At 50.6% G+C, this 109,063-nt stretch overlaps 1 protein-coding gene and 2 pseudogenes across 2 annotated transcripts in view; 1 reads left to right on the forward strand and 2 right to left on the reverse strand.

Moving 5' to 3' along the window:
• Positions 1 to 231, forward strand: part of LOC100592214 — a 2,861-nt pseudogene extending 2,630 nt beyond the window's left edge. Inside the window, exon 3 of the transcript XR_004030835.1 lies at positions 1 to 231. This exon is cut by the window's left edge and continues 226 nt beyond it. The product of XR_004030835.1 is annotated as an immunoglobulin lambda-like polypeptide 1 (transcript).
• Positions 232 to 33,344: 33,113 nt separating this feature from the next.
• Positions 33,345 to 34,919, reverse strand: LOC100581776 (annotated as a pseudogene).
• A 3,507-nt stretch (positions 34,920 to 38,426) lies between these two features.
• LRP5L (LDL receptor related protein 5 like) lies at positions 38,427 to 90,975 on the reverse strand. The gene is made up of 5 exons (XM_030815995.1): positions 90,761 to 90,975; positions 51,985 to 52,381; positions 49,124 to 49,295; positions 41,589 to 41,805; positions 38,427 to 38,874 (listed from the first exon to the last, which is right to left on the reverse strand). Exons 2-5 carry the CDS (start codon positions 52,248 to 52,250, stop codon positions 38,771 to 38,773), a joined length of 759 nt encoding a protein of 252 aa, XP_030671855.1. The 5' UTR covers positions 52,251 to 52,381; positions 90,761 to 90,975; the 3' UTR covers positions 38,427 to 38,770.
• Positions 90,976 to 109,063: the final 18,088 nt, after the last annotated feature.

Consider the following 109,063-nt stretch of genomic DNA (forward strand, 5'->3'; position numbering starts at 1 on the left):
CGAGCAGTGGAGGTCCCGCAGAAGCTACAGCTGCCAGGTCACGCATGAAGGGAGCACCGTGGAGAAGACAGTGGCCCCTGCAGAATGTTCATAGGTTCCCAGCCCCCACCCCACCCACAGGGGCCTGGAGCTGCAGGATCCCAGGGGAGGGGTCTCTCTCTGCATCCCAAGCCATCCAGCCCTTCTCCCTGCACTCAATAAACCCTCAGTAAATACCCTCTTTGTCAACCAGAAATCCTGCCCGCTCTCTTCATTTCTTATCTCTCATATAATTTGATGCTTCTCCTGGGTTCTCAGTGTGGCGCTGGGGGAATCCTGGCACCAGTGGGAAAGTAGCCTGGAGGAGAGGATCACAGCTTCCCAGGGGTGTCCCCTGGGGAAATAGGCCAGGATAGGAGGCGTCGGCTCACTGGACACCAGTCCCTCCATTCTCTCCCTCTTCCCCTTTCTCCTTGCAGCTCAACCCCTAACTCGCTGCCTGCTTTCTGGAGGGAGCTATTTCTGGCTGAGGCTCCAGATAGGCCCTCTGTCCCTGTCCTGGTCTGGAGCCTCTCCCCACCCACGGCCTCTCTTTCTTCAGCCTGGAAATCCTACTCTAGGCCTGGAGTCCCTCTGCTTCTGGCCCCGGCCCCTGGAATGCCCTCCTTCCTCTCTGCCCAGCTCCCCACCCCTGAGGGCCAGACTGTCCAGGATTTTTCACCTGACAGCAGGTTCAGAGGTGTGAGAAAAATAGGAGGAAGCCAGGAAGGAAACACACATGCAAGGCCTGCAGGAGGATCAGGACACTTGCAAAAGATAGGCTCTGAGCTCCCCAGGAACCTGTGCAAGAAGGGTAATAGCTCCATCATTTCTTTCTTTCTTTTTTTTTTTTGTAGTTGGAGTCTCACTGCGTTGCCCAGGCTGGGGTGCAATGGCACGATCTCCGCTCACCGTAACCTCCACCTCCTAGGTTCAACCGATTCTCCTGCCTCAGCCTCCTGAGTAGCCAGAATTACAGGTACATGCCATAATGCCCAGCTAATTTTTGTATTTTTATTACAGACAGGATTTCACCATGTTGTTCAGGCTGGTGTGCTCCATCATTTCTAAGAGATTAAACAAGTCTTTGCTCGAGGGAAGTTGGTGTTCTCAATGCTGAGGCCAGGCATCTCCTCATAATTAAAAGTGGGGATGTGTTTTACCCAAGGCCTCACTATTGATGGGATTTGGGCTCTGACATGTGCACAGGTGACTGCCTGGCAGCGCTAGGACATGGAGAGTTTCTCGGCTGCTTGGCACAGAGAGTCACTGGCCATCTTTGGAGGAAGCATCATTTTGGGAAATGGAAAACCAGGTCCTGTGTTGGGAATTTCTCTGTGAGGCTCCCTGGGTCTGGAGCTCCAGCTGCTCTCTGAGAAGAAGGTGTGGGGGGAGAGAACAGGGCCCAGCCACACCCAGCCCCTTCTGCATGGTTCCTGCTCATCAGGGTGTTAGAGGGGTGGGGGCACCAGCAGTGGTCAGGCCTGTGTTTCTGTGGGTGGGGCCAGGGAGGGACCCTCGGGGCATCCTAGGGAGTCTCTCCCATGGCTCCTGTTTGACTTTCCTGTGGCTGCTGTCACAAATGACCCCTAATTTAGAGGCTTAAAACATCACACATTGATTCTCTCCCTGGTCTGGAGTCAGACGTCCAAAATGAATCATACAGTGCTAAAATCAGGGTGCCAGCTGGGCCAGGCTCCTTCTGAGGGCTACGGAGAGAATCCGTTTCCAGGATTTTTCCAGCTTCTAGAGGATGCCCTAGGCTCCTGGCCCCTTCCTCCAACTTCAAAGCCAGAGCTCAGCATCTTCAAATCTCTCTCCCACTCTTCTCTCTCTCTCTCTCTCCCCACCACCTTCTCTCACCCTCCTTCCTTCTCTCCCTTTCTTTCCCTCTACCCCCACACCTGCTCTCACTCTGACCCTCCTGCCTCCTTCTTTCCCTTATAAAGACCCCACCTTGGACCCACCCAGATAACCCTGGATCTTCTTCCACCTCAGGCCCCTTAACATCATCACATCTGTGAAGTCCCTGTGGTCACACAACACAGCACATGGACAGGTCCTGGGACTGGGACACAGCCATCCCTGGGCCCTAATTCAGCCGCCACAGCTCCTTTCCCTCCTTCCTCTCTCCTTCTCTGGGTATAAGAAGGGAATGCAGAGAGGTTGGTCAATGAATACACACTTACAGTTAGGTGCAAGGAATGTGTTCTAATATTGGATAGCAGAGTAGGGTGACTGTGGTTAGCAATAACATATTGTATATTTCAAAATAGCTACAAGAGAGAACTTGAAATATACTCAACACATAGAAATGATAAATACTCTAGGCCATACCCCAAATATCCTGACTTGATGATGACATGCTGGATGCACAGAACCAAACAGCACATGTACCTGAGAAATGTCCAATATAGGCCGGGTGCGGTGGCTCACGCCTGTAATCCCAGCACTTTAGGAGGCTGAGGTGGGCGGATCATGAGGTCAGGAGATCAAGACCATCCTGGTTAACACGGTGAAACCCCGCCTCTACTAAAAATAGAAAAAAATTAGCTGAGCATGGTGGTGGGCGCCTGTAGTTCCAGCTACTCGGGAGGCTGAGGCAGGAGAATGGCGTGAACCCGGCAGCCAGAGCTTGCAGTGAGCCGAGATCACGCCACTGCACTCCAGCCTGGATGACAAAGCAATACTCCACCTCAAAAAAAAAAAAAAATTTCCAATATTATGTATCAGTATATTCTTTTCTATTAAAAAGAAAGGCAAGAAAAAGAAGTTAAGCATAAACTAGCCATTTGAGCTAGCAATTCCAGCCCTAGGAATTTATCTAGAAGAAATGAAAGCTTGTGTTCCCAAAAGACATGTACATAAATGTTCTCAGCAGCCTTATTCACTATAGGCAGCAACTGGAAACAACCCGAGTGTCCGTCAACTAGAGAATGGATAGACCCATGTGGTCTGTGCATACAGTGGAGTACTGCTCAGTTACACAAAGAAAAGAAACTATGGATACAGGCCACAGGAGGGATGAACTTCAAAACATTACAGTAAGTGAAAGAAGTAAAACTCCACGAGGGAAGTTGGTGGGTATGGACGTGTTTTTGAATGGGCAGAATTTTACTCTGTTCATTGGGGTATTAGGTACTGAGTCCCTATTGACTGGGTACTGTGCTAGGTGCGGCCATTAGAGACATGAGACGCAGACACCAGCTCCATTGTGATGAGACTCACCCGATCAGTCATTTCTGATGAACACTCAGGTACCTTGACACTCACTGCTCACATTTGCAGGCTTTACTTAATGCCACTTAAATCTCCCTATTCCTCAAGTCTCCTTTCTTTTTTCTTCCTTTTTTTTAGACAGAGTCTTGCTCTGTCACCCAGGCTGGAGTGTAGTGGCACCATCTCGGCTCAAGCAACATCCATCTCCTGGGTTTAAGCAATTCTCCTGCCTCAGCCTCCCGAATAGCTGGGATTACAAGTGCCCACCACCATGCCCGGCTAATTTTTGTATTTTTAGTAGAGACAGGGTTTCACCATGTTGGCCAGTCTGGTCTCGAACTCCTCCTGACCTCAGGTGATTCGCCCGCCTAGGCCTCCCAAAGTGTTGGGATTACAGTTGTGAGCCACTGCACCCTGCCCCCAAGTCTCTTTTCTTTCCAACTCCCCTTATTAGACACAGCTTTTTAAAGCAATCCCTGCCATATCCATGGCTTCAATTGTTTTCTATATGCTCTGATGACAATAAAATTTAAATGTTGTTTTTATAGAACAGCTTTATTTTACATGACACCTCATTCACCATGATCATAAATTCAGAGTTGCTCTAAGAAAGTAATAACTAAAAAATTGTGATATTCTTTGTATGTAAATATTAGGAAATTTCCTTAATTGTTTGACTTAGTGTATGTGTTATTTTTTAAAACATGAGCTGTGATGTCACAGAATGGACTTAGCCTGCAGAGGTTTCTATCCAACTTTCAAGCAGAGAGCTCCATTTCAGTGTGATACTTAAGAGTCCAAAACTATCTTTTCTTTTTTTGAGACAGAGTCTCACTCTGTCGCCCAGGCTAGAGTGCAGTGGCATGATCTCGGCTCACTGCAAGCTCCGCCTCCCAGGTTCAAGGGATTCTCCTGCCTCAGCCTCCTGAGTAGCTGGTATTACAGGTACCTGCCATTATGCCTTGCTAATTTTTGTATTTTTAGTAGAGACCGGGTTTCACCATGTTGACCAGGCTGGTCTCGAACTCCTGAACTCGTGATCCACCCAGCTTGGCCTCCCAAAGTGCTGGGATTACAGGCGTGAGTCACTGCATCCAGCCCAAAACTATCTTATTCCCCATACCTGTTCCTCTGCCTACATGGTCTGTGTAAGAGAAAGTCACTGCTATTTACCCAGTCCTTCAAACTAGAGCCTTAGCAGCCTGTTTTTCCTTTTACTTCCCCTGTTCTTCCACATCTAATCATCTAACGCTTCCTGTTCTCTCTCCCAAATGATCACAAAACTTTTCCGTCCACTTCAGTCATTTCCACTGCCTTTAGCCTTACCTGTTCTTCCAGATGAACATAATGTCTTTTTTTTTTTTTTTTTTTTTGAGACAGAATCTCTCTGTGTCGCCCAAGCCAGAGTGCAATGGTGTGATCTTGGCTCACTGCAACCTTCACCTCTCAGGTTCAAGCGATTCTCCTGCCCCAGCATCTCGAGTAGATGGGACTACATACAGGTGCCCACCACCATGCCAGGCTAATTTTTGTATTTTTAGTAGAGACAGGGTTTCACCATGTTGGCCAGGCTGGTCTCGAACTCGTGACCTCAAATGATCCACCCACCTTGGCCTCCCAACATAATGTCTTTTAATTGGTCCCACTGCTTCCGTCAGTCCTCTATTGTGCAGAGAGACCTCACTGCAAACACATCTGATAGAGACTCCTCACCTCTATGTGATTCAGTGACTGTCATGTTTCCGGAATAAAATTTAAACTCTACTTAAACTCTACTGCTGGACAGTGAATGAGCCTTTGTATTCCAGATTCATTCACTGCCCAGCAATGTACTCTTAGACCACTGAACTCTCTAAGCCTTGGTTTTCTCATCTGCCTGAACTCACTGAGTGTTGGGACTGTTTCAGGCCCATGCAGTGCCTCATCCTTGGAAGGGATTTAATGTTAAATGAAGGGGAGGAATTTAAAAATCCACATAAAAAACTTTTTTTTTTTAGATGGAGTCTCGCTCTGTTGCCCAGGCTGGAGTGCAGTGGTGTGATCTCAGCTCACTGCAACCTCTGCCTCCTGGGTTCAAGCTGATTCTCCTGCCTCAGCCTCCTGAGTAGCTGGGATTATAGGCATGTGCCACCATGCTCAGCTAATTTTTGTATTTTTAGTAGAGATGGGGTTTTGCCATGTTTCCGTGGCTGGTCTCAAACTCCTGACCTCAGGTGATCCACCCACCTGGGCCTCCCAAAGTGCTAGGATTACAGCTGTGAGCCACCGTCCGGCCATTTTTCTTAAAATACACTAATCTACAATGTCACTTCCCCTCCATGCTAGACTTCTACCTTTGCTTTCTGATAATCACAGTCATCTTGTGGGGATCAAGACTCCTCAGGACTAAATTCTGGCCCCACCATGAGCAGTTGTGGCACCTTGGGGAAGTTACTTGACTTTTCCATCTAGATTTATTCTGTAAAATCGGTAAAATGGGACTGTTTCTGAGGGTTAAATTAGTAGGCCACAGTTGGAACAGTGTCAGGCACATAATGCTTGCCAGATGTTGACTATTCATCTTTATCCTATGAGGACAATGGTACCCCACTGTGTGGTTCTCAATTTTGTATAACAAAATAATGCTTTATGCATTATTAGTAAAAGAAATATCTGAGGGCAGGCATGTGATACGATGCATTCCTTCACCTGGAGGAGAAATGTTTTCTTCTGGGGCTTCTTCCCTTGTTAATGGAATGAAGATATAAGAATCTGACCATGTACATAACAGATGACCAAGACAATTTTCTTGGTGGGGGGAAAAATCCAGTGAATATCATTTTTGATTGCCATTGTCAATCAAGCTTCAGTAGGTCATGGACTCTAGTGACCAGCCATTTGAGGTTTTGACCAACTGAGGCCTGATTGACAATGACAGTAAAAAATGACAGCATCACCTCCAAACTGTCTCGTAATGAGTATATTTCTTAGTGGCAACTTTTTCTTCTTGAAAAATAATTTTGTATTTCCCAGCCAACATGGACTTGCAAATATTCCATGAAAACCCATTGCCTTTTCCACAAGCATTCTCTATGCTTTACTTGGGGGCCAATGACTTGATCACTGTTTGACATGTGGTTTTCTAATGTCACCAAGTGAATAAAAGACCTGTGCAAACAGGACTCAGCATGATCGGATCCTTATGGCATTTTCCTTTCTCCTGTTGCAGATGAACTATACAGCCCAAAATTCCTACCGTATGTATTCTTTTTTTATTATTTTAAAAAAAGCTTTATTGAGACATAGTTGACATGCAAAACAATTCACCCATTTAAAGTGGGTGATTCACTGTTTTTACTATATTTAAAGGGTTGTGCAACCATTGTTACGATCTCATTTTAGAACCTTTTTTTTTTTTTTCTTTTTGACGGAATCTCACTGTCTCTCCAGGCTTGAGTGCATTGGCGCGATCTTGGCTCAATGCAACCTCCACCTCCTGGGTTCAAGTGATTCTCCTGCCTCAGCCTCCCATGTAGCTGGGACTACAGGAGAAGCTAATTTTTGTATTTTTCAGTAGAGACAAGGTTTCACCATGTTGGTCAGGATGGTCTTGATCTCTTGACCTTGTGATCTGCCCGCCTTGTCCTCCCAAAGTGCTGGGATTACAGGCAGGAGCCACTGCGCCTGGCCCACTTTTTTAGAACCTTCTCATTCCCCCTCAAAGAAACCCCATATCCGTTAATAGTCACTCCTCTCTTTTCCCAACCCCCACACCCGTTTCTAGGTAGCTACTCGTCTACTTTCTATCTCTGTAGATTTGGTCTCACTGAACCATACAGCGCCTTTCTGTATTAACTGGTTCTTAACGTGAATGTTTCACATTGGTTAGGTTGCCCTAGCTACAAAGCCAAGGCTCTTTCTGTTCCTCCCCTTTGCCTCCCTTCCACACCAAGGAGAATGGTCCAGCAGCAGCTCAGTCCATGCTTGTCAACCACCCACCTCCACAGTCCAGCCCCGGTCCATATCCCCCAAGGCTCCTTGTGGGATTCCTCAGCAGCACCAATGCACTGACTGTCACTCTATGTTCTCCTAGCTCCAGATCTGGAGGAGTGTGCGCTTGATATTGTGGACAAGATGTTACCTGACGTGGTAAGATGCATTCCTTCATCTGGAAGAGAAAGGTTATTTTTTTTTCTGGGGCTCCTTCCCTTATTAATGAAATGAAGATATAAAAATCTGACCATGTACATAACAGATGACCAAGACAATTTTCTTGGTGGTGGGAATATCAAGTGAATATCATATTTGATTGCCATTGTCAATCAAGCTTCTGTTGGTCATAGACTCTAGCGACCAGCCATTTGAGTTTTTGACCAACTGAGGCCTGATTGACAATGACAGTAAAAAATGACAGCATCACCTACAAACTGTCTGGTAGTGAGCATAATTCTTAGTGGCAACTTTTTCTTCTTGAAAAATAATTTTGTATTTGCCAGCCAACATGGACTTGTAAATATTCCATGAAAACCCATTGCCTTTTCCACAAGCATTCTCTATGCTTTACTTGGGGGCCAGTGATTTGATCACTGTTTGACATGTGGTTTTCTAGTGTCACCAAGTGAATAAAAGACCTGTGCAAACAGGACCCAGCATGATCGGATCTTTATGGCGTTTTCTTTCTCCTACTGCAGGTGAACTATACAGCCCAAAATTCCTACCGTATGTGTTTTTTTATTATTAAAAAAAGCTTTATTGAGACATGGTTTACATGCAAAACAATTCACCCATTTAAAGTGGGTGATTCAGTGTTTTTACTGTATTTATAGGGTTGTGCAACAATTGTACAATCTCATTTTAGAATGTTTTCATTCCTCTTCAAAGAAACCCTGTATCCGTTAGTGGTTACTCCTCTCTTTTTCCAACCCCAACACCTCTGGTGATAGGAAGCCACTCATCTACTTTGTATTGCTGTAGATTTGCCTACTCTAGCCATTTCTCTTTTTTTTTAACTTGTTTTTTTTTAAAGTTCTGAGATACATGTGCAGGACGTACAGGTTTGTAAAAGTGTGCCATGGTGGTTTGCTGCACCTGTCAACCCATCACCTAGGTATTAAGCCCTGCATGCATTAGCTGTTTATCCAGATGCTGTCCCTTCCCCTACCCCCTGACAGGCCCCAGTGTGTGTTGTTCCCCTCTCTAACACCGTATATATTCTAAGACCATTCCCTTGCTGATGACAAATCTTGATGGGTCGTGGGGGACTCTCTTGCCTGTTTTTGTCTGGAGAGCCTGCCTGGCTTCAGGTTCCTGATAGGAGTGAGGACCTGGAGTGCAGTGTGAGAAACAGATGGCTCAGTGAAGAACTGTCATCATCCACTAGAGTCCCTGGAAACAGCTGTATCATTTAGATGGTGTGGGTTTGTGTGCAGGAGGGCTGGGAGGTAGCTGGGGGTGAATTGATGTGTAGTGATTGTGAATGTGTTTGTAAATGTGTGTTTCCCCCCTAAAATGTGGACCCGCATGCGCAGCACAGTACAAGTGTCACTTTTCTTGAGTTCCTGGCCTATGGTGGTCCTCTCACCTCAGCCTCCCGAATCATGTCATTCTTCTAATAAAAAGGAAGAAAAACTTCAACACCACCATACACTTTACATAAATGACCTCTTTCCTCCCTCACCATGCTGTACCTGAAGGTCAGTTTAATATCCCTACTCCTTAGATGGAGAGAGTGCAGAAAGAGTGAACCCAGATTTTGACCTCCTGAATGGAAGAGGCAAAAGTGAACCCAGAAATGGGTCCCAGTGTTGATAGTCTATATTACTCAACTGTGTCAGCACTCAGGCTTGGTGATATGACCCCACACCAGGGACTTCCAGCACCTATGTGTGCACCTGGAACTGTGTTGGCCTATAGGCATGCCAAACATTGCCCATCATCAAATGGGGCCCCAGTGGTCACATAACCCAGGGTAGCAAAAGGTACACGGAACAACAGATGTTTGCATGGACATTACTGTGAAATACACATAGAAAGCCCACAGGCTTCTGGTCAGCCCACAGATTCTGAGAAGTGTAAGGGTTCACATGGAACAGTGCAGGTCAACATCTGTCAGTGCTGGGGTCATTCCTCAGCACTTGGTCAAAGCAGGGAAGGATCAGGAAGATATTGCATTGTATTTAATAACATGACTATGTGAAGCCTTAGAAATGCTCCAATCCATGGCCGGGCACGGTGGCTCATGCCTGTAATCCCAGCAGTTTGGGAGGCTGAGGCAGCGGATCATCTGAGTCAGGAGTATGAGACCAGCCTGGCCAACATGGTGAAACCCTGTTTCTACTAAAAATACAAAAATTAGCTGGGCATGGTGGTGCACACCTGTAATCCCAGCTACTTGGGAGGCTGAGGCTGGAGGATTGCTTGAACCTGGGAGGTGGAGGTTGCAGTGAGCCAAGATGGAACCACTGCACTGCAGCCTGGGTGACAGTGAAACTCTGTCTCAAAAAAAAAAAAAAATGCTCTAATCCATAGCAGACGGACAAGGGCCAGTGCCACATCACAACTCAGAGGACATTGTTGTTAGCCTGGTGCCCATCACCCTCATTGGAGACCTCCTGCACCGCTAGGTTAGTGAGGCTCAGCACTCACCATGTACTGATCCCCATGGTGGACTGTCCCACTGTCGGGGGCTGGTGTGAGCATGAGCAGCCACTGACTCAACGGATGCACACACAGTGTAAAGAAACGGAAGACATGGGCTGGGCACGGTGGCTCAATCCTCTAATCCCAACACTTTGGGAGGCTGAGATGGGTGGATTGCCTGAGGTTAGGAGTTCCAGACCAGCCTGGCCAAGCTGGTGAAACCCCGTCTCAGCTGAAAATACAAAAATTAGCTGGGTGTGGTGGCGGGCGCCTGTAATGCCAGGTACTCAGGAGGCTGAGGCAGGAGAATTACTTGAACCCAGGAGGCAGAGGTTGCAGTGAGCCGAGATTGAGCCATTGCACTCCAGCCTGGGTGACCGGGTGAGACTCTGTCTCAAAAAAAAAAAAAAAAAAAAAAGAAAAGAAAAAAAGGGAAGAGCAGAGGAGAAATATCACAGAGTTAGTACTCATATCTCTGAGACCCCTTCTGAGTAGGAGTGAGCAGGACCTGGCCTTCCTGTCTGCCGAGAGCATGGCGTGGACATCATCCTAAATGCCCCAGGAATGGAGTTTCATTGCTTTCTCTTGTCCTCTCCATCTCTTTGTGTGATGATGGCAGCGACATCAGCAGAAATTGGTGAGGGGGCAGAACAGGAATCAGGTCCCCACTTCTCTGACACGGAGCAAACAGGACACAAGTCAGCAGGGATGGACTTCAGGGTCAGGACTGACACAGAGAGGTCCCAGGCCTGATCTTCCTGGGGCTGGGACGATGAGTTTTTCTTTTTCACCTCTTCTGGAAGTCACTTGAGGAATGGTCCTTGAGGAGACACTGTTGGCCAAGGGTTGTCTGGCCCAGAAATGAGTGTGTGTGTTTTTTTGTTTTATTTTGTTTGTTTTGAGACAGAGTCTCACTCTGTCACCCAGGCTGGAGTGCAGTGGCAGGATCTCAACTCTCTGTAACCTCCACCTCCCAGGTTCAAGTGATTCTCCTGCCTCAGCCTGCTGAGTAGCTGGAATTACAGACATGCACCACCATGCCCAGCTAATTGTTGTATTTATAGTAGAGATGGGGTTTCTCCATGTAGGTCAGGCTGGTTTTGAACTCCTGACATCAGACGATCCACCCGCCTCAGCCTCCCAAAGTGCTGGGATTACAGGCGTGAGCCACTGTGCCTGGCTGACATATGTTTCAACTGGACAGAGCCCCCTAGCACTGGGCCTGTAGCTGCTGCACTCCCGAGTAGCAGGGGAGGTGGGGAGGGACACGAGTGCCAGTGCACCAGGAGCTCAGCAAAGTAATGGGGACTGATTCCAGAGTCCAGCTCATCCTTGCAACTCTTCTGTGGAATCCAGAACACATCAGTTTCCACTTATTTTATAGAAGGTTTGGAATCTTCAGTGTCAAACTATATCTGTGTTGTGTCTTCCCACAAGGTGGATAGAGGAGCCCTGGCTATGGGTGTTTCCTGCCAGGGCAGTGACTGTGTCTTCCTCATTAGTCTTCGTCCCAGAGCTCAGTCCTGGGGAGAACACGTTAGGCCCCACGGGCATTGTAATGAACACATCCCTGGGATGAGTTCCAGGTCGCCCCTGGGCTGGGATCTAGTGCAGGTGTGGAAATGTTTCCTTCTCAGCTTGTCCAGCCTGTTGAGCCCTACACCAATCCTGGAGCCTGCCCCAGCTTCTGAGTCAGGGTCCCTGGAGATGAAGTTGAGCTCCTGAGGACAGTGAGGTGCCCCTGCCCCTTGGCTCCTGCAACTCTGATCCTGTCTAGACAGGGTGTGCAGGGCCACACTCTTCCCCTGTGTGCACACGCGCCCCCTGCTGGAATCTCTCTGGACCTGGATGTTGTCCTCATTGTCATCATATCCCCCAGCCCCACACAGTGACTGGCCCTTGTGCAGATGCCCAGGAAGTAACCATAAACGTATGGCAGGAGCAGAGCTGCAAACTATTTTGCAAGAAAACACCAGGGGAGGGGAGTCATGTCTTCCTCATGCCTGGATCTCCTGTGCTGTCTAGTGTGGTTCTCAGTCATATATGTGCCTCCTCATATTTTTTTTTTTTGAGGCGGAGTCTCGCTCTGTCGCCCAGACTGGAGTACAGTGGCATGATCTCGGCTCACTGCAAGTTCCACCTCCTGGGTTCACACCATTCTCCAGCCTCAGCCTCCCGAGTAGCTGGGACTACAGGTGCCTGCCACCACGCCCGGCTAATTTTTTGTATTTTGAGTAGAGATGGGGTTTCATGGTGTTAGCCAGGATGGTCTTGATCTCCTGACCTCGTGATCCACCCGCCTTGACCTCCCAAAGTGCTGGGATTACAGGCGTGAGCCACTGTGCCCAGCCCTCATATTTAAATACATTTAAATATTTACAATTAAAAGTTCAGGGCTGGGCGAGGTGGCTCACGCCTATAATTCCAGCACTTCGGGAGGCTGGGGCGGGTGGATCACCTGAGGTCAGGAGATTGAGACCAGTCTGGCCAACATGGTGAAACCCCGTCTCTACAAAAATTAGCCGGGTGTGGTGATGCACACCTGTAATCCCACCTACTCGAGAGACTGAGGCAGGAGAATCGCCTGAACCCAGGAGACAGAGGTTGCAGTGAGCCGAGATCATGCCATTGTACTCCAGCCCGGGCAACAAGAGTGAAACTCTGTCTTGAAAAAAAAAAAAAAAAATTCAGAACCTCATCACAACAGCCACCAAGCAACTGCCCATCAGCCTTATGTTAATGAAGTGGAGAGATTTCCATCCCCGCAGAATGCTCTTTCACATCTGCTGTGAGCCTGGCTGAGGGACCAATTGTTGAACTCCTCTCACTCAAAGCGTGCACATCAAAGTGGGAATCTCAGGGCTGTGAGATTGGAGGTGAGACCTGTAATGGGCCAGTGGAAGGAAAAAGTTGAAAGGTCATTCCTCAGTCCTCTTTCTCACTCGAAGGCTGGCAAGTGTGAGCAATGCCTTTTTAGAGACCTCTGACTCCACAGAGCCCAGGGAGAGTCTGACCACACTGAGGAAAGGGCAGAGTGATCTCGTGTAACCCAGTGTGGCCTCACCTAGAGTAGGAGAGTGGGCGAGTTGCTCTCTGGAATAACTCCTTCCGGATGTTTTTGTCTCTAACGATTGGCCAATGGACACCATCCACGAGGGCAGCTGCAATGAGGCAGATCTGCAGGTAGAGAATGATACTCTAGGAGGAGCTCTGGGAGCAGCTGGGTGACACCTGTTGCTTTGGAACCTAGGAAAAGGGCGATGAAGTCAGAACCAAAGGAAATATGTGTAGAAGTCTGACTTGTTCCTTTTGTATTTTAGTAAGATAGAGATGAGACAATATATGTCCATGGGCTTTGTGTGCTGTGTTTCTAACCTTTTCTTGCTCTGGTGTTTAATGGTTACCTTTCCACAAGACCAGTGTTTCCTCTCTATGTCACAGCAAGCATCAAAGCCTTGATTTTTGATTGGTTACTATCTTCTGGGACTTGGGAATGTAAGAGTCTTACCAGGTCTAGGCACTGACTAAGATGCAAGGTCTCTGGTGAGACTCCCTCATGCTCACTACTTGAACACAGTTGTTTCCCTGAGATGCTCTCAGAATCTTCAGTCCCACGCTCCACATGCCGCATCCAGCAAAGCTCCCTGAGGGACTCACAGTCTCCAACCACCAGGGCACTGACATTAACTGTGTGTCCTTTTAGGTCCCCCTGAGAACTGCCTGAGTTTAAAATTTCTACCACCAAGTGAGGAAGACAATGATGATGCCAAGGTAAGACCCCCTTTCTTTGCCTTCTAAGGAAATGTTGCTTTCCTGATGTAAGAAACAAACTCACCCATCCACACCCAAAGAATGGACTCAGAGGCCTGAAGTACAGCAAAAGTGAGACTTCTAATGATGGTCTTGCAAGATCGAGTGTGATGGACAGACACACCCAGAACAATTTCAACAAGCAGTTTATCCCCTAATGTGCAAGTCCCTCCCCCAGTTCCTCATAGGCTGAGTACTATGGGGTCACAATCTTCCCAGGTTGTCACATATTGATTGTTAGGAGCTTTAGGTTTTTTGTTTTTGTTTTTGTTTTTTTTTAGGGTTGTCTTACTGCATTTTGTTGCAGCCCACAATGCATTGCCATCCTAGTCAGCTCAGGGGCTCTTCAAGCATTCGACTTATGACCTAAGTAGCTGCACAGGCTGGTAAGAACAGACGAAGCAAGGTATTTTGCAGGCTAGTAAACTTTCAACTTAGACTAAACGTCTTTGTTCAAGTGATGGGAACTAAATAGGGTGGAAGGGGAGCCCAACAAGCAGACATTGCCTGTCCAACCAGGAGCCTAGTATTTCTTCTGTAGTTTTTTGACCTGAACCAGTTCAAGGCACTTTGTCTTAAAAATGGATCACCATATACGTTATTTCCTTAAACCGATTTCTTTCCTTCTCAATTAATTTTGACATAAGAATATGATGAGGCACATAAGATACAACATACACAATTCTCTTTGTGAGGATGGAGTTCAGTGGGAATGTCTTCCCATCTAATACATGACACACTAGGATGTTTTTAAATGACAGCATCATCCATCATCAACTGTAATGCAGAGGCGTTTTCCTCCCCACCAGTTTTGCTCTTTGAATTAGGCATTGTGCATTTACTAATCTAAATCTACTTCAAAGAAATTCTGTGGGAAAAGTTCTTGTCTTTTCCACAGGTGTCCTCTATGCTAGAATGTTTGGTCTTTGAACCTTGACTCAACTGTTTCACAACTAGTTTTCTGAAGTCAATAAGACACTAACAGATCTGTGTAAGGGGTGCAGCAGAATCGATCTGATCCTCATAGCATCTTCTTTTGTCTCATTGCAGATTTTACCATCACGTGTCCAGGGTACATACTTTGAACTAACTTTCTGAGAAACAAACTTGCTGGTTTTAATATATAGAAACCTCAATCTGGGTTCCTGTTAAAAATATTGGGGGTGTGGTGAGAGCAAATGATTTTGCAAGTGTATAACTATGAGCAGAGGGGCTGTAGAAATGTGTTTGAACCCAGAGGACCAACCAGGAGATTTTGTGTGAGCCAGTGTGTCTTCACCTGGAGTAGGAGAAGTGAGTGCATCTCTCACTGACTTATCCTGATGTTGTTGGTTCTAAAGAGTGGATTCTGGAGAATCTCAGCAGGGAAGAGGATGCCTTTCCAGGTAGGCAAGAAGATTTCAGGTTGGATCTAATAAAACAGAATTTCCAGAAACCTTCAAGTTATACCTGCTCCTTGGGAGGCTTAGGGAGAGTGTAGAAAGAGGGAAAAAAAAAGTAGTAAATATAAGCCGAGTTTGTTATTTTCAGAGTTCAATGTCATTGTGGTGAGAAGTACTATGTTTATAGGCTTTTGAGTATCCTGTGTTTTCAATCACCTCTGCTTGCTTTATTATTTAAAGATGATCTTTCTGAGAACACCTGCTCTTTTCCGCCTGTGCCACTGCAAAATGTTAGAGCCTTTGGTTTGGGACACAGTTCTGTCACAGGCAGTCACTTAATCCTGGAGACAGAATTCTTCTGCGGTGTGCCCTGATGCATAGGAGAAATGGATCCTCACCTTATGAACTGTTAGGTTTCATGGCAGCACATTTGTCTGTCCTTGGTATTCACCTCTGGTATCAAGACATCTCCCTAGGGCGTGGAGGACAGAATGAAAATTCACTCTGGGCTCAGTGCAAAAGCTCCAGTGTCTTGGAATTGGAGGGAGAAGCACAACCTTGAGAACACTGTCAGCATTCCATTTCTTCATTTGAATAAGAATATGTAGTTTTACCATCATTTGTGGAAGAGGCTTTCCTTTCCCCCTTGTGTATTCTTGGCACCTTTGTTGAAGATCAGCTGACTCTGTATGTGTGCATTTAATTCTGGGCTCTCTATTCTATACCTGTGATACTTATGGGTGCCCCCACGCTAGAAGCATGCTGTCTGAATTTCTCTGTTTGTTTTGTAGATTTCAATCTCATGAATGTATGCCCTCCAACACTATTCTTTTTCAATGTTACCATGGTTATTTGAGCCACATAAAAGTTCCTTAAAATTCTAGGATTATCTTTTCCATTTCTGCACAGATGGCTGTTGCCAATTTGACAGTTGTTTTTAATCTGTAGATATTCGTGTAGTATTGTGTGTTAGTCATGTTTAGTCTTCCTATCCATGAATACGGGAAGCCTTTCAACTTATTTGCACCTTCTTTACTTCCTAGAATCTTTATGTTGACAGCTTATAAGTTAGATTTAACATGACTGATACAAATTTGTGATTTTTCTTTTTTTTTTGAGACAAGAGTTTCACTCTGTCACCATACTGGGGTGCAGTGTTGTGATCTCCACTTACTGCAACCTTCGCTACCTGGGCTCAAGTGATTCTCTTGCCTTAGCCTTCCAAGTAGATGGGATCACAGGTGCGTACCACCACGTCCACCTAATTTTTGTATTTTTAGTACAGACGTGGATTTACCATGTTGGCGAGGATGGCCTCAATCTCTTGACCTCATGATCTGCCTGCCTCGGCCTTCCAAAGTGATGGCGTTACAGGCATGTGCCACCACACCTGGCCAAATTTGTGATTTCTTATACCAATATTTTGTATGTCTGAATGAATAGGCATCATATAAAAGAATTTATGCAAGCTAGTTAACCAAAAATTCACCCCTGTACTCATGGACATTTTTTCATGAATTTGTTGATTTCTATTGGTATACATTTCCTCATTTCAGTAGATAATGTATATTTGAACCTGGAAACTTATCCTCATGGTAGAAAGTGTTCAGAGTCAGGTGTCTCAGTTTCACCGGTGTAGGCAGAGCACGCTGTGTGGGCTTGGCCTGTTTGAATGAAGCCTGATCCTTAGGAAATCTCCTCAAGGAGAGTGACACAGGAGCTGCTGAAGCCTCTGATCACAAGGTCCCAAAAGGTTGTGTGCACACACCATGGTTACAGAAGACATACAAAGAGGAAATAATGACTATTTTTAATTGTAACATTTTAATATTTAATTTTTTAAGTGATCTCTATGAAAAAGAATATGTGATAAATAGAATAGAGTAATTTGGGTGAAATTGAATCCATTTCGCCAAAAAAATAGGCTTTTAATTAAGTAATAAATTCTTTAAAAGGGATGCTAAATGTAGTGCCAGCATAATTGGATCCTAGTGTACTGACACAGTCTTGAATACATTAAGAAAATGCTGCTTGTTTAGAAGAGTTTCAAAATATTTGAGAGAGAGGAAGGCACTCTTCCATTGACACTTAGTGTGTGTTTTAGTTCCCTTATGGGTTGATTCTTCTGTGTTGCTGCATGATGCCTCTAGAACAAGGCCAAGGCCTCCATGTTTTGTGTCTTTGCTGCTTGCCTCCTCTGTCATCCCTCTTCCACCCAGAGGAATAGCCCAGCATCAATCGACTCAGTTTATACTTGTTAATCAACCACCTCCATACACCACATCCAACAAAGTTCCCTGGGTTACTCACAGTCACAGACAACCAGGGCACTGATCTTTCCTCTGTGTCCTTCCAGCTTCTCCTGAGGACAACCTGAGTTTAGTATGCCTACCACCAAGTGAAGATGGTGACTGTGATGATGCTGATGATGATGATGCCCAGGTAAGACCACCTTTTTTTGTCTTCTAAGGAAATGTTGGTTTTCTGATGTGAGAAATAAACTCACCAGTCCAAACACAAAGAATAGACATGGGGAGCTGAAAAACTGCAAAAGTGAGATTTTATTTTCTTTCTTTCTTTCTTTCTTTCTTTCTTTTTTTTCTTTCTTTTTTTTTTTTTTGAGACAGAGTCTTGCTCAGTTAGCCAGGCTGGAGTGCAGTGGTGCAATATCGGTTCACTGCAACCTCCTTCTCCTGGGCTCAATCAGTTCTCCTGCCTCAGCCTCCCAAGTAGCTGGGATTACAGGCATGTGTCCCCATGCCCAGAAAATATTTGTATTCTTAGTAGAGATGGGGATTCACCATGTTGGCCAGGCTGGTCTCAAACTCCTCACCTCAGGTAATCTGCCCACCTCAGCCTCCTGAAGTGCTGGGATTATACACGTGAGCCACCCCACCTGGCCAAAAGTGAGACTTTTAATGACAGTGTTGCATGATCTGGTGTCTGATGGGCAGACACACCCAGCACAGTTTCAACAAGCAATTTATCCCCTAGTGTGCAGGTCCCTCCCCTGGTTCCTCATAGGCTGAGTACTATGGGGTCAGAATCTTCCCGGGTGTCACATACTGATTGTTGGTTAGGAGCTTTAGGTATTTTTTTTTTTTTTTTTTTTTTTGAGACGGAGTCTCGCTCTGTCACCCAGGCTGGAGTGCAGTGGCACAATCTTGGCTCACTGCAAGCTCCGCCTCCCGGCTTCATGCCATTCTCCTGCCTCAGCCTCCCGAGGCTGGGACTACAGGTGCCCACCACCACGCCCAGCTAGTTTTCTGTATTTTTGTAGAGACGGGGTTTTACCATGTTAGCCAGGATGGTCTCGATCTCCTGACCTCATGATCCGCCTGTCTCGGCTTCCCAAAGTGCTGGGATTACAGGCGTGAGCCACCGCACCTGGCCGGTATTTTTTTTTTTTTATGGTTGTCTTACTGCATTTTGTTGCAGCCCCCAATGCATTGCCATCCTAGTCAGCTCAGGGGCTCTTCAAGTATTTGACTTATGACCTAAGTAGCTGGGCAGGCTGATAAGAACAGACAAAGTGAGCTATTTTGCAGGCTAGTAAACTTTCATCTTAGACTAATATTCTTTGATTCAAGTGAGGGCAACTAAGTGGGGAGGAGGGGGTGCCCAACAAGCAGGCATTGTTTATCCAAGCAAGAGCCTAGTATTTCTTCCGTTTTTTTTTTGACCTAAACCGGTTCAAGGCACTTTGTCTTAAAAATGGACCACTGTATACATTATTTCCTTCACCTGATTTCTTTCCTTCTCAATTAACTTTGATATAAAAATATAACCAGGCACATTATGTACAACATACACAATTCTCTGTGAGGATGGAGTTCAGTGGGAGTTTCTTTTCATCTAATACATGACACACTAGGGTGTTTTTAAATGACAGCATCCATCATCAGCTGTAATGCAGGGGCATTTTCCTCCACACCAGTTTTTCTCCTTGGATTAGGCATTGTGCGTTTACCAACCTAAATCAACCTCAAAGATAAATTCTGTGGGAAAAGCTCTTGTCTTTTCACAGGTGTCTTCTATGCTAGAATGTTTGGTCTTTGACCCTTGATTCAGCCACTGTTTCACAACTAGTTTTCTGAAGTCAACAAGAGACTAACAGATCTGTGTAAGGGGTGCAGCAGAATTGATGTGATCCTCACAGCATCTTCTTTTGTCTCATTGCAGATTTTACCATCACCTGTCCGGGGTACGTACCTTGAGGTAACTCACTTTCTGAGAAACAAACTTGCTGGCTTTAATATATAGAAACCTTAATCTGGGTTCCTGTTAAGAAAAATTGGGGGTATGGTGAGAGGAAATGATTTTGCAAGCGTGTAACTATGAGCAGAGGGGCTGTAGAAATGTGTGTGAACCCAGAGGACCAACCAGGAGATTTTGTGTGAGCCAGTGTGTCTTCACCTGGAGTAGAAGTGAGTGCACCTCTCACTGACTTATCCTGATGTTGGTGGTTCTAAAGAGTGGATTCTGGAGAATCTCAGCAGGGAAGAGGATACCTTTCCAGGTAGGCAAGAAGACTTCAGGTGGGATCTAATAAAACAGCATTTCCAGCAACCTTCAGGTTATACCTGCTGCTTGAGAGGCTGAGGGAGGGTGTAGAAAGAGAAAAAGTAAATAAAAGCCGAGTTTGTTATTTTCAGAGTTCAATGTCATCGTGGTGAGAAGTACTGTTTATGGGCTTTTGAGTATCCTGTGTTTTCGATCTCCTCTTCTTCATGATTTAAAGATGATGTTTCTGAGAACACCTGCTCTTTTCTGCCTGTGCCACTGCAAAATGTCAGAGCCTTTGGTTTGGGATGCAGCTCTGTCACAGGCAGCCACTTAATCCTGGAGACAGAATTCGTCTGTGGTGTGTGCAGATGCATAGGAGAAATGGATCCTCACCTTATGAACTGCTAGGTTTCATGGCAGCACATTCGTCTGTCCTTGCTGTTTACCTCTGGTATCAAGACATCTCCCTGGGCATGGAGGACGGAATGAAAATTCACTCTGGGCTCACTGCAGAAGCTCCAGTGTCTTGGAAATGGAGGGAGAAGCACAACCTTGAGCACACTGTCAGTATTCCATTTCTTCATGTGAATGAGAATATGCAGTTTTACCATCATTTGTGGAAGAGGCTTTCCTTTCCCCCTTGTGTATTCTTGGCACCTTTGTTGAAGATCAGCTGACTCTGTATATGTGCATTTAATTCTGGGCTCTCTATTCTATACCTGTGATACTTATGAGTGCCCCCACGCTGGAAGCATGCTGTCTGAATTTCTCTTTTTTTTTTTTGTAGATTTCAATCTCATGAATGTATGCCCTCCAACACTATTTTTCAATGTTAACATGGTTATTTGAGCTACATAAAAGTTCATTAAAGTCTTAGGATTATCTTTGCCATTTCTGCACAGATGGCTGTTGCCAGTTTGATAGCAGTTGTTAGTCAGTAGATCATTTGTGTAGTATTGTGTGTTAATCATGTTTAGTCTTCCTATCCATGAATACGGTATGCCTTTCAACTTCTTTGTACCTTCTTTACTTTGTAGAATCTAGGTTGACGGCTAATAAGTTAGATTTATCATGACTGATAAAAATTTGTGATTTTTTTTTTTTTTTTTTTTGGCCATGGAGTCTCACTGTCACCATAGTGGGGTGCAGTGATCTGCTCTCCATTCACTGCAACCTCGGCCTCCCAGTTTCAAGTGATTCTCCTGCCTTAGCCTTCTGAGTAGCTGAGACTACAGGTGTATTTCACCACACCCAGCTAATTTTTTTTTTAGTAGACATGTGGTTTTACCATGTTGGCCAGGATGGTCTCAGTGTCTTGACCTCGTGATCTGCTCACCTCGTGATCTGCTCGCCTCGGCCTCCCAAGGTGCTGGAATAACAGGCATGAGCCACTGCACCTGGCCAAATTTGTGATTTCGTATACCAATATTTTGCATTAATGAATAGGCATCAAATAAAAAAGTTTTTATGTAAGCTAGTTAACCAAAAAATCACCCCTGTACCTCATGGACAATTTTTCATGAATGTGTTCATTTCTATTGGTATACATTTCCTCAGTTCAGTAGATCATGTGTATTTGAACCTGGAAACTTATCCTCATAGCAGAAAGTGTTGAGAGTCACATCTCTCAGCTTCACTGGTGTAGGCAGAGCAGGCTCTGTGAGCTTAGCCTGTTTGAATGAAGCCTGATCTTTAGGGAATCTCCTCAGGGAGAGTGACACAGAGGTGCTGAAGCCCCTCATCACAGGGGCCCAATAGGTTTTCTGCACACACTCTGGTTCCAGAAGAAGACTTACAAAGAGGAACTCATGACTATTTTAATTGTAGCATTTTAATATTTAATTTTTAAATGATCTTTATGGAAAAGAATGTGTGATTAATAGAATAAATTGGGTAAAATTGATCCATTTTACCAATAAAATAGGCTTTTAATTAAGTAATAAATCCTTTAAAAGAGACAGTACATGTAGTACCAGCATAATTGGATTCTAGTGTACTGACATGATCTTGAATATGTTAAGAAAATGCTGTTTGTTTAGAAGAGTTTCAAAACATTTGAGAGGGAGGAAGGCACTCTTCCACTGACCCTTAGTGTGTGCTTTAGTTCCATTTGGGGTTGACTGTTTTGTGTTGCTGCGTGATGCCTCTAGTACAAGGCCAAGGCCCCTATGTTTCATGTCTTTCCTGCTCCCCTCCTCTGCCATCCCTCTTCCACCCAGGGGAATAGACCAGCATCAGCTCAGTCCATGCTATTTAATCAACCACCTCCTTACACCGCATCCAGGAAAGCTCCTTGAGTGACTCACAGTCACAAACAACCAGGGCACTGATCTTTCCTCTGTGTCCTTCCAGCTTCTCTTGAGGACAACCTGAGTTTAGTATATCTACCATGAAGTGAAGATGATGACTGTGATGATGATGATGATGTCCAGGTAAGACCACCTTTCTTTGTCTTCTAAGGAAATGTTGGTTTTCTGATGTCAGAAACAAACTCACCAGTCCAAACCCAAAGAATGGCCTCAGGGAGCTAAAAAACAGTAACAGTGAGATTTTCTTTTTTTTTTTTTTTTTTTAATTATACTTTAAGTTTTAGGGTACATGTGCACAACGTGGAGGTTAGTTACATATGTATACATGTGCCATGTTGGTGTGCTGTACCCATTAACTCGTCATTTAGCATTAGGTATATCTCCTAATGCTATCCCTCCCCACTCCCCCCACCCCACAACAGGCCCGGGTGTGTGATGTTCCCCTTCCTGTGTCCATGTGTTCTCATTGTTCAGTTCCCACCTATGAGTGAGAACATGTGGTGTTTGGTTTTTTGTCCTTGTGATAGTTTGCTGAGAATGATGGTTTCCAGCTTCATCCATGTCCCTAAAAAGGAAATGAACTCATCACTTTTTATGGCCGCATAGTATTCCGTGGTGTATATGTGCCACATTTTCTTAATCCAGTCTATCACTGTTGGACATTTGGGTTGGTTCCAAGTCTTTGCTATTGTGAATAGTGCCGCAATAAACATATGTGTGCATGTGTCTTTATAGCAGCATGTTTTATAATCTTTTGGGTATACCCAGTAATGGGATGGCTGGGTCAAATGGTATTTCTAGTTCTAGATCCCTGAGGAATCACCACACTGACTTCCACAATGGTTCAACTAGTTTACAGTCCACTAACAGTGTAAAAGTGTTCCTATTTCTCCACATTCTCTCCAGCACCTGTTGTTTCCTGACTTTTTAATGATGGCCATTCTAACTGGTGTGAGATGGTATTTCATTGTGGTTTTGATTTGCATTTCTCTGATGGCCAGTGATGATGAGGATTTTTCATGTGTCTTTTGGCTGAATAAATGTCTTCTTTTGAGAAGTGTCTGTTCATATCCTCCACCCACTTGTTGATGGGGTTGTTTTTCTCTTGTAAATTTGAGTTCATTGTAGATTCTGGATATTAGCCCTTTGTCAGATAAGTAGATTGCAAAATTTTTCTCCCATCTTGTAGGTTGCCTGTTCACTCTGATGGTAGTTTCTTTTGCTGTGCAGAAGCTCTTTAGTTTAATTAGATCCCATTTGTCAATTTTGGCTTTTGTTGCCATTGCTTTTAGTGTTTTAGACATGTACTCCCTGCCCATGCCTATGTCCTGAATGGTATTGCCTAGGTTTTCTTCTAGGGTTTTTATGGTTTCAGGTCTAACATTTAAGTCTTTAATCCATCTTGAATTAATTTTTGTATAAGGTGTAAGAAAGGGATCCAGTTTCAGCTTTCTACATACGGCTAGCCAGTTTTCCCAGCACCATTTATTAAATAGGGAATCATTTCCCCATTTCTTGTTTTTGTCAGGTTTGTCAAAGATTAGATGGTTGTAGATATGCGGCATCATTTCTGAGGGCTCTGTTCTGTTCCATTGGTCTATATCTCTGTTTTGGTACCAGTACCATGCTGTTTTGGTTACTGTAGCCTTGTAGTATTGTTTGAAGTCAGGTAGCGTGATGCCTCCAGCTTTGTTCTTTTGGCTTAGGATTGACTTGGTGATGCGGGCTCTTTTTTGGTTCCATATGAACTTTAGTTTTTTCCAATTCTGTGAAGAAAGTCATTGGTAGCTTGATGGGGATGGCATTGAATCTATAAATTACCTTGGGCAGTATGGCCATTTTCATGATACTGATTCTTCCTACCCATGAGCATGGAATGTTCTTCCATTTGTTTGTATCCTCTTTTCTTTCATTGAGCAGTGGTTTGTAGTTCTCCTTGAAGAGGTCCTTCACATCCCTTGTAAGTTGGATTCCTAGGTATTTTATTCTCTTTGAAGCAATTGTGAATGGGAGTTCACTCATGATTTGGCTGTTTGTCTGTTATTGGTGTATAAGAATGCTTGTGATTTTTGCACATTGATTTTGTATCCTGAGACTTTGCTGAAGTTGCCTATCAGCTTAAGGAGATTTTGGGCTGAGACAATGGGGTTTTCTAGATATACAATCATGTCATCTGCAAACAGGGACAATTTGACTTCCTCTTTTCCTAATTGAATACCCTTTATTTCCTTCTCCTGCCTGATTGCCCTGGCCAGAACTTCCAGCACTATGTTGAATAGGAGTGGTGAGAGAGGGCATCCCTGTCTTGTGCCAGTTTTCAGAGGGAATGCTTCCAGTTTTTGCCCATTCAGTATGATATTGGCTGTGGGTTTGTCATAGTTAGCTCTTATTATTTGAGATACGTCCCATCAATACCTAATTTATTGAGAGTTTTTAGCATGAAGGGTTGTTGAATTTTGCCAAAGGCCTTTTCTGCATCTATTGAGATAATCATATGGTTTTGTCGTTGGCTTGTTTATATGCTGGATTACGTTTATTGATTTGCGTATGTTGAACTAGCCTTGCATCCCAGGGATGAAGCCCACTTGATCATGGTGGATAAGCTTTTTGATGTGCTGCTGGATTCGGTTTGCCAGTATTTTATTGAGGATTTTTGCATCAATGTTCATCATGGATATTGGTCGAAAATTCTCCTTTTTTGTTGTGTTTCTGCCAGGCTTTGGTATCAGGATGATGCTGGCCTCATAAAATGAGTTAGGGAGGATTCTCTCTTTTTCTATCGATTGGAATAGTTTCAGAAGGGAATGGTGCCAGCTCCTCCTTGTACCTCTGGTAGAATTCAGCTGTGAATCCATCTGGTCCTGGACTTTTTTTGGTTGGCAAGCTATTAATTATTGCCTCAATTTCAGAGCCTGTTAGTGGTCTATTCAGAGATTCAGCTTCTTCCTGGTTTAGTCTTGGGAGGGTATATGTGTCGAGGAATTTATCCATTTCTTCTAGATTTTCTAGTTAATTTGCATAGAGGTGTTTATAGTATTCTCTGATGGTAGTTTGTATTTCTGTGGGATCGGTGGTGATATCCCCTTTATCATTTTTTATTGTGTCTATTTGATTCTCCTCACTTTTCTTCTTTATTAATCTTGCTAGCGGTCTATCAATTTTGTTGATCTTTTCAAAAAACCAGCTCCTGGATTCATTGATTTTTTGAAGGGTTTTTTGTGTCTCTATTTCCTTCAGTTCTGCTCTGATCTTAGTTATTTCTTGCCTTCTGCTAGCTTTTGAACGTGTTTGCTCTTGCTTCTCTAGTTCTTTTAATTGTGATGTTAGGGTGTCAATTTTAGATCTTTCCTGCTTTCTCTTGTGGGCATTTAGTGCTATAAATTTCCCTCTACATACTGCTTTGAATGTGTCCGAGATTCTCGTATGTTGGGTCTTTGTTCTCGTTGGTTTCAAAGAACATCTTTCTTTCTGCCTTCATTTCGTTATGTACCCAGTAGTCATTCAGGAGCAGGTTGTTCAATTTCCATGTAGTTGAGCGCTTTTGAGTGAGTTTCTTAATGCTGAGTTCTAGTTTGATTGCACTGTGGTCTGAGAGACAGTTTGTTATAATTTCTATTCTTTTACATTTGCTGAGGAGTGCTTTATTTCCAACTATGTGGTCAATTTTGGAATAGGTGTGGTGTGGTGCTGAAAAGAGTGTATATTCTGTTGATTTGGGTGGAGAGTTCTGTAGAGGTCTATTAGGTCCACTTTGTGCAGAGCTGAGTTCAATTCCTGGATATCCTTGTTAACTTTCTGTCTCATTGATCTGTCTAATGTTGACAGTGGGGTGTTAAAGTTGACAGTGGGGTGTTAAAGTCTCCCATTATTATTGTGTAGGAGTTTAAGTCTCTTTGTAGGTCTCTAAGGACTTGCTTTATGAATCTGGGTGCTCCTGTATTGGGTACATATATATTTAGGGTAGTTAGCTCTTCTTGTTGAATTGATCCCTTTACCATTATGTAATGGCCTTCTTTGTCTCTTTTGATCTTTGTTGGTTTAAAGTCTGTTTTATCTGAGACTAGGATTGCAACCCCTGCCTTTTTTTGTTTTCCATTTGCTTGGTAGATCTTCCTCCATCCCTTTATTTTGAGCCTATGTGTGTCTCTGCATGTGAGATGGGTTTCCTGAATACAGCACACTGATGGGTCTTCACTCTATCCAATTTGCCAGTCTGTGTCTTTTAATTGGAGCACTTAGCCCATTTACATTTAAGGTTAATATTATGTGTGAATTTAATCCTGTCATTATGATGTTAGCTGGTTATTTTGCTCGTTACTTGATGCAGTTTCTTCCTAGCCTCGATGGTCTTTACAATTTGGCATGACTTTGCAGTGGCTGGTACCGGTTGTTCCTTTCCATTTTTAGTGCTTCCTTCAGGAGCTCTTTTAGGGCAGGCCTGGTGGTGACAAAATCTCTCAGCATTTGCTTGTCTGTAAAGTATTTTATTTCTCCTTCACTTATGAAGCTTAGTTTGGCTGGATATGAAATTCTGGGTTGAAAATCCTTTAAGAATGTTGAATATTGGCCCCCACTCTCTTCTGGCTTGTAGAGTTTCTGCCGAGGATCAGAAGCCCATCAGATTAGTCTGATGGGCTTCCCTTTGTGGGTAACCCAACCTTTCTCTTTGGCTGCCCTTAACATTTTTTCCTTCATTTCAACTTTGGTGAATCTGACAATTATGTGTCTTGGAGTTGCTCTTCTCCAGGAGTATTTTTGTGGTGTTCTCTGTATTTCCTGAATCTGAGTGTTGGCCTGCCTTGCTAGATTGGGGAAGTTCTCCTGGATAATATCCTGCAGAGTGTTTTCCAACTTGGTTCCATTCTCACCGTCACTATCAGGTACACCAATCAGACGTAGATTTGGTCTTTTCACATAGTCCCGAATTTCTTGAAGGCTTTATTCGTTTCTTTTTATTCTTTTTTTCTTATTTCATTGTGTTCTTTATTCTCTAAACTTCTCTTCTCGCTTCCTTTCATTCATTTGATCTTCCATCACTGATACCCTTTCTACCAGTTGATCGAATTGGCTACTGAGGCTTGTGCATTCGTCACAAAGTTCTCATGCCGTGGTTTTCAGCTCCATCAGGTCCTTTAAGGACTTCTCTGCATTAGTTATTCTAGTTAGCCATTCATCTAATCTTTTTTCAAGGTTTTTAACTTCTTTGCCATGGGTTCGAACTTCCTCCTTTAGCTCGGAGTAGTTTGATCGTCTGAAGCCTTCTCTCAACTCGCCAAAGTCATTCTCCATCCAGCTTTGTTCTGTTGCTGGTGAGGAGCTGCATTCCTTTGGAAGAGGAGAGGTGCTCTGATTTTTAGAATTTTCCGTTTTTCTGCTGTTTTTTCCCCATCTTTGTGGTTTAATCTACCTTTGGTCTTTGATCATGGTGACGTACAGATAGGGTTTTCGTGTGGATGTCCTTTCTGTTTTGTTAGTTTTCCTTCTAACAGTCAGGACGCTCAGCTGCAGGTCTGTTGGAGTTTGCTGGAGGTCCACTCCAGAACCTGTTTGCCTGGATATCAGCAGCGGAGGCTGCAGAACAGCGGATATTGGTGAACAGGAAATGTTGCTGCCTGATCGTTCCTCTGGAAGTTTTGTCTCAGAGGAGTATCCGGCCGTGTGAGGTGTCAGTCTGCCCCTACTGGGGGGTGCCTCCCAGTTAGGCTACTCAGGGATCAGGGACCCACTTGAGGAGGCAGTCTGTCCATTCTCAGATCTCCAGCTGTACGCTGGGAGAACCACTACTCTCTTCAAAGCTGTCAGACAGGGACATTTAAGTCTGCAGAGGTTTCCGCTGCCTTTTGTTTGGCTATGCCCTGCCGCCAGAGGTGGAGTCTACAGAGGCAGGCAGGCCTCCTTGAGCTGCAGTGGGCTCCACCCAGTTCAAGCTTCCTGGCTGCTTCATTTACCTACTCAAGACTCCGCAATGGTGGGCACCCCTGCCCCAGCCTCGCTGTCCCCTTGCAGTTTGATCTCAGACTGCTGTGCTAGCAATGAGCAAGGCTCCGTGGGCATAGGACCCTCAAGCCAGGCACGGGATACAATCTCCTGGTGTGCCGTTTGCTAAGACCTTTGGAAAAGTGCAGTATTAGGGTGGAAGTGACCCGATTTTCCAGGTGCCGTCTGTCACCCCTTTCCTTGGCTAGGAAAGGGAATTCCTTGACCCCATGTGCTTCCCGGGTGAGGCGATGCCTCGCCCTGCTGTGGCTCACACTCGGTGTGCTGCACCTGCTGTCCGACAATCCAGTGAGATGAACCCGGTACCTCAGTTGGAAATGCAGAAATCATTTGTCTTCTGCGTCACTCACACTGGGAGCTGTAGACTGGGGCTGTTCCTATTCGGCCATCTTGGCTCCACTTCCCATAATAAACATCTTAAAACATTTAAACATTTCAAACATTTCTATTTTTATTTACAGTAAAGTTTACTCTTTTTGGTGTAGATAAAACCTAGTATAATTTTCTAAAAATTATTGACTCATGTAACTATCACAATTGAAATACAGAATATTTCCACCACCACCCCCAAATTTCTCTAAGCACCCCTTTTTTAGAAACACAGTCTCACTCTGTCAACCAGGCTGGTGTGCAGAGGTGCAATCTCGGCTCACTGCAAACTCCACCTCCTGGGTTGAAGCGATTCTCTTGCCTCAGCCTCTACAGTAGCTGGAATTACAGGTGTGTGTCACCACACCTGGGTTATTTTTGTATTTTTAGTAGAGATAGGGTTTCGCCATGTTGGCCAGGCTGGTCTCAAATTCCTGGCCCCAAGTGACCCACCTGCCTCAGCCTCCCACAGTGCTGGGATTACAGGGGTGAGCCACTGCTCTCAGCCCTTACATTCCTTTTATAGTCAAGCCCTTTCTATACCCCAACCATGGCAACCATTGATCTCTTTCTGACGCTCTGCTTTTGCTTTTTACATAGTATCATAGAAATGCAAACGTAAAGGATGTTGTGTCTGAATTGGTGGGTTCTTGGTCTCACTGACTTCAAGAATGAAGCCGCAGCTCCCGTGGCGAGTGTTCTTAAAGATGGTGTGTCTGGAGTTTGTTCCTTCTGATGCTCGGACGTGTTCAGTTTCTTCCTTCTGGTGGGTTCGTTGTCTTGCTGGCTTCAGGAGTGAAGCTGCAGACCTTCACAGTGAGTGTTACAGCTCATAAAGGCAGTGCGGAGCCAAAGAGTGAGCAGCAGCAAGATTCATTGCAAAGAGTGAAAGAACAAAGCTTCCATAGTGTGGAAGGGTACCCCAGTGGGTTGCCACTGCTGGCTGGGGCAGCCTGCTTTTATTCCCTTATCTGGCCCCACTCACATCCTGCTGATTGGTCCATTTTATAGAGAGCTGATTGGTCCGTTTTGACAGGGTGCTGATTGGTGCATTTACAAACCTTTAGCTAGACACAAAAGTTCTCCAAGTCCGCACTAGATGAGCTAGACACCGAGCACTGATTATGCGTTTACAAACTTGAGCTAGACATAGAGCACTGATTGGTGCATTTATAATCCTTTAGCTAGACATAAAAGTTCTCCAAGTCCCCACCAGATTAGCTAGACACAGAGTGCTGATTGGTGCATATACAATCCTCCGGCTAGACATAAAAGTTCTCCAAGCCCCCACCAGATTCAGGAGTCCAGCTGGCTTCACCTAGTGGATCCCACACCAGGGCCACAGGGGCAGAGCTGCCCGCCAGTCCTGCGCGCGTGCCTGCACCTCTCAGCCCTTGGGCAGTCGATGGGACCGGGTGCCGCAGAGCAGGGGGTGGCACCCATCGGGGAGGCTCGAACTGCAAGGGAGCCCATGGGGCTGGGGGGACACCTCGGGCATGGCGGGCTGCAGGTCCCGAGCCCTGCCCCGCAGGGAGGTGGCTAAGGCCTGGCAAGAATTTGAGTGCGGCGTGGGTGGGCCGGCAGTGCTAGGGGACCCAATGCACCCTCCACAGCTGCTGGCCTGGGTGCTAAGCCCCTCACTGCCACTCCAAGTGCAGGACCCGATGAGCCTGCGCCCACCCAGAACTCACACTGGCCCGTGAGCACTGCGAACAGCCCTGGCTCCCGCCTGCGCCTCTCCCTCCACACCTCCCTGCAAGCAGAGGGAGATGGCTTCAGCCTTGGCCAGCCCAGAGAGCAGCTCCCACAGTGCAGCAGTGGGCTGAAGGGCTCCTTAAGCGTGACCAGAGTGGGCGCCAAGGCCAAGGAGGCACCGAGAGTGAGCGAGGGCTGCCAGCACGCTGTCACCTCTCAATGTGACCATTTTTTAAATTAAACTTTTTGAGATTATTGTAACTTCTCATGCAGTTGTAAGGAACAATACAGAGGGATCCCAGGTACTCCAGCCAGTTCCCTCAAGGGTAGCACCTTGCAGCTACAGTAACGGTTCACAGCCAGCATATTGACATTGATACAACAAGAACAGAATGGTTCCCTCCCAAACATCCCTCATGTTGCCCTTTCACAGAAACACTCACTTCCCACTGTCCCAAACCCCTCCTTAGACCCTGGCAACTACTAACTTGGTCTCCACTTGTATAATTTTGTTATTTCAAGAATGTTCTGCACATGGAACCATACAGTATGTGACCTCTGGGACTGGCTTTCTCCCACTCAGCATAGTTTTCTGGGTGTTCCTCCAGGTGGCTCAATTGCAACGTAGTTTGTTCCTTTTTAATGCTGAGGAGGAGTCTAAATATGTAACCTTCTGAGCCTGGCTTCCTGAGTTCAGTGTAACAATGTTGTAATTCATCCCAGTTGCCTTATGGATCAAGTTTGTTCCCGGCCGGGCGCGGTGGCTCACGCTTGTAATCCCAGCACTTTGGGAGGCCGAGGCGGGTGGATGACGAGGTCAGGAGATCAAGACCACAATGAAACCCCGTCTCTACTAAAAATACAAAAAATTAGCCAGGTGTGGTGGTGGGTGCCTGTAGTCCCAGCTACTCGAAGAGGCTGAGGCAGGAGAATGGCATGAACCCGGGAGGCGGAGCTTGCAGTGAGCCGAGACTGCGCCACTGCACTCCAGCCTGGGCGACAGAGCAAGACTCTGTCTCAAAAAAAAAAAAAAAAAAAAAAAAAAAAAAAAAAAAAGTTTGTTCCCCTATTATTGCTGAGCCTGATTCCATTTATGAAGGTATCACAATTTGTTTAGCCATTCACCAGCTGAATGACAATTGGGTTGTTTCTACATGTATGTGTATGTGTGTGTGTGTGTGTGTGTGTGTGTGCGCGTGTGTGGTGTGGTGGGTCAAACCAGATGTTTCTGCTTCTTGCCAGTGGTGAATAAAACCAGTATCAATATTTGCATTCAAATTTTTGTTTAATCATAAGAAGTTTTCATTCCATTTGGATAAAAACCCAGGAGTAGGGTTTGCTTGATATGCATAAACGTATGTTTATTAGAAATTGCCAAATGGTTTTCAGAGGGGAGGCTGCTGGTGATGGGGACATAGGGATAGGGGAGGGTTCAGTTAATGCAGCCTCTGCCAGCCCAGCTGGGAAATGGGCCTATGTCCCAGCACCGAGGTGCCCAAGCTCTGTGCCCAGACCTGAGCTTGAGACAGGGTCTCAAGATCACAGTCAGTCAAGGATCAGAAGCAGCATCTTCTGCTCCAGAAGCTTCTGTTCATGCAGACCCTGCCCACTCCTCAGGGCTCCGCACGAACTGTTCAAAATGCTGGGTGCAGAGCTGTGGCCAACTGTGGGGCACAGCCAGACACTCAGAGCTCAGAGGGACCCAGGGTGGGCAGGATTGGCCAAAGCTGGAAGTGGGTCCCTGCAGGTCACACACCCCCGCTTCCTCCAGACCTTGGACATTTCAGGGGGACTGGGCTAGTTACAGGGAGGGAAAGAGAAATGGGGACCCTTCCAATTGCTGACCTGGGACCCTAAGGTCTTGGGTAGTGACAAGGAACCTGGAAGCACAGCTGCCCCCAAGAGGCTTTCCTGGGTCCTTCCTCCGTGGACAGGACTTCAGACTGGACAGTTACTCATCCATTTTTCCATCAGTTCGTCCATCCATGTATCTGTCCATGCATACACACCCCCATACTTCCACAAGCCCCCTGAGGCCTCCTGGTGCCTGACCTATATAGACCCTCAGCTCCTGATGTCCGGGCAAGGCAGGATCAGCCTAGCCCAGCCCCAGGTGAGACCTGAAAGTGTGCCTGCTCATGCACCATGGGAGAAGGGGGCTGTGGCACTGGGTCCCCTGGGAGTACTTGTCCCTGCCCCGTCCAGAGCTCAGGCTGCAGATGAGACCCTCTGTGAAGAAAACAAGGGGCAGGGGATACTGGGGATTCCATGTCAGCAAAGGTGGCCTGGGGGCAGTGGCAACCTCAGACAGGCCTGGGAACTTGAACCAGGGCTGGAGGGCAGAGGGAGGAAGGGCATGCTGGAAGATGGGTGTGAGCAAAGGCACAGGAGTGACCTTAGCTCCTCTTCTCTCAACAGGGATATGGCAGGTGCACACAGGCCCCCACAGAAGCAACCTGAAGGATCATCTGAGACCCTAGAACCTGTCTGCCATGCCACCTGCCCCGCCACCCTGCTCATCACCCAAAAATTCCTTCCATTCTGCCACATGGCTGGGCCCTGCACTAGGCCAGGCCTTCATGGGGGCAGGGGAAAAAGGAGGAAGGGGGTCTGGGCCCTGAATGGGACACAGGCAGTGGCCACCTGGTAAAGAAGACTAAATGAGCCGAGGATGCAAGGAGGCAGGTCCAGGGCAGGGCGCTGCAGGGTGCACAGGAGTTCTCTGGGGTGGATGGTAGACCAGGGCTGTGAACACACATGCTGGGCTGGGGCAGCAGGCTGACATGTCCTAAGCCCCAGAGCCCTGCAGAGGGGCAGGAACAGGGCCCAGAGGGAGCAAGGCCAAGAATAAAGGCCCTGAATGCCTCAGATCTGGCCAGATCTGCAACTCCTAAAGGCAGCTGCGTCCTGTGTTGAAACGCTATTGAGTGACCTTATTGTCCCTGTACCATTTATAAAATACGGGAGATGTGTTATCCGGCTGAGCCACTCAGGGATTCTGTGGGGCCCACCGCCAGGATCATGGTCCCATTTCACAGGTAGGATAACAGGCCCAGAGCAGTTAAATCCCAAAGAGTCAGGCAGAGGCAGCTCAGGGGTGCCCTTTCAGCCCAGGGCCTCCCATCTGACAAATGGGGAAACCGAGATCAGGAGAGGAAGGGGCCTGCCCAAGCTCACATTGGAGCACACCTGTACAGAGCACACCTGTATGGAACACACTTGTATGGAGGGCGCCTATATGGAGCACTGCCCTCTGCCGGGCACCAGATGTGCTCAGGTGGGATGACCTCCCTTTACCATTCCCCAGCTCTGACCCCATTTCAGGGATGCAGAGAAGAGGCCTCAGAGCAGAGTAAGGCCGAGTCAGGGATACAGAGCCCGACGGCCACCCCTCCCCTGAACGGCTAGAAGGAGGGCAGCTGGCAAAGTTCTGCAGGAGCCCACAGCATGTTCTTCAAGTGGAGCCTCTGCTGTGGGAGCCCCAACCACAGGGTCAGACAGAAAAGGGGTCCCGCCCAAGCTCAGCCCTCAGCAGCCCTTGACCTTGGGAAATTTGATTCCCTTCAGTGGGCCTCAGTTTCCTCATCTGTACAGGGGGCTGATAACAGTCTCTCTTCTTGTCTTTTGATTTCTTTCCTGGAAAGAGTCCTCCTGGCTGTCAGGAGGGCTTTCCCCTTCAGATACATTGCCAGTGGAGCTGTCCAAAGTGCCTTTATTTTTCCGTTTTTCGTCACCTCGACCATCTTCGCCGTTATCTGAATCACTGTCACTATCTACAGCAGGGAGCTCAGGATCCAGAGGGGGCTCGTACAGGGCTGTGTTTCATGACAGATACCACAGCTCATCTGGTGAGTACCTTTTATAATATTCCTCGAACTGTCGAACTGTTGGGGAATAAGACCCACTGGGTAAGAACTAACCATTGTTCGCTCTGTTGGTAAAACTTTGTAATTCCCTTGAGGCACCTGGATAACGTGTCTGCAAGTCAAAATAAGCTCTTCTTTCTTCCATGCGGTCCCAGTTTAAGTTGCTGTTAAATTCAGCTGCTTTTTTGGCAGCTTTCTTAATACCCTCAGGCACTTTACTGGCTTCAACTTTCTGAGTATTCTGTTGTTGCATTTGGGAATACTCTTTATAATGGTCTGTAATTTGCTGACATTCATTTTCTTGTAGAATAACAGAATACTCAGCATGTTTGGCTGGATATTCTTTTATCATTAAATCAGTCACTTCATCACTGCGCAATGCTGTTAAACTAGCGTGCACTGAGTTTCAGTAATGACATTTAGCTCTCTCAGGTAGGGTTTCTCCTTGTGAGACAAATCTTGTCACTCTAAATCTGGATATTTCTTTTTAAAGGAGGTCACACCCAAATAGTCACTGACTTGTTATTGAAGCATATAGTATTCTCCTATTTCATCAGGTGGCCATTTGTACTCTATCAAACTTTCTGCTGGGCAGTAACTAAAGCCAAGATCTTGACTTGAAGTTTCACAAGTACTACAACTACCTCCTGAGCCCATTCGCCTCCTTTTGGATGGCTGGGTCCCATCATTTGAATTATCTTCATTATCATCCTTCGGGGACTGTGCTCTAGGAGTGGCTGGGTCACTGTCGCAGGCACGGTGGCAGGGACAGTGCAGCCCCAAGCCCTGCCGCCATCGCCTCTGCCTCCTCCTGGTGGCCGCCGGGAACCCCCCCACCCCGCCCCCTCCTCCCAGGGGCGGGACTTTCCCCCGACCCGGGCGCCAGGGCGCCCAAGACTGGGAGGGTGCTGGGTGCAGGCTGGAGGCTGCCACGCTCCTCACTTCGGCCCCACCGCCTCCTCCTCAGCGCTGCCGCCCCTGACAGCTGCACCGCTGGCTTCAGCGCCACGGTGACTCCCTTCAGCCCCATCGCTCACCTCAGTCCCATGGCCGCCTCAGCCCCGGGGCTGCCTGGCTCCCCACGCCCGGCATTGTACTCGGCCGCGGCTCCCCGAGCCCGCAGCACGCCCCTAAACCCTTCCTTTTTATTTTTTTTTATTATTATACTTTAGGTTTTAGGGTACATGTGCACAATGTGCAGGTTTGTTACATATGTATCCATGTGCCATGTTGATTTCCTGCACCCATTAACTCGTCATTTAGCATTAGGTATATCTCCTAATGCTGTCCCTCCCCACTCCCCCCACCCCACAACAGTCCCCGGAGTGTGATGTTCCCCTTCCTGTGTCCATGAATTCTCATTGTTCAATTCCCACCTATGAGTGAGAACATGCGGTGTTTGGTTTTTTGTCCTTGCAATAGTTTACTGAGAATGATGTTTTCCAGTTTCATCCACGTCCCTACAAAGGACATGAACTCAACATTTTTTATGGCTGCATAGTATTCCATGGTGTATATGTGCCACATTTTCTTAATCCAGTCTATCGTTGTTGGACATTTGGGTTGGTTCCAACTCTTTGCTATTGTGAATAGTGCCGCAATAAACATACGTGTGCATGTGTCTTTATAGCAGCATGATTTATAGTCCTTTGGGTATATACCCAGTAATGGGATGACTGGGTCAAATGGTATTTCTAGTTCTAGATCCCTGAGGAATCGCCACACTGACTTCCACAATGGTTGAACTAGTTTACAGTCCCACCAACAGTGTAAAAGTGTTCCTATTTCTCCACATCCTCTGCAGCACCTGTTGTTTCCTGATTTTTTTTTTTTTTTTTTTTTTTTTTTTGAGACAGAGTCTTGCTCTGTCGCCCAGGCTGGAATGCAGTGGTGCAATCTCGGCTCACTGCAAGCTCCACCTCTTGGGTTCACGCCATTCTCCTGCCTCAGCCTCTCCGAGTAGCTGGGACTACAGGCGCCCGCCACCACGCCCGGCTAATTTTTTGTATTTTTAGTAGAGACGGGGTTTCACCGTGGTCTCGATCTCCTGACCTCGTGATCCACCCGCCTCGGCCTCCCAAAGTGCTGAGATTACAAGCGTGAGCCATCGCGCCCGGCCTGTTTCCTGATTTTTTAATGATGGCCATTCTAACTGGTGTGAGATGGTATCTCACTGTGGTTTTGATTTGCATTTCTCTGATGGCCAGTGATGATGAGCATTTCTTCATGTGTTTTTTGGCTGAATAAATGTCTTCTTTTGAGAAGTGTCTGTTCATGTCCTTTGCCCACTTTTTGATGGGGTTGTTTTTTTCTTGTAAATTTGAGTTCATTGTAGATTCTGGATATTAGCCCTTTGTCAGATGAGTAGGTTGCAAAAATTTTCTCCCATTCTGTAGGTTGCCTGTTCACCTGATGGTAGTTTATTTTGCTGTGCAGAAGCTCTTTAGTTTAATTAGATCCCATTTGTCAATTTTGGCTTTTGTTGCCATTGCTTTTGGTGTCTTAGACATGGTCCTTGCCCATGCCTATGTCCTGAATGGTATTGCCTAGGTTTTCTTGGTTTTAGGTCTAGCATTTAAGTCTTTAATCCATCTTGAATTAATTTTTGTATAAGGTGTAAGGAAGGGATCCAGTTTCAGCTTTCTACATATGGCTAGCCAGTTTTCCCAGCACCATTTATTAAATAGGGAATCCTTTCCCCATTTCTTGTTTTTGTCAGGTTTGTCAAAGATCAGATAGTTGTAGATATGCGGCATCATTTCTGAGGGCTCTGTTCTGTTCCATTGATCTATGTCTCTGTTGTGGTACCAGTACCATGCTGTTTTGGTTACTGTAGCCTTGTAGTATAGTTTGAAGTCAGGTAGTGTGATGCCTCCAGCTTTTTTCTTTTGGCTTAGGATTGACTTGGCAATGTGGGCTCTTTTTTGGTTCCATATGAACTTTAAAGTAGTTTTTTCCAATTCTGTGAAGAAAGTCATTGGTGGCTTGATGGGGATGGCATTGAATCTATAAATTACCTTGGGCAGTATGGCCATTTTCATATTGCTTCTTCCAACCCATGAGCATGGAATGTTCTTCCATTTGTTTGTATCCTCTTTTCTTTCATTGAGCAGTGGTTTGTAGTTCTCCTTGAAGAGGTCCTTCACATCCCTTGTAAGTTGGATTCCTAGGTATTTTATTCTCTTTGAAGCAATTGTGAATGGGAGTTCACTCATGATTTGGCTCTGTTTGTCTGTGATTGGTGTACAAGAATGCTTGTGATTTTTGTACATTGATTTTGTATCCTGAGATTTTGCTGAAGTTGCTAATCAGCTTAAGGAGATTTTGGGCTGAGACAATGGGGTTTTCTAGATATACAATCATGTCATCTGCAAACAGGGACAATTTGACTTCCTCTTTTCCTAATTGAATACCCTTTATTTCCTTCTCCTGCCTGATTGCTCTGGCCAGAACTTCCAACACTATGTTGAATAGGAGTGGTGAGAGAGGGCATCCCTGTCTTGTGCCAGTTTTCAGAGGGAATGCTTCCAGTTTTTGCCCATTCAGTATGATATTGGCTGTGGGTTTGTCATAGATAGCTCTTATTATTTGAGATACGTCCCATCAATACCTAATTTATTGAGAGTTTTTAGCATGAAAGGTTGTTGAATTTTGTCAAAGGCCTTTTCTGCATCTATTGAGATAATCATGTGGTTTTTGTCTTTGGTTCTGTTTATATGCTGGATTACATTTATTGATTTGCATATGTTGAACCAGCCTTGCATCCCAGGGATGAAGCCCACTTGATTATGGTGGATAAGCTTTTTGATGTGCTGCTGGATTCGGTTTGCCAGTATTTTATTGAGGATTTTTGCATCAATGTTCATCAAGGATACTGGTCTGAAATTCTCTTTTTTGGTTATGTCTCTGCCAGGCTTTGGTATCAGGACGATGCTGGCTTCATAAAATGTCTTAGGGAGGATTCCCTCTTTTTCTATCGATTGGAATAGTTTCAGAAGGAATGGTACCAGTTCCTCCTTGTACCTCTGGTAGAATTCGGCTGTGAATCCATCAGGTCCTGGACTCTTTTTGGTTGGTAAGCTATTGATTATTGCCACAATTTCAGAACCTGTTATTGGTCTATTCATAGATTCAACTTTTTCCTGGTCCTAAACCCTTCTTTATAAGGCAAAAAGTCTTTCTAGGCTGGGCATGGTGGCTCACGCCTGTAATCCCAGCACTTTGTGAGGCCGAGGCGGGTGGATCACCTGAGGTCAACAGTTCAAGACCAGCCTGGCCAACATGGTGAAACCCTGTCTCTACTAAAAATACAAAAAAACTAGCTGGGTGTGGTTGCATGTGCCTGTAAACCCAGCTACTTAGGAGGCTGAGGCAGGAGAATCGCTTTAACCTGGGAGACGGAGGTTGCAGTGAGCCGAGATCATGCTACTGCACACTCCACCCTGGACGACAGAGCAAGACTCCGTCTCAAAAAAAAAAAAAAGGTCTTCCTGTATTTGTCCTGGATGCTTACATTTGCATTATAAAAGAATGCTAAGCAAACGGGCACTGGAAAGAGAGCGGGTGGGGTGTCTGAAGTCAAGCTCAAGGGACAACAAACATTTCGCATTCACACAAGCATTTCACAAAAGCCCTCGTGTGTGTCTACTGGATTTGCTCATTATAATCATCTATTTATCTTTTTTTTAAATAGGCTTGCTCATATTTAATTAGCTTGAATTGAGTTACAATAAATATTATAGTGCTTTAAGAAAAATGTCTGAAACCTTTGAGGCAGGTACAGAGGCAAGGTTTTCCCATATAGGCTGCACATGTGCACGTTCGGGCCCACGCTACCTTCAGGCTGACATCTGTCCAGTAGATTTGGTTGCTGGACACATCAAAGTCCAGGGCTGAGGCCTCCTTGACACCGAGAGCAGGATGGCGGCTCTGCTGGTGAAGACCAAGAAGGCCTTGGGCACAATGCACGTCTTCATGTCACTCAGCAGTTCCAGGCCCCAGATGGGGCAGCCAAACCGGGTTGCGTGGGGCGTGAAGAAGCAAAGGTGGCTGCACCCCCATTCCTGTCTGCACGCGGGTTGGTTCCTGGAAGCGAACACACAGGCTCTGATCTAAACACCAAAAGCCCAGCAGGGAAAGGGGTGCAGCCAAGCCACACAATGAATGCCACCATGAACCACACAGCTCAGGGGTGCCAAGCTCAGGACTCGCCCCCAGGTCGGATTCGACCTCATGGCTGGGTTGGGCTGTGATTATCATTCCCATGGCCAGGCTCAACCCTCAAACACACATGTACCTTTTACCTCAAAGCCAGGATGTGCCAAAAGCTGCAACGTGCACAGCTTTATTCCAGCCACACGTCAAAACGGACAGTAGCTGGGCGTGGTGGGAGAACGCCTGGCAATGGCAAGCAAGTTCTCCCCTGGTACGGCCAAGGGTCAGTATCAGTAACAGCAGTGCGGGCTCTGACTGGACCTTGTCAGGCCCCAGACACTGATCCCAGGGAATCACCTGTCCGAACTCACTCCATCCACCTTGGGGTTAGGAGCTATTCTCATCCTCATTTTTCATTCAAAGAAACTAAAGTGCAGAGAGGCTGCTGAAGGGATCATGGTCAGGAAGTCAGGGAGCAGCTCGGCGAGAGTGCCAGCCTGGTGGTCCAGCCTCCTGGCCTGTGCTCCGACCCAGGAAGAACACAGTAACGCCTTTGGGGCAGGGACTGGGTAAGTCACCCCTTGGGGTCTCAGCTCCTGAGACTCCCACCTAGGCCCTTCTTCCGATTCACAGACATTCCCAGCAACCTTCAAAACTCACTTTCACCCAGCATGGCCAAAGCTGCCTCTTTTTCACACAGTACAGAGAGTGTTTGTTTATTTTTGGCCAGTCTGTTAATCTCACTCATCAACCAAAGTGCTGTTAAAACTGGCTTTAATTTGTGTTAAATATTTAAGCCAAAAAAAGAATCCTTTTGTTCATCTCCTTTAGTAAACCATGGGGTGAGAGGGGAGGGGAAAGAAGCCCAATTTCTCAGCTTTAAATCACAGCCCCATGGATGCACCCTTTTGTCTTATCTCTGGGGATTATTTTTTGTTCTTTGAACAATCACTCACAGTGGGTCAGTCTCACCTTCCATGGTGGATAGTGAATGTTTTTTTTTTTGTTTTGTTTTGTTTTGAGACAGGGTCTCAATCTGTCACCCAGGCTGGAGTGCAGTGGCCTGATCTCCGCTCACTGCAATCTCTGCCTCCAGGCTCAGGGATCCTGCCACCTCAGCCTCCTGAGTAGGTGGGACCACAGGCACATGCCACTATGCCCGGCTAATTTTTTGTAATTTTTATTTTTTTGGTAGAAATGAGGTCTCTCTATGTTGCCCAGGAGAGACACTCTCAAATTGCTGGGCTCAAGTGATCCTCCTGCCTCAGCCTTCCAAAGTGCTGGGATTTCAGGCGTGAGCCACTGCTCCTGGCATTAATGCATTTTTTTTTTTTTTTGAGACAGGGTCTCACTCTATTGCCCAGATGGAGGGCAATACCCAGATGGAGTGGCACAATACTGGCTCACTACCTCTGCCTCTTGGGTTCAAGTGATTCTCCTGCCTCAACCTCCCAAATAGCTGGGATTACAGGTGTGTGACACCACATCTGGCTAATTTCTTTTTTTTTGTACTTTTAGTAGACATGGGGTTTCACCATGTTGGCTAGGCTGGTCTCAAACTCCTGACCTCAAGTGATCTGCCTGCCTCGGCCTCCCAAAGTGGTGGGATTTCAGGTGTGAGCCACTGTCCCTGGCATGAATGCGTTTTTAAAGGAGGCTGAGAAAACTAAATTCGTGGATTCCATCCCCTGCATGAGGACCACAGGGTGCAATGAAGGCCATGACGGAAGCACTCACTGCTCCTGGGGTCGCCCGCACTGCCTCAGCTCCAGGCCTCTGCGGGGCTGTCCTTTCTGCCCCAACCTGCTCCCTCAATTTCCATCTCCCTTGTATTTTAAAGCCAGGGATCTAACATCACAGCTAACATCACATCCACCTGACGGGGAGCAAAGCCAACCTGGGCATCTCATCCAGGATTGCAGGCAATGCAATAGCAAGCATCACGTCCTCTATCCTCTCATCCTTCATTAGCGAAGATTTACTGAGTGCTTCTGACACACAGGTGCAGCGCAGGACCCCGGGCCCCAGCCGGACACAGAGCCCCTGCCCACAAGCCCCAGGCCCATCTCTGTCACACCTGGATGCTGCTCTCTCCAGTGTAACTCTATCACCTTTTCAGGAAGAGACAAATCATAGTGCCAAACAACGACCTCCTCGGGGAACGTTCTGCGGATCCTGACTTTCAAGTGAAAGGTGCGCGTGTGTTTGGCCACAGGGGCAGCAAGCAGCACAGCCCAGCCCAGGCAGACCCAGGAGTGAGTCTTGAGCTCGGCACCTGTGAGTTGTGTGGCTCTGCCTCCCACTCCCCAGTTTGAGTGAGGCAAAGAACTGCATTTGCAGATGGGGTCACTCTGGGCATGAAGGCTCCCAGCCGGGCCCAGGCACATAGCAGGTGCTCAACAAATGTTAGCCACTTTCTAACCATCGTTACTGATATTCCTAGTCCATAACGATTCCCTAATCAGCACCCTTGGTCCCTTCCCATCTATCCTTAGCCAGATATTGTCACCTTTCCCATCCTGCCCTTCCCCAAGGCGGGGCACCCCCGCTCAACACTTATGCCCAGGTTTGGACCCGTCACTTAATTCTTCCTCATGCAAGTCTGCAGCTGAGCCATGGCTTGGGGCCCGCCCCGCTGGACTCACCAACGACCTTGTCCACGTTCACAGCTTTGAGCCCCATCAGGTCGGGCAGCTGGTCAATGATGACATCCCGGTTGGCCTTGACCTTGTGCACTCGCTTGATGCTGTGGCACTGCCAGTCAGTCCAGTAGATGAAGTCCCCCAGCAGGGTGAACCCGAAAATGTGTAGGAGCTTGTCCTCCAGGAGGGTCTGCCTCTTCGTCTCATCGACATTGATCGCCTGCAGGATGGCAGAGATACAGGTCTGGATGGGCCAGGGCCACACCAAGGAGAGCCAATCCTGACCCTGCCTCGGGCCTGAGCTGCCCCAAACAAAACGGGTTCAACACCCAGGAGCCTCAACTTCACCTGCACCTTGCCAGGTACCGTAAAACGCCAGGTATCGCGGCTCTCCAGAGGTACTGGATAAATGACGTTTTCATTTCTTTTGAGATTTTGAGACAGAGTCTTGCTCTGTCGCCCAGGCTGGAGTGCAGTGGCGAGATCTCAGCTCACTGCAACCTCCACCCCCTGGGTTCAAGCGATTCTCCTGCCTCAGCCTCCCAAGTAGCTGGGATTACAGGTGCCTGCCACCACGCCTGGCAAATTTTTGTATTTTTAGTAGAGACGAGGGTTTCACCATGTTGGCCAGGCTGGTCTCGAACTCCTAACCTCAAATGATCCATCCTCCTCAGCTTCCCAAAGTGCTGGAATTCCAGGCGTGAGCCACCGTGCCCAGCCATGAGGTTTTCACTATGATCCCATATCCCCAGCTGACAGAGCAGTGATGGGGCCAGCTGAGGATCCCTTTCCCACCGCATCCCCCACCTGTGCTGGTATGAACAGCACAATTTGGAACATAGCAGGTAAGCAGGTGTCCTCTCCCAAACCAGTGCAGCTGACAGGCAGCGGCTGCCTAGAGAACCAGGGTGTGGGTCTTGGACCAGGGCGTGCTCTGCAAGGAGTCCTGGGATCAATTAGCAATGCCTGCCCCAACATGCAGCACTGCGTGCGGAATAGGGATTGGGTGGGTCTCCAGATCACACCCACCACACAGAGTTTGTGTGGGCAGCTGCGGGACCTGGGGCAAGGTTCTCCCGCTTCTCTACGAACTCATTTCCCGCTGGGTCAGGGCCCGATGAACTCTGAGGGCACTTCTGGTTCTAAGTCTGAGCCTGCAGGTCTCAGGTGCTTTCCACCCTGTCTCCTCTTGAGATGTAACAGCTAAATATTTTCCTTGAGGAGTCAATGCTGATTAAAAGCAACCACCGCAAAAGCCACAGAGGAAAAAATACTATCAAGGTAAAAACGCCTGAACCAATGGAAGCATACAGACGCGTGGAATAGGACGTGGTCCTGATGATCGATGAGCCTGCGGAATGTAAACAGGAAGGTTGGGTTAGGTGCAACATCCAAGTCCTCTACCTCTCAGGACTGGATGAAAGAGACACGAGGCCATTAAAGGCAAGCGTCCATGGGCCTGTGCAGCCAGATTACATTTCCAGCTTACCAGAAAAGCAACAAGTCCTCTGTTTTGCAGGTGGCAAAACTGTAAGGCTGATGGAATGCATGTTAAGAAGCAAAGACTTCGGTCATCTGTTGTTGGATGGCACAGGACAAAGCTGCTAGGGCCGGGTGCAGTGTAACCCCGCCGGTAATCCTAGCATTTTGGGGAGCCAAGGCAGGCGGATCATTTGAGGCCAGGAGTTCGAGATCAGCCTAGCCAACATGGTGAAACCCCAGCTCTACTAAAAATACAAAAAAAAAATGAGCTGGGCATGGCAGCTGCTCGGGAGGCTGAGGCAGGAGAATCGTATGGTAGTGTTAGGTTTGACTTACTGAGGAACTGTTAAACTGTTTTCAACAGCGGCTGCGCCGTTCTGCATCCCCACCGGCAGTGTGTGAAGATTCTGAGACCTCGTCTCAAAAGAAAGCTGCCAGGAGAGCGGGAAGGGGACCGGCAGCTCTGGGACCCAAAGCCAGGCCCCACCCCAGCTCTGCCCCAAGGGGCTCTGGGTCCCAGGCAAGTCCTTGCACCCCCATGGGCCTCAGTTTTTCCACCTGTAACTGAGGGGCTCAGACTAGCCCAGTGGCTAACGTCACAGAGGAAACAACAAAACATAAAACAAAGGCTTGACCCCAACCTGGAGCAATTACGTCAGAATCAGATGGCCCAGGGCCCAAGTATGGGATCATGGTAACAGCCCCCCAACAGGTGGTCCTGATGAGCAGGCTGGCAGGGACACGATTAGAACAGCCCCTGCGACTGTGCCTGGAAGTCCGACCTCTCCACCCACTCCTAGCTGCTCTGGTGAGGAATGAACAGCAGGTAACGGAGTCCTGGTCCCAAAATCATGTAGGGTTCTTCGCGTTTTGCCTCCACAACAGGAAGACACGCAAAGGCCATGAATGCACACACCTGTGTGTGATACTCAGAAAATGCCTGAGGGGCTGGCCCCATCCCAGCAGCACAGAACCATGCCAAGGAGGGACCCAGCCCTGGCGTACAATGAGGAAGTGCAGGCTTCTCCAAGGACACGCAGCATGAGAGGTAGGGCTCCCAGTAGCAGGGGAATCCTTGCCCCTTCTTCCACTCACAATGACAGGGCTGGGGAAGGGACATTCGCACAGTACACAAACACAACGAAGAAAAGAATCCGCATTTAGAAAAAGAAAGCACTCCAGGTTTCAATCTACCAAAAGGTCACTATTATCTCTTAAATCTTATTTTACTGTTGTAGAGCTGGAGTTTCAGGCTGGTCTTGAACTCCTGAGCTAAAGCAATCTGCCCATCTCGGCCTTCCAAAGTGCTGGGATTACGGGTGTGAGCTGCTCCACCTGGCCAGAGGTCACTTTTTTTTTTGAGACGGAGTTTCGCTCTTGTTGCCCAGGCTGGAGTGCAATGGCGCAATCTCGGCTCTCACTGCAACCTCCGCCTCCCAGGTTCAAGCAATTCTCCTGTCTCAGCCTCCCGAGTAGCTGGCACTACAGGCGCACGCCACCAGGTCCGGCTAATTTTTGTATTTTTAGCAGAGACAGGGTTTCACCATATTGGTCAGGCTGCTCTCAAACTCCTGACCTCAGGTGACTCACCCGCCTCGGCCTCCCAAAATGCTGGGATTACAGGCGTAAGCCACTGCGCCTGGCTTACAGACAGATTATTAAAGTGGGAAATCAACACGCAGTGCTTACGTCATTGTGACATGAAGGCCCCAGCAAGTGCAGGGCCTGGGGGTAAGCTCCTGCGACCCCCTTGTTCCTGCACAGCTCCACTTCCTCTTGACTGCATTTCTCTTCTTGCTTTGTCTGACTTTGCCAGACCCTCTGATTCTTCTAACTTCCCAAGGACAGTAGAGAGAATCTGGAATTCCTTCCTTTTACCTTAGATGCCCTCCCCATTCCCCAGAAACCCCCGTCCTACTCCAGTCTGGACGACCAAGATATAAAGTGACTTCAGGACCAAACCACAGACATCGTGTATCCAATGTGGACAAAATGCTCCTGCTTTGAGCTTTGGTGTTCTCATCTGAAAAATGTGGGAACACCCTGGGCTCCACCCACAACACTAGGAGTGGCAAGGATTGGAGCTTGGTCGGCTATGGAGTCAGACTGCCCGGAGACCCCCTGCTCACTGCATGACACGGTACAAGTTGCTGTTCCCTAAACCTCATTTCTCATTCGCAAATGGGGACTGTGCTACGTATCTCAAAGTGCTGAGGTGTGGCAAGCCTGGGACAAGATGCTCAGTATCCTAGTTATCAGGGAAATGCAAGACAAAGCCACATGGGACACCCACTAGGCTGGCTGTGATAAATTTTTAATAATTTTTTATTTTTTGAGATGGAGTTTCACTCTTTGTTGCCCAGGCTGGAGTGCAGTGGCATGATCTCGGCTCACTGCAACCTCTGCATCCCAGGTTCAAGTGATTCTCCTGTCTCAGCCTCACGAGTAGCTGGGATTACAAGTACCCGCCACCACACCTAGCTAATTTTTGTATTTTTAGTAGAGACAGGGTTTCACCATGTTGGCCAGGCTGGTCTCGAACTCCTGACCTGAGGTGATCTGTTTGCCTCGGCCTCCCAAAGTGTTGGGATTACAGGCATGACCCACTGCGCCTAGCCCTTTTTTAATATAATTTTTAATTTATTTTTATTTTTATTTTGGATGGAGTTTTGCTCTTGTTGCCCAGGCTGGAGTGCAGTGGTGCAATCTCGGCTCACTGCAACCTCCACCTTCTGGGTTCAAGCGATTCTCCTGCCTCAGCCTCCTGAGTAGCTGGGATTACAAGCACACGTCACCACATTCAGCTAATTTTTGTATTTTTAGTAGAGACTAAAAATCATGTTGGCCAGGCTGGTCTTGAACTCCTGACCTCAGGTGATCTGCCCGCCTCGGCCTCCCAAAGTGCTGAGATTAAAGGTGTGAGCCACTGCGCCTGGCTGAATATTTTTTAAGTGGAAAAGAAGCACTGGTGAGGAGGTGAAGTCAGAACCTTCACACACTGCCAGTGGGGACGCAGAACGGCGCAGCCGCTGCTGAAAACAGTTTAACGGTTCCTCAGTAAGTCAAACCTAACACTACCATACGACCCAGCAATTCTACCCCTACACATATACCCAAATAATTCAAAACAGGTGTTCAAACAAAACCTTGCATTCAAACGTTCACAGGAGCATTATTCATGGTGGACAAAAGGTGGAAACCACTGCCCACCAGCCGATAAATGGAAAAATAAAATGTGCTCTGGCACGTTTTATTTGTCATCCAGACAAAAAAAGAACTTTTTTTTTTATTTTTTGAGACAGGGTCTTGCTCTGTTGCCCAGGCTAGAGTACAGTGGTATGATCACAGCTCACTTGACCTCCTGGGCTTACGTGATCCTCCCATCTCAGCTAACTTTTAAAATTTTTTTGTAGATGAGGTCTCGCTATGCTGGCCGGGCTGGTCTCAAACTCCCGGCCTCAAGTGATCCTCCTCCTGCCCTGGCCTCCCAGAGTGTTAGGATTACAGGCCTAACCTACTGCACCCCGTCAGGAATGAAGTTCTGGTAATGTGCAACAATGTGGGGATGAATCTTGGAAACGCGACGCTACGGAAAGAAGCCACACACGGGCCACTATTGCAGGATTCCAGTCACACAAAATGTCCAGAAGAAGTGAACCCCCCCGAGAAAGAAAGTAGATTAGTGGTTGACAGAGGCTGGGAGAGAGGGGAGAATGGGCATGAGTGCCGACGGGCATGGGGTTTCCTTCAGGGGAGAGGAAAGTGTTCTAGAAGTAGACAGTAGCAGAGATAGCTGCACCACATTGTCCTCATACTAAACGCCCCTCAACTGTTCACTTTTTAAAAAATTTTTTTATTTATTTATTTTTTGAGACAGAGTCTTGCTCTGTTGTCCAGACTGGGGTGCAGTGGCGAGATCTCGGCCCACTGCAACCTCCACCACCCAGGTTCAAGTGATTCTTCTGCCTCAACCTCCCGAGTAGCTGGGATTACAGGCGCCCGCCTCCACGTCCGGCTAATTTTTGCATTTTTAGTAGAGAGGGGGGTTTCACCATGTTGGTCCCAGGCTGGTCTTGGAACTCCTGACCTCAGGTGATCTGCCTGCCTCTGCCTCCCAAAGTACTGGGATTACAGACATGAGCCACCGTCCCTGGCCTGAATTGTTCACTTTAAAATGGTTAAAATCATCAATTTTGTGCTATGTTTATCACAATAAAAAAAATCATTGGGCTTGGTATGGTGGCTCATGCCTGTCATCCCAGCACTTTGGGAGGCCGAGGCAGGTGGATCACTTATGCCTCAGTTGTTTGAGATCAGCTTGGGCACCATGGCGAAACCCCATCTCTACAAAAAAATATACAAAAACTAGCTGGGTGTGGTGGTGTGTGTGTGTAGTCCCAGCCACTCAGAAGCTGAGGCAGAAGGATCACCTGAGCCCAGGAAGATGGAGGCTACAGTGAGCCATGATCGCGCCACTGCACTCCAGCCTGGGCAACCGAGCGAGACCCTGTCTCAAGAAAACCACTGCTGCGACAGTACAGGGAACAACGCCTGTCACAGGCCTGGCGTGCCACAGACACGCGAGTCCCTGACCTGCTCCCACGGGTAGGGGGGATGCGTGAAGGCAAATCATCCTCAGCAGCCCAGAAACGTGGGCCTTGCCAAAAACAAAACATTTACAAGGAGCTCCAACAGGAAATGGCTACATCTGCAGCTTCTAGAGCTTTTGTGGGAGGGGCATCCACTCAGGCTTTTCCATCCCTGGGTTCCCCACCCTGAAGGTGCTGAGGCTCCTCCCGCTCAGAAGCAGGGTCTGAAATCCTGCAACACAGACACACACTCGTGTTCTCCATCCCACCCTCCCCTGCAAGCTGCCTGGTTCGGGCCTCCCTTGGGAGACCTGAGGAGAGCAAAGGTGACCCCGATGGTGAGGTCAACAAGGACTGATGCGGCTCAGGAAAATCCTTCAGAAGTTGCTGGAAACAAAGGGAGGCGTCTACCCCGAGGAGAGGCACCAATGTCACCTCGATGGGTGACAATGTGCGATGGGGACACATGTAACTAACATATCACTGGCACCAAGAGCACCTCAAAAAAATGCTCAATAGAGGCTGGGCACGGTGGCTCACGCCTGTAATCCCAGCACTTTGGGAGGCTGAGGCGGGTGGATCACTTGAGGTCAGGAGTTCCAGAACAGCCTGGCCAACATGGTGAAACCCCGTCTCTACTAAAAATGTAAAAATTGGCCGAGTGTGGTGGCAGACGCCTGTAATCCCAGCTACACGGGAGGCTGAGGCAGGAGAATCGCTAGAACCTAGGAGGCACAGATTGCAGTGAGCTGAGATCATGCCACTGCACTCCAGCCTGGACAACTACAACAAAAGCTCAATAGAGGCTCCATAGGTGAGCAAAAAGCAAGCTGCCAAAGCACACCCACAGGACAAGGCCACTGAAATCCGACCACAGCGGCAGGGCAGGGCTGCACCCAGCATAGGGAGAAGAGACATCCACAGAAAAACAAAACTGTCTTCAACTGCTTGGGAATGAATCAACAAACTCAGGCCAGTGGCTGCCTCTGGCTTCAATGACACCCACGTTTTATGTCTTAAGTGGGGGCAGTGGATATGTTATTAATTTTTTGTCTTAATTTTATATTGTTCGTGAAATAGTTTAAGGCTCACAGTAAGTGGCAAAAGCAGTGCAGAGGTTTCCCATGTCCCCTTTACCCGGGCTGGCCTTAAACTCTTGGCTCCAGTGATCCTCCCACCTCAGTCTCCAAGTAGCTGTGACTACAGGCGCCTGACCCAATGATAACATCTTACGTAACCACAGGACGTTGTATAGCACTACCCTCTCAAGGCATTTTTGTCAGAAAGTATTGTAACTATTTTTTCAAGCATTCCACTTGGCCAAATAGCAGAGCACAGGCACCCATTGGTGCCTTGGCGATACGTATGTCAGGCTGCAGGGGGTGGCCGGGCCTGGCCTCTTAGGAGCCCAGGGACAGCCAGGCAGGGCCAGGCCTCCTGGATCAAACACCTCCATGGGAGCCTCACCTCGATCTTGTCTGTCTTGGTATCTCCCCAGTCGAGCTTCCCTTCCTGCAGATCCAGGGCCAGGCCGTTGGGCCACTCGAGGGAGGCGTTGACCAGCACGCGCAGCTCCTGTCCGTCCAGGTTGGCACACTCGATTTCAGGGTTCTCTCCCCAGTCTATCCAGTACATGAGGCTGAAGAAGAAGCAGAAGTCAATGACCCCACGTGTCTGTCTGGTCTCTGTGGCATCCCCACTGCCAAGAGCAATGCCTGTCCCCGAGCCGGCCCCCATCTCATGGCTAAATGTTGGGGTCAGTAAATATCGGCATTGGTAAATGCTGGTGTCAGTAAATGTTGGTGTGGGTAAATGTCGGTGTTGGTAAATGTCAGTGTTGGTAAATGTCGGCATTGCTAAACGTCAGTGTCAGTAGATTCCAGTGTCAGATGTCAGTGTTGGTCAGTGTCGGTGTCAGTAAATGTCGGTGTTGGTCAATGTTGGTGTTGGTAAATGTTGGTGTCGGTAATTGTCAGTGTTGGTCAATGTTGGTGTTGGTAATTGTCAGTGTTGGTCAATGTTGGTGTTGGTAATTGTCAGTGCTGGTCAATGTTGGTGTTGGTAATTGTCAGTGTTGGTCAATGTTGGTGTCGGTAAATGTCAGTGTTGGTCAATGTCAGTGTTTGTAAATGTTGGGTGTCGGTAGATGCTGGTGTCAGTAAGTGCTGGAGGACTGAGCATGCCAGCGGCAAGCCCAGTGACCAGAGCCCCTAGGGGCTCCCCTGGGACAGTGGTGCCCACTTCCACCCTGCACAGGCTTCACCGCACCAGCCCTTGGGACTCTCAGGGGGCCAGGAGCTCATCTCCCATACCAAAGGTCAGTGGACAGCAATAACCCTGCCCAGGGTCTAGGGCAGCCTCATGTCTGACTGGTGGGCTGGAGGAGCTCAGCACCCAGAGGGAGGAAGGGGCAGAGCGGAATCTTCTGCATATAGCTGAAGGGCTCCCCTGTGCAAAGGACAGGTGACTTGTTCCCTGTGGCCCCCCAACCAGGGAACCCAGATCCTGGGGTAGCAGCTCAGGGGTGGAGGTTCTGGGGCCTTAGGTCACAGCCTCTGCTTCAGCTGTGTCTGACCCAGCCGGCCAGCCCCTCTGCCTCCCGCTTCCAGCTCGGTGCCCCTCCCTGGACCCCATGACCTCACACGTCAGACTGCTAAGCCCCATTTCCCTGGGATCCTCAGACTCATGAAACCAGGGCTAGGAGGGACCTTGGAGTCAGCTTCCCCGTCCCTTCCTCTTTCACAGATGAGGACACTGAGGCCCATGGAGGCAGTGACTTGACCAAGCTCCTGACCTCAGGGCCATGTTCCCTTCACTGCAGCTGGCAACCAGTTCCTGTGCCTCCTTTTGCTAAAGCCCTGGGGGACCCCACTTCCTACCCTCATCTGCCCTCCTCGGGGCACAACCCAGCCCGTCAGCCACCGACATGGAGCAGCTCTCTTCCACATGCTGCCATGCCCCAGGGTCCACAGAGGGCTGCTCGGGCCCCACCATCTGCCTACTGTGCTCCCGCTGCCTGCTGCCTGACATGCTGACTCCCAGACACCAGTTCACTTGCAGGAAAAGCTCCCCAGCCAGCACACTCGCAACCCCCAGGGCCGGGCCATGAGTACAGGCTTCATAGCCTGCAAATCCTCTGCCCGCCGGGTGCCCTGGGCAAGTCACTTCACCTTCTGAGCTTCAGGTCCCAGGGCCATGAACCTGGAAACACACCTGGCGCCTACTAAGTGCTCCACAGAGGGCAGCACTGCGACTGACCTCCCAGTTTCTCCGGGACTTCCCATCGGCACCCGCAGCTCCACTGCGCCTCCTCCCTCAGGGTCTGCCCATTTAGTGTTCTGGGTTATGAGCCCCCAGGAAGGCCCCTAGCTACTGCAATCTGAGCCGCTGTCGGGGGGGGCGGGTCTCAGAAATGCTCCCCTACTGACCGACAAGCTCTCTGCTTTCACAGACTTCTACGCTGGAGAGCTGGAGCCATGCTGCCAGGCCCAGCCCCAGCCCCAGCCCCACACCTGCCACCTCCTGCTGTGTGACCCTGGCCAAGTCCCTGAGCATCTCTGGGCTTCACTGTCCTCAACTGTATAACTACCTACCCTCCTGGATGAAAAGATCCATGGTGTGCAAAGTGTTAAAAGAGGCCTGGCCTGGCCAGGCCTGGTGGGTCATGCCTTTAATCCCAGCACTTTGGGAGGCCAAGGCAGGTGGATCACCTGAGGTCAGGAGTTTGAGACCAGCCTGGCCAAAATGGAGAAACCCCATCTCTAGCAAAAATACAAAAATTAGCCAGGCACAGTGGCAGGCACCTGTAATCCCAGCTACTTAGGAGGCTGAGGCAGGAGAATTGCTTGAGCCCGGAAGGCAGAGGTTGCAGTGAGCCAAGATCATGCCATTGCACCTCCAGCCTGGGCGACAGAGTGAGACACCATCTCAAAAAAAAAAAAAAAAGAGGCCTGGCCTGTACTGTGGTCAGTGTCACAGAGGCTGCCCTTACTACTGTCATCCTGGAAATCACCCAGGTGGACCATTCCATTCTACAGATAAGGAAGCTGAAGCCAGGGGAAAAAAGGGCTCACTCCAGGTCTCCAGGGCTGTCTATGCATGGACCCAGCAGCAGCACCAGACCACCTGGGTACTTGTTAGAAACCCAAGTCCTCAGTCCCGCCCTGGAACTCCTGAATCAGCACTCTGGGGATGGGGCCCAGCTGCTGGTGTTTTAACAAGCCCTCCTCCAGGTTCTAATGCAAGACAGTGTTCCAGAATGACTCATCCTGGTCTCGCCTCTGCTTGGCCTGGCCCTGGCTCCAGGCCCCAGCCCCCACCTGTCTTACCCCATCTCAGGGTGCAGTGCAATGGCACGGGGCTCGTCCAGGTCCTCTGACACCAGGATCTTGTGGGAGGTGCCACTGAGGTGCGTCACCTCGATGTGGTCCGTGCCCGTGTGGGTCCAGTAGAGGCTTCGGGCCACCCAGTTGACTGCAATGCCATCGGGGTCGTTGATCTTGGTGTTGATCAGCGTCTGTGCCCCGGACCTGTCCAGGCATGCCCGGCGGATGGCCCACACCTCGTCATCCATCCAGTAGACGTGGCCCTCCATTGGGTCATAGTCGATGGCGATGGCATGCTGGATGTCGTCCACCTACAGCATGATATCGGTGAAGTCCGGCATGTCCAGCGAGATCCTCCATAGGTCCGTCTACCGGGCCAGCAGCAGGACCTCCTCGGCTCCTGTGGAGACAGGTACAGTGGGGTCAGGGGTCAGGGGCCTGCAGCAGGCACAAGACTAGGCCTGGGGTGGGCCAGGCAAAGGAAGAACTCAGCCAGGTCCCCAAGGCTCTCCTTGCAAAGGCTGGTAATGTTAGGTGACATGCACCCAGCCCATGCTACGTGGTCACTCGTTCATCCTCATGACAGCTCTGGGAGGCTGGCACTGTTTGTTTTCTCATTTTATAGATGACAGAACTGAGGCACAGAGAGGTTATGCACCCAGCTGAGAGCCACAGTCAGGCCATCGGGCTTCAACCGCTGGATGGGAGCTGCCTCACAGTCCACCTTGTCTTCTGCCAGCCCCCTCCTGGCCACACACCAGCCCCAACCACAAGTCCCACTGGGTACCGAGCTGAAGACCCACCTGCTGGCCATGCTGCTCAGTGTCCCCAGCACACCCACCCCACCTTGCAGGGGCTCACCCTTCCCACCCAGCTCAACGCCACCTCGTCCCTGAAGCTCTCTCCGTCCCCTCCACCACCCGAGGGCAGCTTCAGGCCCCAGGACCGTGCCTGGGGGCGCTCCTAGGCAGGACCAGATGTACCCGTCAAGTGAATCACCCTCTTTACTCACTGCCCAGATGGTCCCGGGTCACCGAGATGAAGGGAAACCCTGGTTCCGAAGCCCAGGGGCACCTAGAGCTAACACAGAGTTTTGTGGCCACTTGACACACCAGGCAACACAGGCGCAAGATGAGAAACACCTCCAGGGCATGCGTTCTGGTCAAGGCTAGACCCAGGGCCCTGGCTCCTTGGATGGGGCTCCACCGTGGCCTCCACACAGCTAGGCCATCAGAATGTAGTGATGACCCCCAGTAACTCAGACCTGGTTTCTAAATAGGGTCCCACAGAGAACAGGTAAGGTACCGTCCACGCACTTCCAACTGGGTTTCAGAACCACCCCATGAAGCAACCACCCCACAGCCACCTGGGTCTCTGCTGCACCCCAGGCCCAAGCCTGCTGCTGGCTAAGCAGCTTGAGGCCAAGCCTCTCCACAGCATGGGTGGACAGGCTTCAGGGTGGCACTTAACGCAGGTGGACGAGGGGAGAGCCTGGTCCTCTCAGGATGTCCCTGCAGACAGGCTGGACACAGCTGGGGACAGGAGGATGCTGAGGTGATTCTGGTCTCAAAAGCCCCCTCTCTAGCTGAGGGAAAGATTTGCCAGACCTCAAGATTCGCATATGTTAAATCCCCAAGGAAAGTTTTCTGTTCCGGGTATCTGTGCCCTGCCGAACTCACCAGCGTGGCCTGACAGCGTACAGCCGGCACAAGAGAGGCTCGACTCAGGCTGTCTCGGTGGCCACAGCCACACTGAGAGAGCATCTGAGCAGCAGGGCCCAGGGATCAGCTGTGGACGGGGTCCTGCCGCTCAGGCCCAGCAGCATGCAAACCCAGAGACCCCTCACCACCCACTCCACAGGACACATGGAGACCCCCCAAGCTTTCACCCATGGCCCTCCAGTGGGCTTCTCAGTTTGGGGGCAGGGGCGGTTACAGGATTCTCTTCTGAACCCCTGTGGCCCACCTTCCACATGCTCCTGACCCCCAGGGCCCCAGGGATCCACACACAGCGGCATCAGCATTTCTGATTGTGTCCTAGGACCCCCAGGTGGGATTTATCAGAGCTTCCTGCAGAAGTTGCACGTGGAGACCCATGCAGACTCGGGGCCCCCAGGGTGCCCCATAACCCTCACACGGATCCTTCTGAGGCTGCTGGGGTCAGGATGTGGCTCCCTCCCCGAGTGAGGGCATTGTTCACTCATTTGTTCCAGACCTTTCTGGTCTCAAGGATGCACAGAGCCAAGAAGGTCAGGGTCAGAGACCCCTCTCAGCATCATGTGGCCATGCCTCCACGGTCACAATCCGCACGAGGGCCCGGGGCTGAGCCAGCCCAGAACGTCCCTCATGCCCTGGCCCCTAGACCTGGCCCTGCAGCCAACTGCGAGGTCTCCTGAGTGCCCTACCAGCTGCAGCCTTCAAATAACAGCAGCCCCCTGAGCCCAGGCTCTGGCTGTTGCCAGGAGGAATGCAGAGACCTGAAAAGCTGTTCCAGGATCCCGGCGTCCAGCATTTCAAGGAAGGACAGGAGCCCCTTCTGAATCCTGCTCCAAGCCCCGTAGCGCATAATCCGATTCATCCACTAGAGGGCGCCCACGTGATGGCGACAGCGGCACAGGCCCAGGGCTGGGGAAACCGAGGCAGGCAGGCTGGGGACAGTGAGGCGGAGGCAGCACTCAGAAGGTGCCCCAAGTGCCTGGCTACAATGGAAATCTCTGAGAGCCAAATTCAGATCTGGTAGGAGGTGTCTGATTTGGTGTGTATTGGTAGGGGGAGGGGGATCTCTGAATTTCAACAAATGTTCTCCCTCTAGACTCCACTCCCAAAATGTTCTGTTGACATTGGACCTGTCCTTCGAGGCCCAGATCACACGGCACCGCCTCCTCCTCCTCAGGGAAGCTGTTCCTCCCCGCACCCCGGTGAATGGCCATCTCGTACCCCCAGTCTGCCCCATGGCCAGGGCGCCACCCCTACTGGCTCACTGGGGTCCTGGCGGAAGCCCTCTGCTCTCCACAGCCCCTAGCACAGCCCCATGTCCGCAGCAGCGCTACATCCAGGGACGAGCAGGGAGAATCCGAGACCGAAACCTCTGGGGCCTGCCCGTGCTGGGTGACCTCGGGCAGGTTCCTGCCCCTCTCTGGGCCTGTCTCCTCATCCACAGTGAATAACAGCCAGGCCTGATGGTGCCTGAGTCCCTGTCTAGCTATGACTTAGAGGGGACCACAGACTCCACCTCACGAAGGGTCCCTGCTTAATCAGCCACGGTGGGGAGATCACAGTCCTGGAAGTCCTCCAGGGCTTGTCTGGGAAGAGCCCTGTCCACACGTTGTCTACAGAACTTTCCAACGAGACTGCCAGGCACAGCGTGAGACGAATCACGCTTGACCTCAGCAGTGTGTCCATCATGGCCCCACAAAGAACGCCAGTGCCAGACAGAAACCGGCATTCGATCCCAAAACACATTCCAAGCCTGCCTTGCCAGCTAGTTCCCTCTGTCCTCCTAAGAAATCACTAAACTAGGCTAGGCGCAGTGGCTCACGCTTGTAATCCCAGCACTTTGGGAGGCCTAGGCAGGCGGATCACCTGAGGTCAAGAGTTTAAGACCAGCCTGGCCAACATGGCAAAACCCTACTAAAAATACAAAACTATGCCGGGCGTGGTGGCGCACTCCTGTAATCCCAGCTACTCAGGAGAATCACTTGAACCCAGGAGGCAGAGGTTGCAGTAAGCTGAGATCGTGCCACTACACTCCAGCCCGCGCACTGGAGTGAGACTCCGTCTCAAAAAAAAAAAAAAATTCATTAAAGTAACACAATTTTCACACACTACCCCTCGAGCTATGAGGATGCCCCATCCTACTGACAAGGACCCCAATGCTCAGAGAGGGTAGGCTCCCGGCCCAAGGACACACAGCTGCAAGAGGAAAGCTCACTTCACTTCCTCAAACACTTCAATCCCAGGAGCCAGCACATCCAGGAAGCGCGTTTTTCACTTGATGCCTGGCTGCCTCCGTCATCCCACCAGTATCTCTGTAGGAAGCTACTTCAGGCCAGGCCCTGGACCAGCTGCTAGGGAAAGAGAGGTGGATGAAACAGACTTGGGATCTGCCCTCAGGACGCCCTTGGGGTCACAGAGCAGAGACCTTAGGTGAACGACACTATCCGTGAATACACAGCCACAAACTGTACTGTGAAGGCGGGCTAGGGTTATGGGGTATGTGCGGGGGACCCGCTGAGATTGAGAGGTCTGTTCTCCAGCTCAAGAGCCTCTGGGATTTAGGTAGCTGTCACCACGTGGCAGGTTCTGGCGGGGCGTCCCAAATGGGCCTAGAACCTTCAGGGACTGAGCACACGCAGCCCTAGCCCTCTGTTAACCAGGTCGGCAAAGGGCCTCCAGTCCCACCATCAGGAACCCATTCTCGGCATCCCATGCAATTACTTAGGAATAAATCAAACCTCTGTGGTAAAGCAGTCCTTTCGCTGCTGGGATGAATCTGTAGGTGTTTACTGACTCCAAGGAGTCTCTGACACGCCTCAGGCTGCAAGGCCCCTGAGGTTTTTGCGTTTTTGCAGAGATTGTGACAGCTGGGAGAGACCCAGGACCCAACCCATTTGCCTGAAGGTCTGAGTGAGCTGTGACCAGTATAGAGGTGACCCCAGTGTGGTGGGGACTCTGTCCAGCCAGGCTGGCAGGGAGCAGCTGCAGAGAGAGTGCCACCAGCCTGGGCTCTGCCAGATGCCTGCCCAGGCTGGTGCCCACAGCTGGCCTCCAGGAGGTTCTGTGTGTAGTGAGGTCCGGGCAGCAGCCATGGCCATGGGTAAGCAGGCCTGTAGTTGGGAGAGGCAGGCGCGGGGAACTGTGTTGGGCTATAAAGAAGAGAGGCCGACTCCTTCCCTGGGACCAGCTACAGAGCCTTGGTAGGAGTTTTTTAAACACCAAGGAAGTAAATTGTTTGGAAACTAACAGTTTGGCCAAATGGTTTTCTTTGGGGTTGTTTAAATGAATAGCCAGCCCCACAATGTTGCCTGAAAGTGAAACCTTCCCCTCACTCGAGCCTCTTCCAAGCGGGCTTCTGACCTCTCCCTTCCTCCCTGCACGCATGCAGGAGAGAAGGGCGACATCCCTTCCACGAGGCCAAGCACAGGGCAGATCTGAATTTGGTTCTCAGAGATTTCCATTGTAGCCAGGCACTTGGGGCACCTTCTGAGTGCTGCCTCCGCCTCACTGTTCCCAGCCTGCCTGCATCGGTTTCCCCAGCCCTGGGCCTGTGCTGCTGTCGCCATCACGTGGGCGCCCTCTAGTGGATGAATCGGATTATGCTTGGGGCAAGGGCCAGGCAGGGTACAACCTCCTGGTAAGCAGCCTTGTCCTCAAAACAGAAAGCAGTCTTAAGGGATGGGCCGGTGTCATGGACGTGTCCATCCCTGCCCACCTCTGCCCCCGACCACATGGACAACCAGAACCTGTGGGGGGCTGCAGTGACACATTGCCGCCAACCAGGTGGCTTCTAACATCAGAAATGTACCCCGCCCCCAAGACCTGCATCCCAGAAGTCAAAAGTCAAGACATCTTCAGGGACAGACTCTCTCTGAAGGATGCAGGGGAGGATCCTTCCTGGACTCTTCCAGCTTCTGGTGTTGCAGGAAATACTTGGAGTTCCTTGGCTTGCGGCCGCCATCACACTAAGCCCTGCTCTGACTCCACACAGCCTTCACCCCTGAGTGTCAGTGTCTGCTCTCCTGCTCTTATGAGGACACCAGCACCGTGGATATAGGCCCCCTACTCCAGGGTGACCTCGTCCTCACTTGATTACATCTGCCAAGACCCCGTTTCCAAATTAGGTCACAGACACAGGTTCCAGACGTCAGCATATCTCCTTCAGGGACACGATTGGACCCATACCCAGCGGGGAGCAGCGAGTAAGGGGAGCGCTTCAGTGGAAGGCCAGAGGCAAGTGTGCCAGGCAGGGGGATGGCCTGGGCCACTGCACGGAGGCCAGAGAGAGGATTGGGAGCAGCGAGTAAGGGGAGCGCTTCAGTGGAAGGCCAGAGGCAAGTGTGCCAGGCAGGGGGATGGCCTGGGCCACTGCACGGAGGCCAGAGAGAGGATGGCCCGAACCTATCACTAGGACTGATCTGAACGTGGAGGCCCAGCGTCCACCAGCATTGACGTTGCCCCACCTGCCACGGCTCTCTGCTGAGGCCCCACTGCGTGCAGGATGCTGGTGCAGCTCCGAGCCCAGCCCTGTCCTCCAGGAAGCCTCATGCAAACAGCCCGCCGTGCCTGCGGCAGATCCCAACCACAAAAGCAAACAGACTGCCACCCTCACACAAAAGCCGGGAAGGAAATGCGCTCAAATGTCAATAGTGGTTATCGTAGGACAGGTCCTATCCTTCCTTCCAGCTGTCGGACAGAGGTCAGCGAGCACTCCAGGAAGGGCCAGAGAGCAAATATGTTCGGTGCTGCGGCCTAGACAGTCTCCTTCCCACCTCTTCAGCTCTGCCACTGCTGTGGGAAGGCAGGCTGCCTCAGACAACACAGCTAGGAGCAAACAAAACTTCATTTATGGACACTAAAATGCGAATTTCGTGTCGTTTCCCCATGTCCCAAAACATTATTCTCCGGATTTTCTTCTCAACCATGTAAATATGTAAAAAGCATTCCGAGCTCTTAGGCTGTCCCAAACAGGCAGTGAGCCATCTGGCCCCTCAGCCAAATGACCCTTATACAAGAAGCATGTGTGACTTTTGAAATGGAGCTTCACTTTTATTGCCCAGGCTGGAGTGCAGCAGCGTGATCTCAGGTCACTGCAAGCTCCGCCTCCTGGGTTCACACCATTCTCCTGCCTCAGCCTCCTGAGTAGCTGGGATTACAGGTGCCTGCCACCACGGCCTGGCTAATTTTTTTGTATTTTTAGTAGAGACAGGGTTTCACCGTGTTGGCAAAGCTGGTCGTCAATTCCTGACCTCAGGTGATCCGCCTGCCTCTGCCTCCCAAAGTGCTGGGATTACAGGCATGAGCCACGCACCCAGCCATGCGTGACTTTTATAATATCAGAAAGTAAATTACAATAGCGGGAAGGAGGGGAGATGGGGAGGAGGAGAGCGGGTGGAGGGAACTCTGTACTTGTTCCTTGATTTTTCTGTAAACTTAAAACTGCTCTGAAAAAATGAAGTCTATTAATATCATTTAAAAAATTAAAAGGCGTACAATAGGAGAAACACCAAAACCCTAGCAATAAATAAGCAAAGACTCTAAATACAAATTAACAGGAGAAAGAGCAGTCAGTAAATGAGTAACTTCTCAGTCATCTGCAAATAGAAGTGAGCCTCCCAGAGTTGAGCTGCCAGTGAGGTGGAAATGCTGGTTTGACACCTACGTGGGGGCATCTCCTGCTTCCTGAAGGGCTGGAAAACACCGCAGGCTTCCTGGTCAGCAGCCTGGGAGCTGCTGACCCCAGCGTGTCCTCTCTAAGCACACAGGCGGAAGCAGCAGCTGGAAATGCATGGAGATTCATGCATCCAGACACCACCATGGCTTCATCAGAACAGCAAAACTCAAGGCAAAGAACCTGGAGACAACCCAACGTCCCAAAATACTTTTGAATAAAATTTACTTATTTTACCTAAACAAGAGCATTCAAGGTGATCTGTGATGACACAGGCATGAAGTGGCACGCTCTGGAGAAGAGGTAATGATGTAGGAATTTGCACAAACGATAAATGACAAAAAATCAGACACAACATCATTACACACATAGTTTGAATAAATCACCTAAAAGTCAATTTTTTTTTTTTTTTTTTTTTTTTTTTTTAGACAGAGTCTTGCTCTGTCGCCCAGGCTGGAGTGCAGTGGCGTGATCTCGGCTCACTGTAACCTCTGCCTCCTTGGTTCAAACGATTCTCCTGCCTCAGGCTCCTGAGTAGCTGGGATTATAGGCACCCACCACCATGCCCAACTATTTTTTTATTTTTAGTAGAAATGGGGTTTCGCCATGTTGGCCAGGCTGGTCTCGAACTCCTGACCTTGAGGATCTGGGCCACACACCCCCCACCCAGCCTCCCAAAGTGCTAGGATTACAGGCATGAGCCACTGCATCTGACCCTGAAAGTCCGTTTTGATATGTGCACAGAAAAAAAGATGCACAAGACACATGGACACAGGTAACTCTGGGTGGCAAAATTATGGGTAATTTCTATTTTGTTCACTATTTTTTGTAACATTTTCCTTGCTACAGTGAACGTATAAATGTTATAAGAGGAAAGAAATAAGCCTTTGAAACACGGGTGAACCGGTTTATCCTTAGAGGCTCTCACTGTCTAAGGGAAGTGGGTCAGGATGCTGGGGACCAGGCCCTCTTCCTGGGGCAAAGTGGGGGAATGAGCCACCTATCCCTCCACTGAATTTCCCTGGGGCGTGGGTACCGACGGCTCATTCGGTTTCCAGGGTCTGAGATATGTTGGCGGGAAGAACAACAGGACATGGGAGAGATGGGGCGAAAGAACCCACCTGCAGTCCCAGGAACTATCTGGCAGTATATGGTCACCCAGCGGCCTGAGCCACCCCTGCCAGAACCAGGAGGAGACCCTGCCAACAGGTTACCAGCGCACAGGAACTCAGAAGGTCACCATGGTTAATACCCTCCACGCCCCAATATAGGAAAACAGTTATTTCCACAACAAACAAGATAAATTTTGTTATTTTGGCAAAAGGAGGCAGGGCAGCCCCAGACACCTCCATCCCACCTCGTCACCCTACTGCAGGGCCCTGGCCATCCCTGCAGACAGAGTGGATGTCACAACCTTCCTGCACCGAACCAAGTGCAGCTCCCAGGCCACAGGCCACCCAGGAAAGGTCCAGCACCCCTCCAGAGGCTCCCACTACAGGCCTCCCGCCACAGCCAGCACCACCCCCGGACAGCTGTGTTCTCCAGCTTCTTTTCACACTGGTGGCAGAAAGCTGAGATCTGGGGAAAGCTGAGAATCGGCCACTCTCTGCTGCCCAGACACCCACCCCCAGCTCTGCTCCCAGCTCCAGGGCCTGCTTCTCAGGTATCCCCACAGGAGGTAGAGGGCTTCAGCCACCTCTGGGCCTGGGGCATGTGAGGTGAATGGCGTCACAGTGCAGGCCGCTGTCCACTGCGCAGATCCCAAGGCTGTATACAGCCTGGCCACGGTGGCTTCCCAGCTGGCAGGCAGCCAGATTATTTTTGTTTTTTTAGCAAGTGATTAGGTTTCTCCACTGCCCCCAGGGGTAAGTGGTGGGGCACACGCTGTGACCACAGCCCAGCACCTTGACCCGGGAACTTGCGCCAACCACAGGGTCACAAAGCACAGAGGAAGTGGCTGGGCCCGATGCTGGCTCTGCTAGAACCTAAGGCCAGCCGCTGTCACCCGCAGGGTGCCCAGGGCCTTCCAGCGAGCAGGAGGGGCCTTCCCCTGCAGTCAGGCGCTCCGTCTGCTCAGCTCTAAAACAGGGAAGTCGCTGCTCTGGCTGGGGTCAGGGCAGCCAGAGAGTGACCAAGTCAGTGCCGGCTTCGGGAAGGGACCTGCAGGCGGGTCCCTTCCTCTCCCATCCCCCGGCGCCAGCCAGCCCCTCTCGTGGCCCCCCACTGCCTGCCTCTGCCCCCACGTCCCACCACAACCTCAGGCCCATGGCTTCGTGGCCACTCCCCAGGCAGGCAGTGCCGTCCGACGGGCTGTGCGCCCGCCCCCTCAGCAAACAGACCTGACTCCAGCTCCCAGCCCCATCTTGTCACAGAATGACCTTGAGTGAGCAACTTGACCTGCTTCCCACATGTCAGCCTCAAGGAGATGTGGCCCCCCAGCAAGGTGGGATGCCTGTGACCAGGCCCCAGGGCATGGACCCGCCCTGTGTTTTTGTTTTTAGACAGAGTCTCACTCTGCCACCCAGGCTGGAGTGCAGTGGTGCGATCTTGGCTCACTGCAACCTCTGCCTCTCCGGTTCAAGCGATCTCCTGCCTCAGCCTCCCGGGTAGCTGGGATCACAGGTGCCTATCACCATGCCCAGCTAATTTTTGTATTTTTTAGTAGGGATGGGATTTCACCATGTTGGCCAGGCTGGTCTCTAACTCCTGGTCTTGCGACCCACCTACCTCAGCCTTCCAAAGCGCTGGAATTACAGGCATGAGCCACTGCGCCTGGCCCTCCCTGTGGTATTAAACACTTGTACCCCCTTGCTAGGGACCCTGTTGAGGGAAAACAGCCTCACAAGTGAAGCATGGCTTTGTTGGGCAAATGAAGCCTGGGCAGCCCTCTCATCTTTGCCTAAAACCAAAGAATTTAGGGGTGTGGATATATAAAACAGTTGGTGACTTAAATGAAAAAGAAGGCCACATTCCCCCCTTTAGGCAGGCGGCTCAATTCTTTAAAAGCCAACACAGGGTGCCTTTCTGAACCTAGGCACACAGTAGGGGTTCAGGGAACAGCAGGAGTTACTTGTACTGCTCATGACACCCTGTCTGTGGCCCCTGAAGCTGGCTCTGGCCTGACGCACGGCTGAGCCCCTCTGCAAGGCCACCCCACTGTAGGTGAAAACTCTTGGTGCAGGCGGCCTTGGGGGCCAGGACGTCCAGGCCCAGAACCCATCTGCGCCCTTCCTCCATGGACCTGAGTGAGCACTCAGCATTGCGTGCCTCAGGCCCATTCAAGAAGCAGGGCCGGCCGGGCGTGGTGGCTCACGAGCTCAGGAGATCGACACCATCCTGGCTAATATGGTGAAACCCCGTCTCCACTAAAAATACAAAAAATTAGCCGGGCGTGGTGGCACACATCTGTAATCCCAGCTACTCGGGAGGCTGAGGCAGGAGAATCGCTTGAACCCAGGAGGCGGAAATTGCAGTGAGCCAAGATCGTACCACTGCACCCCAGCCTGGGCGACAGAGTGAGACTCTGTCTCAAAAAAATAAAAAATAAAGAAAGCAGGGCCAGCGCCGACAACCCCTCACACAGCTCCCAGGAGGAGTGCCCGGGTATAGGACTCAGGACTGTGAACTCTGCAGTGGCCCCCAAGAAACATTACTGCCGTCACCCACCCTGCCTCGTGGCAGTGGCCAAAATAACAGATCAGAATGGAACCATATGACAATGCCACTGCCCTGAGTGACGGAAGATGGCTATCAGCAGTTCATGTGGCCCCACCTAACGCCAAGTGCAGAGCGCTCTACAGTTTATAAATCCTCTCCCAGACACCGTCTTTTCGACACTCCCAGGTCAGCAAGGCACACAGGGCCTGCATTTCATAGCCACAGAGCAGAGGGCTGAGGCCAGAACTCAGATGCTCTGATTTACATTCGATCACGTCTCCAGAGGTGGCATGGAGGGGACAACGGGGGGCTTCTCTTGACAAAGTAGAGAAAGTCATTGCCAGCTCCACTGAAGACCAAAGAACCTCAGCTCTCAAACACTCTTCAAGGTGTTACTGAACTCTCCCAGCCTGTTTCCTGGGCTCTGACGTTGGTCCCGTGGGACACAGGAAGAGGAAGAAGCCAGCTCTGCTCTAGGGAGCAGAGCCTGCACACCTGCCACACTCTCAGAGGGCTGGGCGCGGGCAGAGGAGCCGTGTGCAGGAGCAGTGTCTGGATGGAGGGGCGCTGTGGCAGGGGGCAGGGAAGGGTGCCCCAGGCAGCGGGCACAACACAAGCAGGGGCAGGGAGGTCCACGCTCAGATGTGCGCCAGCGAGGCGCAAACCATGCATTTCCATTGGAATAGGCAGTAAAAGGTAGAAAAACAGAGTGGAGGCCAGGAAGGGAGTTGGAGCTTTCATCTCTCTCTGCAGGTAAGCGGTGGCCCGAGGTGTCAGCTCAGCACAATTGGGGCCCAGGGGCAGTGTCTTCTATCACTGACCCCAGGGCACATGGAACTGGGCAGGGAAAGCAGAGGCACAGGGCATGGTCAGTGAGGCCAAACAAGGAGTTTTGGGCCATCATCAGATGTAGAATGGGCAAGGAATGCCCGCAGCCACACAGGGGTTTTCTCTGGGCAACGTGGGGGTCCCACCAGGGCCTGCACCCTGCAAGCACAAAACTCACCTCTGAAGATAAAGGGAAGCTGTTGGAGCTGTGGAACTGGTCTGGGGTCAGGATGGAGCTGGGCTTAGGCTGCAGTCACAAGGGGGACACAGGAGAGGCTGCAGGGGACAAGACCAGTCCAGGGTGATGACGGTCTAACTCTGAGCCTGAGGAAAGGGTGCCCACAGAGCTCACCCACCCTGGAGGCGCCATTCTGCCTGTGCCCCACCCCATGGTGACAGCGTTCTCTAGGAATATGGTGCGCCCCTCTCCTCTTGCATCAGCCCTGAAAGTGAGTATTCTGGCCAAAAAGCAGAAGAACACAGCTGCGTGGTCCATTTCCATGATGTTCTAGAACAGGCAACGCTAATCCATGGTGATAGACCTCAGGAGAGTGGTGGAGGGGGAGGGGGCTGAGGATGGCAAAGGGGCACCAGGAACTTTCCCAGTGGTGGAAATGTTCTCTGTCTGGACCAGGTGGTAGTTACGCACATACGCAGCTGTCAAAGTTAATCCAAATGTACATGTTAAAATGTGTGCGTTTTATTGCCTGCAAGTTACACCTCAATTAAAAAAATAAAGTTAGTGCTCAGGCTTCTTCCACAACTTCCTGAACCGTGCGAGCTGACTTTCTTGCTATTAAAAATTCACGGTCCATGGCTGAGAACAGCAACTGCCTTCTGTTTGCAAAGTCAACGCCAATCACTGCCCGGCAGTGGCAGACTCGGCCCCACAGGACCTCCTTTCTTTTTTCCCTTTGACCTACTTCCCTGATAAGTGACAAGACAGCCAGACTCTGGGAACAAACGCCCATCATTCAGCCCCAAGCTGAGCATGCCATGCTCCCTGGGCTAATCCACCCAGACAATGGGATGGATGTGAGGGGCTTTGCCATCGGCTCCAGCTGTCAGTCTGCCTGTCAGACTCGACAGTGGCCCCCTCTGTTCCTCCCGCCACCCCTACCCCATCCCCGACTTCTTTTTGTTTCCTATTCTTGACAGATGAACATCTGTTAAAATTCTGCTGGGTAAGCTGTGACCGGCGGCCCACAAATCCCCAAGCCACACCCCAGCCTCATCAGGGCACTGCCAGGAGCACAGCCTAGCCACCCTCTGGACACAGCCCCGAGAGCCACCAGCCTGGGCACGTGTGGCCCAAGTGGCATGGTGCACGCCACTAAGCCCACTGCCCAAAGGCCCCCAACCAGGAGGGATGTTCGGGTGACAAAAGTCAAAGCAACAGGGGCACGTTCCACAGAGGATGGGGCTGGAGGAGTGGCAGTGAGGGACAGCAGCTTCCAAGGACAGCGGTGGCAACTCCCAAATAAGGCCCCACTCCTGCTGTTTTTAGCTCATTCCACATACTTGGAAAAACATGGCAGAAACTGAAGCCAGCTGCTGCCTCGGTCCTGGGGCTGTGTGGAGGGGGTGGGGAGGCCGGGGGGCCCAGGCTCTGCACTCGACTGCTGGGGATGAGAGTGACTCTGAGCTGCAGAGAGCAGCACTGCAGCCGCCATGGTCCCACTGAGCCCCGGCCACCCTGGGCGGCAGAGGGCTGCTCACGGGACATACCCGCCTTGTCTCATGGGGGCCATTTCAGGAGGGGCCTCCCCAGGGCCAGCGATCACCCTGCAGCTCCGGGGCCAGGTGAATAGTGCCGCCCTACAGGCACACAGCAGCACAGGGACCCCCACACATCCCTGCCTCTAGGGGGCTGCCTATGTACCCCTGGGAACGCTCCTCCCTGACCCCTGGGTCCTGGCATGACCACCCTCTCAGCCCCTTACTTGGGGAAGGCACCCGACTGCCTACACCAGGCTGGCTTTCATTTGCTCAAAATCAGGAAAAAGCAGAACTCAAGACATCAAAGAAATGTCTTCACCTCTAACTCCACGAAACATAAATGGTCAGACACCCCGGAGAGAGTCCCAGGGACCCCTGAGTCTCACCTGAGGCTCTGGCTTCAAACCCCAAGATGTTTCCAGCCATGCCAGCGCCGCCCCCCAACAACTTACTGCACACAGGCCTCCCTTGGGAACTCGCAGATTTGGCCCCCCACCTCCCCACCCCGTTCCTTCTCATGAACGGGGTGGGTGGGGGTGGGGCTGGGGACTCTGGATGTGTCATAAGAGTCTGAGTGGTCCTGACACAGCTGGGCCCTGCCCCCATGCTGGTCTTCGCCCCACAGGAAAGGGAGCCACATGCCTGGAGCACCCAGCACAGCCCCCTCCGTCCTCCCCGGGTCGCCTGCCGGCAGTGCGAGCTGTGCTCCCCATTGACCCATCACCCCTCCCCAGTTCCTCCTGGCAGCACCCAGCCTTGGAAGCTACTTCTGATTACAACCGTCGAAGGAAGACTCGCTCTCTCAGCACTGACTCAGACGGCCTGCACCATCGCGCTGCTCAGCACGGCCCGCACGGCCTTCCTCCAAACCCCGTGTAGTGGGGAGTATAATCACCCCCTTTTTACCAATGGGGAAACTGAGGCACAGAGAGGTTAAGTCACTTTCCCAAGGTCCCAACACGATGACCAAAAACAGAAAGCCAGCCTGCAAGTGGAACTAGGTGCTCCAAGTCCTGGGTCTGCCTGACACCGCATTTCCTCATCACCACAGTACTCGGCAGGCTCCCAACTACAAACTAAGCCATGTCCTCCATCCTGAATCCTCTCAGCCTAAACGTCACTCCCAATGCCTCCCTCCGGACCAGGCGCAAGTCCCACCAGCACAGCCTCCTTTGTTATCCGCATTTCCACTACCCCAGGACCAGCTCCGGAGCCCTCACCACGCGGCCTCTATCCTTCACCCCCGGACACTGGACCTCACCAACCCATGGCCAGGAGATCCGCGTGTGACCCCTGGGCCTCCTCTGCCTGACTCTGAATTCCACTGCCCAACATGACACCTCGGAAGCCTTCCTGGGCACTGGCAGCCCTCCATGGGCACTGCTCCTTCCAGCCAGCTCTGACATCCGGCTGGCGAGGTGCCCTGAACGAGGCCTCTGCCCACCGGGACCTCAGAGCCATGCTGTCAGCTACAAGCAACAGAATTTCACATTTTCTTCATGTTGCCCCTGTGTGAGCAGCTTCTATCTCCAAGCGGTTTTCAGTCGAGTCGAGTCAAGGCGAGGCGAGGCGAGGCGGACCGTCCGCAGCCACGCTGCACAGCTAATTCATGCCCGCCAGGCGCACAGCCGCAATACCAACGGGCGCCTGCGGCCTGGAAGGCCAAAGAGGAACAGAGAACAGCTACTGTGCTCAGGTGACAGGACTGTGGTCTTTTAACAAAACATTTTCCTTTAATGTGATATTTTATGGCAAGGAATAAAACCTGGAGGGCAGGACATTTGGATACTAACGCCCCAGGCTGCCACGTGGTCTGCTTTGTGAGGTCTGAAGCCCAAGCCCCATTCTGGCCCCGCTCACAGATCTGTCTCTGACTCACCAACTTCAATGCCAGGCTCTACCTGTCCTCCAACCAGAACATGAGTTCCTCGTGGACAAAGCCATTTCTCACCCATCTCCATCTCCCTCTGGATTAAGAAATATGGAAAGATCTTCTAGAACCACCTCAAATTTGCAGAGAGCCACCTTGGTGACAAACCCTTGAAATGCTTCTGAGAAGAGTCTAGGTTTCTTCTCAACTCTAAAACCTCTAGAAAACTTTATTTCCCCTTTTCCACACCAGCTGCCCCTGGAACACTTCAGCTTCAAAATGGTCTAGGGCAGGGAGACAGAGAAGCCAGCATCCACGCCCAGCACTGCCCGGCTAATTAACCGGAAGCCCCATGAGGCCCATCTCCAGGCACCCCTGAGGCCAGGCTGGGGAACCACGCTTACCAAAAAAGTGAATTGAGATGCTCATATCCTCATGCAAAACAAGACTCCCAGTTGCATCCTTCTGTCTCATCGAGGAGCATTTTTCTCCCTTTGACAGAACACCCAAACACAGCATCTGGAGCCAAAGCAGAAAGATTGAGGCTCAGAGTAAACCAGTCCCTGCACTGGCTGCATGTGGATGTTCCCAGCCAGAGTGCCACCCAGGCAGGGCCTCTAAATGACACAAAATGTTTCTCTCCTACATGCCTGTCATGCTCCAACTGAGTTATGTGTAAAAGTGCTTCTCACGGCTGGGGGCAAAAACAGTTCCCACAAGACCAGACAAGGCTGACCCTTGACGACTGAGTCTCCAGGGAGCGTGGAGCTGCGTGCTAGCCCCTGCGGCCCTAACGGCTCTGGACTGGAAAAGCTTCCAACAGGAAGGGCAGGGCTTGCTGCTAATCCAACGGTCCAACCCCACAGTTGTCTGTGTTGTCAGTTCTATGCCACAGAACCACCAGGGCTGGGGCCAGAGCCACCAGACCCCCTGCCAGCCTGCAGGGGCCTCCTCCTCTGGGTAGCCCACCCACCTTCTGTGAGCGCAGGCAGCCTCTTCTAATCACCACAGGGCCTGCCCCAGCCCAGCCCCACCCACCCCTTGCAGGAAAGTGAGCCCTGAGGACTCCCCTGGGCTGCTCTGGGCCTGGACATGGAGACTGGGAGTGACATTTGCAGAAGGAGCGCACTGCCCTTGAAGGGCTCAGCCACTGGCAGCCAGTCCCCAAGGCTCAGAAGGCCCAGCTGTCAGAATGCTGGGAGCCAGCACCACCCAGGCCCCACCCCTGCCCAGACTGCAGGCGACATCCCTCGGGTGAGGGAAGGCAGCTGCTCTGGAACACCAGCTGAGGGGCCTGCATTTCACCTGTGCCACCCAGCCCGCAGGCACCCCAACTCCAAGACACTCAGTTCCCTCCACTCGGTGAGGCTACGAGGGAAGAGCCCAGGTCCCTGCCCCCAGGCCCTGGGCACATTCAGGGGAGTGCAGCACCCGCTACCAGGAGGTCTGGCCGACAGGTGCACCAAGGATCAGATGCCAGCTGCGAGGGGGTCCACAGAAGCGCGGGAATCATGCCCAGGATGCAGGAACGCCTGGGCCTTGAGAGACAGAAGCAGCACTGAGGCCTGGGGGCAGGAGGTGCCTTCACAGGGAAGAGAGTTGTGTGTGAGACCCAGAAGAGGGCACTGGTGGCACAAGCAGATGGAACCATCACCAACAAGGACACCCACGGCACACCCAAGCCAGGCGGCCCCCACACAGTGTGTTCCCACTCACCTTCCTGGCCACTGGAGCAGGGATTACTGATACTCTCATTTTGTGAATGAGGCCAACTGTGCCCCATGCCCCAGCTGCCCCTGTGGCAAGGGCCCCCAGCTTGTCCCCACTTATCCAGTGAAGGTGTGATCCACCCAGGCACACTGAAATTCCATGCTTCTTGGGGTCACAGGCCCTTTGAAAAACTGGTCCCCCTCCCCAAGACACACACACACACACACACACACACACACACACACACAGTGCTATTGCCCAGGCCCCATGAAGTCCCCCTACCAGAGTGGACCCAGCTCCAGCCTGAGAGTCCCCTGCTAACACAGGCACAGAGTGGGACCGGACATGGAACTTTCCACACTAAATTAGCTTCCTTGGACAACAATGACACAGATTGTCTCAGGAGGCAGCGAGCCCCCACCACCGTGGGTGTTCAAGCAGGTGGGGGACTGGGCCTGCCAGGCCTGCACCTCACCAGGCAGACGATGGCCCCAGTGCCTCTCATGCTAGAGAGTCCCACAGACAAGAGACCTCCCATGGGCTGTATCTTCCAGGCAGGAGGGGAACCAGGGTAAAGGCAGGCACACCTGCCCTGAGGGGCAGTCCACAGTGCCCAGCACCCCAGTAAACCCTTCCCCACTACAGCTGGAGGTCCCAGCGGGGGGCCTTGACCAGCCCAGAGGAGGGAGACAGGAGCTCTTGGAAACCCTAGGTACAAAAGCCCTAGCTCTGCCCTGCTTCTCCCCAAACTGGAAAGACCACATTTCACCAAGGTTTACACTCTTGGCTGTTCAGGTGCGTTCTTCAAAGGCCAGAGATGGGGGTGTTTTTTAATTTCCTGTGCTTTTCTCCACCCACACTAGGGGAAGCCAGGAGAGCCGGGAAGCAGCGGCAGGCCCTGGGAACATCTGTGGGCATGGCCAGGGTGAGCCCCACCGTGACAGGCAGGCTCTTTCCAGGAGCCACTCCGGCTTCTAAGATCCTTAGAAACAACCACACACTCAATTCCTAAGTTTAAGAGGAACCCACATCACTCTTCCGCCACCTGAGGAACTGGCTTTCCTTTGGAAGGACCTGGCAGTGGCCCCAGGGTCCACAGCAAATGGGAAGGCTCTGTGTGGGTGGCCCCTGCCCTTCCCCAGCAGGCAGAGATGGCACCTCCTCTTCTGCTCCCCCCTCCTCCCCACCAGGGCCAGTGGCGCTCTGGGTGATGGGGGCACCCTGTCATTGAGGAGCCCCGCGCCAAGGCCCTACAGCCCTCTCTTCTCCAAAGGGGAAAGAAACCCAGACAGAGAAAACCCAGCCTTTGGTGGGGAGGGTGGAGAACATAGCAGGAGCAGAACCCAATGGGAGGGAGAGAGAAGAGCAGAGTAGCAGAGTAGAAGAGCCGGCTCTGTAGCTCACATCTATAATCCCAGCACTTTCCAAGGAGAGAGGATCATCTCAGGCCAGGAGTTCAAAACTAGCCTGAGCAACATAGCAAGACCCCATCTCTACAAAAACTTATTTTAAAGCTTAAAAAAAAAAAAAAAAAAAGCAAAGAGGACAGTTTAGGAGAGAAATCTGTAGAAGCAGCACGCTAAGGAGGAGATGCAGCCCAGGCACCAGGAAGGTCTGGCCATGGGCACTCACTCCTCCAGCAGGCGAGCGCCCAGCACCAGCTGGCCCACCCAGGCACCCAGGACACAGGCCTGAATGGCTCCGTATTCCTGTGGGAGGTGATAGACAAGCAATAAACATAGCCAATAAGGATACCTTAGTAATGTTAGATCATAAACACTGCAGATCAGGGAAACGGCGCAGGGTAAAGTAGGTGGGATGCATGCTACATGAGACAGTCAGAGCAGGCCTTTCTGGGACAGAGGGAGCTGGCAGGCCCAGGCAAGGTCCTGGGGTGGGAGCACATGGGAGCAGAGTGTAGAGAACATGGCAAGTGCTGGTCCTCTGGGCTCCTTCCCACCATGTGATCTGCCCATGTGCCTAAGGTCTCTCATTTCACAGAACCCTGCAGCTCAGGGGTCACAGCTACACAGCCCCCAGATAGCATCAGAAAGGTGCCTTGGCCAGCCCCAGGTCATTCCATCCAGTGATGACCTGCTGACCTCTAGCCTGAGCTCTGGGCAGTGTAATTTGAGGAGGAGGAGAAGGGAGAGCAACAGGCCGGGGGCGTTGAGGGATGCACAGGCTGCGGCAGACACCAGAGGCTGCACCTTGGAGCCTCAGTTCTGGGTTTGGGTGTGGGGTGGACAGGGTGAGGGCTGGAGCAGCTGGGCCTGGCCACTATCACACCCTGGGACCCACCAGATCACCATGAAAAACAGAATGTCATCTGGCAGCCCAGACTGCAGAACAAACCTTCCAGAAAACACGGTGGTAAAGATTGCATCAGGAACATAAAATAATTACGTCCTCTCCCCAGGGATCACCCCTGCAGAAATCTGTCCTGAGAAACACCACAGGCCGGGTGCGGTGGCTCACGCTTGTAATCCCAGCACTTTGGGAGGCCGAGTCGGGTGGATCACAAGGTCAGGAGATCGAGACCACAGTGAAACCCCGTCTCTACTAAAAAGTACAAAAAATTAGCCGGGCATGGTGGCGGGCGCCTGTAGTCCCAGCTACTTGGAGAGGCTGAGGCAGGAGAATGGTGTGAACCCGGGAGGCGGAGCTTGCAGTGAGCCAAGATTGCGCCACTGCACTCCAGCCTGGGCGAAAGAGCGAGACTCCGTCTCAAAAAAAAAAAAAAAAGAAACACCAAAAAGAAGCAAAAGGTCTTAGTCACAGTGTTTGCCAAGGCCTTATTTGTAATAGCAAAAAAATAAATAAATAAATAATAAACATCTAAAGCGGGGTAACTAGACTATCGTCTCTGTGGAAAGGTGGCACTGATTAAAGTAGTAAGAAAACGACTGCAGTAACATCAAAAATGTTCAACACGTCAAAACCAAAAACCATACACACACAGCATGCCATGAACCATGATTTCTACTAGAATGAACAGCAGTTACGAGAAAGTGCCAGCGGAGACGAAAATTGAAAAAGGAAAGGTGGCCTCATTAGGGAGACAAGTCTCTGAGTAATATACTGATAATACTGGTAAATACATACTTTTTAATATATTTTTAACTCCAAATTCCATGTATGTTCCTATGAAGCTATTTGTGCAAATATTTTTTTCAGGACCATATATCACAAGGGCAAAAGAGCCAGGTCAGCTCTCCAGCTCAGAGTGACCGGCTCAGAGCAGACGGCAGACTCCAGGGTTAGCAGCCTGGCTGACACCTGGCCCACATGAATTCCTCAACCTCTCTGACCTAAACATCCTGTCTGTGAAATGGGGATATTTACTGCACCTCTACATCAGAGAGTGTGAGGCTTAAACAGGATGCTTCATAGAAAAGTGCTCAAGAGGTAACAGCTGGGAGGGGGTAGTGGTTTTTATTAATTAAGCGTTGCCTTCATCCAGCCACAGGCCAGCTCCAACACAAACCACACACCACTGACTCAGACTCAGGGGCCTGGATTCAAAGCCCGGCCTGGCTTCCAGCTGTGAGATTCGGGGCTCCCAGAGCCTCAATTTCCTCATTCATAAAGCAGAAAGTGATCATTCCTCTTATTTTTATTTTTGAGACAGAGTTTCACTCTTGTTGCCCAGGCTGGAGTGCAATGGTACAATCTCGTCTCACTGCAAACTCCACCTCCCAGTTTCAAGCGATTCTCCCACCTCAGCCTCCTGAGTAGCTGGGATTACAGGCATGCGCCACCATGCCCAGCTAATTTTGTATTTTTAGTAGAGACGGGCTTTCGCCATGTTGGCCAGGCTGGTCTCGAACTTCTGACCTCAGGTGATCTGCCCACCTTGGCCTCCCAAAGTGCTGGGATTACAGGTGTGAGCCACTGAGCCCGGTTGATAACTGCTTTTAAACACACCTTTGGCTGCTGTGGAAAACAGCCTGGTAGTGCCTCAAAAAGTTACACACAGAATGATCCTATGACCAGTAATTCCACTCCTACATATATACCCAAAAGAACTAAACCCCTCTACTCATGTATGTACACACAGGTACACGCATGTTCACAGCAGTGTTCACATAGCCAAAACATGGAAACAGCTCAAATGTCCATAACTGATGAAAGGATAAATGAAACGTAGTGCATTCACCAACTGACGGAGGTGAGAGAGGCCATAAAAAGGAATGGAGCGCTGACACATGGCAACATGGATGAACCTTGAAAATACACTCAGAGTTCAAGACCAGCCTGGCCAACATGGTGAAACCCCATCTCTACTAAAAATACAAACATTAGCTGGGCATGGTGGCACGCGCCTGTAATGCCAGCTACTCCGGAGACTGAAACAGGAGAATCCCTTGAACCAGGGAAATGGATGTTGCAGTGAGCCAAGATCACGCCACTGCACTCCAGCCTGGGTGACAGAACGAAGCTCCGTCTCAAAAAATTAGCCGGGCGCGGTGGCGGGCGCCTGTAATCCCAGCTACTTGGGAGGCTGAGGCAGGAGAATCACTTGAACCGCGGAGGCGGAGGTTGCAGTGAGCCGAGATTGTGCCACGGCGCTCCAGCTTGCATGACAGAGGGAGACTCTGCCTAAAAAAAAAAAAAAAAAAAGCCTAGGCATGGTGTCTCCCACCTGTAATGCCAACACTTTGGGAGGCCAAGGCAGGTGGATCACCTGAGGTCAGGAGTTTGAAAGCAGCCTGGGCAACATGGTGAAACCCTGTCTCTACTAAAAATACAAAAATTAGCGAGGCATGGTGGCACATGCCTGTAATCCTACCTACTCGGGAGGCTGAGGCAGGAGAATAACTTGAACCTTGGAGGCAGAGGCTGCAGTGAGCCAAGATCACACCATTACACTCTAGCCTAGGTGACAGAGCGAGACTCTGTCCCAAACCAACTTAGATTATAAAAAGCTTTTCTTACGACCCCAAGAGCGGAGGAGCTCAGGGACAGACAAAATAGAGGCTGGCTGCAGAAGGCGGAGAGTGGGACCTTCGGGGATGGGTGGGGAGAGAGAAAGCCTGGAGCTGCACCCCCAATGTCTGTGCACATCACATGCTGCAGAATAACACCACCTCTTCCAGCTTGGCCCCCACCTGCCCTCTCCCAGCCCAGCCACCCAGACAGCACCCCACTCCCCACACACGCCTCACATCTGCCCACCTCACACTCACCAGCTCAGCCTCCCAATGCAACCTGGAACCTGCCCTTGGCCTCTCAGCTCAGCCACCCCCATTCCTGTTGGCCTCTGGCCCCCCCATCTCTCTCATCCTAACGCACACACTCGCACTCTCAAACTCACACACACACACACACACACACACAAACAGTCCGGAGGAAAACCATAATTAACTGAAGTCCAGGCAATTTCCCGAGCAGGGACCACATTTCAAAGGTGAGGGAAGCAGGCAACAGGAAACATACAGGGGGCACGCTTGGGGGTGGAGCAGGAAATAAGAAATCACTTGCAAAAGATAAAAAGAAAATGAGGTAGCTGGTTTTAGACACCTCTGAGCACACAGAACAGGACAGGTGCCTCTTGGTCTTCACTCAACAGGGAGATGGGCCAGACAGGTCCCTGCTGCTCCACTGCACAGCTGGGGGCCATGGCCCTGACACCAAAGCCCTGGGGCAGGTGGGGAGGCAGCTGTTCTCCTGCCTGTGCTCTGGGCAGGGCTCAGCCTCACAAGGGAACTGGCCCAGGGCTCTGCTTGGCTACTCTGGAAAAGTCCTGGGAGACAAGCAAAGGACTTGCTGGGTCACTCCAAATGGCCCAGATGTATTGGTGACATCAGGTATCAGGTTAGGCACAACTCCGCTTACCCGGCCTCATCTGTAACCTGCCCTCTCTTCCCAACAAGTAAAGGATGCCTAGGTAGAGGGGGACAAGGCCTGGAGCATAATTACCATTATAAAGGCTCTGAGAAGTGCTGCAGTGAGGAAATCCAGTTCGCTCTCTCTCCCCCAGGATTACTCAACTGTACCTGATCACAGAACACTTTTTCGTTTCAACTCAGGAAACACATTTTGAAAAACACTGGCCTAGAGGCAGAAGTGAAATGGAAAACACCAAAGTAAAACTGAAGAGGAGGCGCTGGGCAGAGAACAGTCGGAGGCGCCCTGAATCCTGGACCGGTGGAGATCCCCAGCTCTGCACGCTCCCCTCCCTGGGCCCAGACCACCTCCCCCCATTTCCTGGAGAAGAAGGCTAATGCGCACCAGGGTGAAGGGCTTGCCTGGGGCTCACCCCACACCAATCATGCTCCTGCAAGAGCCAGTGACTTTCTTGATTTGGCTACTGTGGAATTGTTTTCAACTAACCACCCCAGATACAAATGACAAATGACCGGATATAAAGGATCCACAGGTCTCTGTGATATGGCTTCATGCAGGCCAGCACAGCCACTGCCATGCAGAACGAGAATGACCCCAGGCAAGTCCTCGCCTCCCAGACCCAGAATCCCGTGGAACCCAACAGGGCTGGGTCACAAGCACTGTCTGGGTTGGGCAGAGATTCCAGCAAAGGGAGGAAACATTCATGCACCAGAGCCAGTTACCAGAAGCAAATCGCCTTTTCCAAAACCCAGGCTGTTAATGGAGTCCATTGATGACCGGAGTCAGGGTCTAGCTATGGAATACTGCACAGCAGAGATCTTCCTGAGAGAAAGTGCTTATCCCTGAAAGCCAAGTGTCCTCTACAATGTTTTAACTGGGCAAGCATCTATATTTCATTGCAGTGGCCACGCACGTGCTGACAAGCAGCTGGGGGCAGGGTGGGGAGCAGAAGCTCAGGGGCCTGGTAGGGAAGGAAACAGGCCACCAGGGCTCCCCAGAAGGCACGTGTCTCTCTCGCTAACATACACATGCACACACACGTGCACACATATCCTGCAAGCCCTGAGTTAGCAACTGTGGAATGTGACCAGGTCAGTGATCCCAGAACAAGCTGCTAGGGAATATGACATTTGACTGATGTCTGCAAATGTGCGTTTTCACTAATTAGAACGTTTGGGGCAGAGCAGAGAAAAATATGTATTTCAGGGTCCCAGTTTGACCTGCCAGAAACAAGCCTGTTACTAACATTCTTATTTTCAACAAAATATAGCATTCTGATTACATACCATCTTGGTTCCATGCCTCCTGCCTTGCCAAGCCCCCGGAAGCAGCCCAAGGCCATGGCAAAGAGTGAGAAAAACAGTCCTGGGTGGAGACTGACTCGGGGTGTCAGTCAGTGGGGGACTGATGGCTGGTGGGAGGCCAGCAGTGATCACCTTCTCATTGGGACAGTTAGGTAGTGCTCCCCCAGGGTCGTGTGGCCACTCAGGTTCATATGGGAGGCGAGAGAAGTGGCAGACCCCAGGAGAGTGGCTGCGATGTCACAGTCCCCTCCAGGCCTCAGTGTCCTCATCCATTAAATGAGCAGGCTGAGGTCTGGGATGACAAGGAGGACTTGCACTTACTGAAACGCACAGGAGGCTGTTCACTGATTTCTTTTATTGATGGAAGAAAACACTTTTGTAAGTAGCAATTAAAGAGGCAGGCACGGGAACCACCGTCTGCCGATTCCTAGTTTTGCCTGCAAGAAATTGAGCAAATTAATTGACCTCTCCTAGCCTCAGTTTCTTCATCTATAAAACGAGGGTAGTGATGGCCCCCAGCCCACAGGGCAGCTGGAAGGATTAAAGAAATCAAACATCTCTTAGAGCACGCCTAGCACACTGTGATACACTACAAATGTTAGCTATTTTTATCTATGAAGTCTAGATTTTATATCTTGGGTGTTCTAAAGCAGGATACATTTGTTTAAAAACAAGGATTTTCATTAAACGCATACCCCACAGAAAGCAACCCCATGGAGACTGCTCTTAATTCAGGCCAGTATCGAAACGACTCTAACTACAAACTTTATACAGGTGTCCTGGCTGTCCTTCAAATCCAACTAAGGTGGTACTTCTCAAGTACTGTGCACATGTGTGTGTGCATGCACACGTGTGGGAAGGCAGGGCTCATGGATCCCTCAAGTACCCCATCCCCGCAGTCTCAAGTCACGAAGTGACAGACGGAGCAGCCAAGGAAGGTCTGCGCCCGGCTGGACTCTGGTGAAGCCATCAACTCTACCTCTGCGCCGTGTCCTGCAGACTGGGCTACCTTTTGGGTGGGGACCAGCATTTGATGCAAGAAAGACAGAATAGGAAAAGAGTGAGTTTGACTCCAGGTAATGAAGACAGTACCAAGTCCCAGAGTCCACAAATGCCACGCAGATGGAAGCATTTAGTGCAAGGCCACACGGCAAACTCAAGGATCCAGGGACAGAGGTGCAGACTGCAGTGCCCCTGAGCCATGACCCTGCAAATTACCACCATAAGAAAGGAGGCTACCAAACCCCTGACAGTCGGCTGGGCTGGCAAAGACTTGTGGTTTCCATCAAGGTGGGAGGAGGTGGGACATCCTAGCCCCTCCCCAGTGCCCATAGCAGAGGGAAGCAGCCACTTCCCCTGTGTGGTTACAAAGATCTCATTATTCTTCCCCACAGAGAGGAAACTGGAGGACTGAGCTCAGAATGCATTTTGGAATTGGCAGAAAAGAACATCTGGGGAAGGAAACACATTTCAGAAACAAACATACCTTTGTACCAGCTTTTATTTTAAGTGTTGGAAAAATAATAATAAAGACATGCCGAATTTATCATCACTCTACAAAATCCCTTTATTGAGCAAAATGTGGCAGCTCTGCTTTCAAATGATCTACTGTTCCTGGAAAATTGCAGTGACGTGGATGCCAAGACCCAAAGGCTGCTGTCAGCAGCCAAACAAAAGATGCCACCTCAGGCTCCACGACACTGTCCCATGCCAGGGAACTGGACAGATCTGGGGAATGCCATGGTTTGCCTTTAACCCCTTGCCTCCTGGTCTCTTGATGCATCTCAGAGGCTAACATTCTTTGAGGAATTGGCATTTCTTAGTTCTAAATATGTATGTGGGTTTGGGAGCTGCCTGCAAAGTCCAGTGTTGAGGATCAGCTCTGATTGCCTTGGAATCAAGCTAAGTGTCGGGTCTTAAAGAGGAATTTGGAGAAGCTGAGCACTATGGTTTTGTAGGCCCTGGGTGAACTCTGCCACCAAGCATTCATCGTGGACCGACAGCATGCGAGGGCCTCTGCAGGCAGTTGCACAGGACGAAGCAGATTCCCTCCAGGGGAAACCTGGAGGGAAGCTCCATTTTTTTCCTAAGGCACCAGGCCTGGCTTCATGGGTCCATACCTTCCATGCCTGCCACACTTTCTGAGTCTCGTGTGGGAGCTGCTCCTGGTTCCTGACTTCACTCAGTCATCATAAGACGTGTAACTACTGTCACTCCATTTTACAGATGGGGAGACCGGGGCATAAGGGGACCAAGAAACTGATGCAAAGTCACACTTGGCTGATCAGTGACAGGGGAGATCAATTCCCAGATTCTTTCTCCAAGAGTTAAATTGTTTTCATGCTGCTTAAGGGGGTGGAGAGGGGCAATTGAAAGACCCCTGGATATCTTTGCAAAAAGGGTCAAGCACAGGAGCCACAGCCAGTGGGTCAGATCCGCGGAAGCACTGGGGTGACCCTCCCTACGCCCAGAGGGATGCTTGTCCCCTGCTGGCATTCACTGGGTCCCCTCAGGACCGTGGCCTCCCAGGACCTCAGCACAATCCTGGTCCTGTGCTCCAGGACAAGCCCTCTGTCCCCAGGATGATGAGGAAATGGAACCAAGGGAGGCTCGATGCAGCCCAACACCCACGCTGCCCCTTCTCGGGGGCAAGAACCGTCCTGGGGAGGACTTGGCTTTGGAGGGGGACCCTGCGAGGCCAGCGAGTCAACAAGCCTCTCCTGCTCATGGGTGGGATCCCACCCTAGGCCCTCACCTGCTGAGGCGGGCAGGGACGGGCAGCACAGCTTGGCCAGGGCAGATAACCCCCACCTTGGCTAGGGTGAGGGTAGGACATGTGGGCTCCAGCCCAGCCCCACCATCCCTGCACAACACTGGGCAAAGTCCACGTTCTCCTCAACTGGGTGTTGACATCTGCAGGACAGGGGCATGGATGTACAGAGCACTGAAGCCACACAGCAACCTAGGAGCGAGACTCCATGCCTCCCCGGGGACACCTCCCCACCATGAGGACCACGCAGGCTTCCTGTGTGCTGCAAGGGCTCCAGTGTGGAGACACACGTCTCCTACACAGCCAGACCTAACACTCTTGTAGCCGGGTGGTCCCACCTGGGCTCACAGCTGGAAAGCCAGGGGCTCAAGGCTTCACAGGGTCTGCTCTCATCCCAGAGGCGATGGGGAGCCACACAGCAGGCTGTAGGAGAGAGGGTGGCGCCCCCCTCCACTTCAGAGGCCCCTTCTGGCATACAGACTGGAGAGCATATCTCACAGTAACCACGGAGCGCCAACTGGGCACAGGACCTGGTTGGCAGAGCGGGGCAAAGGCACTGACCGTCCATGACCAGGGTGAGGGAAGACGAGCAGGCAGAGACCTCAGGCAGAGGGGGAAGACCCTGGTGTCCAGGCTGGCCCTGCCTTCAGCAGTGAAGCTGACCGGGGAGGCGTTGATGCAGGGAGTCCAGAAAGGGCTGTTGGTCAGCCAGGGGGAGCCCCCCACAGAGGAAGCAACCAGCCAAGACACAGAAGGCAGGGTCCCCTCAACAGTATCTTCTGAAAAGGAGAGGCAGGGACTGCTCTGGCGACACCTACAAATAGATGGTCAGCCCCCAGCCATACCTCTAACAAAGCAGAGGTCCCCAGGGGAGGGGCACCCGCAGGTAGCTGCACCTGTTCCCCCAGACTCCCAGAGCCCACCCGACCCCATCCCACCAGGGCTCCAGCTACAAAATAAATGCCGGGGCCAGCTAGGCAAGGACGCACACTTGGTACCGACTGAACAGGCTCCACACTGTCATGAGTGCAACCCACAGGCCACGCTATGCAGAGCTGAGATTGTTGCAGCCAAGCAGCCTTTCAGCGGAGTCAAACAAGTCCAGAGTCCCCGGGGGGTCCTCACCATGGAGTAACAATAGCGATGCGATGGTAACGCTAACAGCTAACCGTCACTGAGCCAGGCCCTGGGCTAGGCACTTTTCAACACTGCCTCTCTGCAGCCTCAGGACGATCCTGTGGGAGCCTAAAGATCATTCCCTATTACAGATGGGGAAACTGAGCCCTGGAGCAGTTAACATGCTTGTCCAAGACCACAGAGCTAGGAGAAAAGCAGGTTGGGCAGGAACGGGTGAGGGGGGCTTGCAGCCCCGAGGACCCCAACCCTGCAGCTCACCACTGCCCCCTCAGCTATTCCAGCAAACCTCAGGGTAGGGGAAGGAGGCTGGGGACACCTCAGGTGTCTGAAACAGTAGCTTCTGCTTGGAGGCCAGCGCTGCATAGTGGCTGCTGCCCAGAAGCACACCCCAAGCCACCTGTGCCACCTGGGGTGACCTTCCAGCATGCCTTGATGACCAAGCTGGCCTTATATACTGTGGGCAGCCAAGAACGGAACAGGGCCCACCCATCCTCTTCACACCTACACAAAGCAAGAGGGGGGCACTTCAACTGAGTGCGTCCCTCTTGCTCAAGGACCTCACGGATCATGGGGTCATGGCGTGATCCCAATTCTGGACTCCCATCTGCCTTTCACACTGCTCTGCCCACACAAGCCAGTAATGCTGGGGACATCCCTGAACCTGTTTCCCACCCAAAACACATCATCCCCTTGGACCCCAGCCCTCCGGGAGAGGCCCTAATCCTTGACTGTGGTGAGATCAGATCACTGGTTAAGTACCTGGAGGAGCCTCGGTCAGGGAGCTCCAGGGGTTGGGGGTGACAGGTGTGGTGGTGTCCCACCCTGGGCTACAGTCCACCCTGATGCAGGAGGTCTGTGGTCAGAACCGGGCTGTGCAGGGCACAGGAGGCCAGAGGGAGAAATGCTCCCCTGGGGGGGTCTCTGAGCAGGGCACCCTGGACCCTCAGAGAAAAGCAAAGCAAGGAGGCCACCCGGAGCCCAGCGTCTAGCACCCAGAGGCATGCCAGACCTGCCTGGATCCTGGAGAAGATCTCTCATCACGCTCCAAGTCAGTCATGCCCAACCCAGGGACCCACAGCCCAAGGGGCTGTAAAGATGTACTGGGTCCAAGAAGGGCCTTCGACACTAAGAAGCCAAGTGGCACCCCCCGGTGCAGAACAGGCAGAATCCCACCAGCCTCTGCTCTGCCAGGGAGCACGGCTGGACGATGAGCAGAAGGGGCTGTTGCTTAGTAAATGTCATTTCCTTAAAAGGAGAAAACTTTTCAAAATAGATGGGAATTTTTTTTTTAATTAAAACTGGTGGCCAAAGGGATGGAAAGCGCCCCTTGTCCCTCCCTCCCATCGTGAGCCATCCTCTGCACACCTCAAGCTGTTCGCTGCCCAGGTGTCTCCTGAGGTGCAGGGGGCAGGTGAGAATCCATGAGCCCTCAGCTAGCCATGGCTCTCTGGAGCTCTGCCCCAGGCCTTCGGGGGACAGGCTGGGCAGCCTGGGGGCCACACAGGGCAGAGCCCAGCTGGGTCAGCACACAGGGCCACACCGGGCACAGAGTCTCCGAGCCTCCCCTGTGGACACAGCTCTCACTATCCCAGCCCACTGGGTCCCGGGGGTCTGTCCCACAGGGTGATATGCTGTCACAGACCACCACCAGAGCCATGGCCTGCTGTTCCGCCCGCAGCCAGGTAGTCACCTGCTCCACAGGGACAGGCAACGCCGCACTGGGGACTACTCTGTGGCAGGACTACAGCTCCAGCAGCTCAGCCCTCCTGAGAGGGAGAACTCCGTGCCCTAAAGGAGGCAGATGCAGCAGACGGCACCAAAGCCACCACAAGCCTGTGGTGCCCTGCATGGCAGGTCAGGAGTCCCTGACCGCTGCTCTTTGTAACCAGAGCTGCAGTGGAGCCTACAAGGCAAGGACTGTGGGTGGCAGCGGCCACAGCAGCTGAATGAGTGTCCCAAGGGAGCAGGCGGCTGCGGGGAGACACAGCCCAGGCCCAGGAGTTCTCCGGCACTGCAGCAAACTCCCTGGGCCCCCTGAGCAGCAACCTGGTGGCAAGGGCAAGAACTCCCAGGGGCACAACCTGGGAAAGTGAAACTCTCTTCATGTTCAAATTCTTGAGAACGTATTAAAAATATCACTCAGTCACCTACTCTATAGTTTTAACTCAAAAGTACCAAATTAGCTAGGCGCAGTGGCTCACGCCTGTAATCCCACCACTTTGGGGGGCTGAGGCAGGAAGATTGAGCCCAGGAGTTCCAAACGAGCCTGGGCAACATGGTGGGACCCCATCTCTACAAAAAAAGTTTTTTTTTTTAAAAAATTACCTGGGCATGGTGGTGTGTGCCTGTAGCCCCAGCTACTCAGAAGCCTGAGGCAGGAGAACCACAGGAACCTGGGGGAGGTCGAGGCCGCAGTAGGCTGTGATGGCACCAATGCACTCCAGCCTGGGCAACGGAGTGAGACTCTGTCTCAAAATAAATGTAAAAAGCACCAGGCCAGGTGTGGTGGCTCACGCCTGTAATCCCAGCACTTTGGGAGGCCGAGGTGGGTGGATCACCTGAGGTCAGGAGATGGAGACCATCCTGGCTAACACAGTGAAACCCCGTCTCTACTAAAAATACAAAAAAATTAGCCGGGCATGGTGGCGGGCGCCTGTAGTCCCAGCTGCTCAGGAGGCTGAGGCAGGAGAATGGGGTGAACCCGGGAGGCGGAGCTTTCAGTGAGCCGAGATCGTGCCACTGCACTCCAGCCTGGGCGACAGAGCGAGACTCCATCTCAAAAAATAAATAAATCAAAAGCACCAAAACTTTTTAAGATAAACACTTATTATTCCGTAATTCCCTTTGCATGATTAAAAATGTTTATATAAAGGTTTTTGAAAATGGTAAGAATACCAAGTGAAGGATGCAAATGCCCAAGCCCCCACCCAGTGACAGCTCATACAGTCTGGGCCATGGGAGGTCGGTAGGTACCACATGGACCCAGGACTTCACGGTCAAGTCCCTTTGGGGTGCACTGGGTTTCCCACACCCCAGAAATATGGACTCTTACTGCAGGACCACAGGGGTCCTCACACTTGGCCCAGAAGCTTTCTGTCACATAGCCAGACAGGCGTTCTACAACCTGGGCTAGATTTGGGGATGGCAGAGGGAGCTCATGCTCTAGCAGAATTCAAGCCAGAGGAGGTAAGCATGGGTAAAATCTGCTCCCTGGACAGATGAGCCCTTGGGTGGTCTCAGAACAGTTACTGATCATCTACCAGACATCACACTACAGGCAGAAGGGCACAGACGAAAACAGCCCCTGTCCTCAAGGCCCTCCCAGGCTGGGTGGACCATGGAAGGTTCCAGACGGGTCTGGCAAGAGAAGTGCCCACACCAGGGGCAGAAGATGGGCAGGCCTGCTCAGGGCAGCACGGCATGCCAGGCCAAAAAGTTCCAACTTCAGACGCTGGAGAATGGGCACGACTGTCTGAGAAAAGGAAGGACACGATGAAAACTACTTGGAGAAAAATTAATCTTGCCAGAGCATAAGATAAATGGGTAAAGGGAAGGTTCTAGAAAGCAAGGAGACCAAGTAAAAGCTGATGTCATCAGCTCTGAATTTGATGACAGAATCTGAATCTGCAGGGCCTGTGGGTAAAACCTCAGAGCCCTGGGGGTCTGAGTGGAGGGGAGGGTGGGGGGCAGGCTTTCGGCTGGGCGGGGGCAGAGCTGGGGCCTGTGCCTACAGTGCTGAGAAAGAACAGGCGTGGATGTCAGCTCGGAAGCTCCAGCTGAAGTGAGGAGGAGGCCAGGGCAGCACAGCCACACCCGGATCCAGGCTCCTTTTGGGAACCAAGTTCTCTCTGGGAAAATGTGTGGAAAAATGGCCTTTACCCACAGAAGCAAGCCCCAGAACATGTCTTGCTCCAAAACTACCTCGTACAGTGAGGACGTTAAGCTTCACGTCCCCTAGAGGAGACAGCCTGCTCCTTCCTGGGGCAGAACCCAAGGTGGCCAGAGCCTGGAGGGCACCCAGCACCCGGGCTGGCGTGTTCTGGCCAGGGCCATGCGCTCGGATAGTTATTAATGCCCCGTTGAGCAATTTCCTGAGAGCTTTGCCAGGCAGGTACTGCCTCTCCATCTGGGCTAACAGGGGGGTACATCCCAGGGAAGAAATGAAAGGTGCCCACATTTTGCTCTGGGATGAACTAGGGGAGGGGAGTGATAATTAACTCAGTAATTACATTTGCCCTCGGGCTAATGCTAAAATTAGCGTGCATTAGAGTTTCTTTCCTGAGCAGACACAAGAGTGAGCTGGGCAGCAGGAGTGGCTTGGGCAAGTTGGCACAAAGGGCACCTCCAGAGCCCTCCACAAATGTCAGCAAAACCCACAAATGTCAAGGCCGGCTCCACCGCACCCAGCAGATGAATTCACTTCCACAGCCTGAGACTGACAGCTCATCGGAGGCCGCTTAAAACCCAGCCCTCTGACACCTGTTGCATATCACCACTTACCATCCCCAGTTCAAGAGATCAAAGGGTGGAACCTGATAGGATGGCTCTGAAGTTCACCACAAAAGCGTAAACATGCAAGAAGAGCCAACACATCTTTTGAAAAGGACAGTGAGGTGGGAATTTGCGCAACTGATCTCAAAATATGGTCTGATGTTTCAGAGATGGAGACAGCAGTGTTCCAGTACAGGCAGTGGAGCACAGGGAAGGGTCTGGAATCAGGACCCAGGTGTCTGTAGACACTACACATAAAAGAGCAGCATTTTCAACGAATGGACAGGATGGATCATCCCACCAAGGTGTTGGACAACTCCCTATTCACTGGCCAGACCCCTACCTCATACCACATACAAAAAAAATCAGACAGAATAATGTCTGAATGTAAAACACAAAACAGTAACACTCCTGGAAGAAAATAATGGAGAATATTATATTTATAATCTGGAGGTGGAGGAACAACGGATAGGAGAAAAGCCATAAAAGATAGAGTTGTGATTACACGAAGCTTCTTAATACCTTTAAGATAATGTACCATCAGAAACAAGGATGAAGGACTAGCTACAGACCAGCAGTGAAACGTGAAACAAACAGAACAAAGAATTAAAGTCCACACCAAATAAAGACCTCCCGCAAATCAATAAGAAAAAGACAAACAGGCCAGACAAGGTGGCTTACGTCTGTAATCCTAGCACTTTGGGAGGTGGACGGGTCACTTGAGGTCACGAGTTCGAGACCAGCCTGGCCAACAGGGTGAAACCCTGTCTCCACTAAAAATATAAAAATTAGCTGGGGGTGGTGACGCATGCCTGTGGTCCCAGCTACTTGGGAGGCTTAGCCAGGAGAATAGCTTGAATCCAGGAGGCAAGGGTTGCAGTGAACCAAGATGGCAATCGTGCCATTGCACTCCAGCCTGGGAGACGAGCGAGACTCCGTCTCAAAAAAAGAAAGAAAAACAATAGAAAAATGGATAAGTGTAGGCGATCTGCAGAAAAGTAAATACTAATAAACCAGAAATGAGGGTTGTGCAAATCAAAATGTGTTATAATTTTTAACCAAATTGGGACCAAAGAAAACACAAAAAACCAAAATCTGGTAATTGCCAGCATCAGAGAGGATATAGGAATGTGTGTGTTCTCATAGATGCTTGCAGGTATGAACTGGTACAGCCTTTTAGGAGGTATGTATGTATGTATTTGAGACAAGGTCTCGCTCTGTTGCCCAGACTAGATCTGTTGCAGTGCCATGATCATGGCTTACTGCAGCCTTGACCTCCTGGGCTCAAGAGATTTTCCCACCTCAGTCTTTCAGGTAGCTGAGACTACAGGAGTGTGCAATCATACCCAGCTAATTTTTAATTTTTTTTGTAGAGATGGGTGTCTCCCAATGTTGCCCAGGCTGGTCTCGAACTCCTGGACTCAAGTAATCCTCCTGCCTCAACCTCCCAAAGTGCTGGGATTACCAGGGTGAGCCACCGTGCCCGGCATCAATATATTTAAAAACATAAATGGACACACTCTTTGACTAGGAATGTTTCCTATAAAAACACTTATACACATGCAGAGACACACAAGCAAGCATGCCTTGTAATAGCAATGAAGCCTGGAAAAACTCAATCAAGTAAATGCTGTAAAGTGCACCTGTGTACTATGAAATAGCACTTGGCTTTTAACAAGAGCAAAGATATCAAAGTAGAAGTACAGGCCGGGCGCGGTGGCTCACGCTTGTGATCTCAGCACTTTGGGAGGCCGAGGCGGGCAGATCATGAGGTCAGTAGATCAAGACCGAGGTGAAACCTCGTCTCTACTAAAAATACAAAAAATTAGCTGGGCATGGTGGCGGGCACCTGTAGTCCCAGCTACTCGGAGAGGCTGAGGCAGGAGAATGGCGTGAACCAGGGAGGCGGAGCTTGCAGTGAGCCGAGATTGTGCCACTGCACTCCAGCCTGGGCAACAGAGAGAGACTCCGTCTCAAAAAAAAAAAAAAAAAAAAAGGTGATCCCCCCACACAATGGAATATTATTCAGCCACAAAAAGGGCTGAAATAGGCCACGCACAGTGGCTCACACCTGTAATCCCAGCACTTTGGGAGGCTGAGGCCGGCAGCTCACTTGAGGTCAGGAGTTCAAGACCAGCCTTGCCAACATCGTGAAACCCCGTCTCTACTAAAAATACAAAAATTAGCCAGGTGTGGTGGTGGGCACCCATTAGTAATCCAAGCTACTTCGGAGGCTGAGGCAGGAGAATCACTTAAACCCAGGAGGCAGAAGTTGCAGTGAGCCGAGATCGTGCCACTGCACTCCAGCCTAGGCAACAGAGCAAGACTCCATCTCAAAAAAAAAAGGCTGAAACACCCATACCTGGTACTACTCGGATGACCCCTGAAAACATTACAGTAACCAAGGAAGTCAGCCACGAAAAACGACGACGTATTGTATGATTCCCTTCATACAAAATGCACAGAACAGGCAGAGCCATAGAGGCAGAAAGCAGACTGGTGCTCATCAGGGGGTCGGGGGAGAGGGAACGGGAAGTCACTGTGTAATGGGTATGGGTTTTACTTTGGGGTGATGGAAATCTCTTATAAATTCATAGAAGTGATGGTTGTAAACACTGTGAATGTACTAAATGCCTGCCTTGTATACTTTAATTTTATATCATGTAAGTTTCACCTCAATTAAAAAAAAAGATCAACTCGGCACTTTTCACCTAGGAGAGGTCTGGCTTCAGCTTTCATTTCCTATCACTCCTGCCTAAAGCCTTCCAGTAGCTTCTACTGCCTTCTGGATCACCATGAGACTCCACAGCATGATCTGGCCTCTAAGGACCTCTCACAGGACGCCCCGAGGGTGAAGGAGCACCCCTGGGCCCACCTCTGCATAGCTGCACAGCTTGTCTCCCTGTCCTCCCCTCTACACGATAAGCCCTGCCTACAGCGGAGGGGCCTTATTTGCCATTCTATCGCATTTAACCCCAGCACTTCACGCAGTAGCAGACACCAAAGCGAAACAACAACAGCATTATACTGGGCCAGGTGCACGTTAACTCACTGAATTCATGGTAGGAAGGATTCTTATCCCGATTTTACAGGTGAGAAAACTGAGGCACACAAAGGTAGCGTCAGCTTCTCAACGCTTCCCAGCACAGCAAGCGGCCAGGCTGGGATCAGACCCTGGACACAGGGGCTCTGTCCACAGTGCTAACTACTCCTGCCCCCCAGGGCTGCAGCAGTGAGTGAGTGAGGTGGTCAGTGGACTGGATGTCGAAGGTCACACAGACTATTGTAATAACAGCCTCTAGACCGGCCAGGGCCAGAAAGATCAAGGACTCCTACACACAACTGCCACTGCAACACTGCCGCTGCCAGTCCCCAACCTGGGCCAGGGATGGGGCTAAAGGTCTCACACAGGGCACTAAGGGCTCCCCAAGGCCTGGGAGAGGAGCGGGGCAAGAGGACAGAAACTAGGCATAGTGCCTGAAGTCAAACAGCTACTGAGCATGTAAATCCAGGTGGGTCTCACCCCCAAACCCCCTCTCAGCCCTGCAACTCGTTGCTGCAAGGGAGAAAGCAACTCGGAGGCCTCACCTGCCTGCAATCTCACCCCCCATCCCTGTGTGTGAGTTCTACTAAATGCCTGAGCAGTGACACAGTGCCGCTGAAATTAAACGGATTCCAAAAACGACAGGAAGCACGAGGTGGATCTCCCCAGAAAAGTGCTGAACAAATGTCAGATCGGGTTCACCGGGGAATTTCTTGGAACTGAACAAGGGGAGTTAAACGCAAGGGGCCCTGCTTTAGAGGGGACTCTCTCAGGGCGCCCCATGCAGCACTTAGTTAACCCCACTCAGCCCTGCTGGCCTTGGCCTTGGGCATCTACAGCAGGAATTACCAGGGGGAAAGGGAGTGCCTAGACAGGCGGGTCCTGGAATAAGCACTTGGGCCCCGAGGAGAGAGGACTAGGGGCTTGGAAGCTGGGGAGGTTCTCAGCAGTGGGACCACTAGAACAAAGCCATTTCCGTGGGTTCACAGCTTCCAGTTGCCAACAGGAAGCAATCAGGAAAAATAATTAGCTGCCCACTTACTGGCTTTGCTGAGGTCCGAGGCAGGTATCTCACACAGAAAATCAGGGACATAACATCAAAACCGTTCTGCAGAAAGATTCCTCCCTTTCCTTTTATTTTAGGACTGGATCATCACCACATTTGCTGGGGCTCCCAGGCCTTGCTGCCTAATGTTAAAATAATCAACTCTTGGCTGGGCGCGGTGGCTCACGCTTGTAATCCCAGCACTTTGGGAGGCCGAGGCCGGCGGATCATGAGGTCAGGAGATCGAGACCATGGTGAAACCCCGTCTCTACTAAAAATACAAAAAATTAGCCGGGCGTGGTGGCGGGCGCCTGTAGTCCCAGCTACTCGGAGAGGCTGAGGCAGGAGAATGGCGTGAACCCGGGAGGCGGAGCTTGCAGTGAGCCGAGATCGCGCCACTGCACTCCAGCCTGGGTGACAGAGCGAGACTCCGTCTCAAAAAAAAAATAATAATAATAATAAAAAAACTCTATTTTTGCCTCACACACAACTGAACTCCACAGCTGTTAATTCTTTCTCCTCAGGGGCTCGAACCACATGGACGACAGACATTTAATTCCAGCAACATCACCCAAAACGTGCACAAAACCCAAAACTGCAATGTGGTCGGCCTAGAAACCCCCCCTTTAAAACAAACAGCTTCCCCAAAACCCCTTTTGCCTCTTTAACCCAGGCATTTCCGGAAAAAGGAGCGGTGCTGGCCTGTACTCCCCAGCTACTGTCGCTGTTTTGTCTTCACCTTGTTTTGCTAGCTCCAGACAAGGCCCCAAAATGTAAACACGCTCCTGAGAGAGGCAAATTTGGGGTGAAACTGTCCACAGAATCTCTAGGTTTGGGTCAGAGGCAGGAGAACTTGAAACAAAGGCCAAGCTCCTCCTGTTCCCCGCTGCCCCCTACACCTCCAGAAGAGCCCGGGGGAACTGACTACACGGCCACCCCCCTGCACCATCCACACTGGAAATATTCAGGGAGACAGCTGTTTTGCCTTAAGGAGGCACAGACAAAGGGACCCGAGGTCCTCCCCGCTAAACTGCCACAAACAGAACAGGAGCCCGGGCGTGCACAGGTACTTGCGGCCGTGCCACTTGGCCGGCCATACTCCAGAAAAGCAAAACACGCACATCCGAAGAGAATGATTTAGGTAGCAAGAGGCTTGCTTCAAAAACCACATGGCCATCTCCAAATTAAAAGAACATGTGTAGCGTTTTACAACTGCTTAAGTCTCCTGAGTCCTCCTGACCTCAACTCCACCCCTTGGGAAACACCAAAAGTTGGAGACAAAGTTCCCCGGCTCTACCCTCTCCCCACGGGAGTGTACAACTGAGGCACGAACCTGCCTCCCCTACTGCCCCGCGCTCTGGGACCATGTCACCCCCCGGGCAGCCGACCCGGGGAGGGACACCATCTGGGACCCCGGCGGCCACAAGGGGCATTCGGGTCGCCCCGGCACCTGGCAGGTGTCAGTTCGCTTAGAAACCCACAGCCACAGCTCACAAGGGCAGCGCCACCGGCCAGGCAGCCCCGCACCCGGGCTCAGAACTTTCTCGCTGCAACCTCAGCCCGTCCTCGGAGCACGCGGGCCGGCCGCGCGGCCGCTGGAAACAGACTCGCGAACCGGCTCCCCGGGCCAGGCCCGCCTCCGGGCCCCAACTCCCAACTTGGTGTTCGGCCCGGGCCACACAGGCCCAGCGACGGCTCGGCTCCTGACTTCCCGCGGGCGCGGGCAGGTGAGGACCCGCCGGCGCCGCCCGCGCGCCCTCCTCACCGGCCCGGGACGCGGCGTCCCCGGGGACGGCACGGGCGGGGACGCCGGGGACGGCGGGGGGATCCCCGGTGCGTGCCCCAACTCGCCCCCAACTCCCCCTAACTCGCTTCCGAGGCGGCGGTGGCGCCCGCGCACTTGGTCGCGGGGCCGCCCGGGCCATTGTACGAGCAGCCCGCGGTCCCGGGTCGGCCCGCGCCCACCTACCTGCGGCGGGGGCCGGGCAGCCGCACAGCGCCAGCAGCAGCGGCCACGGCTGCCCGGGCGGCGCTGCCTCCATGTTGTCCAGCGGCCGGACTGACCGGCGCCGCGCTCACTCGGGCTCCATCGCGCAGCGGCGGCGGCTCCTCGCGCGTCTCCCGGCATCTCCGTCTTCCCAGTTGGGCGCCGCGGACCAGAACGACTGAGAGGAGGAAACAGGGCGCGCGTGAGCGGAAGCAGCGCCGCGTCTCCGCCCCCCGCCGGCGCAGCCGCCCGCGCCCCCGGGAGCCGGCCGGCGGCCAGGCGGGCCCGACCGCCCCAGCGGCCCGGGTCCCCGCGGCCCCTCCCCGCACTCCCCGCCCTGCCCTGGGGGCGCCGCCGGGAGGCTGGGCGCGGGGCTGGGGCGCGGGGTTTCCGCCCCGCGGGGCCCGGCGGCCGATCGGGGCCAGGAGCCAGGTGTGTTACCTGTGGAGCCTCTATGAGTGGGGAAACTGAGGCACGGGTGGGGCGGGGTTGCCCAAGGGCACACAGCGAGGCAGTTTCAGGGCAGGAAGCCTGGGGCCCCACGGTGCTGCCCCGACACTTGTTCTCACCTGTGGAGGGCAGAGGAGGGAACAGGGAGAGGACTGCATGAAGCTGGCCAGCTGAGAGTAGAGGTGGGTTTGAAGTTTTACTTTAAACTAAATGTGTGTCCTCTACCTTAATTATGAGTTATGAGACACGAAGACTGCTAAACAGACACGCTCCTCTAAAAGTGCCTCTAGGCTGACAGGGAGAAAGTCCCGCCAGGCTCCCAGACGCCACCTTTGAGTCCTTCAACAAGCAGGACAGGGCCTCTTGCCCAGCGGTGTCAGCTCAGCCACTGAACCCTCCAGGAAGCAGAGGTGCTGGGAGGGGAAGAATCTCACCCAGGCACAGCCTGGAAGGGGCACAGAAGGGGCTCTGGAACCAGCAAGCCCAAGTTCAAACTCCCGATCTGCCCTTGGCAAGTCTAAATAGAACCTCTCCGGGCACTCCTTCCTCCCTTGTAAAGTGGGGACAGCAATGGCTACCTTGCAGGTTCAGAGAGGGCTTGCAATACCTCAGAGAACTGGGTGCCCGTGAACGTGTGCGTTCCTCCAGATTTGTGACAAATTTGCTAGGCTGGCGTCAGGCTGAACACCTCTGCCCTCATGGGGTTTACATTCTAGGAAGGGAGACCAACAAAAACAAGAAGACAGAAAATTAAAACAACAAAAGCCCCATTGACACAACATGAAGAATGTCATGAGAAATGAAGGGTGTTGGGCTGCAGTGTTGGGAAACTGGCTTAGGGAAGGAAGGACACTTTGAGCTGCCACCAAGGAGCAGCTGTCCGGCGGAAGGGCGGTTCAGGAAGAGCACACATCAATGGAGGAGGCCCTGCGGCAGGGGCCAGCGTGGTTAATGGACTGGGAGGAGGAACCATATCAGGCCACGAGCTGGAGCTGGGGGGTGGAAGGTGGAGCTGGGGGAAGGAAGAGGCCAGCTGGGGCCAGCACATGTCAGACCTCAGGCAGGGAAGAGGAATTGAGAATGTACCCCACCAGGAATAGGAAGACAGGCTAGGATTTAAGCAGCAAAAATCCTTTCCCTTCTTGCACCCTGTGTCCACCTCTACCTCGACCCCCTTCCGCCTGACCTCACGGCAGCCAGGGAAGCTCCAGGGTTTGTGAGGGCCGCCATCTCAGGAGAGAAACAAGGGCATCGGGCACCTTCAGGGCCGGCTCTGGCCACACTTCTTTCCTGACCTCTCAGCCTCCTTAGCCACTCTCCCTCCCCACCTCACCCTGTTCCAGCCACGGTGGCATCCCTGTGGGTTCTCAAACACACTAGGCACACTCCTGCCTCAGGGGCTTTGCACTTGCTGTTCTCTGCTGCAACTTTTTTTTATTTTTGTGAGACAGGGTCTTGCTCTGTCACCCAGGCTAGAGTGTAGTGGTGTGATCTTAGTTCACTGCAACTCGAACTCCTGAGCTCATTCAATCCTCCCACCTCAGCCTCTCGAGTAGTTAGTTTTCATTGTTTTGTTTTGTTTTGTTTTGTTTGAGATGGAATCTCACTCTGTTGCCCAGGCTGGAGTGCAATGCCACAATCTTGGCTCACTGCAACCTCTGCCTCCCAGGTCCAAGCGATTCTCCTGCCTCAGCCTCCCAACTAGCTGGGATTACAGGCATGCACCGCCACGCCTGGCTCGTTTTTGTACTTTTAGTAGAGACAGGGTTTCACCATCTTGGTCTGGCTGGTCTTCAACTCGTGACCTCAGGTGATCCACCTGCCTTGGCCTCCCAAAGTACTGGGATGACAGGCATGAGCTGCTGCGCCCGGCTCCAGTACTTAGGACTACAGACAGGGACCATCATGCCTGGTGATCCTCCCACCTTTTCTGCTTCAACTCTTTCACTCCACTTAGCCACATGGTTTACTCTCTTACCTCTTCAGCTCCTCAGTCAGGCCTGACCACCCGTACTGAAAATTGCAAATCATACCCCCCCACTGCCCACTCTTGCCAGCAGTTTCTGCTCCATTTCTCTGATTTACTTTTTCTCCTTTACACTCATCACTACCTGACTCATTACATGTTTACATATCTTTATTCCCTCCACTAGCAAGGAAGCCCCAGGAGAGCAGAGAGTGTAGTTTTGTTTCCTGATGTGTTTCCTGTGCCTGTACCAGGGCCTGGCACACAGTAGGTGCTCAGTAAATGTTTGTTGGATGAACAAATACAGTGAAAGGATCCAATCTACATTTATGAAGAGGGCACTCTGGCTGCTGAGTGGGGATGAGACTGGCAGGGGGAAAGAGGCCCCTGCGGGGGCCTGGCCAGGAGGTGGGTACAACGGTAGCAGCTTGGACTCAAGTAGATGGGGCCTGCTTAGGGCTCTGGATGCAGGAATCAAGGGAAGGGGGCACAGGATGGCCTACAACTGGTCCAAAGTCCAAGTCAGGTTTCTAAATTTGGGAAGCGATACAGAAAATCTGAAGACTCTACTGGCCAGTTATTTAAATGATTACATAGAAAATGTACCAAGAATATTAAAAAAAAAAAAAGCCTAGGCACGGTGGCTCACACCTATAATCCCAGCACTTTGGGAGGCCGAGGCGGGCAGATCACAAGGTCAGAAGATCAAGATGATCCTGGCTAACACAGTAAAACCCCATCTCTACTAAAAATACAAAAAATTAGCCAGGCGTGGCGGCAGGCGCCTGTAGTCCCAGCTACTTGGGAGGCTGAGGCAGGAGAATGGCATGAACCCGGGACACGGAGCTTGCAGTGAGCCGAGATCCCACCACTGCACTTCAGCCTGGGCGACAGAGCGAGACTCCATCTCAAAAAAAAAAAAAAAAAAAAAAGCATCATGAAGAGGTCATCAGAGACTTCCAGAGAGTAAAGGGGCTATGGGCTGGGTGAAGTGGCTCACACCTGTATTCCCAACACTTTGGGAGACCAAGGAGGGCGGATCATGAGGTCGGGAGTTCGAGACCAGCCTTGGAAACACAGTGAAACCCCATCTGTACTAAAAATACAAAAAATTAGCTGGGCGTGGTGGCAGGCACGTAATCACAGCTACTTGGGAAGTTGAGGCAGGAAAATTGCTAGAACCCGGGGGGCAGAGGTTGCAGTGAGCCGAGATTGTGCCACTAGACTCCACCCTGGGAGAGAGAGCAAGACTCCATCTCAAAAAAGAAACAAAAAAGAAAGGGGGATGCCAGGTAAGGTGGCTCAAGCCTGTAATCCCAGCACTTTGGGAGGCCGAGGCGGGCGGATCACGAGGTCAGGAGATCGAGACCATCCTGGCTAACACGGTGAAACCCCGTCTCTACTGAAAATACAAAAAAAAATTAGCCAGGCGTGTTGGCGGGCGCCTGTAGTCCCAGCTACTCGGGAGGCTGAGGCAGGAGAATGGCGTGAACCCAGGAGGTGGAGGTTGCGGTGAGCCGAGATCGCGCCACTGCACTCCAGCCTGGGGGACAGAGAAAGACTCCGTCTCAAAAAAAAAAAAAGAAAGGGGCTGTGGTCTGGGGCCCAAAGCACACTACTGCAAGGTCCCAGGGTGCCTGACTCCAACCAGAGCCTTGAGAAAATTCATTTGCAAAGAATGAATTAAAACTTATCAGTATTTTATTCTGCAGGATTCTGACACCCCAAGGACGTCATTTTTAGACCCTTCAGTAATGTAATAAGTAACCAGAGGATGTGCTAAGCTTCCACTTCCGCAGACGGTTGCCTGTCACAGCTCATCAGGACACCAAATTTTTCTTAGGCCTCAAATTTGGAAAGGTTCACTCTCAGTTCATTCCTCAGATGCAAGTCCGTCCCAATCAAGTAACAAGGGCTCAGCACCTGTCCAGTCTCATTGCTTCTGGGGACAGGGACCCATCGGAGGATGCTGTTTCAAGCTCTGTGACACTTGGGCAAAGTGCCTTTGGTTTCCCTCCCAGACTGGAATGTGCTGGCTCTGTGAAGTTACACCAGGCACAAGAGCCCCTCCCAACCCGGCCAGACTGACTGCTGTGGTCTGAGGTGCCCCTGGGGCTTTTGGAGCCACAACATCTTCCTGAGGGCAGCACCGGAGGAGGTCCCAGTGGGACTGCCCATTGCCAGGCCCATCCCTCAGGCCCCTGTAGACCTCTCCCCGCAGACAGGCAATACCTCCCAGCAACTTGCCCCAGGAGCAGGCGAGGGAAGGCCACCATTGGCCCATGGTGCTGGGCTCCGGAGGGCTTGGTTGATAACAGGGCATGGTTTCTATGAGCCAGCTGGGGTGTGAAGGACACAGGCTGGATTCAGCTCTCTGGGCCTCAGTTTCTGCATTTAAAAAATGGGAATCATGATATCTGCTCTATTTCTTTTTTTTTTTTTGAGACAGAGTCTTGCTCTGTCACCCAGGCTGGAGTGCAGTGGTGCAATCTCGGCTCACTGCAACCTCTGCCTCCCAGCTTCAAGCAATTCTCCTGCCTCAGCCTCCTGAGTAGCTGGGATTACAGGCGCCCGCCATCACGCCCAGCTAATTTTTGTATTTTTAGTAGGGACGTGGTTTCACCATGTTGGTCAGGCTGGTCTCGAACCCCTGACCTCGTGATCTGCCCGCCTCGGCCTCCCAAAGTGCTGGGATTACAGGCGTGAGCCACCGCGCCCGACCGATATCTGCTCTATTTCTTATCTCTCAGTGCTGATGTGAACCTCCAATAAGACTTTGAAAAATACTCTTTCTACCTTACTTTTATTTTTCATTTATTTTGAGACAATGTCTAGCTGTCTCACCTAGTCTGGAGTGCACTGGTGTGATCATGGCTCACTACAGCCTTAACCTCCTAGGCTCAAGTGATCCTCCTACCACAGCCTCCCAAGTAGCTGGAACTACAGTCATGCAACACCACACCTGGCTAATTTTTTCTTTTGAGACAAGGTTTCACTCTTTCACCCAGGCTGGAGTTCAGTGGTGTACTCTTGGCTCACTGCAGCCTCAACCTCCCTGAACTTAGGCGATCCTCACACTTCAGTCTCTCAAGTAGCTGGTACTACAGGCGTGTGCTAGTACACCCGGCTAATATTTTTGTATTTTTGTAGAGATGGGGTTTCACTATGTTGCCCAGGCTGGTCTTGAACTCTTAGGTTTAAGCAATCTACCTTCCTCGGCCTCCCAAAGTGCTAAGATTATAGGTGGGAGCCACCCCACCTGGTCTGTAATCCTACCACTTAAAAAAGGCCTGTAACCCTAGCACTTAAAAAAAATTTTTTTTAACTTTTTATAGAGATGAGGGGAGAGTCTCACTATGTTGCCCAGGCTGGTCTTGAACTCCTAGGATTAAGCCGTCCTCCTGGCCTGGCTTCCCACAGTGTTGGCATTGTAAGCATGAGCCATTATACCTTACTTTTTTTTTTTTTTTTTGAGACGGAGTTTTGTTCTTGTTGCCCAGGCTGGAGTGCAATGGCGCGATCTTGGCTCACCACAGCCTCTGCCTCCCAGGTTCAAGTGATTCTCCTGCCTCAGCCTCCCAAGTAGCTGGGATTACAGGCATGTGCCACCACGCCCAGCTAATGTTGTATTTTTAGTAGAGATGGGGTTTCTCCATATACCTTACTTTTAAAGCACTTCATTCATCTAAATTGTGATTAACATGGATTCAAGAGAGGGAGTGAGGACAAATGAGCCAGGCACTCACCTCAGCTGTCATCCTCCACTTCTCTCCTCCTTCTGACAGTCATTGTCCATCCCTGTTTCTGTAGCCATTTCTTTGACCCTCCTGATCATTTGGCTGGCCACTGTAACTTGCCTCCTGGGAGAGAATGCCCTGGGCAGGCCCTCATGAGTGGTGAAAAATAATCTGCAGTGAAAAATAAAACTGCTAAGAAGTCTGGTCCACTGAACAGTCTTATTTTTTCACTGCAGATGAAGGAGTTGACATTCAGGTTTCATTTTCATTTTTAAGTGCTTTAAAGACACCTACAGTGGATTGAACAGTGGCCTTCAAAAAGATATATCCACATCCTAATCCCTGGGACCTGTGAATGTTAACCGAGTTGGGAAAAGGGTCTTCTCAGGTGTCATTAAGTTAAAGATCTTGAGATGGATTATCCAAGTGGACTGTGTGTCCAAGGACAAATGGTCCTTAGAAAAGAAAAGCAAAGGCTGGGTGCTGTGGCTCAAGCCTGTAATTCCCGCACTTTGGGAGGCCGAGACAGGTGGATCACCTGAGGTCATGAGTTCGAGACGAGCCTGGCCAACATGGTGAAACCCCATCTCTACTAAAAATACAAAAATCAGCTGAGCTTGGTGGCACGTGCGTGTAATCCCAGCTACTCAGGAAGCTGAGGCAGGAGAATTGCTTGAACCCAGGAGGCAAAGGTTGCAGTGAGCTGAGATCATGCCACTGCACTCAAGCCTGGGCGACAAAAGTGAAACTCTGTCTCGTAAAAGAAAAAAGAAAAGCATACCGAGATTTGAGACAGAAGAGGAGAGTGAAGAAGAGAAGGCCATGTGAAGATGAAGCAGAGGTTGGAGCCACGCAACCACAAGCCAAGGAACACCTGGAGCCCCCAGAAGTTGGAAGACGTAGGAAGGAGCCTCCCCTAGAGCCTCCAGAGGGAGCACAGCCCTGGCAACACCTCCATCTTGGACTTCTAGCCTACGGCACTGTGAGATCATCAATTCCCATTTTTGTTGTTGTTGTTGTTGTTTGTTTTTTTGAGACGGAGTCTCGCTCTATCGCCCAGGCTGGAGTGCAGTGGCACGATCTCGGCTCACTGCAAGCTCTGCCTCCCGGGTTCACGCCATCCTCCTGCCTCAGCCTCCCGAGTAGCTGGGACTACAGGCGCCCGCACCACGCCCAGCTAATTTTTTTTGTATTTTTAGTAGAGATGTGGTTTCACCATGTTAGCCAGGATGGTCTCCATCTCCTGACCTTGTGATCCGCCTGCCTCGGCCTCCCAAAGTGCTGGGATTACAGACATGAGCCACCTCGCCTGGCCAATTCCCATTGTTTAAAGCCACCAGATTTGTAGTAATTTGTTATGGCAGTTACAGGAAACTAATACAGCATGTAATCTTCACAAACTCCTATTACAGAAAAGGAAACTGAGGTCAGAAAGGTATGGGCTTGCCCAGTGTGTTAGGCCATTCTTGTATTACTACAAAGAAATACCTGAGGCCAGGCATGGAGGCTGATGCCTATAATCCTAAGCACTTTGGGATACCAAGGATAACTTGAGGTCAGGATTTCAAGACCAGCCTGGACAACATGGTGAAACCCCATCTCTAATAAAAATATGAAAATTAGCCAGGTGTGGTGGCATGCACCTGTAGTCCCAGCTACTCAGGAGGCTGAGGCAGGAGAATCACTTGAGCCCGGGAGGAGGAGGTTGTAGTGAGCTGAGATTGTGCCACTGCACTTCAGCCTGGGCAACAGGGGAGAAACCATGTCTCTAAATAAGTAAATAAATAAATAAATACCTGAGACTGGGTAATTTATAAAGAAAGGGGTTAACTGGCTCACAGTTCTGCAGGCTGTACAAACATGGTGCCGGCATCTGCTTGGTTTCTGGGAAGGCTTCAGGGAGCTTTTACTCATCGTGGAAGGCAAAGCCAGAGCAGGTGCATCACATAGCAAAAGCAGGAGCCAGAGAGAGAGAGAGAGAGCAGGGAGGTGCACACACTTTTAAATGAGTAGATCTCATAAGAATTCATTATTGCAAGGACAGCACCAAGCCACAAGGGATCTGCCCCATAACGCAAACCTCCCACCAGGCCCCACCCCCAACATTGGGAATTATAGTTCAACATGAGGTTTTGGAGGACAAATATCCAAACTATATCATTCCACCGCGGTCCCCCAGATCTCATGCTCTTTGCACATTGCAAAATATAGTCATGCCTTCCCAATAGACCCCCAAAGTCTTAATTCATTCCAGCATTAACTCAAAAGTCCCAATCCCAAGTCCAAGTCCAACATCTCATCTGAAGATGAGTTCCTTTCACCTATAAGCCTGTAAAAATGAAAACAAGTTATTTACTCCTGAGATACAATGGGGGCATCAGCATTAGGTAAACATTCCTGTTCCAAAAGGGAGAAATCAGTCAAAAGAAAGGGGTTATAGGTCCCAAGCAAGTCCAAAATCCAGCAGGGTAATCATTCAATCTTTTGGCTCCAAAATAATCTCCTTTAACTCCATGTCCCACAGTCAGGGCACATTGGTGCAAGGGGTGGGCTCCCAAGGCTTTGGGCAGCTCTGTTCCTGTGGCTTTGCAGAATTCAGTCCCCACAGCTGCTCTTACAGATTGGAGATGAGGGCCTGCCTCTTTTCTAGGTGCAGGGTGCAAGCTGCTGGTGATCTACCATTCTGGGGTCAGGATGGTGGGAGCCCCCTTCCTGCAGCTCCACTAGGCATTGCCCCAGTGGGGACTCTGTGTGGGGCATTCCCTCCCCACATTTTCCCTCCAGTGTGAGGGCTCTGCCCCTGCAGCAGCCTTCTTCCTGGGCTCCCAGGCTTTCTCATACAATCTAAGCAGAGGCTGCCAAGCCTCCTACAGTCTTGCACTCTGCACACCTACAGGCTTAACGCCACATGGAAGCTGCCAAGGCTTATGGCTTGAACCCTCTGAAACAGCAGCCTGAGCTATGTCTAGGGCCCTCTAAGCAAAGAGTGGAGCTGGAACAGCCTAGATGCAGGCAGGGAGCAGTGTCCTGAGGCTGTGCAGGGCAGTAGGGCCCTGGGCCTTGACAATGAAACCATTCTTTCCTCCTAGGCCTCTGGGCCTGTGATGGGAGGGTTGTTGAAGATCTCTGAAATGCCCTTGAGGCCTATTTCCTATTGCGTCAATTATTAGCACTGCATCAATTATTAGCACTCAGTTCCCTTTTACTTATGCAAATCTCTCTTAACAAGTGGTTACTCCACAGCCTGCTTGAGCTCCTCTCCTGAAAAAGCTTTTTCTTTCTTTCTCACATGGCCAGGCTGCAAATTTTCCAAACTTTTATGCTCTGCTTTACCTTTAAATATAACTTCTAACTTTAATTCATTTATTTCTTCATGCATTGGAGCATAAGGAGTTAGAAGCAGCCAGGCCACATCTTGAATGCTTTGCTGCTTAGAAATTTCTGGCCAGATAGTGGTGGGCTCACACCTGTAATCCCAGCACTATGGGAGGCCAAGGTGGGCGGATCATGAGGTGAGGAGATCGAGACCATCCTGGCCAACATGGTGAAACCCTGTCTCTACTAAAAATACAAAAAAATTAGCTGGGTGTGGTGGCGCGTGCCTGTAGTCCCAGCTACTCGGGAGGCTGAGGCAAGAGAATTGCTTGAACCCAGGAGGCAGAGATTCCAGTGAGCCGAGATTGTGCCACTGCACTCCAGCCTGGCGACAGAGCAAGATTCAGTCTCAGAGAAAGCAATTTCTTTGGCTGGGCGTGGTGGCTTACATCTGTAATCCCAGAACTTTGGGAGGCCAAGGCAGGCGGATCACGTAAGGAGATTGAGACCATCCTGGCTAACATGGTGAAACCCTATCTCTACTAAAAATACAAAAAATTAGCTGGGCATGGTGGCAAGTGCCTCCTCTTTACCCTGAATGCAAGAGACCCTAATAGGTAGGCAGGAGTATCACTGCCCCTATTCAGCATGAAGAAGTTACAGAAGACAGACCTTCATCCTTCTACAACCTCTAGGATTAAGGGTCCTCTTGTAAAAGGGAAAGAGGAGATATGTAGGAAGCATTCAAACCAGGGCAACTCCATTTTGAATACAGGCTAAGAAAAATGAAGCTGGATCACCAACTGGCAATTAAGGGCTGCACAGCCTGCAATTGCCTTGCTCAATTAATTTTAAAAAGAGGCCACCTTATGCTAATAATGACAGCTGTGGCAGTTTTTACAAAAAAGAGAAGAAGGGTATGTTGGGAGAAAAGCTTAGTGTTGGGAGAGAAGCTGAGGCAGGGCTTGCATGTCTGTTAGACTTACTGGCTCCTTGCTTCTAGCACTCCCATTATTTCAAGCAGCCATATATTTCTCATTCACTTGATACACTGTTTCCTTTCAACTCCCACATCCTCACCACCTGTTTGTTTGTTTGTTTGTTTGAACACCAATAAATAGCGTGGATTCCCAGAGCTCAAGGCCTTTGCAGCCTCCACCCTCCTGATGCCCTCTGGTCCCACTTTGTCTCAAACTATCTTTTTCTCATTCCTTTGACTCCTCCGGACTTTGTCGCCCCCACGACCTGGTGTTGGGTCTGATCACCCCAATAGGCACAGAAGACAGGAGAACAGATTTCCTGTTCTGGAATGTTTTCCAGACCACCCCACCTCCAGGCTTGGCAGCCACTGCATGGACTCCCTAGCCTTGGCCCATCTTGTTGCTCTCTCTCTTACTCCCTCTTTCAAGTTCCCCTCTAAGTCCCCTTTCTTAGGCAAAGGGAGTGAGCTCTCTCCATTCCTACGCCTAAAGTTCCCAGACTCACCTTTGCACAGCCCAAGCACATCAGGGCTCTTGGCTGCAGGAGAGGCCATCCAGGCCATCAGCAGCACCAAGGACCCGTGGGGACCTGGCAGTTAGCACTGCTCCTTTCATAGGAGGCATCCCTTGAGTGGCACTTGTGGTTTTAAGTAGTAATTTTCCCCCTCCCTTTAGGTTATTTTCCAATAGAAGGCTGAGGCAATCTACGATCTTTATGTCATTCATTCATTTACTCACTTATCCATCCAACACATATATTGAGCAAAGTCAGTGTGCTGAGTGCAGATGCTGGGGCAACAAATACGGACAGACTTGTTTCCAGAAGCAAGCTAATGGATTGCTCACCTCACCTGCGGGCTATGGTGACAGTGGAAATGATTTATGCCCTGGGTATTGCCCTATGCACCGAAACCTAAACTCATAAGATGTTATTGAGGGGAGCAAGTATTCTTTACTTTGCAAAAGGATTCACTGCAGGATTAAATAAAGCTGGAGAATTTTAGAATTTGAAAAGACATCAGGGGACCTGCTCCTTCAATCCCTTCATTAGTTATTGGTGAAAAATGGTATTTAAAAAGCTTAAGAGACTTGCTTAGAGTTACTCAGCAATGCCAGAGCCAGCGGGTCAGAGCCAGCACTGTTTTATTCATTCTCAGTGCTGGTCTCTTTCCTTCAGGCCCTGTATGATGTAGAGATGCTCCAATGATGCTGCTGCTGCTGCTAACCAGGTCAATATTTATCAAGTGCTTTCTGTGTGCCAGACACAGTTCTAAGTGCTTTTTACATGTTACAGCATTGCTCTCACGGCAGTCCCATTAACAACACTGAGACAGAGCTGAGACACAGAGAGATTAGACAAGTTGTCTAAGGTCACACAGCTCAGAAGGACTGGTCTTGGGCTTCTTTTCCATTTCTCTTTTAAGCCCATGCTCTGAACCACAACACTGTGGCTTTTCTTTAGACTGACTCCCTGACCAGCAGTCCTCATAGAGAAATGTGTTTCCACTCACATATTGAAAGGAAAGTACTTCTGTATTGAACAATGTTTCAGTGCTTTTAAAACCAAAGCTTGGTATCATACCTTTTGGCAGCTCTTTTATAGTTGCCATATATGGAGCTGCCATTTAAGTTTGTAAAGCTTTGTGGATAAAAGTAGCATGAAAAGCAGCTCGTATGATGTGTGTGACAACAAACAGAATTGTGATCCAAATTACAGGTGAAACAGGACAGTGGCCCCCGGGAGGCTAGAAATACCTGCAGAGGCTTACAGAGTGAGATGTTGGTAAATAAAGCCATTCAAACATCAATCATGTGTGGTTTTCCTGAGAAGCAACTGTATTTAAGGGACTGCTTACACAAAATCAAGTTCTTCTTAGGATTGCTTTAAATATTCTGACTTGAATGAAGGCCAGTCATGTTCTACCATTTTCAAAAATCCTCTAACTGAAGTCTTAGAGTTGATTTTCTTTTCATTTGTGATTAATTTCCCAGAATAACATTCCCAGCTCCCACCCCACCCAGCGTTTACAGTCCAGAGATTCTGAGTGTAGGAAGTCCTAGTAAAGCCCAGAATCTAAAACAAATAAGACCAGTCAGTTCTCTAGTTAGCTTTTTTCCTTTCAAGTTGTTAGCAAAATAAACTCTGGAAAGCCTAAACTTTAATGCACCCATCTCGGCAACATCTCCTCTAACGATGGAAAGGCGTAGAAAAGAAGAAAAGGGAACATTATGAATCTTGTGGGAATGCTGGCGTTTTGTCTGTTATCACAAGCAGCGTGAGCCCCAAGTCATTTAAATCTTCTGGGGGTGGGAACATAATTATTTGCAAGGGAGCATTATTAGCTAAGGACAAATGGGTTGCTATTTGTTTTCTCTGTTCTTTGTGATGATTACAGGCTGGGGATGGTGTTTAGTAACAGGATCCAGCAGGTCAGTTATGACAACTTCATCACTGTCATTAACCCCGTTTGTTTGCAGTGAACACAAAAAGCTGTTCAGTATCAAGAGAGTCAAGAGAAAGAGAAAGAAGAGGAGGTGGAGAAAGTGAGACAACCAAAGAGACAGCCAGGGAACAGAAATTCGTACACTATGAACACCAGAAAAAAATACCCCTGGGCAATTGAGTCAGCTGACTCAAATGGTGCAGGGGCCTCAGTTAGAGGATCACATTTTGGACTCCTTGTTCTTTCTGCCAAAACAGTAATTGCTCATATTTAGAAATACAAATGTTTTTGCCATTTTGGTTCCTAGAAATGCCTTAGGGAGATGTTACTTTTGGTAAGGGGTCTTCCTGCTTCAAGTGTAATGACCGTGAACAACTAGTTTCAGTATCTTCTCTAGCATGCCAGGGTAAAATGAAGCAAAATAAATAGAGGAAGTGCTATGACCTTTATTGAGGATCTACCAGGTGCCAGGCCAGATGCATTTTTCTTTCCTTTTTTTTTTTTTTTTTTGTGAGACAGGGTCTTGCTGTGTCACCCAGGCTGGGGTGCAGTGGTACGATCTTGACTCACTGCAGCTTCCACTTACTGGGTTCAAGCGATTCTTGTGCCTCAGCCTGCCAAGTAGCTGGGATTACAGGTGTGCACCACCATGCCTGGCTAATTTCTGTATTTTCAATAGAGACAGGGTTTTGCCATGTTGGCCAGGCTGGTCTTGAGCTCCTGGCCTCAAGCGATCCACCTGCCTCAGCCTCCCAAAGTGCTGACATTACAGGTGTGACCACCACACCCGACAGGGTGAATTTTTATGTGTTTTTTCTCCTCCGTCTTCTCAACAACCCTGGGGTAAAAGGCCTCATTTCCACTTTCCCTATGAGAACGACAAAGTAGAAAGGGTAAAAGATTGCCTCGAAGATCACCCAGCACAGAGCAGGAATTTGATTTCAAGTGTATCTTGTTCCAAACTTACTACACCGTGCTGCCAGGGCAAAAAAAGAGCAAAAAGAAAAATCCAAAAGGTTCTTAACTGAAGTTAAAGACAACCAAGAAAATGTAGGCAGATGTCAGGTCTGATCATGTGGATGCTCAAATGATAAACAGACACATTGAGAGAAATTGTATTAATTAAACCATAAAAACATGTTCTGCTTTTCTGGGGAATTTATTCCTCCATGTGGGGTGACCCTTGACAAGACATTCTGTCTTCCTGTGGTTTTTTTTTTTTTTTTTTTTTTTTTTGGGACGGAGTCTCACTCTGTCACCCAGGCCGAGTGCAGTGGTGCAATCTCTGCTCACTGCAAGCTCCGCCTCCCAGGTTCAGGCCATTCTCCTGTCTCAGCCTCCAGAGTAGCTGGGACTACAGGTGCCTGCCACCACACCCAGCTAATTTTTTTTTTTTTTCTATTTTTGTAGAGACAGGGTTTCACTGTGTTAGCCAGGATGGTCTTGATCTCCTGACCTCGTGATTTGCCTGCCTCAGCCTCCCAACTGTCTTCCTGTTTTTTAGAAAAAAAAAAAAAAAAAAAGTGGGTAGAAGATGAAAGTTTGATATTTGGCTCATGCATAGCTTTGTCTCATTAATATATTTTGTGCTTGCCTGTCATTTCAGCTTTCTGCTGCCAGACCAAGCTCCTTCGACTGCCATTCCTACTTCGGACACTCCTCTTGTCCTTTTCAGGACAACTTTATGCCTATTGTGCCTTGGATCTTGAGAAACACATGGTAAAACTGGCCAGTGGTGATGGCAGGCATAGCAGGGAATCAGATTGAGGGGGGCTGTGGGATGGGAGAGAAAACAAAAGAGGGAAACAGGCTACTTGATGACGGAATCAGGCTGCTTCTGCAATGACATTACATGAAATAATCCGAAATTTGACCTTAACTGTATCTGGTGGGTCCCATTAGCCCTGTAAGTTATGGACAGAACATTTACTCAAATTGTAGCAGTCTAGGCTCATGGGAACACATGACCAATTCAGGTGAATGAAAGGGACTTTAAAACATTAATTTCCAGCTTAGGTCTTCCTAAGACTGCCTGCGTGTCCCTTACCACCACTCCAGCCTGAGTGTCACATGGATCCTGAATGTGGACTTGTGTGCACACTGTAGAAAAATAAGAAGCAACTGAAAACCCCAGGCAGCGGGGTGGAGTGATGACGAAAGACACCAAGACCGATCGGGAAGCTGGAAATTGCCCCCCAGCTTCAGTGTTTGGGCTGTATCTCGCTTTTCCACTTCCATAAATCACCCTCGTGGTGCAAGTGTGCCCTCAGCAGATGCTCCCCAATTGTCTCTTGTATTTGTAGCAGGACTAGCAGCGGACAAAACTCCTCAGACACCGAGTTAAAGAAAGAAGGGGTTTATTCAGCTGGGGGCATCAGCAAGACTCCTGTCTCAAGAGCCGAGCTCCCCGATTGAGCAATTCCTGTCCCTTCAACTCTAAGGGGGTGCGCGTGAGAGGGTCGTGATCGATTGAGCAAGCTGGAGGTACGTGACTGGGGGCTGCACGCACCGGTAAGTAGATAGGAACAAAACAGGATAGGGATTTTCACAGTGCTTTTCTATACAATGTCTGTAATCTCTAGGTAACATAACCGATTAGGTCAGGGGTCGATCTTTAACTACCAGGCCCAGGGTGTGGCGCCGGGCTGTCAGCTTGTGGATTTCATTTCTGCCTTTTAGTTTTTATTTTTTCTTTCTTTGGTGGCAGAAACTGGGCATAAGATAATATGAGAGGTGGTCTCCTCCCTTATATTGACAGTAAAACCCTAAGGGCAGGAATACTCTCTCCTATTTCTCAACACCATTTCAACACCCAAACTAAAACCTCTCACCTGAGTGCAAGGGAGTGGTGACCTTCTTAAGCCCAGAGCTCTTCCATCAGGGGGCTCCCTAATGGCATCTCTGTTCCTAGCGGGGGAGCCCTCACCCCACTTTGCTCTGCTTAGCCTGAGACACGCAATTTTCTCCAGCTTTTACTCTTCGCTGAATTCTCAAGGCGGGGTTTGGGGGATGTTCAGGGTCAGGAGGGAGGTTGGGGGCCCAGCCGGCTGGGCGCTGTTCACCAGTAGCTCGGAGCAGAGCAGGAATTTCATCACCACCTGCGGGGACAGGTGGGACACATGCATTTCCAGGGCCATCCTAGACCTCCTGGAGGATGCTGATTGACACTGTCCAGTTTGAGAACTACTGTGTCCCGGGAGCAGAGGCCTCCCCATTGCCCTTGGGTAGTGGGCATCGGGCACATGGCTTCTCTGGATGAGCGGGGCGGGCATGAGAGCACATGGAACTGGGGGCGGGAGGTCGGGGCAGCGAAGGAGGAGAAGGAGGAGGAGGAGGCCGAGGGGGAGGGAGGGGAGGAAGAAGAGGAGGAGGAGTCCTTTGTGGCCACCCCGAGGGGAGAGACTTGGTTGGGAGGCGCCGGCGGAGCCGGGCCGCTAGGACTCTGCACCCAGGTGCGCCAAACATTGGGCGCGCGCTCCCCGCAGACCCTCGCTGAATGAGCGGTGGGCGGCACGCGTGCGCGGGGCGGCTGGCAGCCCGAGGCGACCCTGGCGGGCTACAGCTTACACCGCTTGCAGGGCGCTGGTGGGGCGCGCAGAGCGGGACTGCCCTGGGGTGGCTCCCCCAGGTTGGGGCGCCGCGGGCGGCGGCGGCGGGCGCGCGTCCCATCCGGATCCCGAGTAACCGCCACCGCGGCCGCCAAAGCTCGCCAACCTAGCGGACCTGGAGGCCGTGGTGGCCGATGCCAGTTACCTGATGGCCATGGAGAAGAGCAAGGCGACCCCGGCCGCCCACGCCTGCAAGAGGACCGTCCTGCCGGAACCTAGGTTCCATCTGCCCCGGCCCGCGCCGGTCCCCGACGCCGCCGCCCCCTGCGGCCGCCAGCGACCCCCTGCGTCCGGGAGAATCGGGCGCTGAGCCGTCGCTGTCCCGGAGCGGGTGACACAGCGGAGCGGGCGATGCGGGGCTGGCCTCCTCGTTCCAGTCTCTGAAATGGGGCATCGGAGGGCAGGTAGGGGGCACTCCGGGAGAGAGCGCTCCAAAGTGCCTGGCGCCGCGCCCTGCGCGCAGTTGGCGCCCCAGCGAGGGGCTTGTTATGACTTGGCTGGACCAACTCCATCCCTGTCGCCTCCTCCCCCAGCCCTGTCCTCTCCTGTCCCATCCCCGTGCTTCTACCTGTTGCATTGGTGTGGTCCCTTTGGGCTTCTTGCCTGTCACTCGTTTGCGCTCCATCCTGGTCGCTCCTTCTTCCCGGGCTCTGTGGTCCCCCTTTCCAACTCCATCCTCTCAGCTCCCTCTGGGCCGCTTATCTGAGGACTGCAGGCTTGTTGCTTACTGTCCGAGGTAGTTAAACTGCTGTTTTCAGTGCTTGCTCTTCTTGAGGTCCCTAAGTCTAGTCACCTTCTTCGTCTTCTCTTCTATTTTGTGCCCAGGCAGGATTTTGACCGACTCAGTATTCTTTTTGGTGCCAAGTGTGTCACCTGAGCTGCTTTCCTCAACTTGCAGATCTACTGATGGCACTTTATTAAAAAATTGAAATGGGATTCATTTAAAAAGGCACTTGAATGGGTGATTCCAGACAGGAATTTGTTGTTAAATTATCAAAGGAGGGCCCGACTGAATTGGCGAGGGTCTCGGTGAGGTCCATACCAAGTTGCAATTTTCTCTCAAATGATTTATTATTAAGGAACTAGTAAAATTTTTTGCTAGTTCATGTCATTAGCACTTCCCCAGAAAAAATAGTTCGTCAGGTTAATAGTGAGTTTTAAATAGTGTATCAAAGCGTCAGTGATGGATTTTTTTTTCTATAGCTCCTTTCCTAATTAACACCATCATGAGTTGTACAGCTAATGCGGTTCCTTGATGCTAAATAGCTCTTTGAATTGATGCTCAAAAGAGGCATTTTCTTTATGGTGAATTTGAAACCATGCAATTCTGTAAAATATTGGAATCTAAACCAAAGTTATTGTCCATTTGAAATCATCAGTACTTCAAGTGTTAGGCGCCCAAGATTGCTTAAATGTTACCTAATGCTAAGTGATCATCATCTGATTTTTTTACAAGTCCATCTATGAGCCCTATGATACAGAAAATACCAGTCCCCTTGTTATTTGTTGTGAAAAAGCTAAATTGTGCAAATGAAGACATGCTTGCTAGATATTTTGGCTTGCTTCTCCTCCTTAGCCCATGCCTCTTGTTGGTTTTGCAGGATGTGCTACTCTTTGATAGGCAATGCCAAGTAGTGAAAATGAGGGAAAAGTGCAAACCTTTTTGCAATGTCATGAGTTTAACACCCATATTCCAGAGTATAGCATATCAGAAGCTAATTGAAAAGAATCAATGCTGCTTAAAATTTCCAGCAAATGGGAAACTTACTTAGAGAACAAGAACTC

The sequence above is a fragment of the Nomascus leucogenys genome, chromosome 7b (assembly GCF_006542625.1).
Source record: "Nomascus leucogenys isolate Asia chromosome 7b, Asia_NLE_v1, whole genome shotgun sequence".
Taxonomy (NCBI): Eukaryota; Metazoa; Chordata; class Mammalia; order Primates; family Hylobatidae; genus Nomascus; species Nomascus leucogenys.

Excerpts from the sequence above, each read along its gene's own strand:
- LRP5L (XM_030815995.1), bottom strand. The coding sequence starts at position 52,250 with ATGGAGGGCCACGTCTACTGGATGGATGACGAGGTGTGGGCCATCCGC. Across the intron at positions 49,296-51,984 it reads GCACTGCACCCTGAGATGGG|CCTCATGTACTGGATAGACT; the intron begins GTAAGACAGGTG and ends CTTCTTCTTCAG. Across the intron at positions 41,806-49,123 it reads CCAAGACAGACAAGATCGAG|GCGATCAATGTCGATGAGAC; the intron begins GTGAGGCTCCCA and ends GCCATCCTGCAG.